The sequence below is a fragment of the Mesoplodon mirus genome, assembly GCF_964341445.2.
Source record: "Mesoplodon mirus genome assembly, chromosome: 2".
In the NCBI taxonomy this organism is placed as follows: Eukaryota; Metazoa; Chordata; class Mammalia; order Artiodactyla; family Ziphiidae; genus Mesoplodon; species Mesoplodon mirus.
This window is the reverse complement of record NC_138977.1, coordinates 67,006,839-67,134,482: the sequence shown is the minus strand read 5'-3', so window position 1 is coordinate 67,134,482 and position 127,644 is coordinate 67,006,839. Positions and strand designations below refer to the sequence as shown.

At 48.5% G+C, this 127,644-nt stretch overlaps 2 protein-coding genes and 2 long non-coding RNA genes across 9 annotated transcripts; 2 read left to right on the top strand and 2 right to left on the bottom strand.

The window, feature by feature from the left end:
* Nucleotides 1-7,715: 7,715 nt before the first annotated feature.
* Nucleotides 7,716-64,813, bottom strand: TSPAN14 (tetraspanin 14). Of its 3 annotated transcripts, XM_082611477.1 has the most exons (10): nt 64,715-64,813; nt 36,896-36,993; nt 20,085-20,135; nt 17,938-18,084; nt 16,022-16,192; nt 13,897-14,022; nt 12,542-12,586; nt 10,626-10,745; nt 10,159-10,236; nt 7,716-9,511 (listed from the first exon to the last, which is right to left on the bottom strand). In XM_082611477.1, the coding sequence occupies exons 2-10, from the start codon at nt 36,974-36,976 to the stop codon at nt 9,440-9,442; spliced, it is 891 nt and encodes a 296-aa protein (XP_082467603.1). In that variant the 5' UTR covers nt 36,977-36,993; nt 64,715-64,813; the 3' UTR covers nt 7,716-9,439. The 3 variants fall into 3 exon arrangements, with proteins under 3 accessions (XP_082467603.1, XP_082467605.1, XP_082467604.1); XM_082611479.1 differs by lacking the exon at nt 10,159-10,236; XM_082611478.1 differs by lacking the exon at nt 64,715-64,813 and having other exon boundaries at nt 36,896-37,443.
* A 260-nt stretch (nt 64,814-65,073) lies between these two features.
* Nucleotides 65,074-104,634, top strand: LOC309811716. Its single transcript, XR_014295235.1, has 5 exons — nt 65,074-65,261; nt 66,359-66,493; nt 77,704-77,777; nt 102,240-102,333; nt 103,608-104,634. It is a non-coding gene; the product is annotated as an uncharacterized lncRNA (long non-coding RNA).
* On the bottom strand, nt 96,812-118,006 carry PRXL2A (peroxiredoxin like 2A). 4 transcript variants are annotated; one of them, XM_082634738.1, is made up of 6 exons: nt 117,875-118,006; nt 107,071-107,233; nt 104,642-104,733; nt 101,375-101,515; nt 100,603-100,767; nt 96,812-97,746 (listed from the first exon to the last, which is right to left on the bottom strand). In XM_082634738.1, the coding sequence occupies exons 2-6, from the start codon at nt 107,213-107,215 to the stop codon at nt 97,633-97,635; spliced, it is 657 nt and encodes a 218-aa protein (XP_082490864.1). In that variant the 5' UTR covers nt 107,216-107,233; nt 117,875-118,006; the 3' UTR covers nt 96,812-97,632. The 4 variants fall into 4 exon arrangements, with proteins under 4 accessions (XP_082490864.1, XP_082490861.1, XP_082490862.1 ...); XM_082634735.1 differs by having other exon boundaries at nt 107,071-107,250; nt 117,875-117,991; XM_082634736.1 differs by having other exon boundaries at nt 107,071-107,250; nt 117,824-117,907.
* LOC309811722 lies at nt 107,257-115,744 on the top strand. The gene is made up of 3 exons (XR_014295237.1): nt 107,257-108,666; nt 112,483-112,613; nt 113,925-115,744. It is a non-coding gene; the product is annotated as an uncharacterized lncRNA (long non-coding RNA).
* Nucleotides 118,007-127,644: the final 9,638 nt, after the last annotated feature.

The following is a 127,644-nucleotide window of genomic DNA, read 5'->3' as shown; positions in this document are numbered from 1 at the left end:
GCAGCTTTGCTGACATTGGGCTCTCTGGGCAGCAGACGACCTGAGACACCCAGTCCCTACTGAGAGGGCAGCCAGTGTCCCCGGGACACCTCTCACACTGGCTGACGCTTACGGAGGAGACACCCTAACCCCTGGGATTCACTTTTCACAGTGAGAAGTTGGCTCCTTTAGATTCCCTGTCTGGGTCCTTTTTTTTTTTTTTTTTTTTTCATTGCTGTACGCGGGCCTCTCACTGCTGTGGCCTCTCCCGTTGCAGAGCACAGGCTCCAGACGCGCAGGCTCAGTGGCCACGGCCCATGGGGGATCCTCCCGGACCGGGTCACGAACCCGCATCCCCTGCATCGGCAGGCAGACTCCCAAACAGTGCACCACCAGGGAAGCCCTGGGTCCTATTTTTAAAAGTGAACTCTGCCAGGCAGAAACTAACACAGTATTGTGAAGCAATTATACTCCAATAGAGGTCTCTTAAAAAAAATAATAAAGTGAACTCTGCCAGATAGATAAGAGGTAGAAGGAAATTTGGAATAAGCAAGAAAGCATGGGTGTCTCCAGTGGAAAACTCTGCATGGCTTAGAGCACAGCCTTCCAGTTGCCTTTGAGCTGTTTTACAGCTCTCTAAGTTTTGGAATTAATGCAAAATACTTCTTGTCTATGGACCTGCATATTATGTATTTGAATGAGGCCCCATTGACCCTTTTCCTCTGAAAAAAAAAAAGCCAGTCTAGGGCTTCCCTGGTGGCGCAGTGGTTAAGAATCCGCCTGCCGATGCAGGGGACAAGGGTTCGAACCCTGGTCTGGGAAGATCCCACATGCCGCAGAGCAGCTAAGCCCGTGCTCCACAACTCCTGAAGTCTGTGCTTTAGAGCCGTGCTCGGCAACAAGAGAAGCCACTGCAATGAGAAGCCCGCGCACCACAATGAAAAGTAGCCCCCGCTCTCCGCAGCTGGAGAAAGCCTGCGCGCAGCAACGAAGACCCAAAGCAGCCGAAAATAATAAATAAAATAAATAAATTTATAAAAAACAAGCAAACAAAGCCTCAACATTCCTTTACTCCATATATAGATTTAGAGTCCAGTGTGATTTCTCCTTTGAACTGGTTGTTAATCTTACCAGTTCCATCACTTAATTAATGAGTTATATAAAATCTTTGACATGTGCATATGTAACATTTAGATGAGTGATGCTGGGTTTTGTTGTTGTTGGTTGTTTTTTAAAAATAATCTCTAACCAAGGGCACAGGAAGGACTACTGCCCCTCTCAGGGATGGGAAGATTTGCCATGCAGCACAACTCCCCACCCCAGCCCCATCCATATCACCCCCAACAGGAGGCATCCAGCCTGGGTTTGCACACCTCCAGGGACAGGGTGCTCAGTCCCTCTCAGAGACCAATTCTCCACATATGTGACCAACCCTCTCAGAGACCAATTCTCCACATATGGGACCACAGCTGTGCTGATTTTTAAAAATAGAATGAAACAAGAACAAATCTAAAGCTAAAAAAACCCACAACTGTCTCCCCCACCCCCAGCTGACAGAGAATGACTGCTCAGGCCCAAAGAATCACCTACAAACGGCCTGCAACCCGGGGCACCCTGAAAAGGCACAGCGAGGCTGAAATGGCTGGGTAGTGAGGGCGAGGACAGAGGGGATGACGTGGCCCAGAAAGTGCAGCCACAAGGCAGAGCACGCAGGTGAGACTGCTGGGCTAACGCTGACTTAGGACAGAGTCGCAACTGAGGCACTGGCTGCCTTCCTGACCTTGGGGCTCTGAATAAAACCCACATCGTCTTAGACACAAAGATTTTCTCCTGGGGGCCTGGGCTAGCACAGCAGGGCTCCATGCACATGTCTTACACACACACACACACACACACACACGCGCTTCCAGTCCTGCTGAGGCTGCCCTGCTTCGGGGATGCACACCCTCACCTGTCAGAGGTGGGAGATGCACGGACCACCTCCTGGACTCAGCGCCTCACTCTGAGGCCTCGGGTGGGTCCCAGCACTTCCCGGAGCCTCTGTTGTCCTTACTCTGAGTGGGACCAGATGGGGTCTCCCCAGCCAAGACCCTCCCCATCCTGTCCAAACATGTCATCTTGCTGGTTTCAGAGCATCTATTCTGGCCCTTTCTTCTTCCCCGTCCAAGCTCCTCTAACCCCTGTTCTCCCCCAGATCATCCCTCCTGGAGCCCTTGAAGGCAGGCTGTGGCCCTCTGCTGGCTCCCTCGGGCGGCCTCTGCAGATAGCCTGGTCCCCTCGACAGGTGAGGACCACTCTGCTTCCTCTGGGGGCTCCAGGAACGACTTCTCAGGCTGTGTTGATTTCTGGCAGGATCCACACCCCAGGCAAGAAGAAACCCCTTCTCCCCGCTCCTCACCCCCGTGACACAGAAAGCAAACAAACAGACCTTGCACTGGTGCCTGCTGAGCTCCCCACAGATCTAAGCCTTGTTCCTGAAAGGACAGGGAAGTGGGTCTTTTCATTTCAGCCTGGCTGGGAACTTAAGCTGTATTTCACGTAACCCAGGCAGCTAAGCCTGGTGGGGACTGGTAGTTACAGATAAAATTTCTTCAATACTTGCATTAGCAGTAATTTTGGGGGGTGCCTAATAAGTAATCTAGACCGATGTCAAAACGCTTTACCCACCTCATCTCATTTAATCCTTGAAACAACCCTGTGTTGGGGTGTTTTTATCCCAATTTTACAAAAAAAAAGACTCAAAGAGGTTAAGTAACTTGCTAAAGGCCACAAGGCTAGTGAGTAGTAGGTGGCTGCGGAGTCGATAACACCTGCCAAGTTTACCAAGCTGTCATCTACACGAACTCATGAAATGCTGCCAGAAACTTTGTGAAATAAAGAAATAAAATGATCTCCACTTGACAGATGAAAAAATTGAGGCACTAAGGTGTTTTGGGTTTGCGTGTATGTGTGCGCGTGATTTTTGTTTGTTTTCGAGCCCCAGCTCAAACTCAGGCTCAGTGTTCTTCCCACTGCAGCACAGGCCTTACTCCTTAATCCAAAGCAGTCTGCCTGGTGCTACAGAGGAAACAGATACACCGCAACCCCACCCGGTCTCCCTGGGAATGCAGCCCCTCAGGGCCAAGACCCTCTCTTCTCCCTTCCCCACTTACCCTGGGTTCACTGTCTAGTTTTGCCTCTGGCACATAGCTGCCTGTCTGGGGAAGTGGCCACGTGGGCAGGCAGAGCCCACCGGAGTGTGCTGTCCTTTTCCAGCAACCAGGCAGTGAGCCATCTGGACCCCAAAGCCCCATCGCAGGCTTGTCTGCCAGGCTCTGCAGCTCCCTCCCTGGCAACCTCGGGGTGGCACTGGATCTCCAGTGCATGTCTTCATCCGTACACAGGGATGCCACCCAAACCACTGCTCTCCCACACGACCAGCTATCTCCGAAGGCAAAGGCGGACTGCAGGGCCACCCTGCTGAGCCTCCCTATGGAAGCTGTGCTGTTGCAGACCACAGGCTACTGGAGGAGACGTCACCGCCCCCCTCCCAACTACCCCTCTTGGCCCAGAAACAGCCCGCACATCCCTGGTGCTCAGGCCGCCCTCACACACACCAGCCCCGAGTAGCCGCTCATTATGAAGCCAGCCCACCTCCCTGGAGAACTTGTTTAAAAACATGTTTTTCGGGGCTTCCCTGGTGGCGCAGTGGTTGAGAGTCCGCCTGCCGATGCAGGGGACATGGGTCCGTGCCCCGGTCCGGGAGGACCCCACATGCCGCGGAGCGGCTGGGCCAGTGAGCCCCGGCCGCTGAGCCTGCGCGTCCGGAGCCTCTGCTCGGCAACGGGAGAGGCCACAACAGTGAGAGGCCTGCGTACCGCAAAAAAAACCAAACAAACATGTTTTTCTTATAAAACCTTCTAGGAAGTAATTCTAATAACAAAATACCGTGGGGCTCTCATAAGCCCTTGTAAGAGCAAAACACCCCGTAACTGAAACGTCCACCCACAGGAGTTCATGGGGGTGGTTGGCAGCCTTCCCCATGTCCATCTCCTCCCATAGGAGCCTGATTTCCCCACCACGTGCTTTCAGCGGGATGGACAAGCACAGGGGGCTGGGGCAGGGGGGGCTTCCCTCAATGGGACCACCATGCCGTCCTCACCAGAGGCTCAAGGTGGTCCGTGGTGGGGTCTTGCCTCCCTCTGCCTTGGGTGATGGGAACACTGTGACAGGCAGAGCAGACAGGGGAAAGGAAACTGGATCCTCGGCGCTGGCATCACTGAGTCACTCGGATCAAACCCTTAAGGTCACCCCACCTCTGGACTTTCCAGGTTCAGGAGCCAAAAGCCTCCCTTCATTGTTTAGGCCAGTTTCAATTGGGTTTTCTGTTACCTGTGACTGTAAACATAATCCCCGTTCCAGAACAAGGTTCATTCACTCATGGCAGTCCTGCAGTGGACTGTGAAAACACACTGTGGATGCATATGCGGCCACAGAGAAATATTTCTGAGATACACTGGGTAAAAGTCATTGTAAAACACAATTCTCATTTATGTGGAAAATTCTCATTTGAATATGTATGGACATTTCCTAGGACGTTACTTAATAGTGGATGCCTCTGGAAAACAGGACCCATACTTTTTACACTCTATGCTTGGATTGCTTCTACTTATACTGAAAAAAACAGATTAGTTTAAAAGCCCTTTGAGGTAATAAAATTACAGTCCAAGGGGTAATTTAGTTTGGTAGTTATTAAGCCATGGTTTTGAAGCCCCTGCTGATGTACAAGATGCAGAGCAATGGGAAGAAAGCAGAGTGAAGAAATAACTCTTCCAGACCTTTGTAAGGCACACAGACTTCCTCCTTTTACAAACCTGGAGTCTCTAAAATTGGTAAGTACACCAGAACAGTATCCATTTGAATGTAGCCTTAACTTTCTCCCTCCCAAAGTTATACTGCCATTGCCATTCTATAGTGCCCATGTCAGGTTTTCCTGAGGTGTCCTGGAGACCCCAAAAGCATTTTGAGAATGAATCTACCTTTACTGTAGTCTTTGAGGAAGAAAAGCCAGGTCTTACTGAGTTTACAAGGAGCTAAAAAGGACCTAAAGTTGTATAATTCTCTGGATTTTTGGAGAGAGCACCCAGATGAAGGAGAAAGGAACTGCAGGAGGCCCAGTCTGCCCTGGAAGGCTGGGAGGCATTCTCTTGGATGACAGACAAGCACGTGGAAGCACCTGTATCAAGATTCATCCATGGGGACAGGTTACCACAGTTTGGGGGCCGATATCCTACAAACCCTGTGGCCAGACACCTCACATGACCCTAGAGCTAGAAAGCGTCCACCCATGCAGGTCATACAGCCACCCCACTCACCGGGGACAGCTGAGGGCACTGGACCACAAGGTGACAGGGCTGAGCTCCTGACACCTGGGCAGGATGCCCTGGGTGCTGGGACCACGGCAACAGCCCCTCCCCTTTCTCTGCGCCTCTGCAGTCCACACTCTGAGCTTGCCGGCCGAGAAGCGATCAGGTGGTCCCTACTGCCGAGACTGAGTCCCTCCCTCCTCTGCTGGCCTCTCACCCCGCCTCCCCTCTGGGGAGCTCTCCCCTGGGGTCCCTAAGATTGCAGTGGCCTACACTCACAGGCATGCCCATTACTGCCCCAGTGGCAGCCCCCAAGTAGTATCTCCTGAAGAGAAAGCCATGCTCGATCCCTCACCGTCCAGCAGGCTTGCTGAGTGGACGGCAGCTCTGGCCACGCGAGGAAGTAAGCCTGCTGCTGCTCAGAGCCAGGGCCTCCAGCACAGGGTGGGGCTGAGCTCCTTGGGGATGACATCATGCTCCCCCAAAGGCCCCCCAAAACCAAACCAGGCACCCAAATCCAGGTATAGAGACAGGGATCTGCACTCTTCCTCCAGCTGCTTGTCAACGTGCCTCAGAGCCCAGTAACTGGCTCATTCTCAGGACACTGATGCTTCTCAGTCGCGCCCTTGGTGCTAGTTTTGCTCAGCAGGCACCAAGCAGAGGTTCAGAGTCAGGAGCTGGCAGGCACCCAACCTCCTATTTTAGTTGCAGGTGCAGGTTCAGGGGCAAGAGGCTCCCGGAATTCCAACCCAGCTCTTCCAAATCCTTGATCAGCAACTTACCTCATGTTTTGAGCATAAAAATGGCTTCCCCGAGCTCTTCTGGTGACAATCAGTTTTATTGTTTGTTTGTTTGTTTTTGCCGTACGCGGGGCTCTCACTGTTGCGGCCTCTCCCGTTGTGGAGCACAGGCTCCGGACGCGCAGGCCCAGCAGCCATGGCTCACGGGCCCAGCCGCTCGCGGCATGTGGGATCTTCCCGGACCGGGGCACGAACCCGTGTCCCCTGCATCCGCAGGCGGACTCTCAACCACTGCGCCAGCAGGGAAGCCAGACAATCAGTTTTTAACTGTTAGGTACTCTGTATGCTTCCTATGTTCCAGAAGTTCTGGATTCATTAATTTTTATTGTTATTCACGTGGAGAAGACCAGTGCAGTCTCATGCACCAGCACAGATGGCTTTCCTGCCCGGCTCACAGCCCTGCCTTGGGGGCACAGGAGCCCCAGGAGGCAGATGAGCCCTGGCAGGTGCAGCTGAAGGTGGGACAAGGATGGGCGGGAGAGGAGACCTGAGAGCCTTGGCGGCAGCAGAGGACTTTGAGGGTGGGGTGGTCCAGAGCGCCAGGTGCTGCAGAGGCCAAGAGAGGCATGGAGGCCGGTGATTGGGGTGTGTGGCTTTCAGTCAAGTGAGAAGAGTACTGGGTGGTGGTGGGAGGGGGACAGAGCCCGGACGAGCAGCCGCCTGGGAAGGAAAGCAGTGGTGGGGCGTGGGCCGGTAGGAGGGCAAGAGGGCCAAGGCAAGCTTTCTGGGATGGGGATACATGGGATGGGGCGAGGACAGCAGGTGGGAAAGATAACAGTGCAGAAGCCCCAGGAGGAGGTGGGCAGGAGGGTCACAGGAAGGATAAGCAAAGAGCCTGAAACTTCAAAGCGAGAGTGTATGGGGGGCCAGGAGGGGAAGTGCAGAGGCACAGGCTGGCCTCTATCTCAGTCTGAGAGGACAGGGAGTGGCTGGAGACTCAGGGTAGGCTGGGCAGGGAGTGACTGGGAGGGCTGCACTGTGGCTCCATGGAGGGAGCCCAGTGTGCTGGAGATGCCACGTGAGCACCCCTTATCCTGCACTTCTTTTCTATTCTCATCCAACTCAGAGTCAGATGAGATGGCTGAAAGTGGCCAGCAAGTTTCGTAAACTAATTGGAAAACAAACCCAAACTCTGAAAAAGTCACAGCTAGACTTTACCCTGAACTGGGCTGTGACCTGTGAAGACACTTGCAAGGGGTCCAGCCACCAGGTCCACGTGAACAGATGGGACAGCAGGAGCTGTTGGTGCCCACACACCAGCGGTGAGGGCCTGGGGCCACCGACTCCCCCGGGGCAGCCTGGGTCAGAGGTACCTGGCACTGCCACTAACCTCCTCCACAGATGGGCCAGGAGGTCCAAGACACACAGCTAATGCGGTGGCAGTGTCCAAATTCCAACCCAGTGTCCCCAAGCTCTTTTGCCTGGACCTTACTGCCTGGGGCTATACAGTTATAACCTAAAATAACATTTCCTCTGGGCCTATGGAGTCAAAGTTCTACCTTATGCTTCCAGCTGGGCATAACTAAGCCACAAGCCAGCTTGTTCCAGGTGTAACCTCCACACAAAGAATCACTGAAAGTGGCACACAGAATCTAAAAAAATCACCCGATGAAATTTATTTCAGATTGTGCCAACCACCTACCTTTCCGTCACGCCTACCCACACCCGATCCCACTGTTTCCCTTGGCAGCCGAGTTTACCACTGAGATGCTTAATGCCATCTTGATAGGACCCAAAACAAAAACAATCACAACAACAACATTAATATAAAGATATATTCCATAAAAGAGTTTGGCAGTCAAGGAAAAGCATCACACTTCCTAAAAACACAAGCATTCTTCTTCCCCTAGTCTACAGAGAAAATTGTAAAAAAAACAAAACAAAACCAACATCATCAACAAACACCCACCAGTATACACCACATTAGCATGTACACTTCGGCAAGTACGTGAAGGGGGCACTCCATCCCTGAACGATGAGGACAGAACTGGTACAAGATCCAGAGAGGCGTTAGAGTGTAGACCAGCCAAAGATGCTCGAACGCCCCAGCTACGCCTGGGGGTTATTCAGTACATAAGACAGACTTCATTTCCAACAGCAAGCCCCCAATAGGCCTGACAGGAAGGGTGGACACGGTGACCACAGATATCCCCGTCGGGAGGTGGAAGGTCACCATGAAAGTGAGCAACGAAACGTCTGAGCCTCTACGCAGTTGCAGGCTGGGGTCTGTGGCTCGGCCCAGGAGCCTGGCTACGGGGCTTCTCTTTCCAGGGAGAGGTGAACGCCAGGCCGGCCAGCCGGCCCTTAGCACGTGGCCTGGAGAGGAGCCCTGGCCAAAGGTGCCCAGCTGGCCATCTCTGGCTGGGGCTCCCTGGCCTTGCAGTGGGGGAGGGTCAGGATCAGGATTCAAGTTCCGGGTAACAAACAGTTTCAGTAGCACCAAGACCAGAAGACAGGGAGGCCAAGTGGGGTGGGGAGTGGGAGTATGCATGTTGGGGGCGCACAGACGAAGGGGGAGCATGTATGTGCAGCTGGGTTACTTGGGGTGATATGGAGAAGCTGCTGAAGTTGGTTCGTGGGACACTCTAGGGAACTGAAAGGGCCGGCGTCAGTCCCAGACGCCGCGTAAGGCTGTTGAGAGGAGAATGCCAGAGGAAATGAAGACGTGGTGTGAGAACATTCTTGCCCTATAAATAAACTATTTACACACTTCAGGAAAAGGAGAGCTGACTCCGCAGGAGAGCCATGCCCACTGCCCCCTCGTGCCCTCAGGGCATAATGCTGTTGAGGCTGGAGACAGTTCCCGCCCTGGGCGCCGGGGGACAATGGACGAGGCACTCCCGTGGCACCAGCCCCCGCACTGGCTCAGGCTTACTTCACTTGACATGGCCGAGGATCCTGCCAACACCCCGACCTGTGCAGACACTGCGGGCCCCCCTGGCACTCAGAGGGCCACAGAAGGTGTGGCTGCCCCCTAGGCCAGCACCAATGACACGAGCGGTGAGGAGGCCAGGGTGCAGCCACCAGAGCCGTCTGTCCCTCAGAGTCACCTCCCCCACTTAAAGACATACCCTCTGACTCCAGGCAGACCCCAGCGGGGCTGCTGGTCACAAGTCTGTGCAGGTGAGAGGGGGCCCCTCGGTCTCCAGCACCAGCAAGCAGAAACAGAGAGATCATGTCACGCGGATGCTGAAGGCGGGGTGCTGGCTCGGGCTGGGTGCGTCCGTTTCTCTCCCTCTGGACATGAAGTTGATGGCGGTGAAGGGCTTCGGCCTCCACGGCGTGGCTCAGCTCTGCTCGCCCACCTGTGGCTCCTCAGAAGTGGTGGCCTGCCTTCACTGCCTCAATGTCCGAGATCAGGGTCCTCGCCAGGAAGATGCCAAATATCTGCCAACAAAGCCGGCAGAGGCAGCGGCCGTCAGCATCGGGGCCCAGAGGGTGAGGTGGGGCAGGGCACCCTGCACTTCCCATCACCTCCACACCCACCCGCAGAGGCTGAGGACAGAGAGCAGCAACTGGGAACGTGGCCAAACGAGACCAACCCACAGTTAAAACAAATGAGCCCGGGGTCTGCTTTGCTGTGTAAAAAACAACGGGATCTTCCCTAAAGCCTAGAAGGGGCAAACAGCAGGCACCACAGAAGCAAAACGGACGTTCTGCCCTGCCTGCAACATGACCACGCACATCACACACCACAGGCCGTGACTCGCTTTGTACCCGGGGTGAAACGGAAAATGACAGGGTCACCCTGACTGGTTCTGATTCCCCAAATACCAAATCTCGAATGTTTCCTGTAAACCTGGATTCCACCATAAAAACAAGACTGTCCCCGATTTGGGCCATGCTGATGTCTGAAGCTACACCCCGACCTCAGTGACCAGGATAATCATGTGGGAAGGCTGATGTTTTCCTACCAGGAACAGACTAATGTGAACTTGGTGACCTGAGGAATTCTGCTCCCCTCAGCCCCACTTTAAATCCTTCTTGTGGCTGGTATCTGAAGGGCCAGGCCTTCTGAAGTAAGAGATCCTTGCCTGCTTTGCAAGTAAATTTTTTTCTTTCTTTTTCCAGATGCTTCTGTCTCTCGGGCTTCCTTTGAGATCAGTCAACCACTGAGTGAAGGAGGAAAAAGGTGCGTGGATGGCTGGTGACCCCGAGTCCACTCCAGTCACCCTCTTCAAGGCAAGGTCAGAGCCGAACATTTTCTGAATGGTGGGTTTTCCACAGAGCAGCAGCCTCAGCTGCCTCCGAGGCTGCCTGGGGGGCTGCCGGCTACTCCTCCCAGCCCTGGGCAACACTGGAAAAACTCCTGGTTTTTCTGATTCACTGAATTCTTGACTTTCTCCCACCAGTTCTTCTCCTGAGAGACACTAACCAGCCTACTCACCCCGGGCCTCACGCGCCCTCGGCCACCAGCATCTTTCCCAGTGTAAAATCTGGCTCAGAGGAACAGGTGCGGCCACAAGGGGAGAGGAAGCCACAAAGGGCAGTGGGGGCAAACCTGCAGCAGTGAAATGGCGATGAAGACGCCGGCCACGATGTAGATGTTCCGTGGGAGCCACCCCTCCAGCGCCTGGATGCAGCCTTTTGTGAAGATGGACTCGTCCCATTTGCTCTTCAGCTGCAGGGAAACAGGACAGCGGCCTGAGCCCAAGACACGCAGGCCGTCCCCACCCTGGATCCCCAGAGGGCTCCCGCCGGGGGCAGAGCAAAGCTCGGCGTGTGACGGGGGAACGAGGGATCTGGGAGGCTGGTGCTGAGGACAGACGGACAGACAGAACTCTCCAGGAGAAACACGTCTATTTGCCTCGGTCTCTGCCCCTCCCCGGGCAGTTCGCATTTTATAACCTGTGTAAGCAAAGGCTCCCTGGCTGTGATCTTTAACCCCTTTCTCTTAGGGCCTCCACAGATTTCAAGGTCAGCTTGTTCAACACACCTCCACAGCCCACATCTGGAGAAAGGGGAGGGGATGAGGGAAGGAAAATGTGCCTTAAAGAGAGAAACTGGGGAAAGAGGGCTCAGCGTCTTCTGACTCAGGAGAGGGAAGGGACAATGGCTTCTCAGAGTGTGCCCCCGAGCCCAGGTGAGCCTGGCTCCAAGAAGCAGAGCCAGCAGGAACAGGCTGAAGCCGACCCTAGTGGAGGCTCAGTCAGCACACAGGGACGTGGCCTCGGCAGACACCGTGTCCTCACCCAACCCGAACACAGCAGTCAGCCCCGGCCCCCCTCCCCTATCAGCCTCACCCATGAAACACTGACAGAACATTCATTCGTTAGCAGTGTTAGGGGCTGAATTATGTCCCCCTAAAATTCCTATGTTGAAGTCTTAACCCCCAGGACCTCAGAATGTGACTGTATTTGGAGAGAGGCTGTTTAAAGAGGTAAATAAATTACAATGAGGTCATTGGAGTTGGTCCTAATCCAATATGACTGGTGTCCTCGTGAGAAGAGATTAGGACACAGACACAGAGGGAAGCCCATGTGAGGACACAGGGAAGAAGAGGCACCATCCAAGCCAAGGAGAGGGGCCTCAGAAGGGACCAACACTGCTGACACCTTGACGTCAGACTTCTAACCTCCACAACTATGAGAAAATTAAATCTCTGTTATTTTAACCGCAGGGCCTGGGTACTTTTTTACAGCAGCCCTAGCAGATACAAGTGGCGAGGAAATTGGTCACTGAAGAAGCTGATGCTGACATAGGCCCATCGCTAGGAAGCGGAGCTCAGTGTAGAGGGAGTTGAGGTTTCCCAGCCTGGAGGGTCACATCCCTAGTTCACATCCCTAGTGTCCACGGCCAACAGCGGGGTGTCTGCAGTTTCCCCGAGATCCTTCTCCTTCAGAACAGCTGTCATTCACATCACCAGAGGCCACCAGAGCAAGGACTGGGGTGGGCCCTTGCCTCTTCACATCCAAGCGCACACTCCCTACGGCCTGAGGAAGCCCTTAGAGGACTGAGCCCTGCTCCTGCCCTGAGCCTATCTCCCATCCTGTCAGCATCACCTCCATGATGGCGGCTGGACCAAGCCATGTGCCTCCTGGAACTCCATCCTGAACCCCTACATAACAGACACCTCCTGGGACTCCAAGGGCCTCTTAAACATGTCGTCTTTGTTCCCCCAAACTTTCATCCATCTTCTTTCCACTAACGTAGCAACTGCTAGATTTTGTGACTGTGGTTCACAGAGCTTGAAATCACACCCATTACTGTTCCCATGAATCTTGTCTTGCCAGCGGCTCAGGGAAGGCGTGTGCGTGGCCGTGTGCTCCCGCTCGCCTGGTTCCCAGCTTAGGTGGCACCTCTGAGCTTAGTCTCCCCTGGCTTTCCCACTCCAATTTGCACTTGTGCTAAATCGGGAAGTTGGACCCTAGAGAATAAACCTGAAGAATTCAAAGTCATATGCACTGGGGCTCTCACCTGAGTCCTGACATCATAGCCACACTGTGTGTTCACAACTTTTTGCTGTAAGAAAAGCAGAAAGATTAGTCATTTTTGTGCTCCAGAAGCTGGTGGTAGAAAGCTCTAGAAAAGTCACAACCAAACAGCAGCAAACACCTGCACCAATTCCATTACAGCTCATGCCCTTCCATCATGCTGCCAACTAACCTTCCATGCTAGCACAGAGGTTGGCAAACTTTTTGTGTGAAGGGCGAGATAGTAAATATTTCAAACCCACCTACGACCTACGTAGCTACTATTCAACTCTACTGTTGTAGCATGAACGTGGCCATTAACAATATGTAAATGAACAGGTATGGCTGTATTTCAATAAAACTTTATTTATGGACACTGAAGTTTGAATTTCATGATTTTCACATGGCACAAAATATTATCCTTCTTTTGATTTATTTTCAACCACTTAAAACAGCTGAAACCATTCATGGCTCACAAGTCATCCAAAAACAGACGGCAGGCCAGACCTGGTGCAGGGGTCGTAGTCTGCCAATCCCTGAGCTAGAAGGGAAAAGCTACACTTGCTAAAGATTTCACAGTCATGGTGGAGATGTCAGACACCGCTGTGCAGCCTCTGCAGACCTGAGCCCCTCCCGGGCTGGGGAACACGCCCAGAGCCCCGTGGCCCAGCACCAGGCAGTGTGACAGTACTGACAGCCGTAGGGGCTCCCTTCCACTCAGGCTAGGTTTGGGCAAACATTCAGTGCTCCTTCAAGGACACCCAAGGGAATTCCCTGACAGTCCATTGGCTAAGACTCGGCGCTTTCACTGCTGTGGCGCTGGGTTCAATCCCTGGTCAGGGAACTAAGATCCCATAAGATGTGCAGCGTAGCCAAAAAAACGGGGTGGCAGGGGGGCACCCAAGAGCTCAGTTTCTGGAACCCAAGGATGTGGTCTGTGGACTGGGGATAAAGACAGGTGAAGAAGAAAGAACAGTGAAAGAATTCTGCACCACCCCCAGATGGCGATGTATGCCACTGCGCAGGGCTTCGGAGGACTGAGCGATTGTTTTCTCCAGAGAAAGGAGACCAGGGCTCATTACATTCACAGCATCTTGTCCAGGCCCCCCTGAGTGAGAGCCCCTCACGGGAGGGGGACCACTGTTTTTTGCCTGCTTCACCCAGCACACCAGAGCCAGGGTGGGCCATGCAAAAACGCTTATGGAATTTATAGGTATAGGATTTCAGAGCTGCAAGAGCCCTGAGGCAAGTGGAGGGGGAGCCGGGCACTCAATCCATCCGCAGAAAAGAAGCCAGAGCCCTCAGGGAGGCAGGAACTGCTCCGCTCCAGAGGGACCGTCCATGCTCAGGCAGACTCACCGCGGGGTCGGGCACACAACAGGAGAAGGGCACCCCACACTTCTCACGGCTGTAGCTGGCGCCACTGCAGTTGAAGTAGACGTTGAGGTCCCAGTCTTCAGGGCCATATGCCCCACAGCACTGGTTCTGCAATCATAAAGCCGAGAACTCTCGGGGCTCTGAGCCAGGACTGTCGTTGCCCGGCGTAGGGTGTCTGTCTTAGGGACATGGGGTTCAGTGCACCTCTGTGTATCACACAGAGAAATCGAAGCCTGCCCCACGGACCTCCCATCACCGAGATGTGAGCGAGGTGACCCGAGTGGACCTTTAAGAAGGAAACTGTGTCCAGGTCCTGTCTGGGCCCAACACACCAGGCCGGCTCGGCAGTGCCCTTGGAGTCAGCTCCACTCCCTCCTCACCCTGGAACTTTCCCTTCCTCCCCAACTGACCCCCAACCCGGGAGAACGGGCTTCTCGCTCTCCTTCTGATGTGGTCCTCTACTGCCCCCCGAGAGAACACCTCTTTGTGGGCAGTGTGCTTTCCTCCCCAGGAAAGGTCCAAGCTGGCCCCAGTCACCTTTCGTGCCTCTTTACAGGAAACAGCTGCTGAAGTCTACTCCCAAGGAGAGTTATGACTGGGGTGAAAGGTAACGCAATCAAAACTCTGTCCCTGACCCGGGGTCTCCACCCTCCCTTCCCAGAACCCCCCACTATCTGCTGAAGCAGCAAAGAAAAACTCCATTTGTCTAAAAAATCGTAAAACCAAACACAGTGAAAGCAGCACTGTGACGTCAGTGGCGTCCCAATCCGAGAGCAGATGTCGTTTTCACACTTGCCCTTACAGCTGTCACGGTTATGGCCGTAATCACAGGCCCACAACCAGGATTTTGGCTTCAGTTTCATTCCTAAGGTAAAAATCCCGCCTCCCCTGCCCCCGTCCTCCGTGGTTCCAGGTGCTCTAACGACTACCTGATATTTTACCATGAGGAAGCTCCATCATTTACTGAATATCTCTAAGGAAAGGTATTTTTTAAAAGGAGAGGAAGGCAGTGGAGGAAACCACAATGTCTTTGAGGCCAGTGCAGAGAGGAACCACCCTGGCATCCTTGACACCAGCAAGTCCAAGGTTATGTGGAAGTGAAGAGAGAATGGCAGCCTTGAACAGAAAAGGAAAAGGCACAGGAGGCAGTGATGTCAGAAGAGGGTGGGATGCGGACTTCCGCAGACAAACAGAAGAGATCTAACAACAACAGAGGGAGGATCTAACAACAGAGGAAGGATCTCTGATCACATAAATGGGTTTTGCGGGATCCTACAATACACGAAATAAGGGGTAAACGAGTTCTGGTTAATAAGGAGAACAGATCATAGTTATTTTTAATGCTCTTCTATTTTCTCCTCAGAACAAAAGGGTTCCATATAAAAAGTTCCTGAGGAAGTTAGGTTTTCTGGCAGAGCACAGATCAAACAACAACCTTGCACAGGCTGGCATGGTGGGGAGTGGGTTTCTCCTGGGGCGGGTGCGGGGGGCGCAGGGGTGGCAGGGATGGGGGACAGCAGTGGTCCCAGCCTCCAGGTACAGCCACACACAAGGGGGACAAAGGCCTGACAGAGAAAAGGCCACAGCCTGGGACTGCTTAGACAAACCCCCGGGAACAGAGTCCAGGGAGGTCACATTCCTCTCCATCTGAAGAACCTTCCTCCAGGCAGCTCTGCCCTCCCAAACAGGAAGGGGAAAAGGTCCCGAGGAGGAAGGGGACAAGAATAGCCTCAGACGGGGAGTCACGCGCCCAGCTCTACCCCTCAGCACACACAGCACCTAGGAGACTGCAGCCGCCTGCGTGGCCAGGGCTGGAGAGATCCGGGCCCTGCGGGGGGAGAGGGTAGGGTGGCCGTGGGTGCAGCTGGACTGCCTGCCCAAAGCAGATGGGGGAGGGCACCCTGAGAGCAAGCCTGGCCCGCCAGCAACCACAAGCAGACAAAGCTAACCTGACCAGAGTCGGGGGGTAGCACCTCCCCTGGCCTCCTGGCTGTGGGCAGAGCTGAGGAGGGAAGGCCCAGTGTTCCCCACCAGCCTGGCCCCCGAGCCATGCACACAGACTGAAGCCAGGAAAGCCAAGCTCTATCAGGGAGAAGGTGGTGCTTACAGCTTTCTGAAGGGAGTCGATGAGGTTCTGCAGGTCAATGTCATCCCGGTAGGATCTGATGTTGCTCTCGAAGAACTCCCGGAACCGGTCCCTCACCCAGTCCTGGAACAGGAAGGCCAGCACGGCCACGGCCAGCTCCAGGAAAAAGATGAGCACGATGGCACTGCAGAACTGCAGGGGGACAAGCACAGGAGCAGAAGTCACTACACCTCTGGCCTCCCAGCTGGACGTGCATCCTTGTCCGACCCAGAACCTCTGCCTGCTGCGAAAAGCACGAGCTCGGCACCCAAGAGACCCACGGTGGAGTCTGGGGAATCCCACGTTATTAGCTGGGTACTCTGGGCAACTCATCCCTACTCAAACTGCTGCGTTGTTGGTAAGAATCAGATGAGTGAAAGTATGAGAAAGCTCCAAGACAATGTACCAACCATCTCCTATGAAGTAGCCCCCACTCCAAGGAAACTCCATCATGGGAACGAATGGCTATCCTACCCCACCAGGTATCAGCTCCTTCAGGGCAGAGACTGTGCTCCAGACACACTATCTGACCACTCTCCTCGCACATACAACCATCCCAGTTGCTAGAAACCTGTTATTCCTGCTTTAGGGATAAGGAAGCTGAGGTTCACTCAGGTTACATACTTTAGATACAGGACATCCGAGTTCCCTGGCAGGGCTCTTTACAATTCTGGAGTTGCTAACATTATCAGTACCTACTCTGTATGTGTGTATATGATAGTCAACTGCATAAAAACCTCTGCAGAAGCACAGCTGTCCCTGGCCACAATAGTGGTGGAATTCTGTATAGGCCACTGCAGTCACAGGTCCACATTCCCTCCCATCAAGGCAGGGCTCCAGCCTGTAGAGCTCAAGTTATCACAGCCGTTATCACTGGCCATAAGCAGCTATGCAACAACCAGCAATATCTCAAAATAAGACATGCACATGTGGGCTTCCCTGGTGGTGCAGTGGTTGACAGTCCGCCTGCTGATGCAGGGGACATGAGTTCGTGCCCCAGTCCGGGAAGATCCCACAAGCCACGGAGCGGCTGGGCCGGTGAGCCATGACCGCTGAGCCTGCGCATCCCGAGCCTGTGCTCCGCAACGGGAGAGGCCACAACAGTGAGAGGCCTGCGTACCGCAAAAAAAAAAAAAAAAAGACATGCACATGTACAAACATACACACGCATAAGGCCCTCCAGAATGTAATCTCCATTCATAGAGAAGCAAGGTAACCAAACATAGTCTTTAAGAGAAAAAAAAAAAGAGAAAAAGCCCATGTGTTTTGCTTTCTAAATGAAGCCCAGAAAAAAAAGGCTTGATCTAATAAATTCAACAAAAAATATAGTACAAAACACAAATATGTGTTTTCCCCATCAGCTATTTAATTTTAGCTGAATGTATTTCAAAATGAATGTGTACCTAAGTATAAAACTAAACTCTTAGTAACTCGAAGTTCTGCCAGGAAATTAAGGATGCTGCATTGCACAACCAACACATTCACACACCCTGGAGGAGGGAAAAGATTTCCTAACATTATTGACATCTTTTGATCTTAGCCAGGAAGGGCAAAGGTGAGTAGCAAACAAACAACTGGAACTTCTGAAGGGAGATGAAAGGCAAGGGAAGGGGAGGAGAGCAGGCCAGGGAGCAGCTGACTCTGCCCACTAGGAGATAAAATCCAGAGGGGCCCAACCTCTCCAGAGATGAGGATCTGGTTCATCTGACTGTTCCCTGAAATCTTACCTTTCGTTGGGCAGCAGGGCACCAAGGGCTGCCTCCTCCCCCCACTGCCAGATCCTGGGGGAGGCTCGTAAGAGCTGCTACTCACCCCCCAGATAAGGGCTAGGCCTGCCCGGCAGAGCCCATACCCCTACCTCCCCATCTCCTCCCACCCACGTGTCTGGGGCCACTCACAAAGTTGAGCAGGCAGATGTTCTCCCGCAGGGCCCCCACACAGCCAGCGAAACCCAGCGTGAACATCACCACGCCCACCATCAGCACCAGAACCACAGGGTCAATGCCATGCATCCGGGTCACTTTGGTGAGGTCGGACAGCACCCCCTGAAAGAGGCAGAGAAAGCAGGGTAACATCAGCTTCAAAGAGAGTCGAGGGTGCCCTGGGGGGCTGTGTCCGGACCTAAATGAGGACAGGGACCTGCCTTCCAAGGCTCAGTCTTGTCATTAAAAGCCACGGCATGGGGCTTCCCTGGTGGCACAGTGGTTGGGAGTCCGCCTGCCGATGCAGGGGACACGGGTTCGTGCCCTGGTCCCGGAAGATCCCACATGCTGCGGAGCGGCTAGGCCCGTGAGCCATGGCCGCTAAGCCTGCACGTCCGGAGCCTGTGCTCCGCAACGGGAGAGGCCACAACAGTGAGAGGCCCGCGTACCGCAAAAAAAAAAAAAGAAAAAAAAAAGCCATGGCATGGCACAGCCCCTCCCCACCTGCCCCCTTAGAGGCCCCTCTGCCCAGTAGATCTTTGCCTACGTCAGCCCCCAGCCACTCTCCCGTTCCCGGTCTCCATCTAGGCTGTGACCGCCTCCCAGGCAGACCCCACACTTCTTTTGTAGTCTGCAGGGTACTGACGCCAGGTTTGGGGTGGAAGAGGCCCTGAGGGGCCCTGTGGTCCGTGGTCAAGGCACCCCAGGGCTCTGGCCTCTGGCCATCTGGTGGCTGACTTTGCATTCAATTCATGCAGCACCCCACTATCCTGAGATGAAAACAGCTTCAACATGAACACACCTGTGAACAGCACACCCGCCAAGGACAGGCGAAGGCAGCGCCACCCACTAACTTTCTGTGATGATGCACATGTTCTATATCTGCACTGTTCACAATGGTAGCCCCTGGTCACATGTGCTATTGAGCACTTGAAATGTGGCCTGGTGGAACTAAAGAACTGAATTTTAATTTGTATTTCATTTAAGTTAATTTAGATATAATTAGTCACATCTGGCTAATGGCAACTGAAATGGACAGAGCAGTTCTACAGGATTCAAAGGAGGACGGAGAAAGAGCAGCCGGACCAGGCACCCAGCTAGAATCAGGGAGCCAGGATAGCCAGGCCTAGGCTCAGGGCTCCGTTGGCTGAGATGCTGCTGTTCCAGAGGCGGTCACACGGTGGCACTACGAGTCATGGTTTGCACCAGCTTCTTGGTCACTAGGGCAAAGGGACATTGCACTGCAAGCTCTTAAAGGGGCCCAAACCCAAAGGCAGACCTTATCCAGTTCCTAAGGCCACGGCAAAAAGCCCACAGACCTAAGCGCTCCTGTCTCCTCCTCCTGAAAGCAGAAAGAGATTCCACTGAAGGAACTGAGGGCCCTGGGCCTGAGACTCAAGAGGAAGCTTTAGCTCCCACTGTTTCCAGCCTGGGCTCTCTACTTCCCCAGCACCCACCTACCTGCAGAGCAAAATGTGGCACCAAAGCTCCACCCTGCCCACACCCGGTCTAGTCCCCTCCTTGGACTTCCAACTGCCCCTTGTCCTTCCAGACAATAACAGCCTGGTCTTCTCTCCTCCCCTCTCCTCCACAGGCTGGGCAAGGAGATTCAAAGGTGCCTACAGGGAGCCCAGGGGGCACATCCCAGAGCCCTGCTCCTTGACTCAGGGGTCCTTCCCGTGAACGAGAACAAGAGCTTCAGGAATCAACACAACTGTGTTCAGGGTCCTGCTGGCTCCCAGAGGCACAGACAGGGTCCATTCCAGAAGGTAGCCCCCCAGGCCTGCCCTGGACACAGCTGTAGACATGCCCTAGGGTGACTCAGGGCTTCTGGGACCAGGAGAGAGGGCTCCCCACACTCACAGGGCTCAAAATCCCAACCAGCCCAACCTTGACCTCTAGCAGCGACCCTACCACAGGGAAACAGGGCCAGCAGCAGGACCCCAGGAGTTTTCATCATAAGTTCAGTTACTTCCCAGAGCCGGTTCTGTAAAGATTAATGACTACAAACCATTACCCTGCACAAGAGAGGCTCATCAGGGAGGAGTTTGGAGGAAGGGACAGTTAAAGCTGAACAAACCTGGCGGACTGATGCTCAGGGTCCTAGTGACAGTCACACCTACCTTTTCGCTCCACGCCCATAGTCCCACACCGAGGAAGACAACTCCAGCCAACTGAGCAGGCGCAAGGGGAAGAGAGAGAGAGAGAGAGAGAGAGAGAGAGAGAGAAAGTTAGGTCAGAAACCAGCTCCATGAACATGCTTCTCAGAGGAGGGACCACACTGCTAGTCAGGGGGGTGTTCCTGGCTCGTGTCCAGGCTGGGCAGAGCAAGGGCAAGGCAGACCCCTTGGTCCCAGGGACTCTACACCAGAACAACAGGACGGTGAGGCTCTTCAGATAACCCACACCTATCTTCCCTGACCATTGGGACAAATTCCTTCAACCCCAGCTGGCCCCATGCTCTGGAGAGCAGAGACAAAGATCTCGGAGCAGACTCTGTCCAGGAGAGACTATGGAGTTAGAGACATCAGGCCACACCCCATTTCTTCCCCATTCCACAAGCCCCCTACTCATTTCAATGCACTATCTGGTGTGTAAGAAGACATCACCCCTTATGATGGCTGCCCCAGGAGCCTTCACGGGCTCCCAGTGCAGGTGAAGCCCTGCATAGGACACAGCACCCCCTGTGCCGCCCGCCTCGGGCCTCCAGCCCCGGAGACAGACTCCAAGCACAGACAAGCAGCCGCCCAGGCCATCTGCTGGCGAGGCTCAGGCTCCTCACCGTGGTACCTACACTCTGCACTGCAGGGCATGCCTGTGCTCAGGAAATGCCTGGTTATGTTACCGAATTAAAAGAAGCCTGCACCAAGCCAAGTGCTCACCCCAGAAAAGCAGTGCCCCCCAAACCTGACCTCCTACCCACAGGAACCCACTGGGGCTAAGGTGCCTCACGTGCACCATGACAAAAAGGGACCCCCCCAAATACACTCCACAGATTCCTACGTCAGGGAGGACTGTTCCATAGAAAACAAACACCACATGGCCTCTACAAATTAAGCAGCCCCCTATTTTTCTGCTTAACTGCTTTATACTCTGCTGGCATTTTGCTGCCATTTATCAGGACCTCACGGTAAACAACAGGGCAAGGTTCTCCGTGACTGCAACTTTCCCAAGTGTATTCTCCAGCTTTAGGATACTCCTGTCTACTTCACTGCAAGCCCTAGGAGGCTGGACTCGGAAGAAGGGCCTTCAGAGAAAGCCCCGGAGTTCCCAACCTCCTCTGGGTCACAGGCCACTTTCAGAAAATGTGCACATGCCCAATATTTTGGAGGGAATTTCAGAGGGTTCTCAGACTCCTTACTGCTGGTTCCCACAGCAGTCTGTGGACCCCAAGTGAAGGAGTCCTGCCAAGACCTGATTCCCCCACCTAACAAAGCAGCACGCGAGCCAAGAGGGCCAGGACCAAAACTCTGAAACCTATTCCCTCTGAAACAGAGTTCCCTGACAAGTTGATGATTAATCTCTCTATCCACAACTTTATTCCCTTTCTCGTCCCGCCCCTGTTTCCCTCAAGACTGAGGAATATCAAAGAAAAGGGGGGACTGAAACCGAGCAGGACCCTGCAGGGCCTTCTTGGGTACGAGCCCCTCTGGGCCCGCTGCTTCTTGTTGGTCTCCCCTCCCCGTCTCCCCCCATTCCAAAGAGCAGACTCAAGCAGCTACTAATTAGAACAACAGAGTCAAAGGACTCCTGGTTCCTCCAGAAGGGATTTAGATAACAACACAATGCTATCTTTGAGCTGTTCTGCAGAAACTAAGACCACCACCCCCAACCCTGTGGAGGATGGTGATTACCCGCTGACCTGAAGAGGTACGTGGATCCCAGACTGGCTGGAACCAGAAGGCAGATGATTCAGATTCCCGAACCATCTCCCTGTTACATCACCACTAACCAAGCAGAAGAAAGTCCACAAGTTAATCATATACCCTGCGACTCTCACCCCTAACATTTCCTTTAAAAACCCTTGACTGAAAGCCATCGGGGAGTTTGGGTCTTTTGAGCACGAGCTGCCCGTTCTCCTTGCTGGGCATTCTGCAATAAACCTTGTACTTCCCTTCACCACAACCTGGTAGCAAAAGGATTGGCTTTGCTGCAAGTCGGGCGAGCGAACACAAGTTCAGTTCAGTAACAATCCCAAGCAGTAAGTGAGAAAGCCCAGATCCCAAGTCTCTGTTTAGTTCATTCATTTACTCACTCACTCATTCATTCAACAGGCATTGAGTAAGTGTCAGGCACCATCTCAAGCACTGGAGACAGTACTGCGCCACGTGGGCAAAGATCCCTCTGCTGCCGGAACTTAGGCTCTATGGAGCCGACACGTGGTCCTTTCCACCACATTGTGCTGATTTCCCACTTTTCCATCCCCCCATTGGATTAACGAGTTGATGAAGAGGGGGGCTTCGTTTTCCTTGATGGGGTACATGACCACTTCCCTTCCCTTCCCGAGTGACTAACACTGCACGGTAAGCGAGCCTGAAGGTGACCAGTCACTATCTGCCGAATCCCCGTAGGCCTCTCTCCCCATCATTCCTCAAGGTCTCCAATGACTCACTTCCCTCTTGCCAAGCGGGGGTTGGGGGGGGAGTCAAGTCTTTTGCCTCAGCTTACCTGATCTCACCCAACATAGCTGGTCATTCTCTCTGTCACTGAGGCACTCAGCTTTGGGGACACCAAGTGTACACACACAATTGTCTTCCACTCTCCCTGTTGTTCCTTCTCAGTCTCCTTTGTGGGTTTGTCCTCGTCTTTCAGAGCCCTCTAAATGCTGGAGAACCTCACTGCTCAGTCCTGGACCCCTGCCCTCCCCTGAGCCCTCTAGATCCCTGCCTCAGATCTCATAACTAACATGGCTGACTCACAAATCCTAACCTCCAGCCATAGCTGCTCCCGAGTCAAACACCCCAATGTCTACTTGACTTGTCCACTGAATATGACTAGTAACATTTCAATATTCGCGTGCCCCCAAATGGAGCTGTGGTCTCCCAACCCTGGAGCAGCTCCTCCCCGCCTCTCCCCTTCTCACTAAATGGCACCACTGACCATCTACTCGTTTAAGATAGAAAACCTAGACCTCAGGCTTAACAGCTCTCTCCCTCCAACTCCACATTCAACCTATCAGGACCCTTCCGTTAGTCCTACCTTCAAAATACATAGCATACCCTCTCTGCTCCCACCTGTCCATGCTTCATCCCTGCAGGGGCCTCCCCACCATCTCCCCACAGGTCCCCAAGCAACTAGAACTATCCTTTAAAAATATGTCTAGATCACTCCCCTCCTCAAAATGCTCCGATGACTTCCTTTCACACTTAGAATAAAATTCAAACTCCTTGCCGTAGACCACAAGAACGTGGGCAGCCACGCTGTGGCGTGCATCTCCAACACCATCTCCGACCCGGCTCCCCGGTCCCAATCCCCTTCTCTGGGCCACCCTGGTATTGTTACTGTTTCTTGAACTCACCAAACTCATCCCTGCCTCAGAGCCTTGACTAGATCCCTCAGCCTAGAATGTTCCTCCTCCATATCCCTTCCTGGCTTCCTCCCTCATTCCGTTCAGGTCTCTTCAAATTTCTCCTCCTCAAACACATCTCCCTTTGCCATGCTATGTGGACGCTCCCCATCCATCACTCCTGATCTCCTTCCCTGCGAGATCTTCATGGCACATATCCTAGATCACATGAGCTGTCTGTCTGTCTACTGTGCCTCCCCACCACTTAAGCCCTCTGAGGGCAGAGATGTTTTCTATTCTGTTCAGGGTTGCCTAACCACTTTCCATGACAACCCACCCACCACCTGGTGCCACGAGGGACAGTGAGGAAGGTCTGCCCCTCGGAAACCCTTCGCCGAATACGGTCAGCTTGCGACACCAGCTCCCTACCACCGCAACCCAGTTCTCCTTCTCTCACAACAACGGGGCTCTAAGAATGAGAGCTTGTGTTTTTTTCCATTCTGTTTTACAGGAAGAACTAAACTTAACTTTGCACCAGAAAGACAGGAACCGGGGGGGCAGGGACCCATGTCAGATCATGGGTTCAGTGAACAGTGGTCCAAGGCGGGACCTTCAGGGACCAACAGTTGTTTTAGAGACAACGAGACTGAGGGAGAACCAAACAGGGGAAGTGACCTGTCTGGGAGCTCACACGACAGCCCCCTGAATGATCCAGGACTCTGGCCAGCTTTGCCTGGCTCCCCGTGGAGACCCTTCCTTGGACCTCCCTGGGACAGATGGTCTATGGAGCTGGGCTGTCCTCCTGGCTGCCAACCATCTGGGAGTGATAGTTAAGGTGCCTTCCAGCCTCAGAGTAACCTCCTTTGTCTCTCTTCTATCACCTGATTAAGTTCCTTCCCAAAGAATGGACCCCAACTCCCACCAAGCCCAAAGGGAGGCCAGCCTTGGACCATTAGGTGCATACCCTGCGGTGGTCACCAGGGCAAGCAGCACCACCCTTTCCTGGGTGCCAGGTGCTGCCTTAAACACAATACACCTAAAGAGGCCCTCCACACCCCATAACACTGGTACTATTATCCCCATTTTTCAAATGGGAAAATTCCGATGTAAAACGATTCGGTTATTTGCCCAAAGTCACACAGCTAGCTGGTGGCAAAGTCAAGAAACAAACCTGCATGTCTCTGTCCTGACAGCATGTTATCTCATTGCCCACAAGGCAGCCACCCAAGGCAGGAAGAGTGGGCACCAGCCTGTGCCCTCCATCACATGGGGCAGTCACAGTGCCCGGCGGCGCGGGAGTCCACAGAAGGGGCTTCTAAGCTGTGCAACCCTAAAGCCAACGTCCCACATCATCAGGTGGGGAGGATCACTCTGTGTCCAGTCAGGCCCTCTTTGGGGGTCACTGTGAAGATTCAGTAGTGACCTCTCCACCTTAGGCAAAGGCCCCTGTGAAAGAAGGTGAGAGGTCTCCTGGGGGGCATTCTGGGCTGGTCCAGCCCTGCCTTGTTCCGGAAGCCACACGGAGTCCACTCACCAAGTGGGCAAGCCTTTACCCAGCAGGTTCCAGACACAATGGAAGTGTAGACATCTAGCCAGGCCCTGCTGGACTGGAGGAGGATTCCAACACCGAGCGGGTCAAAAGCAGCCCCTCATCACCCACAATTTAGTGGGCTTGGTCTCCTGTAAGATTTCACTTCAGTGCGTGTGAAAGCACTTAGGCAATTCTTGCAGGCTCCAGAGGACTTTCCTCCACAAGCTCAAGACAAACCACGAGCAGCCACGAAACGCTTTCAGGCCATGCCCTGCCGGCCCCTGATTCTTGCAGACTCCCCTGGCTGAGGAAGGGTGACATTCACAGAACCCCTGCCCCTGAGCCACCAGAGGGAGCCTCAGAAAAAAACAAGAAGGAAACCCAAGAGTAAGCACAGAAACCCGAGAGAGTCCAGGGCAGCACTGAAAAAACAGCATGGGTCAGCCGGTCCTGGTTCCGGCTCCACCCTGCAACAAGTGACAGGACTTGTGCGAGTCCAGAAATTTCTCTGAGCCTGTGTTTCTTTGCAAAATGGGGATGACCCTTCCTGGGTCATAGGAGGGTTGTAAGAATTCAGAGAAGTATCGTGCTTACCCTGGAGCACCGAGCGAGCCCTGCCCTGACAAGGAGACAGAACAGAGGCCGCGGGGACCCTCAAGACGCCATCAGCATTTGCTGGATTGAAAGCACTCTGCGCACCATCCCCCAACGACTCGCAGCTTTGTCCTGAGACAAGGTCCTCCTTTCCAGAGGCATCTGTTTTATTGGGCTTCTGGAGACAAGAGTAAAGCAGAGTTTAAGGAAACAGATGCCTTCTGGAGGCTTTTCAAGTGAGGTGGGGAAAGGATGATGGAAAGAAAACAGGGCAGGGAGTGGAAGAAGATAAGAACTGCCTCAGCTCTGTTCCTAACTCACCCTGTGGCTTTGAGCAAGCCATCCCTCTCTTGGACTTCAGTTTGCCAACCTGCAAAACTGAATAGGTGGAGACCAATGATCTCCAAGGGCCTCTGCATCTCCCACTGCCTAAGCTCTGCCACCATAAATCATGCCAGGTGGAAACCCAACAGTCCTGGCACTCACTCTCCAGAACTGGAAATCCAGAGTCCAGGCCTGGGGAGTCCAGGGAACACCAGAGATGCTTGTGGTCACTTGAAAGGACACCAGAGGGCACAGACCCTAGACCCAACCTGGCCCTGAGAGCCAGTGCACTGAGGGGGAGTCCTAGGCATCTGTCGGGATCAGGAGGCCTTGCCCCTCCAGACTGTGGTCACTCTGGACCCTAAACAGAGCATAAAAGGAACGCCTCTTTCAAAACAGTCTCACATTTAAAAAAAAGCTTAAACCAAGCCAGTTCTTTGTGGGAGTTTGGAAGTTCTGGGAGCTGGAAGGAACGCTAAAGCCCAGCTTCTTATCCCGGAGGGAAATGGGCCCAGGGCAGGATGGTGCCTTGCTCAGGGTCACACAGCTATCACACACCAGCTTTTCCTCCTGCCGGAAGGGTGGTTCTGAAAACCAGAAGCACGTGTGCCCTTCCCGCAGAGCCAGTGAACTCCTGCGAGGGGCCCGACGAGGAGGTGGGGAGGACTACCCACAGGGCTCTGGGGCAGCTTCCACAGAATCTCTGTGCTCCCTGATAACAGGGAGCTCACACCCACCACGCCCTGCCCAGGAATCTGACTGTATCAGCCTTTGAAAGAAAGGAAGGCAGGGAGGCAGAGTTCTCCAAGGGAGGTTACAGGCAGCGCCCCAGGCAATAGAGAGAAGGAACCCCCACCCCAGCCTCACCCCACCCCAGCCCCTGCCATCGCTGGCACAGTTCAGTGATTAACAGTGAGTAGAGAACAAGATACTAAGCTAGGGGTCGACAGTTCTGTAAGGCAGATAGTGTTTTCAGCTTTGCCTGCCAGAAGGTCTCTGTTTCAACTACTCCACTCTGCTGTTATAGCAGGAAAGCAGCCACAGATAATACGTAAACGAATGGACAGGAGTGTGTTCCAGTAAAGTTGTATGTGCAAAAACAGGCAGACAGCCAGGTTTGGCCTTCGAGCCGTAGTCTGCCAAGTCCTTCACTAAACTATCACACTGAAACCATCTAGACAGGATTTCCTTCAGCTCAGCCACATGAACCCCAGGACATCCCTATAATTCGGGTCTCCAACCCTGGTAGGTTTTTATATTACTTCAACAGGTCTTAATAGCCTAAAACTGCAAATAACCCAAATGATATATTCCCACAATGGAATATTCCACAACAATGAGAATCAAGGATCTACAATTACGTACCACAGCATTAATGAATCTCACATACAAGATTTAACAAAAGATGTCAGACTCAAAAGATGTCCCTCCAAAATTCATATCTTGAAGCCCTAACCCCCAGTGCGATGGTATTTGGAGGCAGGGAGGTAAGTAGGGTTACATGAGGTCATGAGGGTAGAGCCTCCATGATTAGAGGAAGAAAGACCAGAGCTTGGGTTCTCTCTCTCTGCCACATGAGAAAACAGCAGGAAGGCAGCCATGTGCAGGCCAGGAAGAGAGCCCACACCAGAACCTGACCATGCTGGCAAACTGATTTCAAACTTCCAGCTTCCAGAAATGGGAGAAAATAAATTTCTCTTGTTTAAACCAAACAGCCTGTGATATGTTGTTATGGCAGCCCAAGCTGACCAAGACAGGAAGAATACTTGGGCAGAAAAATTAGATCTAGCATCCAATCAAAAGTTACTAGATAGGCAAGAGGGAAAATAAAAACATGACCTATAACAAGGAAAGAAATTCAGTAACTATAAGAAGACACAGAAATGAGAGAGAAGATGGAATCAGCAAAGACTTTAAAATAGATATTGTAAATATGCTCAAAGATTTAAAGGAAAATATACATAATGAAGAGACAAATAGAAAATATAAAAAAAGATCCAAATGGAACTATTAGAAATAGAAAATACAACATTAGAAATGAAGAATCACTAAATGGGTTTAACCGCCAATTAGGCACTATAGAAGATGAGTGAACTTAAAGAAAAAGCAATAGGAAACTTCTAAACTAAATGGTAGAAGGGGGTTAAAAACAACAACAACTGAGCAGCATCTCAGTGACCTGTGGGACAACAAGGAGTCCAAGGGAGGGAGGGTGTACGTTTGAAGAAATAATGATGGGAGTAATCACATATTTGATGAAAAATACAAACCCACAAATCCATAAAATGCAGTGAACTTCAAACAGAACACAAAGAAAACGCACCAGCACATATCATGATAAAATTGCTGAAATTCAGTGACAAAGAGAAAATCCTGAAGTAAGCCAGAGAGGGAAAGAAAAGACACATTATGTAAACAGTATGCATATACAAGACATTTAACCCAATGAAATGAAAACATATCAAAATGTGTAGGATGCAGAAAACGCGGAGCATCAAATATAGGCATACCTTGGATGTACCTGGGTTTGGTTCCAGACCACCACAATAAAGCAAGTCACACTAATTGTTTGGTTTCCCAGTGCATAGGAAGATGATGCTTACACTATACTGTAGTCTATTGAGTGTGCAATAGCATTACGTCTAAGAAAACAATGTACATACCTTAATTTAGAAATACTTTACTGCTAAAAAATGCTAACCATCATCTGAGCCTTCAGTGAGTCACAGATCTTTTTACAACAGTAACATCAAAGGTCACTAATCACAGATCACCATAACAAATACAATAATAATGAAAAAGTTTCAAACAGTCTAAGGATTGCCAAAATGTGACAGAGACGCAAAGTGAGCTAATGCTGCTGGAAAAATGGTGTCAATAGACTTGCTCAACGCAGGCTTGACACAAATCTTCAACTTGCTAAAAATGCAGTGTCTGGGAAGCACAATAAAATGAGGTATGCCTGTACTTATACTATAGGAAAGAAGAAAGATCTAAAATCAATGATCTAATCTTCTGCCTTAAGAAGCCAGACAAAGAACAAAATAATCCCAAAATAAGTAGAAGAGAGAAAATAATAAAAAGAGCAGAAAGCAGCGCAATAGACTGGAGATGGGTGGTGGTGACGGCTGCACAACAGTGTGAATGCACTTAATGCCACTGAACTGGGCAGTTAAAAATGTGTATGATTCTAAGTTTTGTTATGTATGTTTTACCACAATTATTAAATATAAAAACATGATGTTTGAAAAACTTTTAAAGAAATTAATAAAATAAAAGCAGAAAAACAACAGAGAAACGCCACCTAAACTAAAAGAAGTCAGATCGGAGAGTGAAATCTAATTTATATAAGTGACAGGAGGCAAATCAGTGGTTGCCAGGGGAAGGGTGGGGAGGGAGTGACTACAGAAGGGCACAAGGACAGTTTCTAGAGGGATGGAAACGTTTCACATCTTCATCGTGGCGATCATGATCAGAGGGGAGGGAGGATACAGCTGCCAGCTCAGCGCACTGAACCCTTGAAATGGGTACAGGTTCATCCTTCCTTCCTTCCTCCTTCCTCCTTCCTTCCTTCCTCCCTCTCTCCCTCCCTCCCTCCCTTTCTTCTTTCTATGTATGTATGTATCAATATGTATATTAGAAGTGGATTTATTTATAGATATACATGTTCCATAGTCAGAATGCAGTCCGTCTCAAAAGGCGAGAATGGCCTTGGGAGAAATACACTCCACAGACAGAGTGTGGGCCATCTCAGAAGGCGAGAGGCCTATTCTATTTAATCTACACTTCAACTGAAGTGATTTTTTAAAAAATTTATTTGGCTGCGTCGGGTCTTAGTTGTGTCACGTGGGGTCTTTTCGTTGCAGCGCGCGGGCTTCTCCCTAGTTGTGGTGTGCCAACTCCAGAGCGCAAGGGCTCAGTAGTGGCGGTGCGTGGGCTTAGTTGCCCTACGGCATGTGGGATCTTAGTTGCCTGACCAGGGATCGAACCCACGTTCCCTGCACTGGATGGCGGATTCTTAACCACTGGACCACCAGGAAAGTCCCTGGAAGTGATTTTTTTTAAGCATTTCTAGGAAAAAAAAAAAAAAAGGTACAAACAAGATGGGAATAGGGTACTCCCCCATACACGACAAATCACCCCAGCAGACTGGGCCACGCTGACTATTTACTGGCCAAGGAAGCAGAGTTATGCACACCAGTTACTTAGACCTGACACCACCCTGTGAGTGTGTAATAATCATATGCCCTGGGGAATAATCACAGTGCACCATACTGCCCATCCTCGCAAATCCCTTCTGGTGGTCCCAGCTGAAGATGCGCCTGAGCCAGTGAGATCAGGAGCTGAGGCCCTAAACGGATCAGCAACTCCTAGTTCTAGCGGAGTCTCTAATTAAGCAATCCTCGCCCTCTGTCTTGGCAAGACAAAATGTGGAAGAATACACACAAACACACACCCCTATGAGCCAAAAGATAAGGCAGTCTATTTCCTATGAATTGGGGCAGCCCTTCTGGAGAATATGACTATATAAATGTCAGGCCGGTCAAAACGATGGACACACCTTCTGACCCATTTACTCTCACTCCTGGGAATCTATCCCAGCAAATAATTTCTCCCAAAGGGAAGAATCTGTGTTACAAAAACTAATCACTGCTCCTTATCTAGGATAGTAGAAAAATTGGGAACAACCTAAATGTCCAATATAGGAATTTCCAAAAATACAATCAGGAAGACTATGCGGCAACCTGGAATGTTCTACACTAGGTGATGCTGACATGAAAACGCAGATGATCACGTGGATACTCTCACCAAGATGTGAAACTATATGTGACTGCAGACAGGAAAATGGAGCCTGAAGGAGGGAACACAGTCAAGATGGGATGCCTTGTGTAGTCTTCTAGAATTTCCATGCAGTTACAAAAGCTTAGTAAATAAAACTGGAAGGGAAAAAAGGTACCACCTCTCAGCAGTGAAAGTGAAATAGTCTACACATGTTATTAAAACACTAGACTTTCCCTTTCTGACTGCATTGAATTACCAAGAAATGGAAGCAGAGAAACCATCTGACTCAGACCTAGGGATCAGGCCTTGGGGTCTGATATCACATGGACAGAGTTCAGCTCAAATAAGGGCAATTCTCTAACGGTTAGAATGATCCAGAGTCAACAGCCCATTGTAGGGCCAGACAAAGAGAGTTAAGACCATCCACCCACAAAAATGCCACAAAGGGGAGCAAGGGCAGGGAGCTGCCGTTAGGTCCTTCTGCATCAGACTGGCTTTGCCTCTCTTGGGAAGGGTTAGGGTTAGGGACTGTCTTGGTTTGCCTGGGGCAGTCCTGGGGCACATCTGTTGTTCCAGAAAAATTCTTTTTTTTTTTTTTTTTTGCGGTATGCGGGCCTCTCACTGTTGTGGCCTCTCCCGTTGCGGAGCACAGGCTCCGGACGCGCAGGCCCAGCGGCCATGGCTCACGGGCCCAGCCGCTCCGCGGCATATGGGATCCTCCCAGACCGGGGCACGAACCCGTAATCCCCTGCATCGGCAGGCGGACTCTCAACCACTGCGCCACCAGGGAGGCCCCAGAAAAATTCTTAATAACCTCTCTTTCATTCTTAAAAGTTTCCCAACTTGGAGCACAAATTACATGCTCACCCTACTCGTGGGAGGCATCTGTTACTTCGAAGGAAGGGGCCTCAAGCCATGCTGGTCACAGAGCACAAATGTCCATGTTTCTCACCCAGAAACAGGCTGCACATTAGGGTCAGAAATGAATTCCTGCATTTTACAAGCAGGGAAGCTGTGGCTCAGACCTGCCCTTGTCACTGAGAAGGTCCACAGCAGGGGGGGGCTCTCTGTCGTCTGTGCCTACAAGCAGTCTCCGTTTCTCACTTTTAATCCACCTCTGAAATAGATCCAGGCAAGGGCTTTATCAGAATCTTTGCAGATTAAACTCAGTGTCTGTGGTGGGAGTTGCAGGCATCATCGGAATCATCCCTCGAGAGGATTCACTCAGCAAAACCAGGGAAGCTCAAATTCTCTGTGGAATCAGGTGGGGTGAGAATGAACAAAGACAAAGGCTGTAAGCCCCTCCCAGCTTCCTTTCCTCTGCAAGTCAAAGTGAGATTTTTTTAAGAATTTTAATCATAGTAAAGTACACATAATATAAAACTTACCACCTTACCATTTTTAAGTGTACGGCTCAGTGGCGTTAAGTACATTCACAGTATTGTGAAACCATCACCATCGTCCAGAGAACTCTTTCCATCTTGCAGAACTGACACTGTCCCCATTAAACAGTAACTTCCCATTTTCCCCTCCCTCCAGCCCCTAGTACCCACCATTCTACTTTGCGTCTCTGAAGCAGACTACTCTATGTACCTCATATAAGTGGAATCATAGAGTATTTGTCCTTTTGTGTTTGGTTTATTTCACTCAGCATACTGTCCTCAAGATTCACCCATGTTGTAGTATGTGTAGGAATTTCCTTCATTTTTAAGGCTGAATAATATTCCATGGTCTGTATAGACCACTTTTTGTTTATCCATTCATCCTCTGGTAGACACAGGGGTTGCTTCTAGCTCTCCGCTATTATGAATAACGCTGCTGTGAACAAGGGTACACAAATATCTCTTCAAGATCCTGCTTTCAATTTTTCTAGGTATATGCCCAGAGGAGAACTGCTGCATCATATGGTAATTCTATTTTTTACTTTTTGAGGAACTGCCATACTTTTTTCATAGCAGCTGCACCATTATACGTTCTCACCAACAGTGCACAAGGATTCCAGTTTCTCCACATCCTCATCAACATTTGTTATTTTTCTGGTTTTTAATAATACTCATTCTAATGGGTGAGAGTGATATCTCATTGTGGTTTTGATTTGCATTTTCCTGTGTCAAAGTGAGATTTTGCCCTAGAAACAGGTCTAACACATCCAAGGAATGATTATAACTTAAAAAAACCGGGCTTCCCTAGTGGCGCAGTGGTTAAGAATCCACCTGCCAGTGCAGGTGACATGGGTTCGAGCCCTGGTCTGGGAAGATCCCACATGCTGCAGAGCAACTAAAGCCCGTGTGCCACAACTACTGAACCTGTGCTCTAGAGCCCACGAGCCACAACTACTGAAGCCCGCGCACCTAGAGCCCATGCTCCACAACGAGAGAAGCCACCACAACGAGAAGCTCGCGCACCGCAACAAAGAGTAGCCCCTGCTCGTGGCAAGTAGAGAAAGTCCAGCGCAGCCATGAAGACCCAATGCGGCCAAAAATAAATAAATAAATAAATTTATAAAAAGAAAAGAGAGAAGTCACCGCAATGAGAAGCCTGCACACTGCAACGAAGAGTAGCCCCCGCTCGCCGCAACTAGAGAAAGCCCACGCACAGCAACGAAGACCCGACGCAGCCAAAAATAAATAAAATAATTTTTAAAATAATAACAATAATAATTTTTAAAAACCAAGAAAGGGTAAAAAGTGCTAGTGTCCTCAAAATGCTGTGGTGGCAGCATTTTCCTGACATCCCTGTGATAAGATCCCCATGAAGCCCAGCTCCATGTTCACCCAGTAAAACATGCAGTTCAGAAGAGACACAAACACTGTGGGCATCCACATCTCTCGCCTCAAGCAAGCATTAATAGTCCCTTGGAAGAATCTCGGCCTTGAAGTTGGAAGGAGACAGCTTAAAATAAAAAACAGAAAAAAACGGTAGGCTACAGGTGTTTGCTATAAATAACGTTACTGTGAAAATAATTCTGGATGGGACAAACTGTTAAATAAAACCTCTGCTTGTTCCCACACCTAGAATTGGTCAAGGAATTCAACAGGTTGCTTCTGCATATTCAAACCTGCCTACGGAGCCCAAGTCCACCATCAAGGCTCTCATTCTTCTGCTCCGCTTACTCACTGTTAATTCATCAAAACCAAACAAAAACTCTCTGCAAAATGATCCATCTGTGCTTTGCTTCAAAATAATCCAAGGTGGGGGAAGATATAAATTAAACATAATAGGCTGAGTTGGTAACTTTTGAAGCTAGCTGATGCGAACGTGGCAGCCGGGGTGGGGGGTTCATTATATTCCTCTATTTTTGTATTTTCTCCATTTAAAGAAGAAAACTTCTCTGAGGAGGTAAGGGCTTGGCACATCATCTTATTCATTTTCAGCAACCTTGTGAGGCAGGCAGCAGGCAGGTGAGAGCAGTATTTCACAAAGAAATCAGCTCAGGTTGAGAGTCCAGACTGGCACCCAGGAACCCCCACTGCACCATGCACTTCCCTAAGGGCTCTGCGCTCCAATTCTCAAGCCTCATTCCACATTCCCAGCTCCTTGTGCAGATGAAGACAGCAAATCTCTGCCTAGAACCCAGCAGGGAGGGGCCGGGCAGCCTCCCCCTCTCATTTTCCCAACAGAGCTCTCATGCTTCGTTTTCCTGACTGTTCCTGTTTGTCCTGTCCTGTTCTGCCCCAGTGCACACTAACTGAAAAATGATTAACTCTCGACCACAGACACTGCCAATTCTGCAAAACTACGATAACGCTGTAGCCCCCTTCAATCACCAAGCAGACTTGCTACAATTCTGGATTCATGAACTCCGCTATGTGAATTTGGTGCTGCAAATGTATTATATTGGGCAAGTTAGTAAAGCTTTCCAAGAGCAAAGAATCTATCCTGAAGAGGCTCTGAAGAAACAGAGATTACCAGGGCCCTGGGCCACAGCAGCAGCAGGAGAGTTTCACTCCAGATGCAAAAATCAGGATGAGAGTCAGAGGTCGGGATGTAAGGCCAAGCAAGCACAGCGGGCCAGCGGGCAAGGGGTACAACAGGCGGGTGGACAAAGTGTCTAAAGTGTCAAACCACCTGCCTAAGCCAGGTGGCCCTCAACTGTGCACCTGGCTGGGGGCTGGGGACTCCAGGTGAGGCCAGAAGGCTCTCCTCCAGACAGGGAGCAAATGCACGTCTGAGAAGCCACACATCTCAGGGAGGGGCAACCACAGCCTCCCATTAGGAGGGGCCCACAGGAACCACCTCAAATGTCCAGCACTGCCCTACCTCAGGGGCAATAATGAGGCTGCTGGTGAAAGGTTGTCTGGGCACCAGAAAAGTCCTGCGGTGAATGGCCAAGCCACTGAATCCCACCCTACTTCTCCAGGACAGAAAACCCCCCAAACTTTGAGATAAATCATCAGGAGGTGATGCTGGGAAAACAAGGGTGAAAGGCTGAGAGATCTTGGTAAGTCGGCCTCTATGTCAAGAGTTCCAGTCCAAGTAGGAAATGCCAAAATCCTCAGTAGAGGCAAATGTGGCATCATGACCACTTATCCTGTCCCTCCTTCTCCATCAGGCCCCACCCAGACACTAGCTGCAGACTCGACACTTGTATTAAATGAGGTTTTAAAACCCTCTGTGTGCGGTCATGTCACCGTGCTCTCCTGCACAGAATCAATGTCTGCCTCCCCTGGACCAATGCCACTGACATGCTCTGATATCTCCCTTAACCCTTTGACCATCTCCAGCCAGCACCCAATTGCTCCTCTTTAAGGCAAGAGTCCTTGAAAGAACTGTCATGAGTCACTGGTCTCCACTTCCTCATGTCCCATGGGCTCCTGGGCCAACTCCAGGTGGGTTTCCATCCCCAGCAGTTCTAGTCAAGGTCATACCCTCCACCTTGTCAAAGCCAATGTCAATTTTCTGTCCTCACCCTACTCCTCTCTACATGAAGGGCTTCCTCTCAAGGCTTCCATGACACAAAATCTCCTGGTCTTCCTTTTACCTCAGGCCACTCACTCACAGCCAACTTTGGAGAGGACTTTCCTACTCAACCCCACCTCTAGCATCCCCGCCTCAATATTCAGACCCCTCCTCTCCTCAGTCAGTACACTTTCCTTCGATGATCTGGTCACCCCTTCCTCTGATGGTGGCCAAGACTTTCATCTCCAGGATGGCCACTGGTATGGGACACTGACATCTCCATGTGGCTGGCTAAGAGACCATTCAAACCCTTCTGCCCCAAATGCCCATCTCAGAACATGGGGCCACCATCCATGCCTTCACTCTGCAGAATCACTCCAAAATCAGATGATACCATCCAACTTATAACCTACCAAAAGTTACTGAAAGAAGTAGAATTCCAGCTACTTACTGGGAACCATACAGTCCTGCATGACCTGGCTTCTTCATGCCCGTGTCCTCACCTGTGTCCCCTGTGCCCTGTACTCACTCAGCTCCAGCCACATGGCCTTCTTTTTGCTTCTTGCACATGCCAAATTCATTCCTGCCTCAGGACCTCTGCACATGCTGCTCTCCCTACCTGGAGCTTTCTTCCCAAGACCCCACATAGCTGTGTCTTCACTAGTACTCAGGTCTCAGCCTACAAGCCACCTCTCCTTAGAATGTGCTTCCCAACCACCCTGGCCAAGCGGCTTCACCCTCCCTGCTCTGAGGCTCAGTAGGCTAATACCCTTCTGATTGAACACCAGCACAAGGACAGGGTTTTGCTCGCCTTGTCCACCCTTACCTCCCAGAGCCCAGGACAAGGCCTGGCCCACAGTCCAATGTACACAAAGGACCCGGCAGCTGATGTCTCACTGGGGCATTCCTGGGGTGTGGGTGGAGGGAAACCGACATGCATCTGGGTCAGAGCCCCATCTTCTTGAACCCCCAAGGCTGGGGTAGGGCCCCTTGATCTAGTCTTCAATCACCTTGGCCTTCCCCATCACAGCACCTGACGGTCTACTTTATAATTTATTGGGTTGGCCAAAAAGTTTGTTCTGGTTTTTCCGTTTTGAACGGAACTGGATTTTCCAGTTTTTTGAACAAACTTTTTGGTCAACCCAATACTTGTCACTGGTTTCATGAGGGCAGGACCCTGACTGTCAGCCACCTCACCCGGAGCCTCACGGGGCTCTGGCAAATCAAATGAACATGAAGAAGCGTGATTTACTAATTAAGGACTACGCCAGGGAACATGACCACTCTCATCCACTCACCCAGAAGACGATGTTGTAGCTGAAAAGGAGGTACTTGTACCAGCAGCTGACCTCGGCGTTGGAGTATCTATAATAGTGCATCTTCTGAGAAGCAGGATCTGTGGAGAGAGGAGGAGTGATGAGACAGCAGGTTCAGTTTCGAAACATCTCCCCAAAACCTGCTCCCCAAGGAAAGAGCAAAGGCAAGATACAGACTCAGCCTCCAGAAATCCCCAAATTGTCCCCTGTGCTCTTTTACTAGTCCAGACGTGGGTTTGCTATCAATGGCAGCTACAGGTTAGACAAAAATCAGGTGAAGTCAACTTTCGATAAACAGCCAAAAGAATAAGAGGAGAATTTTTGAAAGAATGGAGAATGGTGATTTTTAAAAAGTGTGCTCTAGGGCTTCCCTGGTGGCGCAGTGGTTGAGAGTCCGCCTGCCGATGCCGGGGACACGGGTTCGTGCCCCGGTCCGGGAAGATCCCACATGCCGCTGAGCGGCTGGGCCCGTGAGCCATGGCCGCTGAGCCTACGCGTCCGGAGCCTGTGCTCCGCAATGGGAGAGGCCACAACAGTGAGAGGCCCGCGTACCACACAAAAAAAAAAAAGTGTGTTCTAAATACCAGGACTTCTGCTGGGAACCTTCCCAAACGTTATCTCATCACCTCTCCATTGGGTTGATTTCCCCACTTCCTGATGGGGAAACAGGAGTTCAGAAAGGTCACGTGACTTGCCCAACAGCAAGACGAAAACAACAGGGCCCAGGATCTAAACCACGGCGGGGGGGTTGGGGGTTCCCCACAGTCCACATTCCTTCCACCCACGGCTACCTGGGGCAGAGCAACCAGGAGTGAGGGAACCACAGGAAGAAATGAGGGCTTGACCACTGAGAGCCGCGGTTGGGAAGAAGAGATGAAAGGGCAGGTCTGGATGTGACTTAACAGTGACCAGTCAGGAAAAGCCATATTCGTTCATCTAACATTTTCTGAGACAACCTCCCAAGCTCACCCTCAAAAGGTAAGGAAGGCAGAGCACCCTGGCCCGGGCAGGGAGATCCTGTGAGCCCACAGCAGCCAGCCTTCACCCCGTTCCCCCTGCCTCTGCCTGACCTCCCACCTACCAGGACCACTGTTTTGGCCTCCTGGGACTGCAGTAAAGCTTGGATTATAGAACACTGAACTGCACAGGGTGAAGGAGGGACCACTCTTTTTTATCTGTGTCCATCCGCCAAAGCCTGCACAAACGAGGGTGCCCTCAAAGGGGAATGAATTCCGAGGGCCTGGCTCACCTTTACTATGTTCCTTTTTGAACCCCAATGGCAACCTAGGTGAACCCTTAACTCCTCCATTATCCCCTGCTGTCAAACAGTGGCTGAATGGTGGGGAAGGAGGCAGGTGCCTGCCTCAAGCTGACCCCCAGGGTGGGATCTAAGGCTCACGGGGAATGCTCCCCCCACCCCCTATTCGCCCCACTCCCCAGGGTGAGGAGAGGAACAAGATGTAACCCAGAGCCTAAGGCAAAAACAAACAAGGCTACTCCGGCAGTGGGGAGACAAACCACCCGCAACTGCCAGCAAGAGACCAGCTTCTGAGCCTTGCTGTGGAGCAACCACGGCAAAATCCCTTCCTGTAAGGTGGCCTCGGTGGCCACTGGTCTGACACGTTCTGAGAAAGTGTTGCCAAGCAGGGACATGAAAACCACATCCTTCTGGAAACGGGTGCTCTGACTGTTCCACCATCCTTCCCCCAGAGCAGAACCAACAGGCAGAGCCTGGACACCACCATCCGCTGGCTCCCCTCCCTCCAGGAGCGATGGGGGCATGGTCAAGGCCCAGCTGGGAGTGCCGGCCTGCCTGGCCTCAAACCCAGCCAGGGAGGGGCAGTGACCCAGCAGCCCCATGCCCACTTCCCCATCCCACCAGCAGAGCAATTCTACAAAACTCCCCTCCAAGAATGCATGTGAACACAACCCCAGGTAATGAGGGACAATACTGGACACAAGGACACACAGGAGGCCTGAACACAGCCTGGGCCACACAGGGTGGCTGCAGGGAGAGGAAAAGGAGCTCTAAGGCAGAGATTCCTTCCTTCAGCAACATGACCTGACCTGGGCAAGCGTCTGCCTCTCAGGGCCTCAGCATCCTCAACTAAAACTAAAAATTTAACGACCGATTCCTAATGTCACTGGTGTTGAGGAGATCAGCCGGCAGCATCAAAATGACTTACTCTAAACACAGATTTCTGGAGATTCTGATAAGCAGGTCTGGGTTGGGGCGAAGAATCTCCAGTTTTGACAAATTCTCCAGGTGATTCCTGCCATACCTAATGGACGAGGTATCAGCTTGGGCACGGAAGGCTGTAGTCCCTCTGGGGATCTTGCAAAGGTGGAAAGACCTTGTCAGCTGTATTTGCAGCACAGAGACTGGGAGTGCAGTAGTGATGGCTCCTGGTAAGCAATTAACTAAAAGTAACCAAAATTCACCCACTTGTGTTTCGCAGATTACAAAACCCCAAAGCACTGGTTTGTCTTCCTAGCTGCAGATGAGTGAATTAATCCACACAGGAAAAAATTTTAATCTAAAACTCAAGTAAGTTTAAGACAGAGAACAGCCAGCTTGGCTGGAAATGACCTATGAGGCAGAAAAATGTTTAAGTGGTAGAAACCCTGTTCTTTTTATGGACAACACAATCCTGCTCCTTGGAAGGCCAAATGCACCTCCCCACCTGTGCATCCTAAAGAAGCCAGAAAGTGGATGGCCATGCCCTCCATGGAACCGGGCCCCAGAGATTGGGGAGGGCTGCTCAGGCATGGTACCTGAATGTTCAGGAATCCAAGAGGGCGCTCCTTGGACATCATTTAACCTAAGCATAGTAAAGAACTCTCCCCAGAGCTCTGAAGCAGTAAACAAAGCCAGGCTCCCTTCTTTCTCCTTGGTCTTGGCTCCACAAAGAAGCCAGCTAATTAGCACTGGTCTGTATGCTTTCCACAGCACTGCAGACTTCTTCATCCCTGCCCACTTGCCCAGGGCCTCTGAAAAACGATGACCCTGAGGTGACACAGGGACTCTCCATGTGGAGATCCCTGGTCTCCTTCAGCTCCAGCCAGGTAAGCAGGAAGAACATGGAAAGGTCACAGGGAGCTCCTTGGCACACAGGCTGCAGAGAGCCTGTGCTCTGGAATGTGGATTCTCTGCAGGGGGGTGCTTTTCTCACCATCTGCTCTCCTCTCCTCCACTGGGCTCCCAGGGTCTCACCCCACAAAGACTCACAACCAGGAAATAATTCTGCTTTCACAGGTGTCGGGGTCCGAACCCACACCCGGAGAATCTCAACAACCGTGACATAAACCCCAAGCCCTCACCCCCTGGTAACTTAAACACTCGGAACTATACTAGCCAGGTCCATGCCAGGGAATGATCAGAAAGAAACACCCTAATCATCCATGAGATTATGTGTCACACTCAGATATGTCCCCTTACATGCCAGCCACACCCCTCCCCCCAAGAGCACTCGCATGAGGACTGTGCCATTTGTGTTGCCAAAATAACCTTATGAGGTCTTGGGGCAGGGTGTCTCAATGACACTTATTTCCCCATTCCAACCCACAGAAGAGGAAACTGTTGACGGGAAACCATTTAGTTTAGTCTTTCTTCACCCACTTGTTTATTCCTCCTCCCCATGGGAAGAGAAGGCACTCAACGAACCAGGAGGTGAGGAGAGTGACCCCAGCCCACACTTCACCTAAGGAGCAGGGAGGAAAGGCTGCCTCTCACTCCTGACCTGCTCGCTCTGTTCTGGGACCAGGAGGTGGAGAAGCAGGTCCTGAACTTCAGCCAGAAGATCCAGGTCTCCACATAGGCAAGTCCCAGAATTTAAATGGAAGGAGGTAAAAGTTAGACCTGTTTGGACCCTAGCCTAAGCCACATCCTCCAACGCAGGGTCTTGGATTTGGGGGGGAATGAAGCCAATGAGCATCTGAGGTCTGGCTTGGCAGCTTCAGAACCTCAATGAAGGAGAAAAGACTGTTGAGTGCTCCCCAGCTACCAGCCTGAGTTGTTACCCAAAATTTACCAAGGACCAAAGAACAGAAGGCGATGAGGACAGCAGCGCTGAAACCAGAACCAGACCCGACCCAAGTTAGCCAAAGTGACTCCAGAGTGACTGTGGTCCCTGACTTCTCACCTTCTTTGGTAACCCTAGTCACGTCAGAGGAAGACAGAACTCAGCCCTCTACCAGCTAACCAATTAACACCAAGACCATTTACCCTAAAATACATACACAGACTAAGAATTTGCCTCCTAACAGAAGATGGATAAACTTTTCACAAATACTAATTACCACCACAATTGAGAAGAATCTCCAAAAGCTATTTTGTGTTTTTTGCATAGAAAACAATTATCAGAAAAATTTAATTCCAAGTCCTCAAACTGTCTCAACTCCAAAAGTTATCAAAACAGAATAAAGTATTTATGTGGCAAATAGGAGGCATGTGTTTGTCAAAACATCAACTTCTTAAAACAAGGGGGAAAGTCAGAATTATTTAAGTGTTGAGGTAGCTCGTTTGCGATCAGAGAGGAACTGAGTAATACACTAAAATCAATCTAAATATTAAAGGCTACATGTACACACACACACACACCAATCTCCTTCACTTTTGAGCCAACAGGAAAAAACAATCAAAAGTACAAAAATATCAATATAAAACAGGTAAGTTTTTTTAAATTCCCATACAATTAAAAGTAACATTAAAATTAAAAAGGAAACACAAATGATAAGCTACCTGCAGCTGCAGCTATTATGACAAAGGGTAAATACTATCTGCAACATATAAAAATTCATACTTTAGTCGATTTACAATGTTGTGTTAGTTTCTGCTGTACAGCAAGGTAATTCAGCTATATATATATTATATATATATATATATATATAATATATATATATATTATATATATACACGTTATTTTCCATTATGGTTTATTGCAGGATATTGAATATAGTTCCCTGTGCTATACACTAAGACCTTGTCGTTTGTCTATTTTTTTTTTTTGAGTACGCGGGCCTCTCACTGCTGTGGCCTCTCCGGCTCTGGAGCACAGGCTCCGGACGCGCAGGCTCAGCGGCCATGGCTCACAGGCCCAGCCGCTCCGCGGCATGTGGGATCCTCCCAGACCGGGTCACGAACCCGCGTCCCCCGCATCGGCAGGAGGACTCTCAACCACTGCGCCACCAGGGAAGCCCTGTTTGTCTATTTTATATATACTAGTTTGTATCTGCTAATCCCGAACTCCTAATTTATCCGTCCCCCACCCCCTTTCCCCTTTGGTGAACATGAGTTTGTTTTCTATGTCAAAAAAAAAAGAAAAAAAAATTCATACTTAACAAAAGATTCTAGTTTTAGACAAATAGACAAAGGATACAGGCGTTATACTGAAATGAAAGGACAATACAATTCATAAATGGAAAATATTCATAGTCACTGGAAATGAAACTTAAAGACAACCCGCAGATAGTGTTTTACACTTTTTAATTTAACAAAATCACCACCACTATTGCTGGCAAGCCACGGTGAGGCTAGTGCATGCATACCTTGCTGGCATGGGAGTAAACTGTTACTAACCCTTTGGTAAGCAATACAGTTACAGACATTCAAATTCAAAAAAAAAAAAAAAAAAAAGTCAGACCCTTAATCCAGTAAACTCATGACTCAGAATTTGCCTCAAGGAAAGAAACCAAAAGAAGAAAAACAATATGAGTTAAGTATGAAATCTAAACATGCTGGTTTGCAATTATGAAACAGTTTGTAAGCATGTGGTCAAAGGTCAAAATGGAAGCTAAAAGCGTGAAAATGGTTTCATGGGTTGGTAGACATACAAGTGATTTTCTAAAAAGGTTTTCATCATCGCACTTACCATTACCACCTTTGTATTAAAAATATAAACTGAGGGTCTTCCCTGGTGGTGCAGTGGTTAAGAATACGCCTGACAATGCAGGGGACACGGGTTCAAGCCCTGGTCCGGGAAGATCCCACATGTCGTGGAGCAACTAAGCCCGTGCGCCACAACTACTGAGCCTGCGCACCACAACTACTGAAGCCCACGCGCCTAGAGCCCATGCTCCGCAACAAGAGAAGCCACCGCAATGAGAAGCCCATGCACTGCAACGATGAGTAGCCCCCACTCACCGCAACTAGAGAAAGCTGGCACGCAGCAACAAAGACCCAACGCAGCCAAAAATAAATAAATAAATAAATTTATAATAAATAAAATTAAAAAAAATAAACGGAGGCCACTGCTGGTGGAGGATGCTGGCCCCCCAAGTATGGTGACCTCTGTAGGCAAAGTAAACAGGGCTCGTCTACTTTGGAATAATATTAACTTGTAAGAGTCCTTCCTCTTCCCTCTCCCTCCCACCGCTTTATTTAATTTAAAAAGTAGCACACGCTCAACTGTAAAATACTTGGACAATTCAGAAGAGCACAAAGGGAACTGGCAATGAGAAGCCACTGACAATGGCTTTCAAATTTTTTACGATGGCCCACAGTAAGAAGCACATTTAACAATCAATCCAGGGCACACACACTTACATGCACCCCTGAGTTTTGTGAAACAGGACTTCCCCTTATCACAGGCCATGTGTTCTAGATTTGCTGTTGCTTTAATTTTTTTCAAAATTGTCCCTGCATGTAATCTACGAATCAGCGACTGTAAAAGCTGTGTTGAGAAAAACAGCAGATCCCAGGTCCCAAGGCCAGGCCTTGCCCTTTCCAGGGACTCCCTCAACTTCTAGCTGGTCTTGATGTTAACTTCCCAAATATCTCTTAGAAATTTCTGTATATGATATGTTTGTCTTACTATTCCCTGGCTTTTCAGTGTTATTTAGGTGTTACCTATCCACTTCCCACCCTGGAAGACAAGGGCATAACTCTCTTCCCTCCTCTACAAACTACCTGTGCCCCAAACACCCCCCCAACCCCTTTCCCATACCTGCACTCCAATTATAGCTAAACTGTAGCGATGGCTAGAGTAATTTTCAGCGTTTACATTATTAGGACCACGAGAGCCATCAGAGTGAGCCATGTAAACCATGATTACTTTTCCTAGACAACTTTTTGTTCTCTGGAGTTAATAATTCTTATTTTTCTGTTTAATTTTCTACGAATTTATTAATATTCAACCCCAAATTCAATGCCAGTTGTCCAAATCTCCTCTCAGTAAGTTCACTCACATAAGATGTCCTATTTCTAGTTCTTCTTCCAGAAGAAACCTCTCCTGGAATCCTCTGAGCGGCTTTAATCTGGACTGGGTCCCAGAACTCCCTTTTGCCTCATTTGGAATACAGCCTACGAGTGAGCCAGTCTTTGTTCACCTTTGTGGAGGAAATCTTTAGGGCAAAAGCAAAGTTTTTCAGACCCTGTATGTCTGAAAACATCTTTATTTTACCTTCATTTCTGAATAAAAGTTTGGCTGTGTATAGAATTCTAGGTTGAGAGTCAATTCCACTGAGAACAATGAAGACATCGCCCTACCTATATTCCAGGGTATTGAGAAGGCTGAAACCACTCAGATTCCTGATCTTTGTATTTAACCTGTTCCTTTCTCTCTGTAAACTTGTAGGATCATCCCTTTCTCCCCAGCACACTGACACTTCAGGGTACTGGTCTATCTTCATCCACTTGGCTCAACATCTGATGAGTCCATACAATATGGAAACCTATATCTTTCTAGGAAATTTTTTTCTGGATGATTTTCCCACTTGCATTTTTCTCTGTTCTCTCCTTCTGCAGCTCCCATATTAATCGATATGGGGACCCGGGCTGATTCCTTAAATTTCTTACCTCTTCTGCTCTATTATCCACCTCTTCATCTTTCTTGTCTATTTTCTGGAATACTCTTTCAATAATAATTCTAATTATTCTAATAATTCTGAGATTTTTGCTCTGCTCTTACTCTTTTTTTTTTTTTTTTTTTTTTTTGCGGTACGCGGGCCTCTCACTGTTGTGACCTCTCCCGTTGCGGAGCACAGGCTCCGGACGCGCAGGCTCAGTGGCCATGGCTCACGGGCCCAGCCGCTCCACGGCATGTGGGATCTTCCCGGACCGGGGCACAAACCCGCGTCCCCTGCATCGGCAGGCGGACGCTCAACCACTGCGCCACCAGGGAAGCCCTGCTCTTACTCTTTTAAACTTTTAATACTTTTTTGTTTTCTAAATGTTCCTTTTGTATAGTATCCTACTCATATTTCATAAATATAATATTTCTCTTATCTCTCTGAGAAAATGTCTAATTTTTTTCAAAATATTCTCTCTAAATAGAATATTTATTTCAAGTTGCCTTTTCCCCCCTACTTGTTTTGCTTCCTTTCATGTTAGGTACTTTCTTCAGGTATTAGCAATCCTTGGTAATCCTCATGACTAAGAATAAATGCCTAAGAACTGACTAGTAGCACTGAGTTCTTGGGCAGGTGAGTTTCTGTGCAGGGAGATCTGGCTGGGCCATCTGCTAAAGATGTCGCCAGCATCTTTAGTTCTTTCCTCTTAGGCCGGTCAGGTTCCCCAGTGAGGTGTCTTTTAATCTCCTGCCTGAAAGCTAAGGGGTTGGCTGTCAGTGTTCTAGAAGCCAAGTGGGATAAAAGGCTGGGGAATGGAGATAGTCTTCATATGAACCTCCAAGAACACCTGGAGTCTCCCAGGCCCTTGGTTTTTCCTTCAGCAGAAGGAATCTCCAATGTCCAGCTAAAGGGAAGAAGCAGTCACCAAGCACCACTGAGAAAGGAAAGGGCTCTAACCACATCAACTGCTTTCAAACAATTCTTATATTTAGCCACCTCTGATGCTCCTCCCCCGCAAACCCCCCTAAAACAATAATATGGTGACACCAACTCCTACATTTCAAACTGAGCCCCTCACCCATCTAATTATTGGTTTGCAAATTTTTTCTTGCTGTTGTTTCCTTTTCCATTCTCCCTGTCCTCGTAGATTGATTGCTTTTTAAAAAATTCCCTTTATCTTAACTTTGGTGGGGTTTTAGGATAAAATAAAATTAGGTGTGTCCACTCAATCCACCATTTTTACACGGATCTCTAGGATGACTTCAACATTTTTTTTTTTTTTTTTTTTTTTTTTTGCGGTACGCGGGCCTCTCACTGCTGTGGCCTCCCCCGTTGCGGAGCACAGGCTCCGGATGCGCAGGCCCAGCGGCCATGGCTCACGGGCCCAGCCGCTCCGCGGCATATGGGATCCTCCCAGACCGGGGCACGAACCCGTATCCCCTGCATCGGCAGGCGGACTCTCAACCACTGCGCCACCAGGGAGGCCCTCAACATTTTTTTAATTGCCATCTTTTTACTGAGCAAAGTAAAAAAACAGGAAGTATAATTTATAACCATATAAAAGAAAGGACAAATGAGATTTTGCAGATGTAATCAAGATGAATAATCAATTTACTTAAAATAGGGAAACTGAGTGGGTCCAGTATAATTACATGAGCCCTTAAAAGCAGAGCTTTCTCCCAGCTGAGGGCAGTAGTCAGAGAGATTCCAAGCGTGAGAAGGATGCAATGCATTGTTGCTGGATCTGAGACAGAGGAGCCACATGAAAGGACCAGAGAGAGGATCCAGGAATTAAGGGTAGCCCTGGTTGATAGCAAGGAAACAGGACCTCAGTTCTACAACAAACAGCAAGGAACTAGGTTCTGCCCCAGAACCTCTTCTGAATGCAGCCTGCCTACCCCTTGATTTGGGCCATGTAAGACCCCTAAGCAAAGAACCCAGCTGAACTATGCTGACCTGGACCATACCATCCACCCATATCCCGAGCTAGAACCCAAGTTATCCTGCTGGCTCCCCGCTGCCTCATTCTCCAGACTCAGCCATTCACCAAGATTCAACCTTTCCACCTGGCCTTCGAGGCTCCCAGTACTTGTACCTGCCCGCAGGCCCATCCCAGGGAAGGGAAGCCATATTCCCAATGGAGCTGGGAACCCTGCTGCACCTCCAAACAGCAAACCTTAGGCCCTGGACTTTCCAGGTCCTCAGTACCCACTGGGTACTGGCCGTAGGAACAGGGAGGCCCAAGGGGAGAAGTCTAGGAGGAGACAGATGACTTTCAAGGGAAATGGGTTCCAGTAGGAGAGATGGTCACAAAGGCAGGCCAGAGTAGGCTGCCTCACTGCCCATGGGAATCACACACAGGAAGGATGTCATGTCTCAGCCCTGGGGCACCGCCACCCTGAGAGGGGAAGGAGGGGTCAGGTCCACGGCTCCCCACTCAGCTCTGACTCACCCTCAGCGTCAGAAGTGTCTAAGTCCTCCCCTAACCCATACCCCTCAGGACCCAACTCCCCACACTCAGAGTCTGCCAGAAACAGTGCAAAGTTGGACATGGTGGCAGCAGCCACTCACAGGGGTCTGGGAGTTCGACTCTTCACTATGGGGAGACACTACAAAGCCAGCCAGGCATTAGGGTGGGCCACCGTCCCTTATCACAGGGTCACAAGCACAGGCCCTGCCACACAGGTGTGGGAGAAGGGAGGTTCCCAGAGTTCAGAGACCCTCAGGCCCTTGACTGCTGGACCTGGGAGAGCCTCCAGGTGGAGGTCCAGGAAAGCCTAGGCCACCAGCTCTGAGCCCCACCAGGCTCTCCAACAGACTTAGGATTCTAAGTGCTGTATGAATTGGCTTCCTGTACGAAACTCTGTTCTTAGCAAACACGGCATTATGAGCTTCCACCACCAAAAACCCACAACCCCAAACCTGCTGAGTGTGAGGAGCACCAAGGGGCCCCTCACTAATCTGGTGAGGAGACATCTGTCTACCTCAGTGCTGTCACCAGGGAAGAAGCTGAGGGAGGGAGGGATGTGGGTCAGAGGAGGGAAGTGGGGAGGTGAGGGCTCAGCGGGAAAAATGCTGGGCCTGGAATGGAGGTCACCTAATCCAGCGATTTTCAAACTTACTATTTTTATTACTTTTCAAGCTACAAGAGCTTTTGTACAAAGAGACTCTGACCCAGAAACCCGGCATGGAGGTGGGCATAGCAAGTCTCTTCAAGTGGCTGGTGGAAAGGGGAGGCTCCATGAGCTACACACTTGAAAATGACCGGCCTGGTCCAGCTGATCCCAAATTCCACAGAACAGGAGAATCACTCAAGGAGCTTTTTCCAAAATGCATGTGGAGACTAGTTTAATAGGACTGTGACAGACCTGGAAATTCACATTTCAAGAGCTGTCCTTCACAGCCGTCAGTTTGAAGGGACCCCCACTGGCCCAATCTGGAACAATGTGAGCGTCAAAATAAACAATAATACTAATGCATTTTAACTCATTGAATAAAGTAAGAATCCATGAGTCCATTCTAATATATATAAATGGATAAATAAACAAGTAGAGGAGAAGGGAAAGTTCTTTACAGCAGAATGATAAATGTAAAATTAATGTAATTAAATCATTGCCACTCAGCAACCACAACAGAAGTAACTGATAATGGGTTTTCAGTCTGTTCAGGCTGTTGTAACAAAACACCACACTGGACAAAATATCACAGACCAGGCAGCTTCTAAAGCACGGATGTTTATTCCTGACAGTTCTGGAGGCTGGGAAGCCCGAGATTAAGGTGCCAGCATGGTCAGGCAAGGGCCTCATCCTGGTTCAAAGCTGGCACCTTTTCACCATATCCTCACAAGATGGAGCAGTAAGGGAGCCCTGTGGGGTCTCTTGTAAGGGCACTAATCCTATTCTTGAGGGCTCCACCTCCATGACCTAAGCACCTCCCAAAGGCCCCACCTCCTAACATCATCAAACCAGGCACTAGAATTTCAATATGTGAACTGGGGCAGGGGATGACACAAAAACATTGGGACTGTAAACAGGTTCTAAAACCAGTTGATCAAAGTTTGATGAGAAAGCAGCATGTTTACATAGTCTCAAAGTATCTCCCCATAGGACACTTACTAATTACAAAGAACATAATGGTAGCTCAGCAGTGGAGAAACCCAGCAGATACTGCCTTAACCAAGTGACCACCACTGTCATCACTAGTAATGAGGCCCTCAAGCCAACATCCGTCCCTCCTGAATGGATACACTGAGGACACACCACAAAATGCATAACCCCAGTCTTATCTTGACGAAAGATCAAAAAACAAACAAAACAAATGAAGGCAGAGTCTACAAAATAACTCACCTCCAGTAAAATGTAGAATTTGTGGCCATTTTCCTTTAAACAAACAAACAAAAAAACATTTGGGCAACAAACAAGCCTGGGGCCCAAACACAGATCTTGAAGATGATTCATCAGGCAGCTTACTCAACTGCTCAGGCAGCACCAGGGTGGTGCCTGCCCACCCAGATGAGGCAGGGCCAGGTCACCCACAGCTGCTGCCCCCCAACCTCTCAAAAGGCTGTGGGGAAAGAGGCCTGGCACCGTCCTGGCCTCCCAGCTGCCCTCCCTCTGCTGCTGCAGGTGAAGCCGCCTGCTCACGTGAGGATGGGGAGCCCTGGCGTCATGGTGTACGGCACCTTGTGCCCAGATAATCACAGCAGGCCTGTTTCTGAAAACCTAAGTGCACACAAAATGTCTACACCCAGAAGCCAGGTGCACACAAGACGTGGTAATCTGGACCCAGTTTACAGCAACATCCTCAGCATGGACAAGAACCCATGAGGCCTATGTGCTGTGACCTCCAGACCTCAGGACCCAGAGGCCTGGACCCTCTGTCCACCCTGAGGTTCCCCACGAAGGGCCTAAGCCAAGGCCAAGGCGCGACTGAAGCCAAGAGCACAGCAATCCACCAGTGCCCTAACTCACTCTGGGAGCCCCTGGGGGAAAGGCTTTTGTTGTGGAGATGAACACCTCAGGACCTGTTTCTACATGTCCTGGCACCCGCTGCGTGCCAGGCACCTAGAATGGGGCTGTGGACACCAAGAACTCGAGTGAGACCCGTGCCCGATGCAGGGGGCTCAGGACACGCTTCCCTCTGCTAAATGCAGTCAGGCAGGGGCAGGAGGGCAGGATGGGGCCCAGGAAGGAAGGAAGGAGGAGGCGGGAAGCTGGTCAGGAAATGTTCCCCACAGCAGTGGGTTTAACCGCTACAACCCAGCATGGTGGCAGCCAACAGTCTCAACAGAGCCCCAGTGTGGCCCCAGCTCTGGGCCGAGCCCTGAGGATGGCACCAAGACCCCACCAGTGTGGCTGCCCTTGCAGGGCTGACACAGTTGTGGTAGGGGCCACTCCTAACAGCCGCAAACGTACTGAGTGACAAGTGGGCCTGCTTTCCGAGAGAAGTAAACTCTGCTCCAATAGCTGAGTCCTGGGCAGCCCTTAGGGGAGCTGCTCCGGTGCGAGGATGTGACCTGACCGTCTAATGTAGGTGGGAAATGTTCTCTTTGCAGGGGTTGCCCTACCCCCACCCTCCTCTGCCCCAACACAAAGAAGCTATATAGGAGAACTTAGAATTACACACATTTACTCCTTTTCCTCCATTTCTCCATGCCTGAAAGGCATAAAATACTGTGGCTCTAAGATAGTCAAAATCTTTGTATCCAAAATTGCACAGTTCACCACAATATACTGTATTGTAAGACAACCAACCAACCCACTTCACCCCGAGGTCAGCATTGGGAGCACCCCCTAATCCTGCCCTGGGCAGACAGGGGCTCACCAGGCCAGGGCAGAGCCTGGCTCCTGGCCTCCGAGCAAGGCAAACAGCCTGGGGTCAGGCTCACAGAGGGTCGAAAGCAAAAGGTGAAGGCTGCTGGAGAAAAATAAATAAATATAACAAAGTGCGTTGAAAATGTAAAAGAGAGGAGGAATAAGAGGGGTGGGGGGGGGAGAAGCAGATTTTTTTAAAATGCAAATCAATGGTGGAACTCTACTGAAAAAAGCTGAGAAGAATCCACAAAGAGTTAGAAGATTAGCAGCTTAGTCCCTAAAACAGTCCCGGAAAGCCAGGGGCATCCCCAGGCCTGGGGGCCCAAGCTCACACCCACAAGCCCTCCACCCACCTCAACCAGAATGCAGGGGGAGGGCAGGCAATCCTAGGGAAATCAGGAGAGTCATCACAAATATTTTTCCGCTAAAAAAAATTAATTTACAATCCCTTTTCTGGACTATTTATTTGAACTTCAACGTCTACCAAAACATCTTTATATATGGAATGCTTTGTGTTTCTACAAAAAGCAAACAACATTTACAACCTGATTTTGATCTCCTGTCGCCCAGCTGGACGGATGGGGCGGGGCAAGTGGCACCAGATGGCCGAGGGAGGCTCTGCACCCCCTTTCACAAAAGAGGGCTCCAATGACCTCCTCGGCTCAGTGCCCCAAAGTTGACCTCGCCAGCAGGCTTCAGGGAGCCAGCTGCCCGCCAAGGCTGCTTCCACGGTCCCCAGACCCACCTCCCAGACACCGCCAGCGCCCAGGGCTACCTGCTGCGAACTGCGCGCCCGAGGGGGTGGGAGCCACGGAGCCGGAGCTCGCAGAGCCCTTTAAAGTCGGCAGCTTTAAGGGGGGCAAGAGGGTGAAGACAGCAAAACCACAAAAGAGACAGAAGAAGGTGCGAGAGTCTCAGGGTGGGGCAGGGCGGGACGAGGTGTCTGAGCCAGTGCTTTTCAAACTTGAAAGCGCATGAAATCACCTGGGAATCTTGTTAAAAGCAGATTCTGCGTCAGCTGCTGTGGGGCAAGTCTGCGGTGGTACAGGTTCCCAGGTGTTGCCAGTGCTGCCCAGTGACAGGCCTGTGGGCACTACTCTGAGCAGTGAGGGTGTAAGAGGCCCAAGAGAAAAGCAGTAACACTGATGGAGGGAAAGGACCTTTAAGGCAAGTCATGGGGGGAAGCCCACCCACCCAATCATGCATCCACTGACAGGGATGCAATCAACTCTCTCGGAGGAATGCTTTAACTGTGGAATCGGCTCAGTATTTTAGTGCATCCCACTGGATCCTCACAGGTTATTTTTATTCCCATTTCACAGCTGTGGAAGCTACTCTAACCAAATGTTTATCAAAGCTGGACTCCCTGCCCCTTGGATATCTTCCAAGACCACAGACCTCCTGTGACGCAGGGCAGAAACACACAGCCCAGAACAGTGACAAGGCTGATCCCAGCCCAGCAGACAATGGGAGGAAAGCCATGGGGCACAGGAGGCCTCCCAGGGGGTGGAGGCTGGGTAGGGAAAGGCAGATAAAGGGCCAGAAACCCGTTTTTGCCTCCTGGAATTTTTAACAAAATAAAGACAAAATGTAAATCTAGCCGCCACCCCCAGGACCAAATTGGATATTTAAGTACAGATGGTATCTCTGTCTTATAGGTTTTGTTTTTACTTTTAACAGCCTGGCCTCACTTTGGTGGGAGGTAAAATAAAGAGCTTTCTTTCCATCCCCAGAGGTTCACCAAAGAGGGAATGTGGTATTTCCAAGAAAAGGGTCAATGCCATTGTCTGAGGCAGGACTATTTATCAGTGGGCTCCTTGGTGCCACACTCAGCCCCTGAGGACTGGCCGTGTGCTTTTGGGCTCAGGATGGTTGGGTTTCACCACCACCAGCCCCTCAAGAACCTGAGGAAGAAATGCCCCAGGGAAGAGATGCCCTCCGTTAACCCCATCTGATGACATTTCCTCCAAAAATGTACCCTGAGTTGGTGAGAGGGACTCAGTGTAGCGACCAAGCATTTTGGACTTAGATTCATAGAACTCAGAGTCACGGCTCAAAAACGTCCAAAGTTCATCTGAGCAACCCTTCCATTTTCCAGAGACCTACGCCCATGGAAATGAATCGCCAAGGTCACCCAGAGGGCCAGTCCCACAGCTGGGACCCAACCTCAGGCTTCTCCTTACTTCCCTGCGCTTTTCCGGAGCAGCGTGTTGCCTCAGTCATGACCTTTCCCACACTTGTTTGGGCCCAACTACCCTAAAAGCTGCATCTGTATTTCAATGCATATGACAACAAACTTAGCTATTTTTGCTGAGTCTTGTACAACATTTGCTGAAAGAAGGGTGCTCCAAGGGGCAACCCTGTCCAGGGCTGGGACTTGCTTCCTAATTTGCGGGGTTGGCTGATAAGAGTCAGATAAGACAGCCAGGCTGATCTCAAGACGGATGGGTTTTGAAAAGATAAAAAAAAAAAAATGCTAAACACAAAAAAAAGTAGTGAGAGCTCCAGAGTTCTCATACCAAACAACTCTTATGTCAAAGGCAGGGGGACTACATTTCAGATTCCGGCTGCGGTTTAGAAAGCTGGAGATGTATGAGTTGGGGCGGGCACACTTCCAGAAAGAGATGCCAGAGAGTAACCCTCAGCTTGGCCTGTGACCTCACACTGGGTGAAATCAGACCCCCAGGAGGAAGCTCATTTTGCCCACCAAAAACTGGGGATGAGAGACATTCAGATGCAAAGGGGCAGGGGATGGATGGTTCCCCTCAGTTGGAGAAAAATTCCCACAACCACAGAGACCAAAAAAAAAAACCTACTGTTTTCTCAACTACCCCTGCCACTAAATGCTAAGAGCTCTTCCTACACGACTCTTTCATGGAGAAGGACCAGGAGGTAAAGGGATCAAAATTTACGCTTGGGAGTGACTTTTTCTGCCAAAGACCAGGAGGCTGGTGCTCCCAAAGGCATCCATGAACTCGCCCTCCCCCCCATCTTTCTCCCTCTCACACACCCTCAGTGGCACAAACAGGCAAGCCCTCTCTCTGTCCCCACTGTACAAGTCAGCATCACTGTGATCCAATAAGATGCAAGACCCTCTTTAAACAAACAGAAATCTCAGCACCACCGGGGAGCTGGGGGTACAGCTGGGGGAAGTGACGGTATAGCCGGCAGACTGCACACCATCAGCTCCGTGGGAAGATTCATGTCGTGAGGGCTTCCGCTGGGGCTGTGCGCCCGATGCCTGCTGCCTGCCCTGCCTGCCGCCTCCTGCCTGAGATTCAAGAGCCCGGAGATGGCAGAACAAAGGAAAATGGCCGTGGCTCAGGCAGCGGGGTTGGTGGGGGGGCGGGGGCTGCAGGCCGGCCTGCCGGCAAGCAGGCTTTTCTACAGCTGAGTGCTCCAGCGAGGCACAGGGGACACCGGGCTGAGCGCCGAGGTACAAAGGAAGATGGGGGCCTCAAGACTGACAGCTACCCAGGCACACGCCTGGCCCCCACCCAAGGGTGCAGCTGGGCCGGGAGAGCTCAGGCAGACACCATTCCCAGAGGCAGCGGGCAGGTGGCTGATAAGACAGGCACTGGGCACCCCTGCTCCTTGCCCAGCTGCTCAGAGCTCTGACACCCAGGGGGGTTCCAGGCACAGCTAGGGGGCTTGAGGGGGGGAAGGAGAATCTTGACAGAGGTACCCACAAAGGGCAGGGTCCCTCCAGATCTCCAGGGATGGGGAGCGCTGGGAGAGGGCAGGGTTGGGCTAGGCAGCTCACCCAACATCAGAGAACATGAGTGGGGCCCTGGAGTGGCTAAGATCTGTTCACTAAATGACTTCTATTAGCATAATGGGCTCCCGCTACCAGCAACAGTGGAGGCACTGGCCACCCCCTCTCCTCCTCCCCTCCCCCCAAAATAATTCACAATGGGAGGCAGCTGGAAACCAGGGCAGAGCCCATGAATAGCTCCACTGTCAGTTCCCAGGCGCCACCTCCTCAGCCCCACAGGTCAGCCCTAGCTGCCACCCGGCCACAACAGAAACTTCTGTGCTGCCAAGCTCCAAGCCCCTTACAACAGAGCGGTGGGCATGGGAAGCTGTGGACTTCTCACAGGGGCGGCATGTAAGGGCAATGGTGGGAGAGACAGGGCAGGGACGCAGGCCTCGAACTCACCAGGTCAGGGTCATATCGGGCACCTTTCTTTTTAGGGGGGCTATCTGCCAGCCAGCCCTAAAATCTCCCCGCTTCCTGCCCTGCCCTTTACAGGCATGGGGTGGCCTGAGCCAGATAGGGGAAGATTATGGTCCTTTCCGGGGTACACGATGGCCACAAGGATGGGGAAACAGCCAGAGCACTCCCAGGACTCCCAGAAGGATCCCAGTAGATGGCTCCAATGTAAGCCCTCTCTCACATCCCTGCCTCCCTGCCCCAACACATCCCAGGAAGAAAACCTCATCTGCCCTCACCCCATGCTTCTGCTCTGCAAGGAAGCCGCCTGCTCAAAACAGAAAAACCCATCTATTATTTACACCAGGTGCCTTGTACACAGGCTTTTAAAATCACAGGGTGGCAGTCAGGCCCAGAGCAGCCTGAAGCGGTACAAAGCCAGGCAGAGCCTCTGGGCAGGCAGGAGATGGGGGAATCCCAGAGCTGCGGAAGGTCCAGTGGAGCCTGGACAAGAGGCCTCACACCAACCCCTGAAACCCAGGGAGAACCTGCTCTTCTAAAAGCTGATCCCCAATTCCTTGTTTGTTTCTCAGCCAGGATGCCGGACCTCACACCTGGCCCAATTCCTGCAAACTCCTGGGGCCGCTCAAGCCCACATACGAAAAGCCTCCCCACTCCCCACCTCCCCAGAACCTCCCTAGACCCTATCCGGCTCTGACTGCCTCTTCACACTCTTACATCACACTTTTGGGTGCACAGGCAGGCCCACAGGGCACAGCCAAGGGCTGCAAACACCAGGTGCCCTGGAAGCAGGCTGACCTGAGCTGAAACAGACAGACTACGGCGGGAACTGGCACCAGCGCTGCAGCCCCTCCAGCTCTAGGCTCTGACTGCAGAAACACAAGATCCCTTCAAAAGAAGAACTCAGAAACGATCACGCTCCCTCTTGGAATCAAAACAGCGTGTTTCTTTTCTTGTCAAGCACCCCATGCCTGGATTCCCCGTCTAGTCATCTCTACGACAGACCTCTGAGCATGTACATGTGAGGCATTCCTGCAGCTTGGCTTGTAGGAACCAAACACTGAAAGCAACCCCAATGTCCATCCATGGGGGGCTGATAAAGTGAATCATGGTTGACCACACAGAGGAATAACATGCCGCCGTTAAAAAGAATGGCCTGAACTGCGTGTGCTGAAATGGAACAATCCCAAGATAAACTTTAGGGTAGAAATCAGAACACCCTAAGTAGTGTACGGCATGGTGATAAACAAGAGGAGGCCAGAGACGCTTCACTAGACACCCGACATCTGGTGACGGTGACAGGGCCTCAGGGGAGCAGAACTGAAGGGGTCAGGGGTGGAAATATTAATTTTCACTATATATTTTTATGTATCTTTCACCACATATCTTTTTAAAGAAAAAAGTTAAAACTAAATTGACATTTAAAATCCCTAAAGTTCGTGGCACAAAAAATTTGGCTTGTAGCTCTGCAGGCAGTTTCTGGCATCTCCCTAGAACAAGAAGAAGGGGGGAAAAAGGGGAAGAGAGTGCCAGCCTCTGGAATAAAGACAGACTTACCAACTTGGAGAGTTCCCTGCTCACAACTCCTCTCCAAGTCCCAAAATAGAAAGCCTTCCTAGGAAGACCAAGAGCAGATTTTGACCAAGGCAGAAGGGAAACCTAAGTTATTCCATACAAAGGACCATCTGTAGCCAGGTCCACTCGGTCCATGATGAGACTGTAAGACCCCCAGGTTCTGGGGGCACTGAGCCGCAGGCATCCCAGGCCTCAGCATGGACACTTCTCGGGGCCCTCCCCAGTCATCAGTGAGGCTCAAGGTCCTAGTGTTACAAACTCATCTCAATTTTAGCAGCTGAAGAAAGCTATTTCAACAGATTTCTAGGCCTGGCCCAACTCCAAGAACAGGCTAAAAACAGTTTCTCCAAAATCCCAGCTCTAAACTCCAACCCCTTAACCACTAAACTCCCTGTACCTTTCAGGAAATGCAAGCTGCAAAATGGAGCTGTGAGATGGGTTTGCACATTTGTTGCTTACTAAAGGAATACGTACATGTTGTTTAAAAGCCTACTTTAACTGACAGGTCAATAAATACTCTGCACTCAGAAGCACTGATGTATTTCCTCCAAGTGATTTTCCCCCTAAGGAGCAATATACTAACCATCCCAGTCTCTCTCCTGCTTCTGAGGGGTATGACACAATGCCTATTAGAACCAGGACTGGCCAGACCATTTGGGTGAGACCACTCGGCGGGCGGGGAGTGGTTCCTGGATGGAGCTCTCTCTACCTAGCAGAAGTTCCCTGCCCCACCTCGCAGCCCACCACAAAGATCTCCTAATGACTTGCAGACCGCCCAGACCACAGAGAAAGGTGGCTGGAAAGAGGGAAGATGTTAAGTTTGGCTCCCCTATCCTATTAGAGGCTTTCTGATGAGTGTTCAATGTTCGACAAGCAGCCCCCAAATTAAGGAGCACGAATGAGACTCCACAACAAGTAGAATCACGCAGGAGCCCTCAGACCTCAGCTGCTGGAAGACAAGTTCCTGGGCCCGGCCCTCAGCACCTCTGGTGCAGAATCCTACAACCCTCCATCAGCCCAAGGCCTCTCTGACTGCCTTTCTGCATGGGCGGGCAGTGCCCTACACCCAGGTAGGCACTGACCCTCAACACACTGAATCCTGCAGCCCCCCCGGGCTGGCACTTGCCCCACCTCCCCGCATCTGTCTTCCCACAGAGAGAGCTTCAGGAATCCCTAGCCCAGAGGGGCCCCAGACAGGCCTGCCCATCCCATCCCTCCACCAGGGCACACACCACTCGCACCTCCCTGCTCCCTCGGGAATGAATGAATACCCCATGGCCACCACCGGCTCTTTTGTTGACAGGCCCCCTTGTCCATGTTTATATCATTACTTGTATTTCACAGGAAGCAGCTAGGACAACAGGAGACGATGACAGTGGAGGTAGGATGGCTGCACAGAGCCACTGTCCCCTGCAGGGGTGGAAGCCAGCCTTCAGGAAGGGGGGAAGGCCCGAACCCGCAGCCAGCAGAACCCACAGCCAGCAGATTTTCTGCAAACACCCTTTTTTCTCACAACAGCGGGGGGTCTGGTTCCTAACAAGCCGACTGTCGAGACAGGAGCACCCCCAGGAGTAGCAGACACACCCAACAGGGTCATCTGTGCAGGGTGTGACCAAACAGACAAGAGGGGCAGAGAAAACCAGGAGGATCGGAAGGCCTTGGGCAGCGGAAGGAAGCAGCGGGGGATCAGGCCAGAAGGCCCCTGGAGCGGCACTGCGGGGCGGGGAGGGAGGGGATCACCCACTGCACCTCCCTTGGCCCAGCTCAGGCAGATTAGACAGTCGGGTCCCAGGCCTGTGGGAGAGGGAGATCCATAAAGTTGTCAGACTGGTTTGCCCAGGATGCAGAGAACAGGAAACACAAGGTACACAGGCCAAGGAAAGAGGGTCAAGTAGGGAGGGTTGTCCAGCGTCAAATGGCTGTTATCTGGCTCCCAACAGATCTGGCAACAAGGGCAGCCAGCACTGGCCTGGGGGCGGGGGGTGGGGGCACAGGGAACCAAGGCATACTTCTCCATACTGTTTCCTGGATGCAGAGGGCGGTCCAGGGGCCAAGAGTGAAGGAGCCAGGGGCCAAGGAGCCAGTAGATGCTGAAAAGGAAAGGACTATGTTTCTGGAAACAAGGGACTGACGCCCACAAAGAGGGGCACCACTCCTGAGCGACAAGTGAGTGGTGATGAGCTCAGCCTAGTGCCTCCTACACTGACCGTCTCTTTTTGACCAAACTAGTCAGGATCCTCTGAGCCCTCTGCCCCGTGAGGCCCAAACCCGGGCTTCTGTCTCTGTCCTTGTAGAGTCCAGTTTTAGCAGGAATCCCGCTAAGGCAGTTTAGCCAGGATCTCCCACCCTCCATAGCTGATCACCTTCCACATCTGACCAAATTCCTCATCCTCCCCGTGTAGCACCCGCCACATGACACCTGATCACCCTAGCCTGCCTTCAGCAAGAACTGTCAGGTCAGTTAGCGAAGAATTACCCTACCCTCCTATAAATTCACCATCCACCCACCCACCCACCTCTGCTCCCTTGTAACACTAGGGGTTGAGCCCAATCTCTCTCCCCCACTGCAAAACCCCATCCCCCATTGTTGTAGTCCTTATACCTATCACGACACTCCTGAATAAAGCGTGCCTTACGGCTTTCACGAGTGTCAGAATAATTTTTTTTAAACAATATGGAGCTCCAAGTCTTCCTGGACCCCTCACCCACAGTGTGAGAACCGCTGGGGCTGGGGCTGGCCTCCCCGACCAAGCCCTGGGAGACAGACCGTGTCTGTCTGGCCCAGGGGTGAAGGGCTGAAACCAGACAGCCAAAGCTGCAGGGTAGCCGGACATTAGGGAGGTCATCTGGAGAGGAAACAGTGTCTCTTCGTGGCAACGGTCACTCAGTGGGCAACCAGGGCCTTTCCTTGGAGCAGCTGGTGGCAGCAGCCAGAAACCTGGAAAGAGCAGGGACCTGAGCAAGCTGAGTGGGCACCCCAGACTGGGGATCGAAACACTCCAAAAGCTGAGAGTCACACATGGCCTGAACTGCTGCAGTGGGTGTGTCGGGCCCAGTCGCCCATCCCTGGGAGGCCAAATCTGAAGCTGGGGCGGCCATATCCCTTATTTCCACCTGCCACTTTCCAACAAGTCCGGGTATCCCATGGTGCCCTGATGGGCTTCTGATGCATCAGCACAGACCCTGCCTTGGAACTGTGTGTCCTGGGATATGCTGCTGCCCTCGACCCTCCCAGGCTCACCACTCAGACTTCAGGGTGTGGAAGAAAGAGATACAGGGGACACCCATTTAATTCCAGCTGCTACGACAAATTCCTCAAAGCCGCTTTTTTTTTTTTTTTTTTAATGCTTCCTGAGCCCTGCAGAATAGACTGGCACAGGCCCCAGCAGCTAGTACAGGTAAACAGGGAAAACACAGAGAGGGGGTTCATCGAACCGCTCCTCAGGGTCCACTTCTGCCTAGCCCCACGTCCTGACCCCTCCCCAAACCTTACCAATGCAGGAAAGCCCAGCCTCAGCTCTCCCAAATTCCAGGACACACGCGGAGTCTGAGGAAACACCAGAAGTGTACCTCTGACCCGGGATCCCAAGGGCCCCGCCACGGCTCGCAGCCACGCAGCACAGGCTGACAGAGCCCAAGAAGGGAGGAGCTGGTCCTTCCAGCTATCCAGCTGATGGACATCAGGGCTCTAGGAACTTCTCCCTGGCTACTGGGCGAGCAAGACAGAAGCCTGCCCAGGCCCACTTACTCTCAGATTACCAGCCTGCGGCCTCCTGAGGAAAAACCACGGCAACTCCCAGCCGGGCCCAGCCCCGGCCAACCCCACCAGGCCCAAGAATGGAGGAAATGGGCTTCCCAGAATCCTTGGCTGGTGAGCACTTTGCTGAGAGCCGTCAGCGCGATGGTAGCAGTCCCAAACCAGGGTATCACCCTAACTCAGGGGCTGCACACACTGCTTCTCAAACCTGAAGTGTGTATGCTTCACAGTAACCCCACGAGGGACAGGAAGGGCAGATTCTTCTCACTTCACAGATGACAAAACTAAATCCAAGAAAGAAAGAAAGAAAAAAAAAATCAAAGACTTGTCTAGGTCACTCAGCTAGAAAGTAGATACAACTCTAAAGCTGGCCTCACCACTGTCCACTCTAGGTGCTGGACAACATTACTCATCGCTATGTTTCATCGGCACTAAACATTTCCTACTAGCCAGGCCCTTTGCTGGTCCAACACAGCCACTTGCCCTGTCTGAACCAAAAAAAAAAAAAAAAAAAAACATGCCGTAAAGGGAGAAAACAGATGTAGAGACATTATGAATACCCCACTGCTATAATGAAGATAAGACAAACCAGGAATGCTGGCATTCACTTAGACCAAAGATTTTCAAAGCACAGGTCTACACAGTCCCCATCACAGTCACAGAGGACTCTGATGACCAGCCAAGAATGGGACCACTGCTGTAGACCACCATTACCTCTCTCTCTATTCCAGGTAGGAGAGAAAACAGAAGCCCTGAAAAAGGAGCAGACATGCCTAAGGATAGTACGTTAACCATGAGCAGAAGAATCTGAAGTCCCACCACCTCCACCAGCGTTTCTTGACCCTGCTGGAAGTCACCAGGGACAAAGCCAGTGACAAACCACAAAAGCAAGGTCCACAGGGTAGCCAGCTCTTTGACACCCTGCAAGGGTGTCCCGGGTGGAAAAATGCAATAAACAAAGGGGTTCTAAACCACTTCACAGGACAGAGAACCACCCCAGCCCCATATTCAAGCCTGTCCTCATGTGGCTCCATCCTTTAGTAATCTCACCACCTTACCTTTCCATACCCCTAGGCCTGCAGGCTCAGCACCAGAGTCTCACAGGTGGAAGGGGAAGGGCAAGGCCTACAGGGGTGCTTCTACATGCTCCTGCTTCCAAGAAAGGTGGCTGCCCCTACTCGCCACATACAGATAGAGCATGAGGAAGTCCAAGAAGTCCAAGGGCTCATGTGCCAGGGCAGAGAGAAAGAGCAGGAGCCTGCTTCGCTTCCCATAGGTAATAATATCCCTCCTTAAAGGCCACCAGGACCCAGCAGCAGGAAACAGGAATCCTGGAACCTAGTTTACAGCCCCTAGCACCAGGCTAGGAGCTAAACAAGTGCTTAGTAAGAATTCCTGACCTGGGACTCATCACTAGTCCTTGGGCTCATGAACTAATGCATGAATAAATGAACGAGCAAAAGAAGACCCAAGGGACTCAAATAACTTGCCCAGGGTCAGAGGAGCAAGCTGCTTCTGCAGACCACCTCTTACTACCATAATAAGCATTTTTGTTCACCATACCTCTGCCCTTCAAATGTGGCACCTCAATTCATCTTTAACCTAAATGACATTTCTTTGACTAATTCATGATCGATGTTCATGGTGACACAGAAACATATGACTCTCGGACCCAGACCTTGGGAAGAAGTCACAGAGACGGCACAGTGGTAGGCAGGTGGCAGGCATCAGTGCTGTTCACCAAATGTTTCCAGTCCTCTTTTGCTCCCCACCCTGCAGGGAAGTATGGCCATGTGACTGCTTCGACCATTGAAATGCCGCTTCCAGGTGGAAGCTTTAAGAGTCAGAATGAGATTCATCATGTTCTCTGTCCCTCTGTCCAAGTGACCAGGAACATTTCACTTAATCAGCATGGGTCCCACGGTGAGAACAACATAAAGCAGACATGCGATGGATGTGGTATAAGAAATAATCCTTTGTTGCTTTAAGCCTCCGAGATTTGAGGATTGTTATCACAGCAAACTCTGATCTATCTAGACAGATACAGGCAATGACTCGCTCCTACTGTGCATGGCAGTGCTGGTCTTCCCATTCCCTGGCCTTAGGGAGACAAAAGCTACATCACCAGTCAACCTGCTATGTGCCCAGATAGTTGAGATGCTTTCAGAAGCAGGGAACATAAGGGCACCTGCACTGAAGAACTTACTAGTTCCTCTGTGGGCCAGGCTTGTTCAGTGTATTAATCAACTTTATTCACTTCTGAGAGGAAGTCATTATCTAATTAGGTATGAGGAAACCCGGTTCACATTCAGACCTTAAGCAAGTTACTGTGACCTCTCTAGGCCACAGTTTCATCATCTGTAAAATGGGACGTTAACATTATCTACCATACTGTGTCGTTTCACGGATTAAATGAATGAATACAAGTAAAGCTTCTAGAATAGTATGTGGTGTACGTCTCAATCATTAAGTCTCAATAAACTTAACTATTACTACACATTTTAAAACCAGCAAAGGTTTCCCAGGACCGGCACAATGGCACTTTACAGGCATTGCCAAACTGAATTCTATCTCAGTTGAAGTTAAACAAGTAACAAGTCAAATCCCTGAGCACACAGTAACCTAGAGTGAGACCTCAGGAAATGTTTCCACAACCCAGAGCTTCCAGAACTCCCTGCTCCCTCCCCTCCTTGGGAATTCACTACCACCAGGACCTGCAGGGCAGGGCCCCCTCCTCTCCCACACAGAACACGTGCTTTGTCCTCCCACTCCCAGTCACCGGAAGGGAGGCGCCCTCACCTGTCCTCAGAGATTTGCACAGCTGCCCAGCTGGTAAAGGGGGGAACTTCCCTGGGCAGCCAACCCTTCTGCAGCCCCTTTCTTTCCATGCCCTTTCTTCCTAGAGGCAGCCACAAACCTCCAAATGCACCAGTGGGCTTGAACTCCTGTTTGCCTGAATAATGCTGCTAAGCAGAGATCAAGCTCAGATTAATAAACGCTACAGAGCATCTACTACATGTCCAGCCTCGGTTCTAAGACCACACAGAGCTGACAGCCAGCTGTGAGCCTGGAACAATGCTTGCAACAGCTCCTGGCATCCCACAGACTCTCAACCATGCTTTGTTGAATGAACTGAAGACCATGTTTGGAAGTCCAAGCAGTAGAGTTCAGAGATGTGGGGATGCAATAAGAGGGGAGGGGAAATCCGTCTGGTAGCCTGGGCTTCCAAGGCCTGACCCCCAGACATTATGGATCCTCAGGATGGGACAAAGCTTGGAGACAGCTGAGAGAGGAGCTAGAAGGGCAAATGGGGCCATCATGGAGGAGTATGCGCTTCATCCTGAGGGTGCCAGGGCCCAGGAGGATCCCTGGAAACAAGGGTGCTTTGGCCTTCCACAGGGCTGACTGAATGTAGAGGGGGTGTAGCGGTGCTGGGGTGCTCTGATGGCCTAGGCCCCAGGTTTCCCTTCACCAACAGGGAAGGGTGACTCCAGCACTCTGAAGGCACTAACTTCCCCTACTTTGAGGTCAAGGGGAAGGGGGAAGGCTACTTTTGAGGATTTGGCAAGCAGCTCCACCCACTCCTATCAGCCCCAAGGCAACCCCCATCTCAGAAGAGAGGAGGACTCCTACGGAGCAGGCCATGGGAGAGAGCACACCTGCAAAGGCTCCAATGCAATGCCCTGCACTCACGGCCCAGGACGACCTGATGCCCCCAGACCCCAGCGCGCTGCTACACAGCGCCGCAGCCAGCCGCCAGGGCAGTACCGGGGCCAACCATTTCCCAACTCCTCACAGCATCGACCCCTTCTATCCTGAGACCAACTTCTTCGTGCCTCCCGGATTCGTGTCCCAGCAGTCCCGGTACCCAAGTCCCTACACACACACACACACACACACACACACACACCCCATACCCACTGGCGGCACCACCACTCCTCCCCGCAGGAGCAGTGGCCCCGGGACAAGCCAACTCCGCAGCCACAGACCCAACTCGACCGAAGCTCCAGTGAGATCAGGAGTCGGGCTTTGCTCCAAAGCATAACCCCAAACGACCAGCACGGAGAAGCTGGATCACCACCTACTCAAACTCCGCCCGCCCCAAACCCGTGCAGGGCAGAGTGGTACACACCGCCGGGGTGGGCGACTTGGAGAACACTCGAGGCGGGGCGGGGAATGGGACCGCCCTCCCCAGTCCGCGCCACCCTCCACCCCTGGCCCGAGCTCCGGGCAGCCGAGGGTCCGTGACGGAACCGAAAGGAGTGCCCAACCCAAGGCTCGAGACTCGGGAGAGGGGCAGAGCCCAGAACGGCGGCGGTCCGACCCCTCCCTCCCCGAGTGCTCCCACTCCCGCCCGGTCGCAGCAGGCACCCGTCCGGGGACACGGACAGGGCGAGGGCGGCAGAACCCCGAGCGCCAGCCGGGTCGCCCGCTGCGGCTCTCACTCCGCCCGGCGCCCGAGTTCGGCTCAGCGGGGTCCGGGCCAAGGCCTCCGGCCCCTCACGGGCGATCTGGGCAAACAAAGCCAGCGCCGCCCGCCGGGCCGCCCCCGGGGCAGGGGCGAGGGAACCGGAGGGACCGATCCTGGACATTGGGAGCAGTCCTAGTCCCCAGAGGGCGCTCAGGGGGATCGGCCTCAGACAATGAGGGGGGCAGGGCCCGACGCTCCAGCGGGGACTCCGCGCTCTACTCACCCGGGCGCGGCGGCGGCGGCGGCGGCGGCGGCGGGGGCGACGACGACTGCAGCGGTGCGGCCGGGCTGGGCCAAGGAAGTTAGAGCAAGTTCGGCGGCGCTGGGCGGGAGGGCGCGACTCAGGCCATCCGAGCGCGGGGGCGGGGCGCGGAGGGGCGGGGCCGGGGGCGCGGCGCCCGGCGGCGGCTGAGAAAGGGGCGCCACTTCCTTACGCCGCCCGGCGCGGCCCCGCCTCCACGCCCCGCCCCCACCGCTCGCCCCGCCCGGCCTTCCAGCCCGCGCCTGGGCAGAACCTGCGGCGCCCGGTCCCCGGCCCGCCCCTTCGTCCCGCTTTGGGCGGGGCCGCAGGCGGGGGGCGGCCCTGGTCGGCGCTCGCCCCTTGGGTGCGCGGGGCAGGCTGAGCCCGGACTCGCACCCAACGTTTGGGGGCAGGAGCAATACGTGGACGCCACGTCGGCCTTGTCACTGACCCCACCGGAACCCAGCCTGAGAGAAGCGCGAGTTGTGGGTGCCACATCTCGGGGCTACGGGGGTGACCGGGTAGAGAGGTGAGCGCAGGGTTAGAAAAATGGCTGAAGTACTGGAAGGCATTCCTGCCGGGCCTCGGAGACTGGGGATGGGGGTGGGCTTCAAGACTGGGGTAGTAAATTAACATTTATTTCTTTGTAAACCGGCCGGTAAAGACTGGCTGCTTGTAGCCTTCGTGCTAAAAATACCACGCTCTCTTTCGACTGCCTGCCGAGATTTGTCCCTCACCTTCATCCTGACAAGATGGCTGAGAGGATTCTTGCGGGGGGAGGGGGAACAAAAGGTACAGCATACCTCTCTGTGTTAGAGAGGTATTCACACCGCTGGCTGGGCTCTGATGTTAAAAAGGCTGAGCTCTGGGGTCTCAATCCGCCTATCTGAAAAATGAGGCCCAGGCAGGCCTCATTTTTTTTTTTTTTTTTTTTTTTTCTTTTTGCGGTATGCGGGCCTCTCACTGCTGTGGCCTCTCCCGTTGCGGAGCACAGGCTCCGGACGCGCAGGCCCAGCGGCCATGGCTCACGGGCCCAGCCGCTCCGCGGCATATGGGATCCTCCCAGACCGGGGCACGAACCCGTATCCTCTGCATCGGCAGGCGGACTCTCAACCACTGCGCCACCAGGGAGGCCCCCGGGCCTCATTTTTTAATGAGCCTTAAACTCATTCAAGTGGAGGAGGGCTAAGCGGTTTGCTCTGGGGACAGCAGGAAACTCGGATCTGTTAAAATTGGGTCAAGAGACTAGTTGCACCACATTCTAGTAAAAGCAACCAACAGGTTAAGTCCAATGTAAGGAGGAGATCTTGAACTGTTCAGTCCATTCCCAGTTTTTTCTTATTAAGGGGGATGCAGTCTGCTTGTGACACCCCAGGCAGCTCAGAGACCTCCTTGGAGAACCTGTCCATCCATTCATCCTCGAGCAGATAGTGGGTGCTTGATTGGGCGCCTGATCTGTGGCCAGGCCCTGTTTTGATGCTGAGGATTCAGCAGTAAATGAGACAGCTGAAGCCTCTTGCTACATAAGGCTGATTTTCGGTGGAGGACACATTATTGCAGGTTGAAGTAAATGCTGGGACAAAAACAAAGGACTGGGATAGAGAACAAGAGCCGTTTGTACTTTAGGTGGAGCCAGGAGGGAAAATGTCTTTGAGGAGGTGATGGTGAAATTGAAGTCAAGAAAATAAGGAGATAGCTTTGGGAAAAGCCAAGCAGAGACATTCCAAGTCAAGAACAGTTTGTGCCGAGGCCCTGAGAAAGGTAAGCTGTGAATGTGTGAAGGAGCTGAAAACAAAACAGTGTGGCTAGAGTAGCAAGCCTGGGAAAAAGAACAAGGGGGAAGTGGGCAGGGGCCAGGCCATGCAAGACTGTGTTTAGAAATGGAGACTTTTTATTAAACCATTGAGGGGTTTTATGCAGAAGACTAATGTGTTCTGATTTTCTGCTGTGTGAAAATAAATTGGGTGGGTGGCAGGCACAAATAAAAGCAAGGAGATAATTAGACTGTTATGGCAGCCCCAGCCAAAACTAATGGTGGTTTGGACCAAATTGGTGGCCACACTAAGGTGAGTAGTTGAAAGATGCTGTTTTGGACATGGACACTGATAGGATGGATGTAGGGGCAGGGAATAGAGAAACCAAAGATAACTTTGAAGTTTCTGGCTGGAGTAAGTGGATGAACAGTGCCTCATTTATTGTGTGGAGTAGCCTGGAGGAAAGGGACTACAGTTCAGGGAGGCACATCAAGATTCTATTTTAGGGGCTTGCCTGGTGGCGCAGTGGTTAAGAATCTGCCTGCCAGTGCAGGGGACAGGGTTTCAACCCCTGGTCTGGGAAGATCCCACATGCCTCGGAGCAACTAAGCCCGTGTGCCACAACTCCTGAGCCTGCACTCTAGAGCCCATGAGCCACAACTACCGAGCCCGTGTGCCACAACTACTGAAGCCCGCACACCTAGAGCCCATGCTCCACAACAATAGAAGCCACCGCAGTGAGAAGCCCACACTCAGCAATGAAGACCCAACGCAGCCAAAAATTAATTAATTAATTAATTTTAAAAAAAGAATTCTGTTTTAGTCATGTTGAGTTGAGATCCCCGTCAGAGATCCAGTTCAATTGTCCAGTCACTAGGTGCTCAGAAGAGAGGCCTGGGCTGGGGGTGGGGCTTTGGGAGGCATCATTTTAATGATGGTAAACAACTTGGGATCTGAGGGAGTCACCTTGGTTGAGGAGGTAGATGCAGAAGAGGAGAGGGTTCAAGAGGGACCCAGAGGAGTCAGACAGAGGAGCCAGAGCAGGAAAGAAGACTGAAAAAGAGGCTGGGGAGGCGAAAGGAGAACCGGGAGAGTGCTATGTCCCGGAGACTGACAAAGCAGTGTTTTCGGAAAAGAGTGGTCAGCTGTGCTAGATGCTACTTACAGCCCAGATAAGATGAAGAAAGGGAAGGATCCTTTGACTCTGGCCACATGAATGTCATTGGTGCACATGATAAGGACAGTGTTCCAGGAGTAGTTGGGTGGCAGCCAGACCATGGTAGAGCTATCGTGTTTGGACAGCTTGTCCAACAGGGAACACAGAACAGGGAGAGGTCTAGAAAGGGATGTGGAATTATAGGAGGCTTTGACAGAGAATGCTAGATGACCCTAATAGCCATTCTCCCCCATTTCCTGTATTATAGACTTTCCAGTTCTAGCTGGCCACATGGCTTCCCTGAATAAAAGCAAGTTTCTAGGACTCCCTCATGGCTCTGTGTGGTCACGTGACTCAGTTCCAGCCAACAGGAAGAAAGTGGAGGTGTCCACCTGCAACTTGTGAGAAGTAGCTTTAAAGGGAAGTGGTGTGCTTATCTCAGCCATTGCTCTCTCCTGCTCACTGGAATATGTAAATAGAGCTGCAGCCAGCCTATTCAACTTTGAAGCCATAGCCATGTGTTGAGGATGTTAGTGCAACAAATTAGAATAAATCCGGGTTCCTAATGTTTAGGGAGCCACCGTACCAGCTCTGGGCTATTACCTCTTGATTTTGTATTTGAGAAAAAGAAATTTGTCTTGTTTAATCCTCTGTTTTCCAGTGCTCATAGCCATATCTAATTTTTACTTCTGTTAGGATACAAAGGGTTTTGTTAAAATATGGAAGTTACTAGAGCAGGTTTGAAGAGTGATAGGAATGATGCAGGAGTGATGATTCTGAAGAAAAGGTGGAAGGAGATGTTATGTGAGCATGAATGGTGAGGACACCTCTGGTAGAGGGATGACTCCACCATTATTAAAAAGGGGGGTGTGGAGACAGAGAAGATGTTTCCAGTGAAGGTTGCGATTGGAAAGATGGTCATCCACACCTGATGATTTCTGGTTAACCCTGGATGTGAAGGAGGTCATGAGCCTAGAACAAGGAGGAGAGAGTAAGGCCAGCTTTGTGAGTCATGGACCCGATGATGTTGGAGGTCCTGCCAGCCTGAGCAGCCTCAGGGAGACAGCTGCTTTCTGGAGCAGTTGGCCACACTGCTGCAGGGCATGAAGAGGATGAGGGGAGTGCCCACAAAACCGGCAAGGCCTCCACCCCTCCCCAACCAGGCCTCACTGACAGTTACTTATGACACTTGCCTGCCATTTCCAGCTGCCCTTTGAGACCCACCAAGCTTTACCTGACCCTTTTATTTTTTTTATTTTTTATTTTTTTTCAGTACGCGGGCCTGTCACTATTGTGGCCCCCCCAATTGCGGAGCACAGGCTCCGGACGCGCAGGCTCAGCAGCAATAGCTCACGGGCCCAGCCGCTCCGCAGCATGTGGGATCTTCCCGGACCGGGGCACGAACCCGTGTCCCCTGCATTGGCAGGCGGACTCTCAACCACTGCGCAACCAGGGAAGCCCTACCTGACCCATTTTTACAATAATACGGGGTGGCTTCAGAAAACATCAGGGACACTCAAAGCAGGGCAGGCCCATTTTCTCTTCCTTTCTTAAAAAGTAAAAAGAATCGCAGTGGTGATCATTTTGAAATGTGTAGAAATATCAGATCACTATGTAATGCACCAGGAACTGCCATAGTGTTGTAGGTCAATTATATACTTCAAAAAGCAAACAAACTCATAGAAAGAGAGATGAGATTTGTGGTTACCAGAGGTGGGGGGGTGGGGAGAAGGGGAATTGGATGAAGGTTGTCAAAAGGTACAAAATTCCAGTTGTGAAATAAAGAAGTACTAGGGATGTCATGTACAACATGATTAATTAACACTGTTGTATGTTACATATAAAAGTTGTTCAGAAAGTAAATCCTAAGAGTTCTCATCACAAGGAAAAAAATTTTTTTTCTTTTTCTTTTATTTTGTATTTATATGAGTTGATGGATGTTCACTAAACTTATTGTGGTAATCATTTCATGATGTATGTAAGTCATATCATTTTGCCATATACCTTGAACTTACACAGTGCTGTATGTCAGTTACATCTCAATAAAACTGGAAGAAAAAAAAAGTACAACGTAACCAAAAGACAAAATAAATTAAAAGAATTGAGATATGGACAGTCCCAGCTCATAAAAGGGCTGTATTGTAAACAGTGACTTAGTTTCCGGGCTAGCCCCCAGAACTGTAATTGCCAAGAATATAACTGAATTATTGCACAGACTGTAAGCCTGAGGTATAGATTATGGGAACAAAAAACATTACAAGGAGGGGTATAAGAAAGAAGCTGAGAGTTTCTTCTTCTCCTGGACCTGGATTTGGCTATAAATTTTCAATGGAGGGGCGCTTCCCTGGTGGCGCAGTGGTTGAGAGTCTGCCTGCCGATGCAGGGGACACAGGTTCGTGCCCCGGTCTGGGAAGATCCCACATGCCGCGGAGCGGCTGGGCCCGTGAGCCATGGCTGCTGAGCCTGCGCGTCCGGAGCGGAGAGGCCACAACAGTGAGAGGCCCGCGTACCGCAAAAAAAAAAAAAAAAAAAAAAAAAAAAAATTTTTTAAATGGAGGGAGCTTGGCCTTTACCATCCTCTGACTTCCTCCTTACCCTCCTGTCCCAGTCTGGTCCCTATCCCAGTGCTGCTTTTACTCTCGCTGGGCTCCGCTCTGTAGCACCTCTGTGTGTGTATGTGTGTGCGTGTGTGTGTGTACAAGCTGGGGGACGGGGGCGATGAGGGGAAGCAGCCTGAATAGAAGAGGAGCTTGGTGTCCAAGTGCTCCTAATTCTCAGCCTCTGGATCTTGAGCAAAATACTCTACGTCTCTGAGCCCTACTTTTCTTATCTGTAAAGTCAAGATAATAATAAAACCCACCTCACAAGCTTATAGTAAGAATCAAATGAAATAATGTTTATAAAACATGAGCTGGAAGGAGCTCTATTTGTTTTCTGGGAACCACCAGACAATCAAGGATCTTCACTTTAGTCAGGATGTTTTGGTTGGAAGTGAGAAAAACCTACTCAAATTAGCTTAGGCCAAAGGAGGGAAAATTACTGGAAGGATACTCAGGTCACACACAGAATCAAAAGAACTGGAAACCAGATTGACTCTGAACACTAGGGGCTGATCCTGCGGGCTGCCCAGTCCAGGACCCCCTTCCTCTGCCTCTTCTAGTGCTCACAGTTTGCCCCATGTTGGAGATGTGACTCCGAATAGCTGCACTCTAGGTTGGTTTGAACAAATCCCAAGGGAGGCCTCTAATTGGCCCAGCTCTAGTCACGTGCCCAGTCTTGGACCAATCACTGTGGCAAGGGAGAGAGGTTTCCGTAACTGAACCAGGTGTAGGTCACTATTCCCATCCCTGTGGTCTGTAGAGCAACACCTATGCCAAAGAGGTGGTGTTGCAGGACCAACATCATAATTCCAGAAAAGTCTTACAGTATATGCCTGGTATTCCTCAGGTCCTAAGTTGTCTCTGAAAGGTTTTAGGCAGAGTAGTAACATTATTACATTTGTGCTTTTAGAAGATCCCTAACGCTGCTGTAGGGAGAATGGATTGGAAGGAGCAAGATTAAAAAATAGGAAGGAAACTGTTACAATGGTTCAGGAAGTCGGTGATGAGATCTAAGAGGTGAACAGATTCAAAATATATTTAGGAGGTAGAATTGAGGGGTGACTGATAGGATTCTGGCTGCATAGATGGTGATGCTGTTTACTGAGACCAGGAATCCAAGTGACTGTGTGTGTGTGTGTGTTTCGTGAGGGGTGACAACTTGGACCTCTTCTGTTTGAGGTGTCTCTGGACAGAGAAAAGAGATCCAGTTTGCTGTTTGAAGTTCAGGCAAGACCTCTAAGCAAAAACTGTACATTTGGGAGTTGTATTAATGAAAGCTTGTGTTCAGCTCCTGTAACATCAACCCAACCACATTGCTTTGCCTAAATGGGGTTTGTTGCTCTTTGCTGCTATACTTATTGAAAACTCTGACATAACACAAAGTCTGAAGGTAAGTAGAGTAAGGCTGGTCAGCAGTTCCACAGTCATTCAGGTCCCAGGTCCACTCTGTCAGTCTGCTCTGGCTCTTCTTACTGGGAAGCTTGCATCCTCAGAGCCAGCCGTGGTCATACAATGGCTGCTCCAGCTCCAGCTTCCTACCTTCATTCCATATAGGCAGGAGAAAGAGCAAAAATGAAAGAGTAGCACCTACGTTAGGACAGCAAAACTTCCCCAGAAATCCCTGCCGACTGCTGCTTATGCCTCATTGGCCAAGTCGGTCGCATGGCAATCCATAGCTCCACAGGAGGCTGGGAAATGTAATTTTTAAAAATTAGGTTATATATGTTATATACATTTTACCACAATTAAAAAAACAACATTTTAATGCTAAAAAAAAAATTAGGTTCCGAGCCTGTTTGAAAGAAAGAAGAGGAGAATGATTATTGAGAGAGCTGCACAGAGATGATGATTAAAACCATGAAAGTATTGGAAATTATCCTGGGACTGGGAGTTGAGAAGGAAAAACGACAGAGGCAGAATTCTGATGAATGTGGATTCGACCAGGAAGAGAAAAAGGAGAGGGATTAAGGAGCCTGAGAAAGAGCAGCCAGTGAGATAGGAGCAAAGCCAGAAGGATGGTGTGTATGCAAGTCAAGGGAAATGAATGTTTCAGGAAGGAAGGAGTGGCCCCCAGTTTCCAGTGCTGCAAGGAAGGCTGCAAGACAAGGCTGAGGAGTGACCACAGGTGTCGGGAGCTTCAGAGAGCTGGGCCAGTGGATAGTTGGGTCACAAGCCTGTTAAGTGGGCTGGAGAATAAATGAGGATCAGAGTGAGGTCTTTAGCTGGAAGATGATGAGGGTAAGAGGCTGAGGGGAGAGGTTTGTTTATTTAAGAAAGGAGAAACTTGAATATGTTTAAATGATGTAGGGAAGAGGCAGTAGAAGAAGAGAAATTGAAGAGTCTGAAGGAAAAAAGATGATGCTTGCTGGAGAAGGTGGGAAGGATTGGGGTTCAGAACAGTAGGGCAGCCAAAGACTGGAGGACAGATGGGCCTCCATGGAGACAAGAGGATGGGGGAAGAGCTGAGTGAGATGCGGATGTTTGTGGGTTTAGTGGGGGTTCCTGAGTGAAGGCTTCCTTTTTTTTTCTGAAAATAGGAATAGGTCACCTGTTTAAGGAAAGTGGATGTTTGGTGGGATCCAAGGATTTCAGAGAAACTTAGTAGAAAATGAGAGAGGCTTCTGAGGAGGGGCAGACAGAAGGATTTGAGGAAGGATTGGGAGCCCAGGTGAGGATGGCGAACCAGAGTCAGAGTTACAGCTCAAATGGCACAGCCTTCATCAGTCCTCAGCGGCTGGGGTAAGTCCAGGTGCAGAGAGCACAGACAGTAGGATTGATCAAAGTTTGAGGGTTTGCTAGAAAGGCATGATAGAAAAACAATAGTGCAGAGGATTGAAGAATATTGGAAAGAAAGCACTGAGGTGACGTATCATGAGTCGTGGGTGGTAGGGGAGAGAAGTGACAGTGGAAGGGCCAGTAGATGGGAAGAAAGGAGAAGGTAGGGGTGAGGCAGGAGGGCCCTCATTGACCGCAGAAGACGGGAATTGTTGCACGTGGCTACGGTCAGACAGAGGGATGTATCCACGGGAGTGAGTGATCAAGATGAAATGAAGGAATCAGTGGCCCTTGCAGTGAGGAAGTCGGGGCCAAGAAGCCAGTGGGAGGATGGGTCACCCCATGAAGTATGGCAGGACTTGGCTGAGCCAGGTGCTAACGTCTTTGGTAGACCTTTCACTCCGAGCTGTTTTGAATTGATGTTGCCTTTCTTGAAAAGATCAGGAAGCCCTAGAGAAAGGTGAACAGCAAAGAAATTAATTTCTTGGCCTGTCATCCAATGCCTGCCCTATTTGTTCCAGAACCATCTATTTTTTTTAAAATCTGCACGTCTTCCCTGGTGGCACAGTGGTTAAGAATCCACCTGCCAATGCAGGGGACACGGGTTTGAGCCCTGGTTCGGGAAGATCCCACATGCCACGGAGCAGCTAAGCCTGTGCGCCACAATTACTGAGCCTGTGCTCTAGAGCCTGCGAGCCACAACTACTGAAGCCCGAGCACCTAGAGCCCACTGAAGTGGGAAGCCACTGCAGTGAGAAGCCCGCACACCGCAGTGAAGAATAGCCCCCGCTCGCCTCAACTAGAGAAAGCCCGCGCACAGCAATGAAGACCCAACGCAGCCAAAAAAAAAAGAATAAATAAAATAAATGAAAATTTTAAAATGTTTAAAAAAAATCTGCAATTTTCCAAGGGCTTCTTGCTCCGATTTGCATCTTCAGCCTCAGCCCTGAGACCTCTGTCCTCAGACAGTGTCCCCTACCACACTATAAAGATTTGTGATAGGAACCCATGTGTTAGCACAGGACACAGTGGAGCATACTTTAATGATGGACGCCAAGACTCTTATAGATGATGGTGACAAGGAGTCTTATCTGCCCTTAGTTGTCCAATCCATAAATTGAAGGTGGGAGGGAGAGGACAGTTGTTTAGTAGGTAACCTCCCAGAGCCCTTCTAACCCTGACTGCCTGTGAGTCAACCCTGCTGTAATTTCTCCAAATGGAAGAAGATGGTTTTGCCAGAGAAGGAAGTCCAGATGTGGCCAATAAGACATCAGAGGGAGGAGGCCAATCAGAGGTTAAGAGCAAGGTCAGACTGCCTAGGTTCAACCCCAGCTTTGCCCCTGAAAGCACTGTCCACCAGGGGAACTGTGGACTATGTGTAAATGTGAAAATCACTTGACAGTGAAAAATTATTTCTTCTGAAATAATCTCATGTGAACTGACTTTCACAGAGCTATGCATTTGTAGAACAAATGTGGAAAGTAGGCTCAGAGGGAGTCACTCTCCGCATAAGTGGTAGAATCAGAAGTGTTAGCTTTATGTCCAGACCTTTGTGTCTCAATCTTCCACCCAAGACTGGAGAGTCACGAACACACGGATTTGGGGGTCCACTAAGCCCCTGGGACCCTTATGTTCAGGCCCTGCCAGGAAGGACCCTGATAGGAACCCCTAGGAAGGGGAGAAAGAGGCACCGGCCCCCCCCACCTGAAGCAGAGCAGAGCACAGGTGGATGCTGCGGGCATCACAGGTGCCTCTGCCTGTCCCCCGCACGGCTCTGGGGACTTTTCCCTGGTCCCGTGGGAGAACCTGGCCTTCCCTGGGGAGCAGTGTGGGACAGCTGCAGCCGCATGCACACACTGCCATCTAGAGGCAGCCGGCTGAACTGAGTTTACGGAGCCACAGCTGGGTGTGTTGGGGCAGGAGAAAAGGGCTTTCAGTCTTGGTCTGAAGATACCTTCCTGGAGCACTTGTTCTCCTGGCTCCCTCTTCTAGTTACCCACTCGGGCAGCACCACATATTGTAGTGGCAGGACCACGCCCCTACTCCTCTGAGTGTCCTGATCTCCCCTCCCTGTAATTGTTGCTGCTCTTCCCTGCGCCCCCATCTCCACAGGGTCTCTGAGGTCTCTGCTGTTCCTGTGTCTTTAGATGCCTTCCCTGGCCACACTTCATGTTTATCACCAGGCTTGCTCTCTCTCCTGAGCCCCAGCCCCAGTCTAGAAGGAAAATCTGATCCCATCATCCCCTTCCCCCAGACCATGAGAAGTTCATTTCACTGAACATTCTTCAGAGGCCGACCACACCTGGTCACTATGACCACATCTGAGCAGGTCGCTGTAACCACATCTCTGACCACAGGCCTCCTTCACACTCCGTGACCGAGTCTGTCACCTCTAGTGTAGTGGTGACCACACAGACTGCCCTTCAGGACCAGGTGTTGGAATCTGATAGGAGGGAATTGCCCCAGGCAGAAGGGAGCTACCTCAGTCAGGGTTCTGGGGCCCAAAGCTCACCAAATCCCCCTTTGCTCATTTCTGGACAACTCATGAGTGATCCCGGCTCCAGCCTCCCCATGGGGTCAATTGAGGCCTCCCTTGGAATAACCTCACAGTTCAATTTCTCCTCCCACCCTGTCCTGCTTCCCTCACTTCCTGCACATAAATCTCCAGATCAGCTTCTGTTTTCTGTGCACTTAGCCTCAGCACATGTCATCACCTGAGCTCAGAACATCTTTTGCCCATTCCTTTTGCCTGTGTGAGAACACTCAGGGAAGTAGAAACTAGCCAGCCTAGCCCCTCAGCCAGGCTCTTCAGGAGAACGGACCTGGGTGTCCCCATGTCACCAGCTCCCAGAGGGTCACTCATGCTCTGGCACCAGTGTCTCACTTTGTTTCTCCTGCTCCAGCTGCTTCTGGCCAACTGGTCCCCAGCTTCCCCTTGGGCCCTGCCTGAGGTCTGCCCACTGTCTCCTCTGTGAGTCTTCAGCCCTTGCCCCCTTCATCTCTCAGAGAGGCACATTTATGTACCCCAAGAGTGAGATGCTGATTGCTTTGGTCAGCTGTCACCATCCACATCCCTTGGGCAGAACTTTTGTGCCAGCCTTGCAGGTTGGCATGCCTTGCATGTCTGGCCAACCCATGAGGTCCTGACTCAGAGTCCAGGACCCACCTCTGGTCCAGTCACTCTGCCCAGGACGGAGAGTTTGGGGTACAGAGCTCTGGTGAGGCCAGAGCTGCATGACCAGCTCTCTGAGATCCCCAGGAGAGGGCAGTGATGGGTGGCAAATGGGCACATAGTGTCATGTCCGTCGAGTTTGCTGCTAGGGCTGCTGACTTGAGATAATAAACAAATTTAGACCTACACATTAGCATTTGTAATTTTCGGTATGAGTTTCGGTATGAGCATGCAGATCCGGTTTTGTGATGATTATATTCTTATTTGTCGGTTTTTAAATGTGTTTGAAACATTTATGAGACTGAAGCATTAGAATTGGGAAGAGTGCAATTGATTACATTTAACTTCAATTGTTCAGGGAAATCTACTTTGTTAAAGTTATAAAAAGTCAACTTGTTGGTTGTAGGAATAGTATGTGAATATTTAGAGAAATGTTAACTGTTTCAGTTTTCCTACATTGCACGTGAGACAAGGTGCGGAGTTGGCTATGTTTCTCTGTGGGTAAAGAGCCCCTTGGGCATTAAAGAGCAGCTGTGGGGAGCCCATGGGGTGCTGGGAGCCAGTCCAGGGAGCAGGACCTTCACTGTCTATGCACCAGGAGGTGGGAGGGTGTCTGTCCTGTGCTCTGCCCCATGGCCCAGCTGGGGCCGGTGAGGGGCCTGACCCTGTGCACTAGGGTGAGGGGTTCACTGCTGGTGGCCCCCAGCCCTCACCCCACATAGGCCCAAAGTTACCCCAAAGTTCTCTTGAGTCACAAATGTTGGGATAGAAATGAGAGCCAGATAAGGGCAGCCGAGGCCTCTGCCTGGCAGATGCTTCAAAGGCTTTCTGCTTGAAAGGGCAAGCCTCACGGCCCACCCCAGGAGCTGGCTGTGTCTCCAGGCCCAGCTCCCCAGCCCCTCCTGTCCAGAGGGCGCTGGCCGCCTCCTCCTTTTGAGTATGACCAGTGCTGGGGTAAGGGCCTGGTAGCAGAACTGGCCCTCTGTCCCCCTAAACAAGCACAGTCAGGAAGGGCACAAGGAAGGCCCAGTGCCAACTGGGTCCACTGTCAGGGAGAACAGCTCTCCCAGCTGCTTATCTGAATTTGCATTCCTCTCCAGGCCTCTGCCTATGCAGGCCCACAGGGCTTCCCTGGCTCCTCAAACCATACTGATTTAATAGAGCTTAATGTGGCCCAACTTTCATGCCACATCTATAACCCTCTCTGAGGGGCTGAGGGTGAGGGCACAGAAAAACTTTTGATCAGTGAATCAGATATGGAGGTTTACTAAGTGCATAGGATAATGCTATTTTATTACTTTGTTAAAAATATTTAATTAGTTAATGCAGTCACATGTATTAAAGTTCAAAAGGGCATTAAAAGGGACATTTTCCTCTCACCTGTGTTCCCAGCCACCAGTACCCTATTCCTAGAAGCAAATACTGTTACTGGTTTTTCATGTATTTTCCTATCAATATGTTATGGCAGACACTGTTGGTTGAACCTTAAAATCCATTCTGTTTTCTTTTTTTAGGGATAGAGTCACCAAAGTTTGGCAACATATAAAGCCATCCATGAGAAAGACTACACTTCCCAACCACTCTTGCAGTTAAGTACAGGCATACCTCATTTTATTGAGCTTCACTTTATTGTGTTTTTTACAAATTGAAGGTTTGTAGGAACCTGCATCAAGCAAGGCTATAGGTACCATTTTTCCAACAGCATTTGTTCACTTTGTGTCTCTGTATCACATTTTGGTAATCCTCGCAATATTTTAAATTTTTTCATTATTATTAGATTTGTTATGGTGATCAGTGATCTTTGATGCTACTATTGAAAAAAGATTATGACTTGCAGAAGGCTCAGATGATGGTTAGCAATTTTTGGCAATATTTTTTAATTAAGGTATGTACACTGTTTTCTTTGACATAATGCTACTGTACACTTAACAGACTACAGTATAGTGTAAACATAACTTATATGCACTGCAAAACCAGAAAATTCATGTGACTTGCTTTATTGCTTTATTGCTATATTTACTTTATCGCAGTAATCTGAAGCTGAACCCACAGTATCTCCAAGGAATGGATGTATGGCCCTTAGTCCTGGCCAATGGGATGTGAGCAAAAGTGATATGTGCTTCTTCCAGGTCATACCTTAAGGGAAAGAAGTATGTTTAGCATTTGACAAAATTCAACATCCTTTCATGATAAAAACTCAACAAATTAAGTATGGAAGGATTATTCCTTACCATAATAAAGGCCATATATGACAAGCCCATAGCTAACATCATACTCAATGGTATAAAGTTAAAAGCCTCTCCTCTGAGATCAGGAACAAGACAAGGATGACCACCATCACCATTTCTATTCAACATAGTACTGGAAATCTTAGTCATAGCAATTAGGCAAAAAAAAGAAATAAAACTCATCCAAATCAGAAAGAAAGAAGTAAAAGTATCTCTGTTTGCAGATGACATGATATAGAAAACCCTGAAGACCACCAAAAAAACTGCTATAACTGATAAATGAATTCAGTAAAGTTGCAGGATACAAGATCAACATACAGAAATCAATTGCATTTCTATACATTAACAACAAACTATCTGAAAGAGAAAGAAAGCTGTCTAAGCTTTCTAAGTTAATACACATCTAAGCTAATAGACATCTATAGAACACTCCATACAACAACTGCAGAATACATTCTTCTCAAGTGCCTATGAAACATTCTTCAGTAGAGACCATATGTTAGGCAATCAGATAAGTCTTAAAAAATTAAAAGAATTGAAATCATACAAAAAGTTTGTTTTCTGACCACAATGGAATGAAATTAGAAATCATTACCAGAAGGAAATTTGAGGAATTTACAATTATGTGGATATTAAACAACATACTCCTAAATAACCAAGAGGTCAAAGAAGAAATCACAAGGGATATTAGGAAATATTTTGAGATTAATGAAAACAAAAACACAGCATACCAAAATTTATGCAAACAACACAGTGCTCAGATGGAAAATTATAGCTGTAAACATCTATATTTTAAAAAGAAAGATCTCAAATCAATAGCCTAACCTTACACCTCAAGATACTAGAAAAAGAAGAGCAAACCAAACCAGACACAAACAGAAGGAAGGAAATAATAAAGATTAGTGCCAAAATAAATGAAATAGAGAGTAGAAGAAATATAGAGAAGAAATCAACAAAACCAAAAGTTGATTCTTTGAAAGGATCAACAAAATTGACAAATCTTTAGCTAGACTAGTAACAAAGTAAAAGATTCAAGTTGTTAAAATCATTAATAAAAGAAGGGCCATTATTTTATTTTCAGAAATAAAATGATTATAGCAAAAAAATAAAGCAATTGCATTGACAATAACATCCCCAAAAAACAATAAAATATTTAGGAATAAATTGAACCAAGGAGGTGAGAGACCTGTACACTGAGAAGTATAAGACATTGATGAAAGAGACTGAAGAAGACACAAATAATAAAAAGGAAAAAGAAGAAGACACAAATAAATGGAAAGATATTCCATATTCCTGGATTGGAAGAATTAATATTGTGAAAATGTCCATCCTGCCCAAAGGAATTTACAGATTCAATGCAATCCCCATCAAATTTCCAATGGCATTTTTTAAGAATATAGGAAAAACTATTCTAAAACCCCAAATAGCCAAAGCAATCCTAAGAAAGAACAAATCTGGAGGCATCACATTTCCTGAATTTGCACTATATTACAAAGCTATAGTAATCAAAATAGTATGGTACTGGCATAAAACAGGCACATAGACCAGTGGAACAGAATAGACAACAGATGACATGATAATCTATGTGGTTTTAAAATGGATATCAAGTTGAGGAAGATCCCCTCTTTTCCTGTTTACTGAGGAGTTTTATTATGAGTAGGTTTTGGATTTTGTCAAATGCTTTTTCTGTATCTATTGATTTGATCATGTGGCTTTTTTCTTTAGCCTGTTGATATGATAGGTTACATGAATTGATCTTTGAATGTTGAACCAGCCTTACATACTAGGATAAATCCCACTTAATTGTGGTGTATAATTCTTTTTATATATTGTTAAATTTGATTTGCTAATATTGTGTTGAGGCTTTTGCATCCATGTTCATGAGAGATATTGGTCTGTAGTTTTCTTGTAATGGCTTTGTCTGGTATTGGTATTAGGGTAATGCTGGTATCATAGAATGAGTTAGGAAGTATTCACTCTGCATCTATCTTCTGAAAGAAATTATAGAAACTGGTATATTTTCTCATTTATTTATTTATTCATTTATTTTTGGCTGCGTTGGGTCTTTGTTGCTGCGCATGGGCTTTCTCTAGTTGCAGTGAGCAGGGGCTACTCCTAGTTGCAGTGCATGGGATTCTCGTTGTGGTGGCTTCTCTTGTTATGGAGCACGGGCTCTAGGCGCGTGGGCTTCAGTAGTTGTGGCACATGGGCTCAGTAGTTGTGGCGCACGGGCTTAGTTGCTCCGCAGCATGTGGGATCTTCCTGGACCAGGGCTCAGACCCCTGTCCCCTGCAGTGGCAGGCAGATTCTTAACCACTGTGCCACCAGGGAAGCCCGAAAATTGGTATATTTTCTTCTTTAAATGTTTGGTAGAATTCACCAGTGAACCCATCTGGGCCTAGTGCTTTATGTTTGGAAAGTTATTAATTATTGATTCAATTTCTCTAATAAATATAGGCCTCTTCAAATTGTCTATCTCTTCTTGTGTGAGTTTTGGCAGATTATATCTTTTGTGGAAATGGTCCATTTCATCTGGTTATCAAATTTGTGCGTATAGAGTTGTTCATAGTATTTCCTTATTATCCTTTTAATGGCCATGGGATCTATAGTGATGTCCCTTCTTTCATTTCTGATGTTAGTAGTTTGTGTCCTCTCCCTTTTTTTCTTAGTTAGCCTGGCTAGAGGCTTATCAATTTTATTGATCTTTTCAAAGGATAAACTTTTGGTTTAGTTGATTTTCTCTATTGATTCCTATTTTCAATTTACTTGATTTCTGTTCTAATTTTTATTTCTTCTTTTCTTCTTACTTTGAATTTAATTTACTCTTCTCTCTCTAGTTTCTTAAGGTAGAAGTTTAATTATTTATTTTAGATCTTTCTTCTTTTCTAATATGTGCATTCAGTGCTATAAATTTCACTCTAATCACTGCTTTCACTGTACCCCACAAATTTTGTTAAGTTATATTTTCATTTTCATTTAGTTAAACATATTTTTGAGATTTCTTCTTTGACCCATGTGTTATTTAGAAGTGTGTTGTTTAATCTTCAAGTATTTGGGGATTTCCAGCTATCATTGTGTTATTGATTACTAGTTTAATTCCATTGCAGTCAGAGCAGACACTGTATGATTTCTTTTCTTGAAGAACAGAAGTTACGTTTGATGGCTCAGACTATGCTCTATCTTGGTAAGTGTTCCATGTGAGCTTGAGGAGATTGTATATTCTGCCGTTGGACAAAGCAGTCTATCAATGTCCATTATATACATTTGATTGATGACTGTTGTTGATTTCAACTATGTCCTTACTGGTTTTTTGCCTGCTGGATCTATCCATTTTCTGATAGATGGGTGTTGAAGCCTCCAACTGTAATGATGGATTCATCTGTTTCTCCTTGCAGTTCTACTGATGTTTGTCTCATGTATTTTGATGCTCTGTTGTTAGGCACATACATATTAGAATTGTTTTGTCTTCTTAGAGGATTTACCCCTTTATTGTTATGCAGTGCCCTTCTTTTTCCCTGATAGCTTTCTTGCTCTAAAGTTTGCTCTGTCTGAAATTAATATAGATACTCTGCTTTCTTTGGATTAGTGTTAGCATTGTATGTATTTCTCCATCCATTTTTTTTTCTTTTAATATTTTATAAATAAATAAATTTATTTATTTATCTATTTTTGGCTGCGTTGGGTCTTTGTTCCTGCACGTGGGCTTTCTCTAGTTGCGGCGAGCCGGGGCTACTCTTTGTTGAGGTGTGTGGGCTTCTCATTGCGGTGCCTTCTCTTTGTTGCAGAGCACGGGCTCTAGGCACACGGGCTTCAGTGGTTGTGGCATGTGGGCTCAGTAGTTGTGGCTCGCGAGCTCTAGAGCACAGGCTCAGTAGTTGTGGCGCACGGGCTTAGGTACTCTGCAGCATGTGAAATCTTCCCAGACCAGGGCTCGAACCTGTGTCCCCTGCATTGGCAGGCATATTCTTAACCACTGTGCCACCAGGGAAGTCCCCATTTGTTTATAATGTATACATGTCTTTATATTGAAAGTAGGTTTCTTGTAGATAACATATAGTTGGGTCTTGTTTTTTGGTCCACTCTTGACAATCTTCTTTTATTGGTGTATTTCAAACATTGACATTTAAAGTGATTATTGATATAGTTGGATTAATTTCTACCATATTAGTTTTTATTTGTTGCCTTTTTTATATTGTTCCTATTTTTGTCTTCCACTTTTTTGCTGTCTTTTATAGTTTTAATTGAACATTTTATATGATTCTGTTTTCTTTCATTTCTTAGTATATCACTTATCCTTCTTTGTTTACTTTTTTTAGTGGTTGCCCCAGAGTTTGCAGTATACATTTGCAATTAATCCAAGTCCACTTTCAAATAACACTATACCACTTCATGGTGCAGTGTACCTTGTAATAATAAAATAATTACAATTCCTGCCTCCCATCCATTGTATCATTGCTGTCATTCATTCACTTATACATAGCATATATATAAGCATACATAATTGAATATATTTTTACTATTATTATTTTAAACTTATCTGTTAGATCAATGAAGAATAAGAAAAATAAAAATTTTTATTTTTCCTTCACTTATTCCTTCTCCAATGCTCTATTTTCTTTATGTAGATCTGAGTTTCTGACTGTATCATTTTCCTTCTCTCTGAAGAACTTCTTTTAACATTGATTGCCATGCAGATATACTGGCAACAAAGTCCCTCAATTTATGTTTGTTTGAGAAAGTCTTTACTTCTCCTTCATTTTTGCCAGATACAGAATTCAATGTTGGTGGTTTTTTTCCCCCAACACTTTCTTTCTTTCTTTCTTTCTTTTTCTTTCTTCCTTCCTTTCCTTCCCTCCCCTCCCCTCCCCTCCCCTCCCCTCCCCCTCCCCTCCCCTCCCCTCCCCCTCCCCTCCCCTCCCCTCCCCCTCCCCTCCCCTCCCCTCCCCCTCCCCTCCCCTCCCCTCCCCTCCCCTCCCCTCCCCTCCCCTCCCCTCCCCTCCCCTCCCCTCCCCCTCCCCTCCCCTCCCCCCCTCCCCTCCCCCCCCTCCCCTCCCCTCCCCTCCCCCTCCCCTCCCCCTCCCCTCCCCTCCCCCTCCCCTCCCCCTCCCCTCCCCTCCCCCTCCCCTCCCCTCCCCCCTCCCCCTCCCCCTCCCCCCTCCCCCTCCCCCTCCCCTCTCCCTCCCCTCTCCCCTCCCCTCCCCTTCCCCTTTCCTTTTTTTTTTTTTTTTTGCGGTATGCAGGCCTCTCACCGCTGTGGCCTCCCCCGTAGCGGAGCACAGGCTCCGGATGCGCAGGCCCAGCGGCCATGGCTCACGGGCCCAGCCGCTCCGCGGCATATGGGATCCTCCCAGACCGGGGCACGAACCCGTATCCCCTGCATCGGCAGGCGGACTCTCAACCACTGCGCCACCAGGGAGGCCCCCCTTTCCTTATTTATTCTATTTTTTTGGCTGTACTGTGCAGCATGTGGGATCTTAGTTCCCTGACCAGGGATCAAACCTGCGCCCCCTGCAGTGGAAGCACAGAGTCTTAACCACTGACCGTCAGGGAAGTCCCTCCCCCAACACTTTAAAAATTACACTCTACTCTCTTCTTGCTTACATGGTTTCTGAGGAAAAGTTGGATGTAATTCTTACCTTTATTCTTCTATACGTAAGGTGTTTTTTCCGCTAATTTTTCGAGAATTTTTCGTTTTGATTTTCTGCAATTTTTATATGATATACCTAGGTGTAGAGTGTTTTATGTTCTTGTTGTTTTGTTTTTGCATTTATCCTGCTTGGTGTTCTCTGAGGTTCCTGGTTCTGTGGTTTGGTGTCCGACATTAATTTTGGGGAAATTCTCAGTCATTACAGCTTCAAACATTCTTTTCTTTCTCTGTTTTCCTTCTGGTATTCCCATTATGCATATGTTACACCTAATTTTTAGTTGTCCCACAGTTCCTGGATATTCTGTTCTACTATTTTCAGTGTGTGTGTGTGTTTTGTTTTTGGTTTTTTTTTTGCTTTGCTTTTCAGTTTTGGAAGTTTCTTTTTTTTTAATTTTTGAATTTTATTTCATTTATTTTTTATACAGCAGTTTCTTATTAGTTATCTATTTTATACATATTAGTGTATATGTCAATCAAAATCTCCCAATTCATCCTACCACACCACTGCCCCCGCCACTTTCCCCCCTTGGTGTCCATATGTTTGTCTCTACATCTGTGTCTCTATTTCTGCCCTGCAGACGGGTTCATCTGTACCATTTTTCTGGGTTCCACATATATACGTTAATATACGATATTTGTTTTTCTCTTTCTGACTTACTTCACTCTGTATGACAGTCTCTAGATCCATCCATGTCTCTACAAATGATCCAATTTCGTTCCTTTTTATGGCTGAGTAATATTCCATTGTATATATGTACCACAACTTCTTTATCCATTCATCTGTCGATGGGCATTTAGGTTGCTTCCATGACCTGGCTATTGTAAATAGTGCTGCAATGAAGATTGGGTGCATGTGTCTTTTTGAATTATGGTTTTCTCTGGGTATATGCCTGGTAGTGGGATTGCTGGATCATTTGGTAATTCTATTTTTATTTTATTTTTTTTTTTTTTTAAGGAACCTCCATACTGTTCTCCATAGTGGCTGTATCAATTTACATTCCCGCCAACAGTGCAAGAGGGTTCCCTTTTCTCCACACCCTCTCCAGCATTTGTTGTTTGTAGAGTTTCTGATGATGCCCATTCTAACTGGTGTGAGGTGATACTTCATTGTAGTTTTGATTTACATGTCTCTAATAATTAGTGATGTTGAGCAGCTTTTCATGTGCTTCTTGGCCATCTGTATGTCTTCTTTGGAGAAATGTCTATTTAGGTCTTCTGCCCATTTTTGGATTGGGTGGTTTGTTTTTTTAATATTGAGCTGCATGAGCTGTTTATATATTTTGGAAATGAGTCCTTTGTCCATTGGTTCGTTTGCAAATATTATCTCCCATACTGAGGGTTGTCTTTTCATCTTGTTTGTAGTTTCCTTTGCTTCACAAAAGCTTTGAAGTTTCATTAGGTCCCATTTGTTTATTTTTGTTTCTATTTCCATTACTCTAGGAGGTGGATCAAAAAAGATCTTGCTGTGATTTATGTCAAAGAGTGTTCTTCCTCTGTTTTCCTCTAAGACTTTTATAGTGTCTGGTCTTACATTTAGGTCTCTAATCCATTTTGAGTTTATTTTTGTGTATGGTGTTAGGGACTGTTCTAATTTTATTCTTTTACATGTAGCTATCCAGTTTGCCCAGCACCACTTATTGAAGAGACTGTCTTTCCTCCATTGTATATCCTTGCCTCCTTTGTCAAAGATTAGTTGACCATAGGTGCGTGGGTTTATCTCTGGGCTTTCTATCCTGTTCCACTGATCTATATTTTTGCTTTTGTGCCAGTACCATATTGTCTTGATTACTGTAGCTTTGTAGTATAGTCTGAAGTCAGGGAGTCTGATTCCTCCAGCTCCATTTTTTTCCCTCAAGACTGCTTTGGCTATTCAGGGTCTTTTGTGTCTCCATACAAATTTTAAGATTTTTTGTTTGAGTTCTGTAAAAAATGCCACTGGTAATTTGATAGGGATTACATTGAATCTGTAGATTTCTTTGGGTAGTACAGTCATTTCCACAATATTGATTCTTCCAATCCAAGAACATGGTATATCTCTCCATCTGTTTGTGTCACCTTTGATTTCTTTCATCAGTGTCTTATAGTTTTCTGAGTACAGGTCTTTTACCTCCTTAGGTAGGTTTATTCCTAGGTATTTTATTCTTTTTGTTGCAATGGTGAATGGGATTGTTTCCTTAATTTCTCTTTCTGGTCTTTCATTGTTAGTGTATAGGAATGCAAGAGATTTCTGTGCATTAAGTTTGTATCCTGCAACTTTACCAGATTCATTGATTAGCTCTAGTAGTTTTCTGGTGGCATCCTTAGGATTCTCTATGTATAGTATCATGTCATCTGCAAACAGTGACAGTTTTACTTCTTCTTTTCCAATTTGTATTCCTTTTATTTCTTTTTCTTCTCTGATTGCCGTGGCTAAGACTTCCAAAACTATGTTGAATAATAGTGGTGAGAGTGGACATCCTTGTCTTGTTCCTGATCTTAGAGGAAATGCTTTCAGCTTTTCACCATTGAGAATGATGTTTGCTGTGGGTTTGTTGTATATGGCCTTTATTATGTTGAGGTAGGTTCCCTCTATGCCCACTTTCTGGAGAGTTTTTTGTCATAAATGGGGGTTGAATTTTGTCAAAAGCTTTTTCTGCATCTATTAAGATGATCATATGGTTTTTATTCCTTAATTTGTTAATATGGTGTATCACATTGATTGATTTGCATATATTGAAGAATCCTTGCATCCCTGGGATAAATCCCACTTGATCATGGTGTATGATCCTTTTAATGTGCTGTTGGATTCTGTTTGCTTGTATTTTGTAGAGGATTTTTGCATTTATATTCATCAGTGATATTGGTCTGTAATTTTCTTTTTTTTTTTTCTTATCTTTACCTTGTTTTGTTATCAGGGTGATGGTGGCCTCATAGAATGAGTTTGGGAGTGTTCCTTCCTCTGCAATTTTTTGGAAGAGTTTGAGAAGGATGGGTGTTAGTTCTTCTCTAAATGTTTGATAGAATTCACCTGTGAAGCCATCTGGTCCTGGACTTTTGTTTATTGGAAGATTTTTAATCACAGTTTCAGTTTCATTACTTGTGATTGGTCTGTTCATATTTTCTGTTTCTTCCTGGTTCAGTCTTGGAAGCTTATACCTTTCTAAGAATTTGTCCATTTCTTCCAGGTTGTCCATTTTATTGTTATAGAGTTGCTTGTAGTAGTCTCTTAGGATGCTTTGTATTTCTGTGGTGTCCATTGACACTTCTCCTTTTTCATTTCTAATTTTATTGATATGAGTCCTCTCACTCTTTTTCTTGATGAGTCTGGCTAAAAGTTTATCAATTTTGTTTATCTTCTCAAAGAACCAGCTTTTAGTTTTATTGATCTTTGCTGTTGTTTTCTTTGTTTCTATTTCATTTATTTCTTATCTGATCTTTATGATTTCTTTCCTTCTACTAACTTTGGGTTTTATTTGTTCTTCTTTCTCTAGTTCCTTTAGGTGTAAGTTTAGATTGTTTATTTGAGATTTTTCTTGTTTCTTGAAGTAGGCTTGTATTGCTATAAACTTCCCTCTTAGAAATGCTTTTGCTGAATCCCATAGGTTTTGGATCATCGTGTTTTCGTTGTAATTCGTCTCTAGGAATTTTTTTATTTCCTCTTTGATTTCTTCAGTGATCTCTTGGTTATTTAGTAACGTATTGTTTAGCCTCCATGTGTTTGTATTTTTTATGTTTTTCTCCCCATAATTGTTTTCTAATCTCCTAGCGTTGTGGTCAGAAAAGATGCTTGATATGATTTCAATTTTCTTAAATTTACTGAGGCTTGATTTGTGACCCAAGATGTGATCTGTCCTGGAGAATGTTCCGTGTGCACTTGAGAAGAAAGTGTGATCTGCTGTTTTTGGATGGAATGTCCTATAAATATCAATTAAATCTCTCTGGTCTATTGTGTCATTTAAAGCTTCTGTTTCCTTATTAATTTTCAGTCTGGATGATCTGTCCATTGCTGTAAGTGAGGTGTTAAAGTCCCCCCACTATTATTGTGTTACTGTCAATTTCCTCTTTTATAGCTGTTAGCAGTTGCCTTATGTATTGAGGTGCTCCTATGTTGGGTGCATATATATTTATAATTGTTATATCTTCTTCTTGGATTGATCCCTTGATCATTATGTAGTGTCCTTCCTTGTCTCTTGTAACATTCTTTATTTTAAAGTCTATTTTATCTGATATGAGTATTGCTACTCCAGCTTTCTTTTGATTTCCATTTGCATGGAATATCTTTTTCCATCCCCTCACTTTCAGTCTGTATGTGTTCCTAGGTCTGAAGTGGGTCTCTTGTAGACAGCATGTATATGGGTCTTGTTTTTGTATCCATTCAGTGAGCTTGTGTCTTTTGGTTGGAGAATTTAATTCATTCATGTTTAAGGTAATTATCAATATGTATGTTCCTATGACCATTTTCTTAATTGTTTTGGGTTTGTTTTTGTAGGTCCTTTTCTTCTCTTGTGTTTCCCACTTAGAGAAGTTCCTTTAGCATTTGTTGTAGAGCTGATTTGGTGGTGCTGAATTCTCTTAGCTTTTGCTTGTCTGTAAAGCTTTTGATTTCTCTGTTGAATCTGAATGAGATCCTTGCCGGGTAGAGTAATCTTGGTTTTAGGTTCTTCCCTTTCATCATTTTAAATATGTCATGCCACTCCCTTCTGGCTTGTAGAGTTTCTGCTGAGAAATCAGTTGTTAGCCTTATGGGAGTTCCCTTGTATATTTTTTGTCATTTTTCCCTCGTTGCTTTCAATAATTTTTCTTTGTCTTTAATTTTTGTCAGTTTGATTACTATGGGTCTCGGCGTGTTTCTCCTTGGGTTTATCCTGCCTGGGACTCTCTGCGCTTCCTGGACTTGGGTGGCTATTTCCTTTCCCATGTTAGGGAAGTTTTTGACTATAATCTCTTCAAATATTTTCTCGGGTCCTTTCTCTCTCTCTTCTCCTTCTGGGACCCCTGTAATGCGAATGTTGTTGGGTTTAATGTTGTCCCAGAGGTCTCTTAGGCTGTCTTCATTTCTTTTCATTCTTTTTTCTTTATTCTGTTCCACAGCAGTGAATTCCACCATTCTGTCTTCCAGGTCACTCATCTGTTCTTCTGCCTCAGTTATTCTGCTACTGATTCCTTCTAGTGTATTTTTCATTTCAGTTATTGTATTGTTCATCTCTGTTTGTTTGTTCTTTAAATCTTCTAGGTCTTTGTTAAACATTTCTTGCGTCTTCTCGATCTTTGCCTCCATTCTTCTTCTGAGGTCTTGGATCATCTTCACTATCATCGTTCTGAATTCTTTTTCTGGAAGGTTGCCTATCTCCACTTCATTTAGTTGTTTTTATGGGGTTTTATCTTGTTCCTTCATCTGGTACAAAGTCCTCTGCCTTTTCATTTTGTCTGTCTTTCTGTGAATGTGGTTTGTGTTCCACAGTCCGCAGAATTGTAGTTCTTCTTGCTTCTGCTGTCTGCCCTCTGGTGGATGAGGCTCTTCAGTTTTGGAAGTTTCTATTGAGATATCCTCAAGCACGGAGGTTCTTTTCTCAGCTGTGTCCAATCTATTTGAAAGCTCATCAAAGGCATTCTTCGTTTCTGTTCCAGTGTTTTTTATCTCTAGCTTTTCTTTTTTATTCTTTCTTAGAATATCCATCTCTCTGCTTACACTGTCTATCTGTTGTTTCTTGCTGTCTACTTTATCCATAAGAGCCCTTAGCATAGTAATCATAGTTATTTTAAATTCCAGATATGATAATTCCAGTCATCCCTGCCATATCTGAGTCTGGTTCTGAGGCTCATTTTTGTCTCTTCAAACTATGATTTTTGTCTTTTAGTATGCTTTGTAATTTTTTTTTTTTTGATTGCAGGGCATGGTATACTGTGTAAAAGGAATTGCTGTTTAACAATTTAGTAATGTGGGAGTGGGGTGGAGGGAGTGTTCTTAGTCCTGTGATTAAGTCTGAGTCTTTTACTGAGCCTGTGCACCTGGACTGTGAACTTCCCAAGTGCTTCTTAGTATCCCATCCCCGCATAAGTGGGACAGGTTGGCTAGAGTGGGCTGTAGGTAGGGATTTCCCTTCTCCCACATTGAAGGCTAGAGCCTGCTGGAGTAGGGTATTTCTTTTCCCCCATGCCAGCTAGGCTCTGGTTAGATAGCTCTGGCATATTTCAAAATGGTTGCTTTTCCCCTCCCCCTGCCAGAAGCATGAGGGGATTTTTCTCCAATACTTACTGTGAGAACCTGGTCAAGTTTCTGGAGGTAAAACTCACAAAAGTGTGGGGACTCCCTATGACTTAGTCCCCTGGAGTTTTTGACTCAAAGAGTTGCCCCCACTGAGCCTCCAGCAATTCATCAATTACAGTTTAGGTATTCCTGTCCTAGAATTGGTGCCCACAGAGGTTTCTACACATGGATTTGTGCTTCAGTAAGTTGTAATTCTCTGTATTAGCCTGTTGGACTCTCCACTTTGGGGGCCAGCAGTTTTCCCTGTTGCCTCATTTCTTTTAAAGATCTAAGAAGAGTTGTTGATTTTCTAGTTTTTTACTTGTTAGGATAGAGTATTAACTTCCAAGCTCTTTACATGGGGGGACTGGAAACTGGAATTCTGTTAACCTTTTATTGATATGTAGGAACTGGTATTTGAAAAACCACCCTTTTGTAGTTTGAATTGCAAGTGTTTCTTCCCCATTGTTTATTGGCCTTTTGACTTTTCTTATGGCTGTTTTTGCCATCCAAGCTCTATTATTTATTGAGGAACAGGCTCTATACTGGGTGCTGAGGAAACCAGGATGAACAAGATCAACAATTCCCTGCTTTCTTGGAATGTCCAGTCCATTGATCCAAGGAGGGCTGGTTCTGTAACAACAGCATAGAGATCTGGGCTATAGGTTTGACCTGATGAACGAATCATACGAATTATATAGGGCTTGTAGCTACCAAATCTAGAATAGCCCATAGATGACACAGATGAAGAAATAGGCCTAGAGAAGGAAGAGACCAGCACAAGGTTTCATAGCAAATTGGTGTCCCAGCTCTGGAGGCTTAGTTCAGAGCTCTTTTCTCTCCATCAGAAAGCTGCTCCTGACCAGTTTGGGTCCTATAACATCATCTCCCCAGAATTCTGTTTTCCCCCGTAAAGTGAGGGGTAGGATCAAGATTTTAACTGACTCAGTCTGTAGTGAGGGAGCATTTGGAGTAGGAAATGGAACCAGAATGTCTTGCTGGATGTAGACAGTAGTTCGAGGCATCATCTGCTGGGAGGAAGCTTGTAAGGAGCTGCCCTATGGACTGAGCCAGAGAGGCATTTCCAGGGACTTGCCACTGGCCACACTGCGACCACTCCCATTCTAGCTAGGCTGGACCAGCCCTGAGCAAGTACTTCTGTAATGAGAAACTTCTCTCATCAACTCTTTGGTTACTGTGAAGCAACAAAGATAGGATAAGTGCTTATTTCTTTATTCTTTTCCAGGTTTTAAAATGAATTGACTTCTTAGTATCATCCAATGATTTTTTTATTTTTCAAAGATCATTATGAACTTATGGATTTAAACATATCTGATATGTTTTAATCCATTTTAACTAAAGATGCTCATATTGTCCCATCTTTAGCAAGAAAGAACCTCTTCAAGGTGGATCCTGGGTCCTTTCTTTCTACAAGCCTTCAGTAGTGTTTGGGAGCTCGCTTGACAACCGATATGACAAGATGTTCTAGGCTCATCTTGTCCATTCTCTGCCCTAAGCTTGTAATCAGCCATTTCTCTGAGGAGGTCCTTGGATGTTAGAAGACCACAGTCTGGGCTCACCTGCCTCTTGGGAGAGTTTCTTCATGTTTCCTGGCTGAACAACATGGAAATTAGGGCATGGGTGTCTCTTGCCTAGCTCTAAAACAGATACTCTATTCAAGCCTTAGATATAAAAGGGGAAAATTCCTTGTACTTCTCTAAGATATCACAGTTGTTTCTCAATTTAAGGCAGTGGTTTTCCACCTTGCCTACATACTAGAACCCCCTAGGGAGCTTTAAAAAAAATACTGGATCCATCCTGGATGCATGCCCAGAGATTCTGGTTTAACTGGACTAGGATCTGGCCTGGGCAATAGAATTTGTAAAAGTGTGAAGCAACCAGATGGTGTGGAACCCTGGCTGCACATTGTTTATCATTCCATATGTGTTTTTACACTTTACTGCCTTGTGTATGGAGTTTTAAAGGTTACTGTTGTGCAGTTTTAAAAATTTATATAAATTGTATCCTACTGAGTATACCACCGGGAGCTTGTTTTTACCTAGCATTGTTTTGATGCATCCCAGTTGATACTTACACCTCTGGTTCATTCATTGTAACTGTTATAGCTGGTTAAAACCTTCCTTCTACACCATCATTTTCTGCTCTCTTTTGCTGCAAAATTCATATGCAGTTAGTGATTCAGGTCAAAAACCTTGGAGTCATCCTTGACTCCTCTTTTTTTTATGTCCCAAATCCATTCATTTGGAAATCCCCTTAGCTCTGTCTTCAGATATATCTGACAATTTCTCATCACCTCCACTGCTACCACTGGGTTCCAGCCTTCATAATCTTTTGCCTGGATTATTGCAGTAGCATCCTAAGTGGTCTCCCTGGTTGATCTCCTATAATTGATTGTCTCAAAGCAGTCAGGATAATATAAATCAGATCATTCCTCTTCTCAAAACCCTCCAATGGATTCCCATTTCTCTCAGTAAAATCAAGTTTTACCTGGGCCTGCCAGAACATGGCATGCATTTCTATCATCTCACCACCTTCTGATCTTGTTACTGAGTCCAAGATCGTACCACTCGCCGCCACATTGTCAGGCCAGTAAGTCGAGAGAGGAGTTGTTGGGGCAAGGAATAGCAACTTTATTCAGAAAGCCAGCAGACCAAGAAGATGGTGGACTAGTGTCCCAAAGAACCATCTTACCCGTTAGAATTTGGACTTCTTTTATACTAAAAGGGGAGGCAGGTAGCTGGTTGTTGCATACTTCTTGATGCAGGAATCCTTTGTTCTTGCAGCTGTCCACAGAGGTCTGGTTACACTGTTCCTGTAAATTTCCAACAAGATAATTGCTATTTTCTACTCTGCAACATTTTTTTTTTTAATTTTTGGCTGCGTTGGGTCTTTTTTGCTGCACGCAGGCTTTCTCTAGTTGTGGCGAGCGGGGGCTACTCTTTGTTGCAGTGTGCAGGCTTCTCATTGTGGTGGCTTCTCTTGTTGCGGAGCACGGGCTTTAGGCGCACAGGCTTCAGTAGTTGTGGCTCACGGGTTCTAGAGTGCAGGCTCAGTAGTTGTGGTGCACAGGCTTAGTTGCTCTGCGGCATGTGGGATCTTCCCGGACCAGGGCTCGAACCTGTGTCCCCTGCATTGGCAGGCGGATTCTTAAGCACTGTGCCACCAGGGAAGTCATATTCTACAACTTTTTAAAGGTCAAAGCCTTAAGAATGGGCTATCCTGTATACTTCAGGCTGTAGGCAACATTCTTTTACAAAGGTGCAGAGCCAGCATGACTAAGCACAGGCCACAGAGCACAAGAGTTAGCGCTAAAGGAATAGATCCAGTATGGAGTCAGGCTTGTTCTTCTGTTACAATCTCATCTACCTCTGCTCCTCACTCATGTTGCTGTAGCCACATTCGCTTTCTTTTTGTTCCTTGAACATAATCCCAACCCCACCTCTGGACCTTTGGATTTGCTGTTTCCTCATTGATCTGAAAAGGGTACTGCTTTTGAGAAATCAGTGTATTGGGGAAAGGAACACAGAATCAGGAAAACAAAACAGACCAGCCTCTCACCTGTTTTCCCATGCCAATTTACTTTTCCTCTGGTTACCTCTTGGTTCAGGGGCTTGATCCTATCTGAAATGACCTCTTTACACTGGCCACCTACCCAAATCTTCTCCACCTTGAAGGTTCAGCTCCAGCCCAGGCTCCCTCTACATCCATGTCCATACCATCCCTGACCCTTGCCATCCAAAGACTATTTTCCAAAACTCATCAGAGATTACCAGGGGCAGCCTGGTTCTAGGTAATTTCTCTTAAGTTGTGAGCGCTGGTCTTCTAGACTTGATGCTAAGTTCTTTTAAGATGGTTCTCAACTTTGGTTGCATATTGGAATCACCCAGGAGCTTTAAGAAATGTTGTTGCCTGAGTCCCATCCCTGAGATTCTGATTTAATGGGCCTGGGTGTGTGGCTGGGACGTCAGAATTTTTTAAAACCCCCTCAGGTGATTCTACTGTGCATCCATTTTGAGAACCATCAGCTTTCCTACAAGGACTGTCTCTTGTATTCTCTCGGTAGTTTGAATTATTATGGATTCTCGATTAGTTTATAAAATAAAGAGAACCTGCTAATGCTTGTCAAAGGCTAATCACAGCGATCAGTCCCCCCACCTGCTTTCTGTAATTTTCCACTACTCTGACTCTGCTCAAGCCCCCGCTTTCTCCCCTCCCACTTCTTCATTTTCCCTTTAAAATTCCAGTCACCTTTGTACAGAGCCTGCCTGAATTCAGTTCTATATTGAGGGCTCTCCCCTAACTACAGGAGTTACCAAGTAAAATCTGTCTACACTGCCTTTAACTAGTGTTTGGCTTTTCTTTAACCATCTCCATTTAACAAGATCCTTAGGTGATCTGCATGTATATGAAAATTGGAGAAGCACTGTTTCATAATATTTATCATTCCCTAAATGACTTCTAATAAACATCCCTCAATTATAGACAGGAATTATTATGCCCATGAGAGATTAGGGTCAGAGCTTTGCTCAAAGTCACACAGTTAAACTAGAACTTGAACCCACCTCAGAACTCAGTCTGGTGCTCTTTCCATAATGCCATGCTAACTGGGGAAAGACACAATGTACGTAAAGACCCAGGAGTAAAACAGCTGGTGAAGGAGATCACAATAATAAGGTTCCTCTCTAAACATCCATTGCAGCAATGTCCTTGCAGGTTCTGCTCTTCTTTGGTTGCAGGAGAACTGTTTCAGAATCAAGTGTCTTCTAGGCACCAAAGAATTCTCATCTGGGGGCTTCCCTGGTCGCTCAGTGGTTAAGAATCTGCCTGCTAACGCAGGGGACATGGGTTCGAGCCCTGGTCCGGGAAGATCCCACATGCCGCAGAACAACTAAGCCCATGTGTCACAACTACTGAGCCTGCGTGCCTAGAGCCCGTGCTCTGCAACAAGAGAAGCCACCGCAATGAGAAGCCCACGCACTGCAACGAAGAGTAGCCCCTGCTCGCCACAACTAGAGAAAACCCGTGTGCAGCAACAAAACCAAACACGGCCAAAAAAAATAAAATAAATAAATTTAAAAGAATTCTTATCTGGGTTATCCTATCAATAGCTGCAGTCCCAGAGATCACAGCTACTGGGGGCTGAGTCACTGTATTGACCCTCTTCAAGTACTAAAGAGCGCTGCCTCAACGTCTGCAGGAGCCCAGCACTTCAGGGGCCCCTGCACATACCACATAGCCACCACCACATGAAGTCAGACCCAGTCCTGGTCTTAGTCCTGAACTAGCTGCCCCTACTTACTGTACACTCCGTGTCGACACGCCTGCCTTCCCAGCTTTACCTCCAACCTCAGTCTTCATCTTTGCTTTCCTGGATAAAAACTGACTCCCCTCCTCCTGGCTGCTTTGGTTCCTTGGGTAAATACAATAGCTTCCCCTTATCTGTGGTTTTGCTTTCCACCCTTTCAGTTTCCCACAGTCAACTGCCCTCTGAAAACATTACATGGCAAATTCCAGAAAAAAACAATTTATAAGTTTTAAATCACACACCATTCTGAGTAGCATGATAAAATCTCGTGCTGTCCCACTCTGTCCTGCCTGGGATCCCCAGCCATCAACATCGTCTGCTGCTGACATCCAACCGCTGACATCCAACCACTGACATTGTCATGGCGCAGTAGTCCAGGATCACCTGAAGCAGACAATCCTCCCTCTGACTTAGTGTCAGAAGGTCAGTAGTAGTCTAACGCTACATCACAATGCCTACGTCATTCACCTCACTTCATCTCAGCACATAATCATCTCACATCATAAGAAGAAGGATAAGTATGATAGATGTTTTGAAAGAGACCACAGTCACATAACTTTTATCACAGTATAGTGTTATAATTGTTCTATTTTATTATTAATTATTGTTAATCTCTTATTATGTCTAATTTATAAATTAAAATAATAGGTATGTATGTATAGGAAAAAACACAGTACGCATAGTGTTCAATACCTTCCATGGTTTCAGGCATCCACAGGGAGTCTTGGAATATATACATATGAGGGGACCACTGTAGTCCTCTTCTCTGGACTCCCATCCCCGCCTTCCTACTCCTGGGCCAGTTTGGTGCCTTGAGCAGACTCCCTAGGGCAGAGCTTCCTTCAGGCTCTTGCTGACCTCATACTTACTCACATGACAAAATTTCAAAGATAACAAACCAATGAACTAAGTTACATTTCATCTTCTCTGTCCTTTTTCCTCCTCAGTCACCAAATTAGGCTAGAAAACCATCAATAGGAAAGCAGCTACCAGTTTTAAATGCCAAGTCATTCCTCTAGGAAAGTCAGCAAAATCACTAACGTGAATGACAGGATGAACCTTTCTGGGCATTTGGAAACCTCTTAGATCATTAGAACTAGAGGAACTCCTCCCCCGACCCTACCCCATACACATGCAGAATACTGATTTTTCATGTTCAGTGTCTTTGGCACCACTGATTTAATAAATTCAGCCGTTATTATGGTAAATATTTTTATTGTTAGTTTTGTCAGAAATATTTGTATATATGGGCAATTTCTGATGCCTAATTTTATTAGAGCCTAATTTTATTGATCATTTCTTCTAGAAAATCAAATCTCCAAGATTAGAATGGAAGACAATGAAAAAATAGATTTCACTTTATAGTTTACCTTTATCAAGCCATCCAAAGCACATCAGTTCTTTTATACGAGCATTACTTTAACATAATATAATAAATCATAACAAACCAATGAACTAAGTTAATTTCATCTTCTCTGTCCTTTTTCCTCCTCAGTCACCAAATGAGGCTAGAAAACCATCAATAGGAAAGCAGCTACCAATTTTAAATGCCAAGTCATTCCTCTAGGAAAGACAGCAAAATCACTAACATGAATGAATCACTAACATGAATCATTCATTGAAAACACAAGCCAGAACCTTATACCGTTAATCTTCAAGTCAATCACCAACTTTTCTTAGATTTTTAAAGACAGGAAAATGAAAATCATTTCAAATAACAGCACTCAAACACCATATATGTTTGTAATGAGGTGTAGCAGTCAACTTTAAGCCTCAGATTTTCCAGGTTTTAGCTGAAATAAGCCTTATTAATTAGATTTTTATCAGTCTTGTTTGGGGGTTATTTTGCCTTATTAGGCCTAAACAGAGTACAATATTAAAATATGTTAATTGTCTATACGGAGAATATGGCATAAATGGGTTTCTAACTCCTTAGGGGCAGCAGTGGAAACACAACACATCCCATGAACACAGGTGAGAGCCCTAGTTATCCCTGAGCTGGGCAGTTTCACACAATCATTTTTTCTCTGAGGCTGAAGTCTGTGGTTTGATCTTCCTAGCAGCTTCCAGAACAGAAGTTAGGTTTACTTTGTCTCCAAATTCTTTTTCTCGGTGCTCCAGAAGAATGCCCTGAAAGGAAACAAGAGGGTACATCAGTCCTCACTCTGAGTCATTCATTCATGAGACAGACACTGAGCGCCAGCTGTCCATCAAGGCCCTTGCTTGGGCAGCAAGGAACAGAGATCCGAATCGGTCCCGGCTCTGCCCTTGAAGAGTTCAGTCTTTTGGGGAAGGTGGGTCAGGGGAGGCTCCCTCACAATATTTGGACTGTACGAGCAGCACTTTGGGAGCAGGAGTCAGGAGTGATTAATATAACAGGGCGATCAAAGAAGGCTTCACAGGTGATAAAGCATGTCTACAGGTAGAGATGCACGTAAAAGAACATTCCAGGCAGAAAGAACAGAATGAGCTTGCACAGAAAAGCCTGGAGTTGTGGAAGTAGAGCTCAGAGGTCAGACCTTGACAGGCACTAAGTGAACACCTGAAAAGGGAGACGCTATCGTTAGTTTTCCTACGAAACTGGAGGCCACTCACTTCTGATACCATGAAGCAAAATGCACTAAGACATACTACACCCCCAAATACCCCAAAAGTTGTAAAAAAGATCAAATGTGTTTGAGATCAGCATCAAGGAATCCTTGTTAAAGGGTTCTTTGATAGGTGACAAATTAAACTCAAATTGAATTTAAAAAATAAACACCTATAAACATGTTCTTTGTACCATTATTTATAAAGACTTTAAAAAAAAAAGTGCCACCACACTGTGGTGACTACAAGGAAGCAGATCAGGAAAGTATATTTACTCGCTCATTAGCGCAGTTTGCAGACGTTAAAAACACTGATATGATGACATGGGGAAATGTTCATGACACACTGTTAAATGAAAAAAGAACATCTAGTTTAGTAAGGTACCGTTTTCTAAAAAAAAAAACAAAAGGCCTGTCAGCTCAGCTCTGTCCTAAGAGGTTGTCCCTGGTAGCTGAGCTTATAGAATGGCTCTCCCCACCTCTGCGTTTTCAAATTTCCTGTGTTGAAAACACACTGCTTCTTTAAAGTTAAGTATGCTTTAAAGATTATTATTACAAAGTAAATCCCTACTGAGTGGCACCTGGCACAGTGGGACTGCAAAAACTCTGCTCTCAAGAGCAGAGTTACACGGAGGTAAGCCCTGAGGCCAGGCCAGCCTGGTCAGCCTTCCACCAGGAAGGAGGAAGGCAGGAGCTCTGGGGAGCACCAACAAAGTCAAACAACACCCCAGGAGCGAGCCAGCCAGGCTTGGGCAGCCCAGCCCGTGAGCACCAGGTGAGTCACTGCCAGGCAAGAGGAGGCTGGCAGGTGAGCCAAGCCCTTCCCTGGGGGCTGTGGAAAGGCAGAGCTAGGAAGGGGAAGGAATCCCAGGGGCCCGGAGTGGAAAGAGGCTGAGGGATCCTGAGGAAGTGGCCTGCCCAAGTGCAAGGGTACCTGGAAGGGGTCTTTGGGAACCACCTCCAAAGAGGGGCTATGGGCAAGGGAAGGGCAGGGTCTCTGGAGCAGGACAGATCAGAGTTCTTGAGTTTCATTTCCTTTGCACCACATACTAGCCGCATATCTTTGGCTGAGTTATTTCATAGGCCCATTTCCTTACATGTAGATGGGAATAAGAATACCGACCATCCCAGATTGGTTGCAGAGAAGACACGAGATCATGTATATGAGCACCTGGCACAAGGCAGGCACTCACTGGCAGCCGTTATCACTAAGACATTTTGATACATTACCAGAACGTTAGCAAACAGGTTTATATCAGACACCAATTCATGCTAGATTCTCACACAGACAAACAACTGCAGATACGAAGGTTTAAGAGGAAGAGATTCGAAATATAGCTTAAAATTGAAGGCTTTCTAGTCCCACTAGCTTTCCTCCCCAACCAGGGAAAGTATGCAGTTATCAATGTTAGTGGTGAGTTCCACCATGCGGACCAACCCTGTCTTCTTTTTTTTTGGCCGCACCATGCGGCTTTTGGGATCTTAGTTCCCTGACCAGGGATCGAACCCGTTCCCCCTGCAGTGGAAGCATCGAGTCCTAACCACTGGACCGCCAGGGAATTCCAACCCTGTCTTTTTACAGACAAGCTCAAGTGTTAATGTCATGTCCAAAGTTGGTGAGACGGGCCTAGAAATCAGACCACTGGGTCTTCCTGCCAGGCCCTTGAGCCTGCACTCACTGTACCCTGTCCTTTCTCTGTGCCCACCCGGCCTCTGCTGGCACTGCCCTGAGCCTGACGTGGAGCATCCACCCATCCACCTCCTGAGCCCACAGAGACCTCATCTCTCCACACCTTCCCTTAAGCCCCCGTGCTGACTCTGGATCCCCGCAGCCAGGGCCTGAAATAGAGTGTGCAGAGAAGCCTGCCGCCCCTCCAGAGACAGCCAGGCCACCAGGACCCCCGCAGGGAAAGAACCACCCCCTGCAGCTCCCTGCTGCTCCCCCAACGAGGTCTCTTTCCATTCCTTCTCTTCTCTCTTCACTTTTCTCTACTGACCATCCTCGATGACAGGGAGCACTGCAAGGGAGTAAATTCTTCACAGAATAAAGACCCTGCTTTTGTTCTAGTGTAGAAAACAGAACTTGACATCAGGAGACCCGGGTCCAGGCTCCTGAAGTGCCATTGAGGAGCCGTCCTCACTCGCCCCCTCACAAGTTATTTACCTGCAAGACTCAGACTCTGTCGTGATGTTACTATGACGAGGGAGGGGGTCATGTGTGAGGTGCCGAGAGAGCAGGCGTGCAATAAACGATCATTTCCCTCCCTTCCCCTTCCTTGTGCTCCCTGGCTTTCTGGAAGGAAGGCTGGGAGACTCCGAGTAGGGAAAGCCACCCTCCCACCCGACACATCGGGGTCTCATGCTCACAGACCCACGAGTAAACACACTAGCAATTTACCTGCTTTCCTGGTCCCACCACAAAAACTCCCCCAAGGATGAAGCCCTCGCCTTCCAGGTTTCCAGAAAAGCCTCCACTCCGGGCCCGGAAGAAGTTGTACCAGACACCCAGACGGACAAATCCCATGAACATCATCTTCCGCCTTTCCGGACCATAGAACTTCTTCTGTAGGTGCGAGGAAGACAGACCCCATATGAGTAGCCCATATGCCTGCCTTCCCCAGGGAGGAAAGTTCCCAGCAGGGCATCTGTTTTCAGACAAAGACCCAAAGGCTGCTGGTTCCTGTCCTCCACCACCCGGCACACACAGCTGCCACCCAGGAGCGCTCTCAACTGCCCGAGCTAAACAGAACCCTGCGGCCTGCCACCCTGACTCTAATCTATTGCTATGGACGTACAGGGTTCTTAGGCCTGACAGAGTGATAACAGTCCTACATTGTGCAGAGGTTAGTAGAGGGGAAAGAACTATGGCTGCAATGAATTAAGGGACAGGGGCTTGTGCTGAGCAACCCCCTGCAGTGCGGGGGAAACCGGTGGAGCTTTCAGCTATTTTTAAGGCTCCCATTCCCGGGTCACAAGTCAGGAAGGGCTCAAGTAATAACTGAAGGACAGCTCTTAAGTTTTTTTCACTCATGTTCTGCTCAGAGGGGTGGGGGCAGCTGAAAGGGAGGCTGACTCCAACTCCTGTCCAGATGTGCTTTGGGCCACCGAACTCCCCATGCACGAGTGCAATCCCCAGCGGTCTGTGTCCGACAGGCTCACAGCACATGTACCTTTTCATCCAAGAAGATTTCTCCTTTGAAATAAGGCTGGAAGTCCTTCACTTCAGTCTTGACCTGCTCCTTTACCACTGCGTAGAGGGGGATGCCCAGCTCGTCCAACTTGGGCTTCAGGGAGGACAGGTCTGCAGCCTCCTGCAGAAGACAGGAAAGGTCAGGGGCATGAACTCTCGGGGCTCTGCAGCCAACCAACACCCTCTTTCGTACAGGCCCAGAGCATGGCTGGCACCGAATGCAGAAGAACAAAGGCAACAAAATGCCAAGAACAATTAAGGCCTGTGTAGACCAGCAAAAGACTGTCCCAGCTGGGCACGAGGCCTCAGGATAGAGTGTCAGGTCCCCTCCTCAGCCCAGGCTCCTGTCCTGTCCATGGAGGGAAGAAGAGGCTAGGCTCCTGTTACGGGTGTCCTAACCATGGCCTGGGGAGCATCCGATGACTAAGAGCTTGCACCCAAACTCAGTCTTCCACTCCTAGCCACAGTGCTTCTCTCCTAATCTCCCAGCCCCTCCACTGCACTAGAGCAAACTAGCACAAGGGCCTAGCAGTCGATCTCCATGCAGGCCATGTGAATAGCTGCCTCCACACCTCTGCTCAGCTGGCCCCCTCTCATTGCAATAACCTTCCTTCTTTCTCCAGCTCGAATCCTACCCTCTAGAAAAGGATCCCTCTTCTAAAAAGTTCTCGCTGGCTAGCGCAGCCTGGAGTAAAGGCCTGATTCTCTGTGTATATCTAATCTTTCCTGCTTGGCGACTTTTTCTGTACTGAGTCCACTGGGTTCCACTAAGTTGAGCTTTGTCCCTTAAGTTCCCCAATGTGTCTCAGAGTCAGAAACTGCCTTCCATTTCTTGTATCCCTCAGTGCCTAGCACATGGCTGGATATGCAGAACGTACTAGGTAGCAGGAGGAAAGATTCCAGGTGAAGGTGGACAATGGGGAGACTGCAGCTGAGCTGGTAAGTATGGACGTCCCTGATTCTCAGGAACTGTGGGCTAGATGAAAAGATGAAACTCACACATCAGGGTAGAGCTTCGATGTTAAGAACAAACTCCTTTTTCACATTTGGTGTCAGAATGAAAGGAACAGCAGGAAATCCTATCAGAAGCAGCCTACTTGCCTCCAATACATTGCTATATGGTGGCAACTGCATTTAATTTTTCATTTATTTTCTAGAACAACAACAACAAAAGGATAGCTAATGAAACAGAATTCATTACAATGCATTTGTCAAGAGGTTCAGTGAGTGGCAAACTCTGCCCAAGAGCAGAGAGGACTATAGGTCTGATGTGGTCAGAGACCACCTGTGTGTGAGAGTAAAGGTTTTACTCACTTTCCCTGGGCTTTACTCAGAAAAAGTGTGAAGTGGAAACTGAGTCACATGCCTCCCCCCTCAAAATAACTTTGCCTGCCATCCAACCATCCTTTTAGAAACATAAGTTTTCCATAAAATGCTCTACCAGGGTACAGACCAGAGCCCAGATAAACAGGTTGTAATTAGAGCAGTTGCTCCTGGAACCTTGGGGTTTAGCTGGCCTTGAGAAATCAAGTCATAACAGGCTTCCATGTTGGTATCTGGAGGCATCAGAGATTGGACTCCAAAGCCCTGAGTTTAAATGTCACCTCCTGTGGTAGGCAGAATAATACCTTCTAAGGATGGATGTCCACATCCTAATCCCAGGAACCCGTGAATATGTTTTGTTACATGGGAAGGGGGAATTAAGGCAGCAGATGAAATTTAGATTGCTAATCAGGTGATCTTAAAGGAGATTATCCTGTTTTATCTGGGTGGTCCCAATGTGTAATCACTAAGGTCCTTAAATGTGGGAGAGGAAAGCAGAAGAGTCAGTGTCATAGTGACACAATGTAAGAAAGACTTGGCCAGCTATTGCTGGCTTTAAGAATGGAGGAAGGGGGCACGAGCCAAGGAATGCAGATGGCCTCTAGAAGCTGGAAAAGACACAGAAACTATTTATCCCCTGGAGCCTCCAGAAGCGTTACAGCCCTGCTGATACCTTTATTTTAGCTCAGTGAGACCCATTTCAGAATTCTGACCGTTAGAACTGTAAGAAAATGAATCTGTGTTATTTAAAGCCACTGAGTATGTGATCATGTGTTACAGCAGCAATAGGAAATTAATACACCCCCTACAGCAGTATGACACTGTCACTACCTCTGTACCTCAGTTTCCTCCTCTGTAAAATGAGAATAACAACAAGTTGTATTTTCCAGGGATGCAGTGGGGAACCAACGAGGTACCGGCGGAAAGTGCCCTGAATGTATAGTACGATAGTGCACCATGTAATGTAGGCAGATTCTCAGCCAGCCCAACCACACAAGCAGGGGAGAGCTCTGCAAGGCTGAAAGGAAATGCCTCAGGATGAGAGAGGACAACCAGGGGAAGGAGGATGGCAACTCGGACAGGACCAAGGCCATGACCTGAAAAGCAAAGTTTTCTCAAGAGCTGGAGTACTGTCGTTCCCAGTTCTCCCCCAAGCCAAGCCGTGAACCTCAGAACCTGGGTCTTCTATCACTGACTGTATGACCATGGATAGGTCAACAAACCACTCTTATCCTCAGTTTACCTATGTGTAAAGTGACAAGGCTGGACCCTGCCTTCCCTTGACAAGCTTCCTCACTTACTGAACAGACGCGATGGCCTCCCTTTGAGGGGCCAACCTGGAGACCTCCCAGTCAGTGAGCCCCAAATTGCACCAAACTCTCTTGCCCACTGCACCCACACTATCAGCATGACCCAAATCCCCTGGGCTTCAGATCCAATGCCGAGAGCACGGAGAGGCAGCAGAGTCACCACGTGCGGCTCTCAGCCGTCCAGCAGGGACACCGGGGGCTCCCCAGGAAGAGGCACACAGGCAGGTCCATTCTAAAGGTGTGGCGCTGTGCCTCCCCGGGTGCTGTAGCTGCACCACAGGCGAGGCTGCCCATGCCTGTACCAGTAACGATCCAGGCCCCTCAGTTCAGTAAGCAAACCCCTGTGCTGAGAACCAGGAACATGCAATTGGACCTGGTCCAGGACACAGATACTACAAGAGTGAAAGGCCTTGGAATGCCAAAGGAAAGTCAAATATGTTGCTAATCCTAGGATATGGTGAGCTGTTAAATGAACAGAAACAGAGAATTAGGCAAAAAAACAAAACAAACCTAGAGTAAATAACATAATGGGCCACTGTTGGTCCTGGCTGGAAATGCCCCGGTCCCCACTTGCTAGGATCCCTTCCTCCGAACAGATCCTCAACTGCACTCACCTCTCGACAGAGGAAACAGCCTGGCCTCCGCACAGCCATAATCACAGCTCCATTATTTTCCCAGAGCGTCTTTGCTTTAAAAGTCATTGGTTCTGAGGAGAAGAAAAGGGAATTCAGTATCACTTCCTCTCAGCCGGGCCCCAACCTCTAAGCACCTCATAAACAGCACCAGGCCAAACAGAGGACGTGCAAAAGTATTTCACATGTGGGAAAAAGCAAACAGGAAACACGGATAGGGAATATTCATCTTTCCAAGGAAAATGAATCCAGTGTAAGGGTCCTACTATATCACCAGAAGGCCCCTCCCCCATAAAAATCTAGTTGCGAACTTGAACATCCCAAACTGGAACATTTCTGGAAAAATAGCATATTCCTTTGCTGGTCTCAATGGACCTTGTAACAATCCTTTAGGGCAGATACATGGCCAAAACCTGAACGAAATCTTGCACTTTGGCCAAGAAAACCCCAACTCTTAAAAAAGTATTCGAAGAAGTTAGGTCAAAAGGAATTAAAAACAAAAAAACAATTTAACCTAAATATGTTAACTGCAACGTTATCCATAGGAGAGGGCAGAAGATGTCCAACAAGGAAATTCTTTGGGTAGCAGAGTAGTGTAGCTCAAGCCCGGCTCCAGTCACACTGAGTCCGCATCCAGGTGTGACCCGGGGCAGGCTATATCTCCTCCCTGAACCTCCATTTCCCCGTTTGTAAATGCAGATGCCTAGCAGCTCCACTTTGGGCCACAGGGAGTATTAAAAGATGGATATAAAAGTGCTCTCCAGGTAATACAGAGTTAGTGAGGGCTCAATAAGTACTATCCCTTATTATTTTAGCATTTCTCAGAGGAATCCATGTCCCTGTGGGATGTTATATAGGAAAAAAAGAAGGTGGGAGGGGGTTGAAATCAAATGACACTGGGAAACTCTGGGTCGAACACAGCTAAATAGGACTCTGTGCAGGGCTTCTTAGTCCCTTACTGAGGTGACCTACACCATAAATCTGCAGTCACATTTCCTGCCTTCCCTTGACAAGCTTCCTCACTTACTGAACAGACGCGATGGCCTCCCTTTGAGGGGCCAACCTGGAGACCTCCCAGTCAGTGAGCCCCAAATTGCACCAAACTCATGCCCACTGCACCCACACTATCGGCATGACCCAAATCCCCTGGGCTTCAGACCCAACGCCGAGAGCACGGAGAGGCAGCAGAGTCGCCACGTGCGGCTCTCAGCCGTCCAGCAGGGACACCGGGGGCTCCCCAGGAAGAGGCACACAGGCAGGTCCATTCTAAAGGTGTGGCGCTGTGCCTCCCCGGGTGCTGTAGCTGCACCACAGGCGAGGCTGCCCATGCCTGTACCAGTAACGATCCAGGCACCTCAGTTCAGTAAGCAAACCCCTGTGCTGAGAACCAGGAACATGCAATTGGACATAGGGTTTCTCAAATTTATTGGACTCAGGAGCTCCTGTTTTTGAAGATCCAGGAGCCTGGAATTCCTCATAACACACTCTGGAAGGGTTGGTTGAGTAAACAGTGGTACAATATTACTAAATATTACGGAACGATTATCATTATATTTAGAGAGACAACATGAGAAAATGAAAAATGCTTTTGGTAAGAAAAAACCAATACTCAGCCATAAAAAGAAACGCAACTGAGTTATTTGTAGTGAGGTAGATGGACCTACAGTCTGTCATACAGAGTGAAGCAAGTCAGAAAGAGAAAAACAAATACCGCATGCTAACACATATATATGGAATCTAAAAAGAAAAAAAGGTTCTGAAAAACCTAGCAGCAGGACAGGAATAAAGATGCAGACGTAGAGAATGGTTAAGGACACGGGGAGGGGTAAGGGTAAGCTGGGACAGAGTGAGAGAGTGGCATGGACATATATACACTACCAAATGTAAAATAGATAGCTGGTGGGAAGCAGCCACATAGCACAGGGAGATCAGCTTGGTGCTTTGTGACCACCTAGAGGGGTGGGATAGGGAGGGTGGGAGGGAGGGGATATGGGGATATATGTGTACATATAGCTGATTCACTTTGTTATACAGCAGAAACTAACACACCATTGTAAAGCAGCTATACTCCAATAAAGGTGTTAAAAAAAAAAGAAATAGATTTTATCTCTTAAAAAAAAGAAAAGAAAAACCTAAAATGTAAAAGATCAATGTACAAGTACACCAAGATCATAACTACATATTATTATGTGTACACCTGGAAAAATATCTGTGAAAATAAAAAAGATTATTGTGTTAGGGTAATGGAATTATCAGTAATTCTTAAAGTGTTACTAAATTTTTCCTAATGTTATATTGCCTTTTCAATTAAAAAAAAAAAAAAAAGAACTACTTCAGAGAGAAAAAAAACTAAGCAAGCCTGCATCCCAGCATCTTGGAAAAGTACTGACACCAGCGGAGTCACTGCTTACCCTTCTCCAGTGTTTTCAGGTCTATATCCTCCAGATACTCCAGCGTGGCTTTCTGGGGCTTGGGCAGAAATACGTCTGTGTTGGCCAGGAGCAGTGCCAAGGCAGCAGCCCCTATGGCCCCCGCACCAATGGACCACATTCCCATGGTGAAGAAATTTGGATCCTGGAGGAAAGACATTTCTGGGGATTGAGAGAAAGGAAGAAGACGTTACTGCTCCCACAGGACAGCCGGAATCTGATCTCCCGGACAAGGCTCTGGCTGGGCAGCCAATCAGGGGACCAGAGGCAAAGGGAGGAGAAGCAGCAGTGTCAGAGATGGGACTGGACAAGGGCTGCTAACCGAGCCCCTGCCCACCTGCCGCTACAGGAGCCTGGGAATACAACAGACACGTGGAGGGTCCTGCCCCAGGGAGCTCACTAGTGGGTCAGCAGCCACGACAGAGGCAACAGCCTCTCTTGCTGCTCCCTCTCCCTTGCACAAGGCTGTGGCCTCCCAGCTAGGTGGCGCTCCTCCAGGCTGTGTCACTGCCCTCCTCATCAATGTGTCTGCTCTCTTCCTTCACAGTCCAGGAGTGGCAGCTCCCACCTCCCTGGGGAGGCAGAAGCCTCTCTGTGTGATTAGATCACTTAGAGACCAATCACCCTGTTGTAACCCTACCCTTCCTCCTCGCTGTGAATCCCTCAGACACAAAGACCAGGTCCTATTCATCCAGCCCCCAGACAGTGCCCAGCACGGCCTCACTCGAAGTAGGCAGGCAATCTCAGTACATTTCTCCAACTGAGAATACCTTTATTTTCTACTCATTATAAAAATAAAACAGGCTCACGGTGAAAACAGAACACCAAAAAGGAAGCAATACATAAAATAACAGTTGACAAGAAAGCAAATATCCTCTCAACATCCACCACCTATTAAATTATACAGTTTAACAGAGATGGCCACTATTAGTCTGACATTTTTCCCCTGTGAACAGAATTATACAGACGTCTGTCCAGTGAACAGGTAGAGAGACTGAGAGAGAAGGCAACATGTAAGAAAGAGCACGGTGCTGGGGTGTCTGCTTCAGAGGACTGGGCAACAGACAGTCTGCATTGGGCAGGGGGCTCTGTAGTTGAAATGGAGGTCCAGGCAGGTCCTATAGCATCCGGCCTCCTCCCCAGCTCATGCCTGGGGGCCTCGCCAAGGCTTCCTCTAGTTGGGAAGCCTTGTGCTTCTGAGTGGGAGCTCCTGGAAGCAGCCCACCCCTGTAACCACAGCAAGTACCCCACCCAGCCTTCTTTTCTTGACAACCACTTACAATACCTATCTTTCCATCTGACCCTCTCGCCATCCTAGGATCTGACTTACGCTGGAGGCTTCCTCCCCGAGTACCTGTACAACTCTATGTGCTCGGATCACTGGGTACCGACCTGAGGTGTGTGTCTATGTGTATGTGTGTGTGTGGCCCACCTGACCTCATCCCACCTAACCAAAGGCTTAATTCTCCCCTGCAGGACTTGACTCAGGAGAGGACCTCTCCAAAGGATTAAGCAAAGGCCCAGAAATCCACATGTCACTGCCAAGGGAGGGGGCTGTGAGGGATCCACTGCCATGAGGTAGGGTTGGGAGTAACTTGGTGGTGATAACTTTGGGAAGAAAAGGGTAGGCTAGACTAGTGTTTAGGCCAGCCCGGGACGTTCAGACTTGAGTTCAGAAATAAAAGGGAACTTTCAGACAGGGGATATGGAGTGTGTACTGGGAATGACCAAATGAAAATAGCCTTTAAGAAAGAGGAATTTGGCATCTGTACACTAGGGGAGAGGAAAAAGGGGACTCTGTGTGTGTTGGGGGTGGTGAGCTGGGAGAGAAGAGTTTCTTATAACCTCAAGATGTGCTGTCGTGCGCTGGCAGCGTTGGCGTCGTGGAGAACTGCAGAATTTCCAGCCTTACCTCAAAACTAAAAAATCATAACCTGCATTTTCATCAGACACGGAAGGCAATTCACAGGCACATAAAAATTTCAGAAGCATTGTCTTGGAACAAAGAATTCAGGTTTTGTGGTTGGTTGACCATAAGCCACAGAACAAAGTACAACCATAAGGGCAGGCTGGCCTTGGAGAGCTGGGCCTTCCTCAAGGGCCAGCTTCTGTTCCCTCAGCTCACTGTGTGAGGGCAGCCACGGAGGGCACAACTCCACGCCTCTGCCCGGAGTGTCCTTCCTCATTCGCTCTATTCTGCATGACTCAGACACCTCTTCCAGGGGTCTTCTCGGATGCTCTGCCTACCCCCGTCCCCCAAGAGGGGATTATTCACCCCCACCTGTGTCCAAATCACACCACGATCCTTCTGATTTGGACCTGTTTTCAAGTTTTCTCTCTTTTGACTCTTCCTCAGTTTATCTCTGAATTCCCCCGTGCCCAGCACAGGGCCTGTTTGTGGTCCACAGTGGGCTCTCCATAAATGTGTGCTGAAATGAATTCAGTAGGACTGAGTGATGAAAATGATGACTTATGGAGGACCGAAGCGCTTGGGCGAAGCAGGAAAGAACGTTCCACAGGCCAGCTTCCAGTTCTTTTATGTGTCAAAGTTACACATTACTGCATTATAGTTCACAGAACAATTAGGAGGAAAATCACAGCTCTCACCTGCCTGCTGTAAACAGGAGATTCCCCAGAGCCTGGAACAATTTCTGTACCTTGACGCACTTCCACAACCTCCCTGGACTGCTGACATGTGTATATGATTAAGGCCCACATGACACGGTCTCTGATCACAGATTTGCTAACATTTCTGCACCAATTCCCAAAGGCCAGCTTACACCTACCCTCCAAAAGGACTCACTTCAATTCCTGGGACACATCAGAGCGTTGCAGGAAGTCCAGGGACCCTTCCAGTCAGCTCCACACCCTTCTAACACACCACTGGCTGTTTTTGAAGGCAAACAGGCTCCGGCTCCCCACTGCCCATCAATAGTCATCGAGCCTGTTTGCTCGCAAGCACAAGGGAATCAGACTCAAACAGACTCAACATTTATTTCCAAACATTTATTCAGCACTGACCTGTTTAATAAATGGCAGTTTGGGATGACATAAAACTAAATGATAAACAGTCCTCAAGGAGATACAGGCCTAGTACACAGATAACAGAAATTCAAGTGGAAAGGTATGAACACGGGGCTAAGGCAGTGCAGGGGTGAGAATCAGTTACGTCTGGTCTGGGCAGCCGTAGAAGCACCCAGAAGGAAGTGGCTTTGGAGCGGGCATAGGATTCAGAGAGCAGGATGGAGCAGCTAGGCCAGGCTTGGGCTCAATAAGCCTGGGAAACAGTGGACTGGCTGGGGTGAACGTCCCAAAGGTGCCTGACACCCTACCTCAAGTTCACAAGCGGGAGCACAAGATGTGGGCTTCACAAGCCCCAGGAGCATTGTTTAGCACCCCACCCCCGCCTCCAGCTGTGATCTGGAAAGCATACGCACAGAGTCACCCCTTTGGGGAGCTTGGCCCGGGACCTCAGGCCCCACAGCACTAAGATGTGAGAGCATTATCAGCACCAGAGGTGAGAGGCTGGCCTCTCCATGAACATATACTCCCAGCGGGCCCCTAGCAGCTGCCTCTTCTGCCAGTGGGAAGCAGTGAAAACTGACTTCCAGAAACACCTAGAGAGTGTATAGATCTGGCCTCTCAGCCAAGCCCCCCTGAGCTGCAAGGCAATTCCCATCCCAACATGTCTTTGGAGCATGTGCCATGCAACTCGCTGGCTCTAAATCCTGCATCACAGCTATTCCCACCCACAAAAAAGGACTGGAAGTAGCAGGAAGCTTAATATTTACACGGAACAATGCATTTTCACATGGGCCTCTAAGGCTACTAACTGAGAGATAGGGAGGCCGGTAAACGAGCACTTACTTAGCGCCACCCGAAATGCGTGCCTTAATTTCACACAGTCGTATGATGCAGATAGTATCCTGTTATGCAGCTGACAACACTGAAGTTCAGAGAAGTTCAGTACCTTTTCCAGTGTCACAGAGCCAGCAGGACAGTGCTGCATCCTGGACCCAGATCACTAGGACCCCAAAGCCTGTAGTCTTTCTACTACACAGGCCTCCCCACACGTTCACTGGTGGGTTTCTGGAGGTCAAGGGGCATGATCCCTTTTGTCTTAAAGAGAATTTTAAATGATCAATCTATTTTTTTTTCAATCATCACATACAGTCAAACCATGTTTACTCTAAAGGAAATGTACCGTGTGACAGATGTCCCTTCTCTTTCCTCCCCTCTCTATCCCCTTCTGTTAAGGAAAGGGTCAGTTTCTCTGAAAGATAATAGCAAGGCTGTTTACAGAAGAGCCAACCACCACCTGACACAGCCATAGTATTCGGTTCCCCACTGTGGCACTTATCTGATCTGGTGTCTCCCACAGAAGAACGTGAAGCGTGATAAGACCACAGACCAGCAACAGCTGGGGCGGCTCAAGAGTGGCAGCGCTGGTCTGGGATAAGCCTCTCGGGGCAGGAGACCCGGCTGGGCTCCCTAGGCCCAGCTGGTTTGATCCCTCCCCTCAGCCTCATTTTCCTCAACTCCAGAATGAGGGCATTGGATGGGGTGAATGGCAAAGCTTCTAAAGCACCCAGTGACATCGTGGGATTCTATCAAAAACAGTTCACTTTGGAGCCTGCACATTCTCGGTTCCTCATCACAACTCTACCCCGCCCCACCCCCATTTCAATTTCCAGAGTGTTTCTTCCCCCCGCTGCCCAGAGCTTCACAAGGCACCTCCCCTCCCCCACACACGGTCCCTCATCCGCAACCTCGGGCACCAGGCACTCACCATCCGCAGTGCGCACACCCTGGCTTCTGCTGACCCACGGGGAGCAGGCAGCAGGGGAGGGCTGGAGGTGGGGCTCTGGAGTCCCGCCTATGGCCCTAAGCTCACTCCATTGGCAGGACCAGGCCACCCAGAAACCCTGGGGCTCCTTCAGCTGCTGACGGTCAATCTCCAGAAAACATCAATATGGACAGCTGCCAAGACCCCCTAGCCCTTCAAAACGCTGAGCAAATGTTGAGTCATTTGCAGTCACGCAGATTATAACATTTATCAAGCGCCAACAGACTCCCTTTCTGCTTTCCTGGGCAGGCTAATGAAGCAAAGCCCTTAATGTGGCCCTTAATGCAGCCCAGGGGTCACACTAACTGAAATCAAAGGAAGATGTCCCTTTCTCCCTGGCCGCTTGTGTAACAAACAAGGCTGACTCCATAGTGGATCTATTCCTTCAGCTCTAACCCTTGTGTTCTGCAGCCTGTGCTTAGTCATGCTGGCTCTGCACCTTTGTAAAAGGATGTTTCCTAGAGCCTGAAATATACATGATAGCCCATTCTTGAGGCCTTGACCTTTAAAAAGTAGCAGAACTAAAAATAACAATTGTCTTGTTGGAGGTTTATAGGAACACTGTGACCAGACCTACATGGACAGCTGCAAGGACAAAGGATTCCTGCACCAAGAAGTATGCAACCACCAGCCACCCGCCTGCCCTTTCAGTATAAAAGCAGCCTGAATTCTAACTCGGGTAAGATGGTTCTTTGGGACATGAGTCCATCATCTTCTCGGTCTGCTGGCTTTCCAAATAAAGTCGCTATTCCTTGCCCCAGCACCTCCTCTCCTGATTTACTGGCATGTCGTGTAGCGAGCAGTATGAGTTTAGACTTGGTAACACTTGTGCAGCCTGCTCGCTTGCCCTGTCCTCCACCCCACACCACTGGGGCCCCTTACCTGCTGTCTATTCTCTACCTCCCTCTGCCTTCCCTTCTTTTCCTGCCACTTCAAGACGCCTCTCAACCCACACTCCCTGCCTCAGTGACCTCACCTACAGCCGGCACTTCACCCACCACCTTGGTAGTGACTTCCAGGTTCCAAGTGCTGCTCCGGACTCAAAAGTTTCCACTCCGGGGTTCTACAGGTTATCTCTGTTGCATCATAACCAAAGCTGAGTCAGTTTCTCTTCCGGAGTTCTTTTTCCCTAGCTCAGTGAATGACACAAGCATGGAGCCAACTGCTCAAGCCAGAAACCGCGAGTTGCATTTTACTCTTTGTTCTCCCTCATTGTCCACATGAAATCAGTCAGGAAGTTCTGACCATCCTATGACATGGGTTCACTACCCATCCTCTTCTCAGCCTTACTGCTGCTGTCCACGGCAAAGCCCCTGTTACTCTGTACCTGGCCTATCTCAGTAACTACAGAACTGAGCTTGGCTGGCTCCAGCCAGGTCCCCTTCAGCTTATTCTCTGTGCTGTAGCCAGAGCGATTGTCACACTCCCCGGCCTGATCACGTCCTTCCCTTGCTTTCAGACCCTCACTAGCTACAAACCTCTCAGCACGCTGCCAGGGCCCTTGACAACTCAGCTTCAGGCCACCATTCCGGCCTTACCCCCTGGCCACTTCAGCACCCTCATCAGATCACCCAGTGTGTAAGGACTATAACATGTTTTGTTAGGCCTCTGCACTGTTGCTCGTGTTGTTTCTGTTACCCAGAATGCCCTCCCCGCCCATGCCAACTAGGGAAAGACCCAAGCACATGTAACACTTTCTCTCCGGGGCCTTTCCTGAAAGCCCCGACAACAGACTGCTCCCTCACCTCTGGTTAGATAGCAGGCATGTATGTGCAGACACACACACACCTTTGCACAGTGCACAAGCAGATGGACTTAGTGAATTTAGTTATTTACATGTCTGTCTACACAGTATGGTGGAGCAATCTGAGGGCAGGGGCTGTTGTCCTATTCATTCCTGCAAATTCAGCATTTAACACAAATCTTGGCAACTAGTAGGCATTAAATCTCTGAATGAAATGATCTGAATTTTACTCTTTAAACTCCACAGTGAGGCAGAGCTGGAACTAATTTGCAGCTGGTTTGGCCTTAAAGAAACACTCAAGCCTGGGGCTTAGGTGACCTTAGGTGGGTCCTACCTCCACTGCTCATCGGCAGGGTGATCTGACACAAGCTATGAAGACACTCTGGGCCCGGGTCTCCTCATCTGTACAGAGGAGGGAACTAGAAAATCTACAAGTTCATCTCAGTTCTGACATCCAAAGACTCTGAAGTACTGCGTGATTGCAACTCCAGGGTTCTGACGTCCAGAAAGCCACGGGGACACCTGCCACTACTGCCCTCCTGCTGGGTGTGTACAGTCTCACCCTCTGCTTCCCCAGGCCTCATTCTACCTGTTCAAAGAGCTGCCTCTGGGCAGGAACTGATAAAGTCTTACTAAAACAAAGTATCAGCACTGGGTGGGTTAATTCATGCCTGAAACAAGCAGAGACAACATCATATTCCAAACATTAAGGGTACACCTGCCCAGCCAAGCCCGAGCCAGGGAATCCTCCCTCGTCAGAATGAGCTGGCTGGAGGCAGACACAGGGAAGAAGGAAGAAAGGGGTCCTGAGGGAGACAAAAGAAACTAGGAGTGTACATGGGCTTCCTTGTCTCAAGCCCTCAGTGAACGAGGCTGGAAAGGATGCTTCATCTTCTTTTCTTTGCTCTCCTCTGTTCCTTCAGAGCTCTAGTTCAGCCCCTCCTTCACCAAGCAAAAGAAAAAACTAAGGCCCAGAGATGGGACCAGCTAGTCCCAGGTCACTTGCAGGGAGGACTGGTTAGTGGCTGTTCTGGGACTCAGGTCTCCCAACTCCTAGTCCATAGCCATCTATCCTGCATTGGACACTCCTGCATAGGCTGAAACAGTGTGGGATCAGAGCCCAGGAAGAGGGCCTGCAGGTCTTCAAGTCTGCTCACTGGCCTGAAGAAGGCTGAAAGCAAAACTGCTCCTGGACAGAGCCTGGGAAATCGGGTGGCTAGAGAGAGAACTAATCTTTCCCAAGCCCAGTACTTTGTGAGCAGTTTATAATTCAAAGCCAAATGTTTTCTTAAGGGTCACGTTGCCCATTCTCAGCTGAGAAGCCACTCCATACCTCTCCTCCCCACAGTAACAAGGTCCTGTCAATTCTGGATAGACAGCCTTGAAAATGGCAATTTAGCAGCCTGGTGACACGGGCACCCAAGGCCCCACGAGCAGTAGAACATACACTCCCACCCACCCTTGTTGTCAAGCACCACGGAACTAGCCAGTTGCAAGGAGCTCTCACCTACTTGCCTCGGTCTCTGACTTCCTACTTTGCTCCTTGGGGTGACTGCTTAGCTCTTAAATGCCAGATTCAGAAAGTTCTGATCAGATGCTGAATGCAGAACAAGAGGACTGGGAAACATTGAGTCACTGCCAGTGTGAGGAATATGAGGGCTGGAAGAGGTCTTTTCCTCTGATCAGCTACCCTGAGGCTATAGAGCCCACGCAAAATACCTGGCTATTCTGCCCCTTGCTTGCACAGCCTCCTGTCTGGGCTCAGTTATATGAGTGTGGGTGGAAGGCAAGGGAGATACCACAAAAGAAACTGGGATTCAGGACAAAAATCCTGGGTTCTCACTCTTTGATTATAAGAGGTCACCACGTCCCTCTGAACCTCAGTGTCGTCTTCTTAAAAGGCGCTTTGGGGCTTCCCTGTTGGCACGGTGGTTGAGAGTCCGCCTGCCGATGCAGGGGACACGGGTTCGTGCCCCGGTCCGGGAGGATCCCAGATGCCGCGGAGCGGCTGGGCCCGTGAGCCATGGCCGCTGAGCCTGCGCGTCCGGAGCCTGTGCTCCGCAACGGGAGAGGCCACAACAGTGAGAGGCCCGTGTACCGCAAAAAAAAAACCCAGGGCACTTTGAAGGGTTGTTGGGAAGACTATATAAGAGCAATGAGGAACAAACTGTAAGGCAGCATTATCTTTTTCTTCTTTGCAGAGCTCAGATTCACTCATTCTCCTATGAGGGCAGGAGATTTGAAGCAGAACAGACACAAAACACTGAACAACTTCTTCAGCTGTGTCACTGCAGGCCTGCTTCCTGGGCGGAAGTTCTGGATCTGGAGGGAACCCTGGCTTTTCTCAGGCCCCTGTGGTCTAACTGCCACTCCACAATGCATACTCCATGCTGCCCTTTTGCAGACTGCCAGCACCAGAGAAGGCAAACGGCCCTGCCCAGTTGTAATCTCCCTGTGTCAGAGGCCACTGAGCTCAGGGGTGGGCTGGTTCCCGCACAGTGTCTCCAGACAGTTCTTGCCACACATGCCTCAGCAGAAGGAGCTTTGGAGTGTCTCTGCTCAACATTTCACAAAAAGGCAAGTACCCAGCTGGCAGGAGAGCTGCCTTATTTCTGGGATACTAATAGAGCCTGGGGCTTTGAGCCTCAGAATTCCAGTCCTCACCAAACTTTCCAAGCACCATTTAAGTGACAGAAGCAGATAAGACAAAATAAGAAATGTCTTCATACCCCTCAGGAACAACGCATAAGATGTCAAATAAATGGCATGTCCTTATAAAGAACAGCAAAACAGGAATGGCCACACCAAGAATAGCTCAAACCTAATTCAAATTCCTACAAGCTGTAAGAACCTGGACAAGGCACTGTTTTTGTATCAGTAAAACAGGAATGATTCCCAAATTACAAAATGTAATCTTCCACAGAGTTGTAAGAATCAAAGGATTAAATGTATACGTGGTGCTTTGTAAGCTACCTTACAAAGAGTGACATAATGTGAGATGTAATTCTTACTCATTTCTAGATTAGTCAATGATTGCCCCTAAAATGTTTGTACATGAGATGGAGGGTTTCTGATGACCGGATATGTTCCAAGGAGACAGGGTTTCTGTTCTCCAGGACTGGGCTGGAGCAGAAGCATCGGAGACTATACAAGCTGGCTCCCGGACAATGCTTTGCTAAAGAAATCCCAAGTAATTATTTTCTGTTTTTAACCATCTGACAAGTTCAAAGGAAAATACATTAAAAAAAAAAAAAAAAAAAAAAAACTAAACTGAGGGTTAGAAAATTGGGTTGTGGAAAGAGCCTCGTGTGGTAAGGAAAAGAGGCCCAGAGTCAGCTGGGACTGGACCCCAAGCACGCTTCTGGACCCCCGGGGGTGCTGCCTCCCCACGGCCCTGGCCAGGCTGGGCCTTAAACATCTTCTCCAACTGCTTCAGCTCCGATCCCTGCAACAACCTCGAGTAGAGACTGTCCGATCATCAGTGCCTTGACTTTTCACTCCCAGACTTAAGCACAGTGTTTTAAAACATACGGCTAAGCTCTTTTCAAAAGAAGTTGCCAGGGGTTGTAACCCTTGGGTAAGGGAGGCAAAACAGGTGCCTCTGAGATGATGGAAAAAAGCGAGAAATCGCGGCGCCATAAAACACAGGACCCTAAGCAGGCACAGAGCCCAAGAGGACCAGGCTCTTGGCCTCCACCCGCACATCGCCCATCGCTAGCTGGTCGGCCGGCCACCCACAGGCAACCCCGCCGGACAGACGCGCCAGGACAAAGCCCCTTTCTCAGTTCTTTGTCCTAACAATCCAGGCAAGCCGGTGCCATCAGCCTCTCTCAAAGCCTGGGGGCAGGGAAGAGGGGGGTTTCTCGGCCGGTCAGATCAGCGCAGGGTCCCAGCCCGGGGTTTTCTGACCGCAAACGCTGGGTTTTTCCGCGGAGCGCGGGGCTCAGGGGCGGGAGGGGCGTCGTCCTCCGAGGGAGGTGACGGCCGCCTCGAGACCCGCAGGTGTGGCCGCGCCCTGCCGGCTCTGAAGCAACTTCCCGCGGGCTCCGAAGCCGACCGTGGGGCTCACCTAACCAGCCCCGCATCCGGCCAACCCGCGCGCGCCGACCTGCCTCGTTCGCCCCTCCCTGCCTCAGTTTCCTCACCTGCCTTCGCGGACGTCACGTGCCCCGCAGAGCCCTGCGCGCCGCACTTACCGCTCGTGCTCGCCTGCCTCCCGCCTCCTCTCGCGCCCGATGCCCGGTGGCTGGCGGATGGAACACTCCCCGGCCCCAGGGGTCCCAGGGGTGGCCCCAGCGCCTGCGCAGGTTCGCGCCTGCGTCTCCCCGCGCGCCACTCCCACGTGACCCGCCCAGCTCCCCCCTCCCCCCACCCCGTGGCTCAGTGCCAGCCCGGCTGTGGCGCTGTCGCCAGCTCGGAGCGCGCGTCCAACCCTATGCGGCTCTCGAGACCCGTTCGCATGCGGTCCCTGGTTCTCACAGCTCCAGCTGCTTTCAGTCCTTCACGAGTGGTGACCCTAGACTCCTGATTCATTGTCAGGGGCGCCTTCGGGAGCAAAAGGAGGCTCTCGACTGCCCTGCTGGGATCTGGAAGTCCTGTAGCCGAGGACAGTCCCCTTTCAGCGAGTTTTTGAGCAGTTATTTTTTCAAGGTTTTTTGGCATAGGGAGGGGGAATCTTTAGGACCGACACACTTTAGAAACAAATTCAGAATTGCCAGCCTCTGACCCCCATCCCACATCCTCTTTCACCCCAAAATGCTGGCCATTGGACAGAGCGTGGTGAGTGGAGGCCTGGAGCACTGGCTACTAGGATGTTGGGTGACTTCACAGATTCTGAGGTCAGGGTCTAGTTTGACCCACATGGTTCTTCCACTCATTCATTTATTCCTCATATGTTAAGTGTCCACACTGTTTTATAAAAGTAGGCAGTTGAGAGGACACCTTTTCGGAGACAGGAAGACCTGATTCACAATACAACACTTAAAGTAACACTGGGACAACTGATCAGTCACAGGGCAGTGTGCAATGAAATAGCAAAGCAGGGCTGCCATACCCACTGGTCAGATGTAGCTGTCTGCCTGCAGTTTGGCCCCTGAGTTCACCTGGCACCGCCTACTGGTGTACAAAGTCCAAAGGGTTCCCTGTCACCTTCCTGACCTCCCACCCAGACTCCAAGCTCCTTGTAAATTTATGGGCCATTTAAGAGATCTCTCCTTCACCAGATTGTGATTTCCTTTGTTCCATCTCTGGGAACCCAGAGCCTGGCCCAAGGCCAGCACGGAAGTATACAGGGGAAGTGCTGTGAAAGAGAGGCTGTTTCTAAATTGGAGGTGAGAGGAATCAGTTTGAGTGATCATGCAGCCTTCTTGCGGGAGTAGGTATTTGATTTGAAGGCCTGAAACTATTTGGTATAATTTGGTACAATGTGGGTGTAGTCATAAGAAGACAATTTACCCCCAGAGGGCCTTTCTCACTCCTGCTTAATACCTTCTTACCCAGTGAAGGGGAGGGGGAAAAGGCTTATTCTATTCATCCTGAAATAAGATATTTGGTCAACAAGGAGAAAGGTTGCAGGGGAAAAGGGCCACTTAGAACAAAACAGGAAGCCATTTCCCTTGAGTATGGGTCCCCGGAGACTGACCATTAATGACAGAACCATTCAGGGATCACCGGTAGCAGAATCCTGGGGTGGAAGGCTCCCTGAGGCTTCAGCTGTAGTATAATTACCAAATACAAAAAGCCATGATTATATTTATACTTTTGTAGCATGCCAAAGCTCTGGACTTCAAAAGCCAGGCTAGATCTGATAGCTAATTAACACACTCTTCACACTCCCAATTTGTCCAAGAAGGCACAGGCTGAACTCATTAAAAAGCAGTCAACAGACCAGAAGAAAAAGTAGGCACAGGAAAATTTACAAACTCAGGGATTAAAAACAAAAACACCAGTCTACACAGTTTGAAAGAGAAAAGTGGTTCTGGTGTTGTAAAGACCATGAAATAACCTAGATTTTGATTTAAGGGGGTAGAAATTAAGGTCGACTACGAGCTTTGTGACAACTTAGATGTGGTACCCTCTCAGCAGGGGCAGGGAAACTGTTCTGTCCTTCATAAATCCCCTGGAGCAGGCAGAAAACTTTGCTAACAGGAGGCAGTTTGGGTAAAGATTTGTGATTCTTTCAGTGTCACAGACACCCCTAGATTCACCTAGCTTCATCTGCTCACTCAGCAGTGACCCAGGCCAGCATCATAACATGATTTTTTATGCTGATGGTCCTGCAGTGTGTCTGGGCTCATTGGGGACAGTTCTGGAAGCAGCTAGCATCAACATGAAAATAAAGTAAAAATAGGTGCTTGATTTCATTGTTTCAGGCCTAGGTTCTTGTTCTGTGAATGCATAAAAGTCAAATCAAGATCTGGAAACATGTATGAACCACAAAAACAGATGTGCACGGATCAGCTCCAAATATCTTTCTACTTGCCAATATCCCTGAATTCCACTTTCTTATTTTATAAAAGTATATAAAGATGCTCTACTTCCACAGCGCACCTCACAGCAGAGCCTTTCTGGAGCCCTCAATAGACGTGACCAGTGGTTCACCAGATGGATCAGTGACTGACCCAGAGCTGGATAGTAGGATAATTCTATCCCGAGGTTGGGGAAGCAGGGCTGCCTTGAGTGTCCTCACTCATTATCTTTTTCTCTATCCACTAACATTCATTTAGGAAGCTTTAGTGTGCAAGTAACAGAAACCCAACTCATACTGCCTTGAGGTGATCCTGTGGTTCAATAAAGTCATCAACTATCCAGGTCCTTTTGCTTCTTTGCACTGTTAGCCAGGTGTTAGTTCATGTTAAGACTGGTTCATCTTGTGGTCATAGGATGGCTTCCAAGATCCAGCATGGGGAGGGGCCAGTTAGACTAAGGAGAGAACAAAGCCCAGAGCCAGTCAGCCACTCTGATTTGCCAGTCACTGTGGTCAGGGTATTGCTGCGCTCTGATTGATCTAAGTCTGGGTTGGTGCCCATCTCATACATTATTGCACGCATAGTTAAAAGGATAAATAGAAGTGAAATAAATGTGTTAAGGTATTCCTAAGACATCTTCACATCCAAAGTCCAACTCTTCTCCATCATTTTTGGACTCAGAATCACTGATGTCTGCATTTATCACACAATATTATCCTTGGGGTATTAGAAACACTGGTGATGCAGCATTTCTTAAAGAGTGCTCCACTACACTGCAACGAGAAGCCCGCGCGCTGCAACAAAGAGTAGCCCCCGCTCGCCACTACTAGAGAAAGTCTGCACCGCGGCAAGGAAGACCCAATGCGGCCAATAAATAAATAAATAAATAAATAAATAAATAAATAAATCTTTTTAAAAAAAAGAGTGCTCCCCTATCGTCTTCTGCTCAAAACCAGCAGGAAGTTTTGATAAACAGATGTTTTACATCTTAATGGTAGCCCTTCAAAACACGTGAATTGTGATGACAATCTCTCATTGCTTTGGAATTTCTTTTATCTATTTCAAGAGATTTGGGAAATTTTCCATTGTATTACAATCCTTTTGCATGGATCTTGTAGTGAAAGATAATAGACTTCATATGTGTGTGAAGGGGGATTGGGGGTAGCTTTATTTCTTGGTTCTATAAACCTCTTGATTTTGCTTTGCAAGAAAACAGAAAAATGAAGTCATTCCTTTGATAACAAAATTCCCTTTACTAATATAAATTCATTTTTCACTTGCTGTTTCCATGAATTTCTGTGTTCACAATAACTTTTTCACTTTAGTGCCAAATCCTAATGTAATCTCTTAGAAGATTTTTATACAGCAATTAAAGTCAACTCATGGAATATAAACAATGTGCACTTGCAACTGGAGGCAACTTAACTGACACAGAATCCAAGCTTTATAAGGAAAACAAATATCTGAAAGTAGTTGTGAAAGTTACATGAAAAAACAGTGAGACAAAATTTGCCTTACCAAATATCAAAATACACCATAAAGTCATTGTAATTCAAATTAGTATGGTATTTTCTAAAACTTCTGCTTTATCTATAACTATATCCCAATTTTCAATCCTGGTATTGATTTCCTTCTCACTTCTTTTGCTGGACACCAAGGTCCAGGTGAGCTTCTCTGGTTGCCAATACTCTATGCATATTGTCACACATCACTGCTGGAAAAGTAACACTTTTCATGACTCCATAGTTAGAGGAAGACCGGAAGTTCTGAGTTTGGTACGTTCTTAGACTCTGCCCTGTGCACTTCTTCCCTTGGCTAATTTCAATCTGTATCTTTTCCCTATAATAAAAATATAACCGTGAGCATCAATGGCATTCAGTGAGTTCTATGAGTTTCCCTAGTGAATTATCAAGCCTAAGTGTGGTCTCAGGGACCCTAAACTTGAAATTGGTGTCAGAAGTCTTGCTCCCTCAAACTCCTCACTGTCCTTGACAGGTTTAGGGGCATCTGGGTTATCTAGCATAGTAAAACCCGTTAAGAACTTTTCTGTTGATTCAGTTTATTGTTATATTTTTCTGAAAAATTGTCCATTTCAACTAAGTTTTAAGATGTATTTATTTAAAGTTGTTCCCTAATGATTTTCTAAAAACTCTGCTTTTCCTGTAGTTATATCCCATTTCTCAATCTGGTTATAACTTTCCTTCTCACCTATTTTTGCTTGAGTTAAAAAAATGTTTTAGGGAATTCCCTGGTGGCGCAGTGGTTAAGAATCCACCTGCCAATGCAGGGGACCCGTGTTCGAGCCCTCAGCTGGGAAGATCCCACATGCTGTGGAGCAACTAAGCACGTGCACCACAACTACTGAGCCTGTGCTCTAGAGCCCAAGAGCCACGACTACTGAAACCCGTGTGCCTAGAGCCCGTGCTCCACAACAAGAGAAGCCACCGCGATGAGAAGCCCACGCACTGCAACGAAGAGTAGACCCCACTTGCCGCAGCTAGAGAAAGCTGCTGCGCAGCAACGAAGACCCAACACAGCCAAAAATAAATAACTAAATTTATTTTTAAAAAAGTTTTGTCGGGCCTCCCTGGTGGCACAGTTGTTGAGAGTCCGCCTGCTGATGCAGGGGACACGGGTTCGTGCCCCGGTTCGGGAAGATCACACATGCCGTGGAGCGGCTGGGCCCGTGAGCCATGGCCACTGAGCCTGCACATCCGGAGCCTGTGCTCCACAACGGGAGAGGTCACAACAGTGAGAGGCCCGTGTACCGCAAAAAAAAAAAAAAAAAAGTTTTGTCAGCTTTAGTAAAGTACAATTTTTTATGAAGTTAGAGTTGAGGTAAAATTCACCAATTTTAATTGCTGAATTTGAAGAGTTGGAACCCACATATGCAGACATCTACCATCACCACCACCATCATATAGAACATTTCTTTGACCCCCAATAGTTCTCTCATGGCCCTTGTGGTCAATTCCTTCCCCAGACCCCTAACCTCAGGAGATCACTGATCTGCTTCCTACCACTATAGTTTTGCTTTTTGTAGAATCTCATATAAATGGAATCATGCAGCATGTAGTATTTTGTTTGGCTTTTTTCACTTAGAATAATGCTTTTGAGATTCATCCATGTTGCTGTGTACAGCAGTACTTCATTACTTCTTATTGCTAAGAAGTATTCCATTGTATAGGTATGCCAAATTTTGTTTCTCCATTCACAAGTTGATGGATATATTTGGGTTGTTTCTAGCTTTTTGGCAGCTATGAATAAAGCTGCTGGGAACATTTGTATGCAACCTCTGGACATATGTTGTCATTTCTCTTGGATCAATGTCTAGGAGTGGTCATATGGTCAGTGTATGTTTAACTTTATAAGACACTCTCAAACTGTTTTCTAAAGTGCCTATATGATTTTCATTCTAATTCTAAGAATTCCAATTGCTCCACATCCTCACCAAATTTAGTATTTTCCATCATCCCCTGTGGTTTCCTCCACTAACAGCACATTTGCCATTAGACCCTTGAGGCCACCCTCAATGCTTTAGGGCATATGGTCAAGTTTCTACAAAGATCCTGCAGCAATCCAGGGACAGAGAGGGCTCAGGCCCTCCATCATGTCGGGGAACCCTAGACCCATCTCTTCCATTTGTCTTAGAAATCTCAACATCACCATGGGTCTGGCTTCTCCAGCCTCTCCTTCCTCCCAAGTATTGGCTTGTCTCTCCCAATGTAACTGCTCAGCTGGCTAAAAACAGAAAATGTGTACTCCTCACTCCCTGTTCCCAAGAGCTAAGCTCTTCTATTCTCTGTTCCTGATGAACAGGAAGGGACAACTGACATCAGCTGTGTCTCTATCCTTATCTGTATCCCAATTCCGGTCCTGTCTGTCTATCTCTTCATCTAGCTATGTGTAGGTCTGTATTGACACATGCTGACGCCGTATGGGCATAGAACAAAGTCTAGAAGGAAACCCCACAAATTGATAGCAATTGTTCCATTTTGGGAAGGAGGAAGAGGAAAGGAAGATATACTTTTCGATGTGTAGACTCATGTTGGTATTTTTAAAGCAATATAACTAAAAAGAAAATAGATACAGTGCTAAAAAAAAAAAACTGTTTCCTCATACCCCACACTTTGGTCATCCCCCTGCTCTGGGAGTTCTCTATAGTTCTTCCCAGCTCTGTCTACCTCTCATTAAATTATTAATTATTATTTTTAAAAATCACCTACAGTTTCTGGAAGCTAGAGAAGACACTCAGAACTCCTGGACAAAGAGAAATCTGTCTAGTGAGACAGGCTGCTCCATATTCATTAGAGGCTCTCCCAGGAGACTCAGTTTCAATCTAAAAATGTTTAGAAAAAGAGCACCCGAGAGAGAGTCTAGGTTTGCCTAACACTGTCTAATTTTTCTCTCTTTTCCTAGTGTCCCGTTCAGTATAGCTTGTGTCCCAGATAGAAGAGCCATGGTTGGGATGATAAAAAGCATTGTCTCCCACACCACAGGTAACCTGCTTTGGACAATAGCAGGCTGCCACCAGCCAGTCCTTCTGAGAGAAAACGAAAGCTTCCTCCCCGCCTGCAGTCACCTTGCCTTATGTTCTCTTGCTGCTATCTCAAAGTGTCATGTTCCCCTCGTTGGCATGCTGTCAGGACACCCAGGGACCTGGTTGGAGCCAGTGGATGCTGTTTCTGCATCCCAGGAATGTTGGTGAGCTTCAGGTCAGTGACTGGGATGGCCAGGGCTGCTGCAGAAAGGAGCCAAGAGGTGAGTAGTCTTCACACTCTCCTCAGCCTCACCAGAGGAAACATCCCCTCAAAGCTGGCAAGGTCTCCTCTTTGGTGATTGAGGGCCTCCTCCCCACACATGGCCATGAACGTGGTGCCTGTGTCACCCATGAAGCAATGCCTTCTCCATCCTTGGTTCTGGGCACGCAGCTGCACAGTGTAAGCTGTGGTCTCTCCCTGGTCAGACATCGTGGGCACCCAGGGAGACCAGGAATGGGATCGCTTCCGCCCAGAGCTCCTGGCAGGGGTATGGCGGGCCTGTTCTGGAGTTCTCACACTTCATTAAGAGACCTTCCCAAGTCTCAACCTCACCCTCAACCCTCTGCTATTCAGCCATCCTGCCATTCTTACGCATTTCTGAACATCGAGATATCTTTGCACACATGCTGTTTCCCCCGGCCTAGACTGCCTTTCCTTATGCTTTTCTGCCTGTAAAACTCCTCATTCTTCAACACCCAGGTCAGAAGTCGTCTGTGCAATGCTTTTCCTCACACTCTGCCTGAGTTAGTTCTGCTCTTCTGGGCTCCCAAGGTTTGTTCCTACTTCTGTTCCCACACTGCCTACCTCTCTCTGTCTCCCCCACTGGACTAGGACCTTGAGGGTAGAGACTGTGCTCATCACAGCCACACTCCCAGACAAGGGCTTGGCAACTGTTATTGAGAAGAATGGCTTGGCTCTCCCCCTCCCATCCTGAGAGAGGCATTCTCATTGTGGAAACGAACCCAGGGAGGAGAGTTTCAATGGATCAGCCAGGTTTCACTACAGTTTTCTCTAAAGAGGATTCTGTGATTAGTGATATAAGTTACTTCTGCACCCCAACCAGCAGGCACACCTATACTGAAACATTAATCATCTAACAAACACCCACCACCCCACTGAGTCATCGTGCTGAAGGCAGAGATTCCAATATTTAGTAACATGCCTGCCAGCCTGATTGCTGGCCAGACCTTTCAACCATGTTATTCAGGAGAGGAAAAGCAAACCTTTATTTCAAGGGAAACTGTATGGATCCTAAATGTTTTTCCCTGGGGGTATAGTATACGTGACTGAATTTGAAGAATGTTTTTCCTGCACACCTGGCATGTAATCTCCCGTATTTTCCAACAAGTCAATGCATAACTCATCCAGCAAATGATTTATATTAATAGATACCCATTATCTCTGCTGAAAGGGTTTCCTAGATAATGGTGTGACTGAAGTTCTGAAGTTCGTAATGATGCTGGGGCTTTCTCTGCAAGGCCCTGGTTTAGGGCTATTCTAGCTCCTTCTGGTGCTGCAGCTTTGGGACTTTGTTGAGTGCCAAAATCTTAGCTTTGAGTGTCCAAACTTCCAAAATTAATGTCACCCTTCAGCATCTGAAGTGTTAATCTCAATTAGTTCACTCTTCAAAAGGCTCCATGTTTGGGTTCCTGGTGGCACAGTGGTTGAAAGTCCACCTGCCGATGCAGGGGACGTGGGTTCGTGCCCTGGTCTGGGAAGATCCCACATGTCGTGGAGCGGCTAGGCCCGTGAGCCATGGCCACTGAGCCTGCACTTCCGGAGCCTGTGCTCCGCGAGGGAGAGGCCACAACAGTGAGAGGCCTGCATACCGCAAAAAAAAAAAAAAGGGCTCCATGTTTGTTTATTTGTTTGTTTGTTTAAAGAAAGCAGTAATAAAACACTCAACCAAACTAATTGCATCTTAAACCTGAGCGTCAAGCTGGGTCTTGAAAAGATATTTGCACACCCATGTTCATAGCAACATTATTCACCATAGCCAAGAGGTGGATGCAACCAAATATCTGTCAGCTGGTGACCGGATAAACAAAATGTGGCATATATATACAATGGAATATTATTCAGCCTTAAAAATGATACCGAGCAGGGTCCTTTGGGGCTCCTGGGCACAAAGCCTTTCTGTGTTCCCCCATTTCTTTGATTACAGGAAATATCCTTCAGTCAGCCTCCATGACCTTCCCTGAGTTCCAGTGGGCAGATTCAAGCAGTTGTTAATTAGGGAAGGGAGGGGATGCAAGAACAGGGAGAAACAAACAGTCAAGAGAAACAATAGTGCAGCCTTGGGACAAGGTCCCCGTTCCCTATCAAAGGATACACACAACAATATCCTTGAGCTGTTTTGCAGATACTGAAACCCCTTCCAGGTGAGAGAAGTTAACGATTAACGATGGTATGCTGCCCACAAGCATGTAGACCCCAGACCAGTTGGAACCTGAAGGTTGATGATGCTGACTCCTACTTACCTCACCACCAACCCATCAGAAGAATGTCCATGAACTGATCATGCCCTCTTTGAACCACTGCTATAAAACTTCTCGCTATCCTCTCCAAGTGGGGACACATAATTTTTTGAGTCGGGAGCCTGCTGTGTCCCCCTTTGCCTGGCAAAGTCATAAAGCTATCCTTTTCTCCTTCACCCAAAACTCTGTCTCCGAGATTTGATTTGGCACTGATGTACAGAGAAGCTGAGCTTTCGGCATCAAAAAAATCCTGTCTCATGCTACAACATGGATGAACCTTGAGGACATTATACTAAGTGAAGTAAGCCAGCCACAAAGAGACAAACATTGTATGATTCCACTTATATGATGTATCTAAAGTGGTCTAACTCATAGAAAGAGAACATAACATGGTGGCTACCAAGCAGAAGGGGGTTGGACATGGGAGTTCTTGTTTAATGGAGTTTCAATTTTGCAAGAGGAAAAATTCTGGATATCTGTT

Excerpts from the sequence above, each read along its gene's own strand:
- TSPAN14 (XM_082611477.1), bottom strand. The coding sequence starts at position 36,976 with ATGCACTATTATAGATACTCCAACGCCGAGGTCAGCTGCTGGTACAAG. Across the intron at positions 20,136-36,895 it reads GCTACAACATCGTCTTCTGG|TTGGCTGGAGTTGTCTTCCT; the intron begins GTGAGTGGATGA and ends GCGCCTGCTCAG. Across the intron at positions 16,193-17,937 it reads ACATCTGCCTGCTCAACTTT|TTCTGCAGTGCCATCGTGCT; the intron begins GTGAGTGGCCCC and ends GTCCCCCTGCAG.
- PRXL2A (XM_082634735.1), bottom strand. The coding sequence starts at position 107,248 with ATGTCTTTCCTCCAGGATCCAAATTTCTTCACCATGGGAATGTGGTCC. Across the intron at positions 104,734-107,070 it reads CCTGAAAACACTGGAGAAGG|AACCAATGACTTTTAAAGCA; the intron begins GTAAGCAGTGAC and ends TCTTCTCCTCAG. Across the intron at positions 101,516-104,641 it reads GCTGTTTCCTCTGTCGAGAG|GAGGCTGCAGACCTGTCCTC; the intron begins GTGAGTGCAGTT and ends TGTCTTCTGCAG.